This window comes from Musca autumnalis, unplaced genomic scaffold, assembly GCF_047663935.1.
Source record: "Musca autumnalis isolate F117 unplaced genomic scaffold, ASM4766393v1 scaffold_1, whole genome shotgun sequence".
NCBI classification, from domain to species: domain Eukaryota; kingdom Metazoa; phylum Arthropoda; class Insecta; order Diptera; family Muscidae; genus Musca; species Musca autumnalis.
In genome coordinates, this window is record NW_027411644.1 from 327595086 (window position 1) to 327739264 (window position 144179).

Sequence of the window (144179 nt, forward strand, 5' to 3'; positions counted from 1 at the left end):
TATCCCTAGCACTTTTCGGCAACTTCAAACATTTTTCCAATTTGAAATATGAATGAATGTCCCGGTCCACCCTAAGAGTAATTTCGCTGAAATTTTGGGAAAGTAAAAGAAAGTAAGAAGAAAAAGAAAACGTAAAATAAAACGGTCTGTTTGTTTATCCAGGTCCACACTAGAGTAATTTCACTGAAATTTCGACATGAAATTTGCATTTTTTGGGAAAACACACATAATTTCAAGAAACTAGTGTACACGCTTTCAAGTGTTCTGCAATTTTGCTTTGTCGCAATATTGTTTTGGGTTTTTATGCAATTCCGTCTCTCCGTCCGTCTGCTGTAATCACTCTAGCATCGACAAAAATTGTTGTTGTTTGGGACAGGTTATATAAAGGTACTGCCCTATTTCAGTCAGTTTGATGTTTTCAGCTACATTTTCTAAACTTCTCCAGAAAATTATGGACTTAGCTCTATGTTTTGTTATACTCCCTTATAGTGGTGTCACCCGATTTCGAATGATAGAAATCCGTGATGAAAAAAGATATTATGTCCGTTTAAATTTGAAAATGTAAGAAACCATGTTTTTCTGTATGTCGTTCTGTATATCGTTATAAAATAAAAAAATGAAACGAGGTATTTTTGTTTTACAGACTGAGTTTTTGCATCAGTACCCTTTCGAAGTGGGGCATAAGTTGAATATACGGACTGGATTTGGATCGATGATAAAAAAATTTCGATTTAAAGGAAAATTTTGTTCGCGTTAGCCGAGATTTGTTCCTGTCCATAGGAGAAAGTCTTAAATCCCCGGCCGAAGGCCGGCTATATATGAAAAAATGTCGATTTAAACTAAACTTATCGTCAAAACCAAGGGAATTTTTGAACTTTCGGAGTCTATATCTCGGGAAGTATGGACTTCCTGCCCTTGATATATACATTGGCGTGATCAGCACTGCAGGCCCTACCTGTGATACAAATTTCAGATCGATCCGAATCCAGTCCAAACATTCATCCTGTTCCCGAAGTGGATTATATTTCGTACGCAAACCATAGACTAGTAGTATGTTCATATTAAGTTTGATGACCATGCAATGCAATATAAAATTTCAAAAAAATGCAACGTACCAACTATTTTGTTCTGACAAAAGACTACATGGGGATAGATATATCCAAGAAAATATTGCAATTTTTTCCACAAATCTGCTTCGAAATATTTTGAGTTTTCGGATTTTAGTGCTTTGTGTCTATGTGATTTTTTGCACCCCAGTAGTGCGATTCTGTAACTCCTTAACGACAGAATTAACGATGAATGTCGATTTTCGGTAAGCGCCAGTTTTAACGATTTTTGTCGCTAAATTTTGTCCTTAATTACCGAAAATTATTGTTAAGCTAACAACCAAAAAAAGTAGTCGTTAAGTTTTAACGACATTACATTATTGCTACCCAGCAAAATGTTCGATGCCAAAGATGCTATTCAAGAATGGGTGCAAGTGAAATGGAATGTCATTTTTTTAGCATCTTCATTCATTCTTTTTACAGGAGCGTGACCCCCAAAAGATGCAATTCATTTTCAGATCCTAAGCATGCCATCTCCACTAACTCGGTGGAATGGCATCTTCAACAATTCTTTGGCATGGCATCTATACCAATTATTTGGTATGTCATCTTAATTATTTCCCTAGAATAGCATTTTCGGTAATCTTTGGCATGTCATTTTCACCAACCCTTTGGCATGAGTTTTTCACGTGTTGTTCAGAAAATGCTGTATTGAGATATGATTTTCATGGCTTTTTTATTTATTCAAAGCAATTTATGAAATAACTATAACTTAATTATAATTGCATTTTGTTGTTGTAACAGTAGTTTATATGTTCATTTTTCTGCTTAATGAATGTGGCTACATATTGAAATTTGTTAGTAGATTTGATGCTGATCAGATCTTTTGTGTCATGAAACCTTGCTCTATAGAAATTTAAACGGCAGTACCATCCCGAGCGTATTGAGCCAAAAATACTCTGCTTTGTCCTGACAGCTGCCGCTCCTCAGCTGAGATAAATGGTCGACATTCTCCGAGGACCGCATGCAGACGATAGATAGTTGTTTATTGAATTTGCGACTGCATTCATGTGAATACTTCTTAAACCTGCTTGATAGGCTTCTTGATCCTGGTTCTGCTCCCAGCGACCATGACATTCAACTCTGCCGCCCAGGTGATGAACAAAGTGGCCGCAGATTTATTGGCTGATATTTGTATATTCCTTGCGTGGAAAAGGGTGGTAAGATCAGACAAAAATGATTTCAGCCATTCACAAATTTCATCAGGGAAGGCACCTGACACCAAGATCGTACAATCATCCGCATACGTTATAGGTTAGACAGTTCCGCAATATCACCTCGGACAACTCTTGAATTTTATTTTACGAACATTTTGGAAATGTGGGGATCTACAAATCGACTTGTAGAGCAGGGCTCTCTAGAGCAGACAAGGACAATTTTATAATACCAAAGATTGCAGTCCGACTCTATTTTTTGCTCAATGATTGGGACTTCCTAGCGTAATAAATCTTATAGCTTTAATAAATCTTAGATAAGTAAAAGAAAAAATATGTACATGTGTATAGATAAAAACACAAAATTCATCTCTATTGGATCGATGGAATGGGTTCAAATGCTAATGAAAAGATCGGATCTATCACGACTTCCTTTGAATGGGTTCAAATGCTGATGAAAAGATCGGATCTTTCACGACTTCATTTGAACCAATGCAAAAGATCCAGTGAAATCATGGCATCTCATGGAACCACTTCCATAAAATTTTGCTGGCTATATTTTGATGATTTCTTTTAACAACGGCGTTTTTATATGAACATATATAACGATAATAAAGAGGGTACACAAGGTAAATTCCGCCCTATTGAGAAAATTCTTCTTAGGGCATTTACATAAGTGTTAACTATGTAAGATAATATGGGGCAGCTTCGCCACAGTTGTGGTTACCCCAGCGCCGATTTTGAAGCTGCATAAAGGAGAAAGTTGTAGATCTTCGATTAACTCGTAACTTTCCCTTGGACGATCTCTATGTAGCATCAATTAAATAGGCGTTGGCGAAGGCGCAACAGTGGGGAGGCTGCCCCATGTTATCTTAAATAGTTAACACTTATGTGAATGCCTAAAGAAGATATGTCTCAATAAGGCTGCGCTAACCTTTGTTTTAATTATTAAAGAGGAAAAACGTTAGCAAATGCATCAAAAGAACCCGAGTGTGGTATTGCTATGTAAGACCTATACCAATGTCCTTAACACTATCTTTCTAGGAGGCTTTCATTGGCTTCAATGCCGTCCTGAGACCTATATAGTATTTCTAAAACATACTTTGTTCTGTGGTAATCTTATAGATTTGAACTCAGCATCACTAACAATCAGAATTCTAATGCGAATAAGCTTGGATTTCCGAATGTTACATACTATCAGCTATGATAAATTCCATTTAATGTGGATCAACGGCCATCATTGAAGGGGCTTAAGTCCTAGAAGTACATACACACAAGAAGTACACCCTTTTGTTACGCATTGTTGGGATACTTCCAAATATGTACTTATTTAGCACATTTCATCAAAAAGCAGACCTTTTTGCATCCCTTATAATAAATAAATATTTACGGGATGGTTTGTTACTTTATTTTTAATATTTTTTTTTTTTGTAATTATGTAGATGCCGCCTTTGTCTTAAAAACATAAAAAAGTAAAAAATTCTAACAAAAAACTGTTTTAATTTTTCCTTTAAAATATTTAATAGAAATTTTGACCGACCATCTATGCCATAGATTCTATGGCATGGCTGCTCAAAACGATGTTTTTTTCAAACGAAACAGAATAAAATACCATTTAAGAGAAATTGGGAAAGAATGATTTTTGGAAGTTTCTTTCAATGTTTCATCCATTTTTGCGCTTCAGTATCCTCAAAAACGATTCATCTGATTAAACAATTAACACTTTAAACAAAAAATCTAGAAAAATATACTTACAGTCAACCAAAAAAGTCTACATACACCCTATAAATCTCGGGTTTTAAGGGTAAGGAAGCATTTTTATGAAAATCCAAGTACATAGTTCTATCTCATATCCCTAATAGACAATATTACATACAACAAAAAAAGTTTTCGTTTCACATTTTCATAGAAACAGAATTGCTCAGAAATGTTTCACCATCAATTCTCTCGGAAACAGAGATACAGTCATCCAAAAAAGTCTACATACACCCTATAAATCTCGAGTTTTAAGGGTAAGGAAGCAGTTTTATGAAAATCCAAGTACATAGTTCTATTTCATATTCCTAATAAACAATATTACATACAACAAAAATATATTCCATAATACGAATAACGGTAAATTCTATAAAAATTAAAAAAATTAAGAGTGAAATATTAAGATTACCGTAAAATGTATGGAATAAGCAATACAAATTTTACATTGTATTGCTTTATCGAATGCCTCTGGTTGTCTGTCCGTTATTTAATGTCAGACTTCGCGTATAGCTCGTTAAGGCGGACCCTTGCAGATTTCTTTGAGTTTTTCAGTCTAGTAGTAGTAGTTTCATTGGTACACTTTTTCCCTATTAATTTTTTAATTTTTATAGCATTTACCGTTATTCGTATTATGGAATATATTTTTGTTGTATGTAATATTGTTTATTAGGGATATGAAATAGAACTATGTACTTGGATTTTCATAAAACTGCTTCCTTACCCTTAAAACTCGAGATTTATAGGGTGTATGTAGACTTTTTTGGATGACTGTATCTCTGTTTCCGAGAGAATTGATGGTGAAACATTTCTGAGCAATTCTGTTTCTATGAAAATGTGAAACGAAAACTTTTTAGGCTTTACCTAATTAATACTATGTTTACATTTACGAAATCCACTCGATTTCAACTGTCAATTCCACTGCTCAAACGTCAAATGAAATCCAATCGATTTCAGACGAGTTTTCATTTGACATATACAAAAAGGAATTGACAGATGAAATCGAGTGGATTTCGTAAATGTAAACATAGTATAATTGCGTGTTGCGTGTGCGTTCGAAAAAACAAAAACAAATTACATGTACATATTTGTTTCTGTTTTCAATTTGAAATACATGTATTTTGTTTTTGTATTTTTGCGTGTGCAACACGCAGAGTTATAGGTTTAGCCCTTATAAAGGAAAAAAAAACTGTCGAATGAAAAATTGTAGAGGAAATATTTTTCATTTCAAATTTTCATAGAACAAGAATCCAGCCCCAGGAAACACATCACCTGAAAGAGCAAACGTGTTTTGTCTATGTTATTGTTGTCTATGTTTTTATGTCTTCACATTAATCTGTCTATGTTTTGGGTTGCATCAAAAAATAGTTCGGTGGAGAATGAATTTTATTGCTCCTAAAAGTAGGCTTTTTCAACGTATAATTTGTATTAAGTAATGCCAAGTTTTAATATGGCGTCGTTGAAAACTGAATGCAATGCAACGTACTATTTTTGTTTTCACATTATACTGATTAAGCAAACCCAGAGAATTTAAATTAGTTAGCCTGAAAAGCTTTAATGTAAACGTGCTATAATCTTATTAAAAAAATCAAACGCCACATAATATCTCTGTTCTTTTACGTACAAGAATCTTCAAGTTTTACCACTTTTTACTCGAAAAGTGTTTCAGTACTTGATGTTAGGGGGTCATCAGACCATACATACATGCTAACAATATATTGTCAAAATATGCAAAGTTTATCTGTGATTTATAAACAATGCGGTCAAAAATAGGAATTACCTTCTACTTGGGGGTGACAATAAAAGTATTGCAAAAATTACCAAATTTATTGCAAAGAATTACCAACAGTGTGTTCCTTTATGAGTTCTCTATCCACTTTGGAATTCATTGGAGCTTTAATGAGCTTAGTTAACCAAAAACCAAAAACCAAAGGCTCGGTATGTTACTCTCAAAGGGTGCTGGACCCCAATTTTTACCAAAACCCGATATTTTGTTGGAGGAGCTTTTTCTGGTTTTTCTTAAAATGGAGATATTTATCAGTTTAGTGTGGTTATAGTACATCAGCAATTTACACAAATACGATTAATATGTCATGATCTGACCTTTGGAATGGTAGTAGTTGAACTTTTTTGAGTTTTCTGAATCGCTTTTACTAACTTTTAGAATAATGACTATTAAATATTTCCTAATTATGTCAGTGGGGATGTCTTCCCAATCATAATAATGTCCGTGAACCCGATTTCGTTTACTTTTTTTGCTTGGTAAAAATATACTACCCAAAAATTCGGTATTCCAGCTTTTCCAGAACGGGTTTAATTTCCACATTTGATGGGTTTTATTGGATTTGGCGTAGATGTTGATATTTATTATAATAGCAGAGGTTGTTTCAAAATATACAAATATACTGAGGGTCTATTTTTCCCCTATACTTTCCAAAGGGATTTTGATGTTTTCAAAGCCAAAATCGGACTGTTTTTCATTGGTCCATTATCCATATATATTGAGTCAAATATTCATTCTTTGCATACTTGTCTGTGACCGATTCGACATTGTTTATTATTAATATGGTCTCAAGCGATTTTTACCTATATGAAAACCCTCAATGGCTGTTTTTTATCACTGAACTTTATCACATTCAATACCGTTAGCCCGTTACTAGCTACAAAAGTCATAAAGTCATTATGTATAATGACAAAAATGATTAGTTTTATAGTACTGCCTTTCCCTTTGCAATACATTTAGTAGTAGGAAATTCTTCTTTAATCCGTATTTGTTATAAATTGCAAACAAATTTTGTATATTTTGACGAAATATTGTTTTGAGGACCAATATCAAGAGATTTGCGCAAAAAACTGTATAGTTTTTACACAATTTGTTGCCATAAACGAACAATCAATATGATTTTTTTATAATTTTGGTCTTTGCAATATATTTGTAATGGAGATGTATGTAATGGAAATACAGTCGGACCTCGATTATCCGTGATAGTCGGGACCGGAGGCATTACGGATAATCGATTTTCACGGATAATGGAGGCAATGTTTTTATGCAGTTTTTGAACATATTTCTAAGTAAAAATGGCATAGTATTGTACAATAATAATAGAGTCAGTAATTTGTGTTGTATTTCTAAAGGTAATCTACAAAATTTTAGGATACATAATACCATCATCAGATTCATCTGAATTGACTTTGTCCCATGGTTTTTGTGATACCATTGTGTAATATGGGAGAATTTCCAGTTTTCTTTTGTTTACCTTTTGTTTGCTTAATCAAATTTATTGGAAACTGTGATTTTACTCCCGGATAATAAAGTTTATAATGAACAAGTAAAAGGATCAGTCGGCTTTGCCGACAGAGATATACCCTCAGCCTGTGTGAATTGAAACATCAACCGACAAAAATATGGATTTGGATAGAATCTCAAAAAGTTTTGCGGGGAAGGTGTCGAAAAGAAGGGACCGACATATTCCATTTTGAAAGTGGGTCTTATTTTGGGTGTCACTCCCCTCGAAAGATATCGCGACCACCTGTCGTTTCAGTCGGTCACCATATACTTCACAGGTTTTGGACCATTATATTAGGAAGCATGTACTTGCCTACGAAAAACATGATATCGCTGTAAACAGGACCACTAGGTAAAACTTTTCAAGGGATCCTCGCACAGACCCTTAACCGGGTTGCTCTGTTTATGAGATATCACGAGTACTATTTTAGCTAATATTTTCGAATTTTTGTGGGGGAGGTACCGGAAGGAGTGGATCTACAAGCATCACCTTCGAATTTCATCTAATATTCGAAGAAATATTGCAATATGAAAAGTGTGGATCAACTCAGTATTTGGTTCGAGAGTTGTCGTGCTCTCCAGCCACTAGGTGGTGCCATAGAGGAAAAGTTGCTGAAAAATTTGTTTCAGCAACATTTAGTAAGTAAAAAGACACACCAATAAATAACTGGTGTGTCTTTTTCATGCACGGTGTATGGGTGTGCATTAGGGCTTTGACTTTCGACTATTTTTCTCAAAAATAATTTCATGTAGCACGGACGAATGAACTTTTGCCTATTAGGCCAAAACTTAAATACATATATTTCAAATTGAAATTATTTTAGTATTTTTGAACGCAACACGTTTTAGGTTTTGGCCTTAATAAATAAAATAACATTTATTCAAATGAAATATAAAAAAATGTAAAACATTTTTTGTAAAAAAAATATTTTTGAAAAAAAAAACGACCGCATGGCAGTGGTGAAGAATTGGTTTTGTTTGCAAGTGAAGTTGCTCGAGTTTAGGTAGTGCCAAAGGAATTCTCGATCAGAGTGTTTCTTTGGACACGTATCTATTTGAGCGAGCAATTGACACTTGGGTATAAAAAGTTTCTTGTTGAAAAACAAGGGAACTGATGAGAATCTGTGGCGAGATCCGAAACTATAGTCTTCCCTGCCTTATCTCTTGGTAAACATCGCCAATTTTTCCCACTAATAAATGAAAGTTGTTTTAACAAAATATTAAAACAACGACTATGGGATTAAGCCTGACTATTTTGAAAAGCAAAATGGAAGTCGTCATCCCAAATAAAAAACATCAACCCTCCATTTTTTAAAAAAGCTTTTACGACAATAGCTGTGTCTTTTTACGTGCTAATTAGTAATAACTATTACTAATGTTGCAGATTTTGACAGTTGTATAAAGGAAAAGTTGCCGAAAAAATGTTTTAGCAGCATTTAGTAAGTAAAAAGACACACATATTAGGTTTGTCTTCGTACTTACTAAAAGTTGATGAAACACTTTTCAGCAACTTATCCATTGAACAACTGTCAATTTTAGAAACATTAGTAATAATTATTACAAATGTTTCTAAAATAGACTGTTGTATAATGGAAAAGATGCTGAAAAATGTGTTTCAGCAACATTTAGTAAAAATTAGATGTATCTTTTTACGCGATAATTAGTAATAATTATTACTAATGTTGCAGATTTTGACAGTTGTTTAAAGGAAAGCAACCTTTAGTAAGTAAAATGACACACCTATTATCGAGTACGAAGACAAGTCTATTCTCTGAATTAAAGAAAATTAGTGAGACACAAATGTTAAGTGTGTCTGCGTACTCGATAATTTGTAATAAATATTACAAATGTTTCAAATTTTGACAGTTGTATAAAGGAAAAGTTGCTGAAAAATTTGTTTCAGCAACATTTAGTAAGTAAAAAGACACACCAATAACTGTAAGTAAGTAAAAAGACACACCAAATTTTTATTTAATGTGCTATTTTAATATATTAAAACCGGAATTGAAACTAAGGAATTTGCTCGGCTTCTTTTTGTACAATCTCTTTAATAATTCCTATCCACTCGAAGGCCAATTTAATAGGAATGTCCGGCGTACGAAGCTTGAAAAGCGTTAACGTGTCTTAACGAAACTGCATCCACCATACTGTAAATTGAATTTTAATTGTTCAGTCATGTGAAGAGGCTTATTTTGATTTTACAACAAAATTCATTGGTAATTGAATGAACAAATGCGCTTTTTAGATGGGTGACTGTATGAATGGATTTTCAATACTAATTATATGGTTTTAATTGTACATCGAAGAATAATGAAGCAGCTAGTGATGCTGTGTAATTAAGAAGGGATGAATGTGGATGTCTTATTTTTTGTTACTTTGGGTACATCAGAAACAAATCTATTTAATATAAACCTCATATATAAGAAAGAGTATTATTACCGTCTCGGTGTTACTTCATCCGCTGTAGCCTCATTAAATCTTTTCTGGATTTTTGGAATTCTAAGAAAACAATTGCATAAATTGTTACGAAATATTGGTTTTATTTGAAGAAAATAATAATTTAGTAAAACTAGTAATAATAATGCATTAATTATATAGCTGTGTTGGTTATTTTTAATTGCTAAAAACAAGTCTAGTGTGCAAATCATTTGGATTTGAATTGGGCATGCGGGGAAAACCCAAGGTATACACCAATATTCTAAAGTTTATTTCGTTGGTTTTTTGGGTTTCAGCAGCTACTTTCTGTAAACGAACAAAAAATAAATAAATAAAAAACAAATTGATTACAGTGTGTGTAATACTCTCTTACCTGGAATCGATTCGATATCATCCAGAGTTCTTCCTTGCCTTCATTATTAATTACCACCTTCATGCCACTGACAAATTCCAAAATATCATCGCTAATGGGAATCTTCTTAAAGTTCTTGTTATGATAACGAGTACTGGTATTCCATGATATCAATTCAATGGGATTAAATGTTACACAGTACACATTATCCCAACTATCTGTGGCAGTTGCTACACACTCACTACTACGCTTACCCAAAGCCCTAAAGGATTCCAGGGCACCACTGCCTTGTGTAAAGTGTGATGCATTATCGAGGACATTTAGGGGCACTGTGTATTCAGTAATACTAGCCATGGGATGGAAGAATAGATTTCTTTTATCCGTTGTCATGCCGATGATGCCATCCATCAGGGTAAAAGACTCTTCAGCCACAGTATGGGTGCCATAATCTGGATCGGGGTACATAAATTTGTGTTCCGAACGCCAAGCACTATTTGCCATGTGATCGTAAACAATTAAGCCGTGATAATTAACATCAGCCACATACACCATTGCACGTTGACAGTTGCCTCTGGGTGGGGGATCTTTGACCACAACTATAGGTGTGACTAGCAATGATGCCGAAGGTGTATAGACAGTGGTATTAAATCTATAGCGATGAATCAGTTGGTCGGTATTCAAATCGAATAGCAACAACTGGGGAGCACAACGTGCTTCCAAACCCACCGCTCCTGAATCCATGACCCACATTTGATTGCATTCGGTAATCTGAATATAGATATTAAATTAAATGCAATTATTTTCAAAATCATCAATAGTTGCACCGCTCAGTGCACGCATCGATTAACTCCATAAAACGAAAAGTTGATAAACGTGATGATTTAAGATATAGCTGCCATTGAATCTCTGTATGTTTGCTAATTAACGATTCTAATCTTTATTATTGAGGAAAGTTATTATAAATATAAAAAGTGATTACTATATCAAGGGTTTTTACACATAAATTTAAGATTTTTCAAAAGTGGAGTTAATCGATGTGTGCACAGAGCGACTCAGTTAATGATGATATTGGTTGCAAATCAAAATACAACTTACCGCAACTCTGAATGCCGATGTTATTTGATCGCAATCGTCACCATTAACGTTGTGGGCCCTATAGGAAGGATATGGATTAATGATAGGACCACTTGCACCCATTTGATTCGATACTGTTGCCAATGTATACGGGATGCCAGTTTGAAATCTGGGTATAGTTATAAAGGTCCTTACAGGTTTATTTGCTAAAAACAACAACAACATTTTAATATATTTTTAAATTGAATCTATTGGAATTACTTACCTGAATAATGCGGCTGCACATCAATGGGTAGACCATTATTCTGTACATAATTATCATTTGCAATGGCAGCAATTCGATCCGCATCACTGGGAAAACTATATTCTAACATGTTCCACACATAAGGCACTTGCAGGTTTTTATCCAGTGGTGTTTGCAACTGTTTGTGCCTATAGCCCATGCAAACACTGCTGCTGATGTTGTTAAACAACATTAACGTCAATACAAATGACACAAATATCGTCATATTTATCTGAAATGATGGGTATAAATGAATCATTAAAATTGAATGAGGCATTAATTCTATAATACTTCTAATGCTACTATTATTAGCTATTTGTACATTAGACTGTCCCTGAAACGCAAAAAAGCCGTCCCGACACCGTCTGAAAAAGCCGTCTCGACAGCCCATGACGGAGTTTGGTGTTCCCGAAAAATTAATACGATACGTGCAGTTACAATTGAAAAGTAATAACCTCTCCGATCCATTTTACAGCTTGTTTTGCTGCCTGTTTTACTATGTCGAACGGAAATGAAAACGAAAGAAAAACAACTATACTCGTGTATGATTTTTAAATTTTGTAGTTGTTTTAAAGCAAACACAAAGTCAATATTGCCATGAAAACCAATGTTTAGGTGTTTTTCGTTCGCAATCACTTTCTTTTGACATATAGAAACAGGCCCTATGTAAAATTCTATGCGAACGAATTCGTTCGAGTTACGACCAAACTTACGTTCTTGGGAAAATATTTAATTCATACTTTTTTTTTAATTGCCCAAAAAATTGCTAAACAAACAGAGGTTTGGTAATAACTTGAAACCCTAGCGTGTGACCATATGAAAAAATTTAAAATAACACAATCTTTATAAATACACATGTCGTTCGTTGGTAATTGCATCAGTTGAGAACGGCTGGACCGATTTGGATAATTATACCCTACACCACTATGTGGGGAGGGTATTATAAGTTGGTTTTGGCCAAAAAGTTTGTAACACATCGAAATAATGGTCGTAGACCCATACTTATATACCAAAATGAATGTCTCGACGAGCTGAGTCGATCTTGCAATGTGTGGCGGTCCGTCTGTCCATCTAAACCTTGTAATCACGCTACAGGTCGCAATTTTGATCGGATCGTCACCAAATTTTGGATGTTGATGGGGGTCCCTGAGGGGAAGAAGCCTATTGAACGGACAATTGGAATGGGCAACAAACTTATTTGGAGAAAAAGACAATGCTTTTCCAAAGCGAATATTTCGGCTTCTATAGGGGGTATACCAAAAGCAAAACCTGACAATGAAAGAAGAAAATATCACATTTGCATCGGTGTAAAATAGGTTACTGTAGAAGGTCCAACAATGGACATATCGCAATAGTCGCTAATCCAACACAAGTTTTCATTTTTGTGATTTCAATTATAATGACGAATGTCTCAGTTTTGTTTGGGGACCTTCCAAATGCAAAGCCTGGCTATGAAAGTAGAAAAACACACCTATTCAACGATGCAAGGTAGGTTCGAGTAGGGGGTCAAACAATAACATTTTTTGTAATCAAGCTACAGATCGCAATTTTGATCAGATCGGTCACGAAATTTTGAGATAAGAGAGATATCACAATAGTCGGTAATGTATCCAATTTATCCATTTCTTGTAAACTGTAGCGTGATTAGAAAAAATGAAAAAAATGGTCGCAATTTTGATCGGGGCTAATGGGGTTCCAAGAGAGAGGAATGAACATATTGAGTTTTGTGGTAGTCAGGTAATATTCCCTAAAAGAAATGTTTACCAGTGAAAATCTTATGCACATGGGTAGTGGTGTAGGGTATCACATAGTCCGCCCTGTCCCGACTATAGCCTTTGCCCACTTGTTTTTTTTTAATGTTCGTCACATAGTCCGCCCTGTCCCGACTATAGCCTTTGCCCACTTGTTTTTTTTTTTAATGTTCGTCATAGGCCAACTTAGGTTTCTATGCAAAGAAAATTTTACCAACCCCACTTTTCTCGATTTAAATTTTTTCAACAAAAACTACTGAACCGATTTTCCTGAAAATGTCAGGGAATTTACATGGATGGCCCCCGGTGAAAATATGCTACAAATTAAGTTGATTCTCGGAGGGGCAGGGAACTTTCCCTATACGGGAATTACATTCGTAATGTAATTACGAATGAATCAGTTTGGAAATTATTTTGATCGACAATTGTGGTTCTGTCTCCGACCTTACGTGCTTATTTGGGACCAAACGACTTGACAACGGCCACTTTACATCTACAAAACTACTGAACCGATTTTACGAAATTTTCAGGGATGGCCCCCTGGAAAATAGACTGTATATTTTGTTTGATATTTAAACGAGTAAAAAAGTATCAGTCGGCTTTGCCGACAGAGATATACCCTCAGCTTATGTGAGTTGGAACTTTCATCTACGGTCAGATCGAATGTATTTAGGGTCTTTTCAGAATATTGTGGCACTTTTTGGACATTTGAACTTGCCGACAAAAATGTGGATTAGGATTAAAGTTCAACACTTTTGCGGAGTAGGGAATGGACCGGCATAGTGCATTACGGAAGTGGATCTTATTTTGAGAGTCATATATTTTCGATAGATATCGCGCCCACTAATCATTTCAGTGGGTTATCGTACACCTGTTGGACCAGTATGCCAGGAAGCATGGACTTGCCCACGGAAAACATATATGGCTGTAAACAGGACCACAAAAACCATCATCGGTATAAATTTGCAAAGGATTTCCGAACAAACCCTAAACTGCACTTGGACACAAATGTTGAACTTTTGTGGGGGAGGTAAACTAAGTATGAACAAAATATGACGAAGGCCAAATTTTGGACCAAATCGGTTTATCAGTTCGAGAGTTATTGTGCTCTCCAGCTACTACATAAGGTGCCATAGGGGTTTTTTACAACTGTCGGGCTGTTTTCCCAAGAAGTATGGACTTGCCAGTGAAAAAACTTTTACCGTTGTAATTAAGACTGCGATTGCAAGTTGCTTAAACAGAAATCAAAGTTAGTCAAGAGCAGGCCTTAAAGCGAACTTATACGAAGTTTTGTGTGGGAGGTATCCGAAGGAATGGGCAAATATAGTCCATATTCAAACCTGATCTATATCTGGTAGATATATTTGGATGCGTAAAGTATGGACCAAATCGGAGAGTTATGATGCGCACAATTTTTCCGAACATTTTTGAACTTTTGTGGAGGAGGTACCTGAAGGAGTGAACCGATATGGCTTATCTTCGAGCTTAAACTGAGTTTGGACAAAATATTGCGAAATCCAAATTTTGGACCAAATCGGTTCATCCGTTCGAGAGTTATCGTGCGCCCCAGCCAGACAGACAGACGGACATTGCTAAATCGACTCCAAATTGTCTGAAACACATTTCGTCCAAAAATACTTGGGGTCTAAAACCATTATTTCGATGAGGCACATTTGCCCGTATGAAAGTGTATATACCCTCGTTAGCATAAATGCTGAGGGTATACAAATAGCTCGGTACTGCTCCTATGGAAATATGCAAATTGGAATTGATCTGATGCCATGTAGATTATTATACCTTGTTTACCCAACCAAAAAATTGAAAAAGTGAAATTTCTGTAAAATGCTTATATGGAATTGTGTGACTTTGTTTTTTGCAGCTATAATTACTTTTATTATCGCGTCTATGTTCGTTAGTCCTTAGATTTTTTTAAATTAAGCGGCGTTTTATCTACTACACAAAAAACTTTTTCCCTTTTGAAGCCTTGCTTTCGCTTCGCTTTTGCCCTCTCCACGTTAATGGACGATGTGTTATGTCGTAATTAAAATGCAATGATATACAAAATCATGTCGTTAATCGAAAACTGGTTGTTCTTTGTTGTTGTTTCGTCTTTTCTTCTATACAATTTTGGTTACCCAAAATATCTTAATAGGATAGAACAGAATGACTCTGGCGTTTAAATTGAAGAATCAATTAAAACAGCAATTCAATATTTGTTATAATTGTATTTGTGTAATTGGAATTATGAATTTTTGAAAACAAAATTAAGCTTCGTTCCAGAACTTTTTTAATGATAAAAGTGTCAAAAGAGCAATCTGTTGAAAATGAGTCCAACACGCACATTTTTCCAAAATGTACGGGAACGGAAAAATGGCAGAAACGTCAAAAAAACTGAAACAAATGTCAAAGTCGGCGTGTCAGCCAATCGGAAGCCGGCAAACATGTTGCACATTTTTGCTCGCTCAAATTTGTCGTGTAAAAAGTTTCTAAAGAGACAGCCATTCAGCGCCATTTTTGTTCAAAGAGAAGTGAGCATTTTGCAACATTGTTGGTGTACGCGAACGCATTTTGGGCAAAAATGTGCAAAATGTGTTAAATGTGTAAAAACTTTTTGGTTCTGGAACGAAGCTTTATCAAATTATTGTGTTTTTTAATGTTTTGTTCCTTTACTTTTTAATGGTAAGAGTGGTAAAAGAGAAAAGTGTCAAAATTGCTCTCTCATGAACATTTTTACCAGAAAAGTAAAGGAACGGAAAAATGGTAGATCTGGCAGCAATGTAAAAAAGAAAAATAAAAAAATAAATTTTCGTCTTTTATTTCACAGTTTTTAATTTAGTTTTGTCAGCGTTTGACTTTTTCTTCTGTTTTTCGTCCATTTTCTTCTTCATTGTGAAATAATCGTCAAACAAAAGTCGAAAAATCAATTCTGCCATTCTTTACCTGTAGAAATTTGACTGGTAGCCTGTGGTAGAAGAGAAAGCCATTTTCGCTCTCTCTCCTCTCTCACTCTCTTAAAAATTGCTTCCAGTTTTGCCACTTTTCGGGGTTAAGGAACGTTTTGCAGCTTAAAAATGGTAACAAATGGTAACCTCAGGTAAGCAAAGCAACACAGCTTAATATTAATTTTGCTACTACAAGCTCTCCTACGCCGTTTTGTCGTGCATTTACATAGCCTGGAAACCAGAAGAAAAATATTATAAAGCCCATTTTACATGTACTATGTTTGAAAATAATTCATATGAAATAGAACACATGCTTAAAAACAAGACTTTTCGGAAATATTTTCTAAAGCGTTGTTTTTTTGTAAATATTTGAAACATCAATGTAGAGATTTTAGCTGGTGTAAATAAACAATAGCTCTGTTCCAGAACTAAAAAGTTTTTACAATTTTTACCACTTTTACACATTTTGCGTTCCCGTACACAACATTTATATGAAAATCGTTTACGACTTTTACAACTTTTACGACTTTTACCACTTTATAAAGTACGGGAACAGGCCAAATATTTATATTCTGCTGCCAAACGAAAACAAACAACAAAAATATACTTTTTTCATTTTGTAGAGAAAGCAAACGTGAATATCAAATAATTAATTTAATATATGTATATTTATTGTATTTAATGTTGGCTGACTTCTGATCAATAAACTTGATTTTTTACGATTTAGATTTGGACATTTTTATAGTATAATTTAATTACATAACGAAACCTGGCGGAAAACGTTTACTGACCTCTTAAATCATACATTTAATGGTTGAGAATGTCTTGTTTATAAAACAATCCAGAGCAATGGAAAGTTTGAATACTGAAGGAACATGAAAACGTAAGTTTTATAATTTTTGCCTAATACTTAATAAAAATATACAGAATCAAATGATTTGTTTTTTTTTTTTTTTTAATAAATGTGCTTTTATTGTTATGTGTTGGTAGATGTAAAGGCGACGGCAAAAATCGAAGAGGCACACATATGTTCTCACAAACATCCCTGAAGAGACAATTGTACATCGATTCATATTAGCTCAATAATATGGGAACTACTTTTTATAGCCGAGTCAGAACAACGTGCCTTACTACACCACATGTAAAGAAGCTATAATTAATTTAAATTATACAAAATTGCATAAAATAATTAATTGAATATTGAAGCTGTGTGTGAGAAAAACCCTAAAATTTTCACGATAACACTGTGCAACATTTTCAAGGTGATCTTGTGCAAACAATTCGAACTGAGGATTTTTTGAAAGTACAGACCCAAACGACAAGAAACCCTAGTTGGGTTTTGTTGTGTCAGATCCAGCTCGGATTTTATGGCCCCATCTAAACATGGTTAAATATTGAGTTTTTAACGAAATTCGGGGCTATATCTCTGAAACCAATGCGAATCTTCTTCTGACCTCTGAAGCAAATTTGTAGATAAGGACAAGAATACAATATATGGAGAAATAATGAACTCGAAAAACTACATTTATTGCCTCAAATTTCAAAATATATGCAAAAATACCACAATTTTTATACATTTCGCACCGTATCTCCAAAACCGTTAATTTTTTCTGAATATTTTCTTTTGGAAAAATATTCCCTGGAATGTAATACACAACTCTTCAGAACATGTCATTGTTGTAAAATGCCTCTATTCCGTTGATTTCAGTACATTTTTCAACGAAGATTTAATAAAAATGTCAATAATGTAGTGAAATCCGAAATGCGAGAATAAACTGTTGGTGTGAACTGTGTTTGAAATACGTGTTGTAAAAGATATGATGCAAAATACCGCTGAAACAACATGAAGTAAGCATTTTAGAGTTTCAGAATGTTCTAAAGAATTGTTGAGAACTTTATTTGGAAGATTTTTTCAAAGGGTTACTTGGTTCAACTCCCAATAGTTTAGCCGATACTGACCAGAATTTCAGCAATTATGTAAAATTTTCTATATTTTATAGATTTTGATGCCCTAGATGGAGTTTTTCTTATGTGGTTTCTTCAAAAGATAAGTTCTACTAGTTTAGGGCTACAATATTGCAAGGCCAAATTCCTATTCGTTTCTGAGATAAAGGCCTGATAAATGCAAAAAAGTGTAGATTTAGCCTGGTTTAGATGAGGCCATAAAATCCGAACTGGATCTGACAGGACAAAACCCAACTAGGGGTTTTGTAGTCTAAATATGTTCTTTCAAAAAATCCATATTAGAAGTTGTTTGCATTTTCAGTGTTGCATAGTGTAATATATATAATTGTTCCACACACATCCCAGGCGGGACAGGGGAGACTTCTCTCATATCAATGAGTTCACCCCGATTCATATTAGCTCAATGATGTGGGACCTACTGTTTATCGCCGAGTCCGAACGGCGTGTCTAAGACATGGGTGACCAAGAAGAGAACAGACCAAAATGTGAATATATTAAAAAAATTAACAACTTATGACAGTGTTTTAGTAATTTTGCTTCAAAATAATAATAAATCTAACCATTTGCTTCCTTTTGTACGCTCTTTCTTTGCATCCGGGTCGTGTGCGTGAATTTGCCGAAAAACTTCGGCACCACCGTGTCGTGCGTGAACACATATGACATATGGTCTAAGACACCACTTGTAGAGAAGTTGTACAGGGCTGAAATATTCAGAAAATGTCGCCAACATTACTGAGGGGTATCACACAATAATGCGATGTTTATACCCTACACCACTATGTGGGGAGGGTATTATAAGTTGGTTTTGGCCAAAAAGTTTGTAACGCATCGAAATAGTGGTCGTAGACCCATACTTATATACCAAAATGAATGTCTCGACGAGCTGAGTCGATCTGGCTATGTGTGTCCGTCCGTCAGTCCGTCCGTCCGTCCGTCCGTCCGTCTGTCCGTCTGTCCATCTAAACCTTGTAATCACGCTACAGGTCGCAATTTTGATCGGATCGTCACGAAATTTTGGATGTTGATGGTGGTCCCGGAGGGGAAGAAGCCTATTGATTTTGGTGATGGTCGGATAATATTTAGGGGTCGGAAAGGGCAAAAAACTTAGGTGGATAAAAATACAACGTTTTTTTCTAAAGCGAATATCTCAGCTTCTATATAGGGTATACCAAAAGCAAAACCTGACAATTAAAGTAGAAAATATCACCTTTCTAATGATGTAAAGTAGGTGCTCGTAGGTGACCAAACAACGAAGATATCACAATAGTAACAAATAAAACCCCAATTTTCATTTTTGCGATTTTAATTATATTGACGAATATCACAGCTTCAGTTGTAAAATTTCCAAAAGCAAAGCCTGGCTATGAAAGTAGAAGATCCCGTCTTTACAATGATGCAAACTAGGTCGGCGTAGGTAACCAAATGACGGAGATATCGCAATAGTCGGTAATATATCCCATTTTTCTATTTTTTTGAAATCACGCTACAGGTCGCAGTTTTGATCGGATCGTCACGAAAATTTGAGGGTTAATGGGGGTCTCACAGATGAAGAAGCCTATTGATTTTGGTGATGGTCGGATAATATTTAGGGGTCGGAATGGGCAAACACTTATTTGGAGAAACGTCAACATTTTATTTCAAAGCCAATATCTCTGTTTCTTTAAGAGGTATATCAAAACCAAAACTAGGCAAAGAAACTACAAAATATCACCTTTACAACGATGTAAAGTAGGTTGTCGTAGGTGGTCAAATAGCAGAGATATGGCAATAGTCGATAATGCATCCCATTTTCCGATTTTTTTGTAATCACGCTACGGGTTGCAATTTTGATCGGATCGTCACGAAATTTTGGGGGTTAATGGGGGTCCCAATGAGAAAGAAGCCTATTGATTTTGATGATAGTCGGGTAATATTCAGGGGTCGGAATGGGCAAAACACTTATTTGGAGAAAGGTCAACGTTTTATTTCAAAGCCAATATCTCTGTTTCTTTTAGAGGTATACCTAAAGCAAAACCTAGCAAGGAAAGTAGAAAATATCACCTTTACAACGATGTAAAGTAGGTTGTCGTAGGTGGTCAAATAGCAGAGATATCGCAATAGTCGGTAATGCATCCCATTTTATGATTTGCTTGTAGTCACGCTACATGTCGCAATTTTGATCGGATCGTCACGAATTTCTTGGGAGTGGATGAGGGTCCCACAGAGGAAGAAGCCTATTTAGTGTGGTGATGGTCGGATAATATTCAGGAGTCGGAATAAGCGAAAAGCTTATGTGGAGGAAAGTCAACGTTTTTTTCTTATGCGAATATCTCCGCTTCTGGTTGGAGTATTCCAACAGGAATACCCGTCAATGGAAGAAGAAAAGATCTCGTTTATATTGATGCAAAGTATGTTGGCGTAAGTGAGCAAACCGAGATATTGCAAAATTCAGTAATATTGATTTTGGTGATAGTCGGATAATATTTAGGGGTCGGAATGGGGAAAAACTCATTTGGAGACAAATTCAAAGTTTTGTTCCTTGTGAGTATATCGGCTTCTAGTAGTGGTATTCCAACGGCAAAGCCTGTAAATGGAAGAAGAAAATATTTTACCTTTACATTGGTGTAAAGCAGGTTGGCGAAGGTGGTCAAACAAGGGAGATACCACAATAGTCGATAATGCATCGAATTCTTCCATTTTTTGCAATCAAGCTACAGGTCGTAATTTTGATCGGATGGTCTCGAAATTTTGGTTGCTTATGGGGGTCCCAGAGAGAAAGAGGCATATTATTTTTGGTGGTAGTCGGATTATATTCCCTAGAAGAAATGTTTAGCAGTGAAAAGCTTATGCAAAGGGGTAGTGGTGTAGGGTATCACATGGTCGGCCCCATCCCGACTATAGCCTTTGCTCACTTGTTAAATCATATATTATTACATCAAACATATGATATTATTACAGTAATACATACCTACCATGTTTTTTGTACCTAGATACCTAGACAACGTCTATTTACATATGTACATATGTATAGCAGAAACTTAATGGGTGTTATCATGAATGAAATTTCCCCGTGAGTTTTGTGTTTCCGCCGTTGCAACTTAAGGGAGAAAGTGAAAAAATTCACGGGTAATTGCCGTTCATGATAACACCTAATATGTTGCGAGTTTACTCTTATATTCTGATGTCTTCCGTTATTGACATTTATGACATACTAGTATTATGATTCTATTGAGAATATTTTGTTAGCATAGCCCCATTTTTATTTTCATGTAGGTCATGACGTGTTGGGTAATTCACAGAGGAGATAACAAATAAACAAATTCTAAGACAAACACGTCAATGTATTTGTTGATCTCACGTTTATTTATTTAATCTGTTTTGTGCCTGAATGTCATAATAAGTATTTCATATATTTTTTTTCGTAAAAGAATATTTTGTTTTATCTGTATCATTGTTAACGAAGTCTGTCTAGTATTTATAATTCAGCTAATTATTATGTGGTCGTATAAAATAATTTTTTGTTTTGGAATTGAATTCAATTAGTAATAAAATGCGTTATCATCGATTGACATCTTCAAACAACTCGTTTAATTTCAATAAGAAGAAAAAACAACAAAATACACACAATTGTACTGTTATATAGATTGCTCAAATATTTTGTAATTACTTCACTGGTATTATAAAATACTAATTATATAAATAATATTTAATAAAATAATAATAAACGGTAAAAAATATGAAATGATTTACAATTTTCCCAAGTACTATTTCTGCATAAATTCTACTGTATGCGGACTATCCAAAAATATTGTAAACATTTTAAAACACTTTCCAAAGGACTCAATATACAATACTAAAGATTCAGTGGATCTCAAAACAAATTGGCAATGCAATGACAAACGAGGATGAATTTGTATTACCTTCGGATGTAATAACGTTAGCTGTGTTCCTTTACTTACCTGAGGTTACCATTTTTACCATTTGTTACCATTTTTAACCTGCAAAGCGTTCCTTAACCCCGAAAAGTGGCAAAACTGGAAGCAATTTTTTAAGAGAGTGAGAGAGGAGAGAGAGCGAATATGGCTTTCTCTTCTACCACAGGCTACCAGCAAAATTTCTGCAGGTAAAAAATGGCAGAACTGATTTTTCGACTTTTGTTTGACGATTATTTCACCATGAAGAAGAAATGGATGAAAAACAGAAGACAAAGTCGAACGCTGACAAAACTAAATTAAAAACTGTGAAATAAAAGACGAAAATTGATTTTTATGTTTCTTTTTGACATTGCTGGTAAAAACGTTCTGGTAAAAATGTTCATGAGAGAGCAATTTCGAGCAATTTTGACACTTTTCTCTTTTACCACTCTTACCATTAAAAAAGTAAAGGAACAAAGCTATTATTCCCCAATTCATTTAGCAATAAATACAATAAATGATAAATGGAAGGTAATTTAAGACAATATAAAAATACCCAGGGAATTATTCATAAAATATTGACACATTTAATTTCAAGATTCTACATATTTCGTTTCTGGTGACAAGGTGTTGGAGTACTAGCAAATCAACGTCACCGATAATTGCGAATGTAGTAATGAATTATTATTGTTGAATCATTGTACACTACGATGAAAAAATTGACGACGAAACCGATGTTACTAACCAAGTGCGCGGATGACATTTTCTTTATAGCGAAATTATTTCAAAAACATTCAACTCACTTGAAGATAACAATAAACTCGAATATTTTGATCCAACCCCAGTGACCAAGACTCGGGAAGCTGACACTGCAAGTTAACAAGTTGGTGAGTACGACAACAACGGAGTATTCGAGTTGGTCCAAACCAGTTCCGAACATACCATTGTCGCTGGTTACGAACTTTTTCGGCAATTCACACGCACACGACCCGAACGCAAAGAAAGAGCGTACGAAAGGGAGCACATTTTTTCATTTGTTTTTGTTTTGTAGCTTGCGTGCATACAAACTTACTAACACACTGTCATAAATTGCCAATCGTCTGCTCCGTGGGAAAAGGTCGTAAGTCCACTTTTTTTGGAAATCGCGGTTTTGTTACAGGATGATAGTACAAGTCAAAACACATCGTATGCTACAAAGAAGATGGTAGTATGTCGCGTTTTTTATATGATTTGCCCTTGTCGGAAAAGGTCGTAAGTCCACAAAACGTACAAATTTGAGTACGAAAAGCCCTTAAGTCTACAGGAAAATGTATACTTTAAAAGAATACTACAGCTAATGTAGTTCAGATATAATGTTTAACGTCATCCATGGTTGGGGTACAATGTAAAGAACTAGCCTACACCTTTGGATGATAATCGGATGTTATTTGGCGGAGCCTGTGGACCAAACTTTTGAACACAAATGTGATAATTTCTATATTGCAACGAAAATTGACATTTGAAATCTATTTTCCCCTATAAGCGAACTGAATATGAAAGATGGACTTCTGGCCTTTTCATTTTTACAAATTGGGTGCTGTATGTGTTCAAATACCTCATATATTAAAAATTTTGTAAAACAATTACTTAACTTTATCAACTGGTCATTTGTGGTTTCTCTAGGGACATTTATTAACATAACGAGATTAGTTTGTATTCCGAATTCAATAAAGTAATACCTTCTAACGGACGGGTAAGTGCAATGTTTATATTATTAAATGATTCTAAAATAATAATTGATTGAAATGTTATTAAACTAAGAAGTCATCATGGTTTTTGCTAACAAAGAGCAGTATGAATTTGGAATGGAATTAGACTATGGTGTCATAGGTCTAGTTCCCTATGGTTTTCACGGTGATTCTGAAAGCTCTGATGATAAACTTCCTAAACGCAGGAAGACATTACATGCTGAAGATTGTACATGGTTTACAGACAAAAACAAAAGATGCAGTGAGTTGGGGCAGAAATACTTGGGAAGACAAAAAAGGACACTATTTGGGATTGCAATGTAGCTAAGAAACCACGTACATTATCGGAATTAATCATGAAATTTAATTGAAGGAAAAGGTCGTAAGGCAAAAATACAAGGACGTAAGTACAACGTGTCATGATTTATATTAAATATTAGCCGAACCGGTCCACGTTGCTGGCCCTTGATACAGTTTATGTTACCTTTTCTTATGTCAATTAAATTTTTTTTACATCGCAAATTAGTTGGGATATGCAAGTGAATATCAATAACAAGTAAGAACGTCGTTAAATTCAGCCAGGCCTCCACCATGAGTTGTATTGAATTTTACTTCAATTTGTTTCCTTTTGTTTATGAAGTAGACTAAATACCAAATGTCAGCAATTTCGGTAAAACAATGTGGCTAACCTTCAAAATACCGAAATTTGGGAGGCACCGTTCTATGGGGCTATATGAAGGCGTGGATCTATATAGACAAATTTATGGGAGAAATACCTTTTATACCTGAAACGAAGAATATATACCAAATTTTAGCCATTTCGGAGGAATATTGAGGCCACACCTTCATAATACCGGAAATTGTGGGTTTGATCCATTTCACACCTATCGATCATAACCAACATCTAATGGGGTTACTTCTGGTCGGAACTCGACCTCTCCACAAAATTTCGTGACGATCGGTCCAAAATTGAGGCCTGGAGTTTTATTACAATTGTTAATGGATGACGGACACACATAGCTAGATCGCTTTATCTCGTCTACGACGAATACTTCGCGATGTTACACGAATATTGGACAAAACACGCTTATAATACCCTTTCCACATTGTTTTGTAAAGTATAAATATTTTATTTTAAAAACGTCCGTAAATTGTAGGAAAAGGTCGTAAGTCCCTACAAAAATACAAAACTGTACAAAGAAAAGGTCGTAAGTCCAAAGACATCCAATTATCTCCCAAACGCGACGTAATTTTATCAAACAGAGTACAAAATTTTTTTCAAAATTTTTTAAACATTAATGTTGTCTAAAAACGTCCACAATGTGAATTATTAAAAAATATAAATAAAAAATTGCATAAATTTTAAATTGTTTATGGTTCACAAAAAACTAAGAGTACGTTTTTACAATTTGTCTGTGTGCTAGCACACAGGCGTGCTCACCCCTGATTCACAGTTTTGGCTGCTCTCTTCTTGGTCGGCACTGGTCCAAACATTTTCCAATCTCAAATTTGAAGATGAAGTCTGTTTGAGGATAATTTTTGCAGCTAAAATTCCATGTAGCCAGGAGGTGTCGGGGGCCACATTTATTTTATATTTTACTCACAAAACGTCAAATTTTGTCCTATGGGCCCCCGCCCCGCAATGGTTTCGAGATGCATTTTGGACTACGCCCTTGATGTAGTCCTAATTAAAATAAAATTATATAATTCTAAAAAATATTTCTCTCTTCTGTCGGATCAGATATTTCGTCTTGATGTCAGATTTATATATCAAAGTAAATTCCCTCTTTAAATCAGTGACGTCTGTGATTCCTAAATGCGTCACAATCATGTCTAGTCATGAGTCAGGAGTATTTATTTCATTCACTTAATGACAAAACAAACATGAATAATGAATTATTTTCGAATAACTACCCCAAAAAAATAAAATTTCTTTATTATCTGCATATATAAAAAACTAGGTGGTTGACTGATATATTGACTCATCAGCAGCCACACACAACGGGTGAAGCTAAAATATTGACATCTTGAATGAAGGATATTTAAGAAAACCAAATATGTAGAATCGTTAAGTTATCTGTGATCAGTAAAATCTAGAATTCTGAAACTTTTTATGTTGGACAATTGTTAGTAAAAATTATATTGACAGCCCGTTGCCGAAAGAGGTATACCCTCAGCCTGTGTGAACTGAAACATTTTTTTCCAAAAAAAGGAAGGATGGGCGTATGAACTTGCCGACAATGATATGGATTAGGATAAAATCTGAAATATTTTGCGGGAGAGGTACCCAGAGGATTTGACCGACATAATCAATTTTGGAAGCTTGTCTTATATTGGGAGTCATTCCTCTCGAAAGGACCATTATATCAGGAAACATGGACTTGCCCACGAAAAACATCATATCGCTGTATACAAGGCTACTAGAAGTACCTTCGGTAAAAATTCCAAAGGATTCTCGCACAGACCCTTAACCGCGCTTTAACAAAAATATTGATAACTTGTGTGGCTGGTACCCAAAGCAATGGACCGATAGAACTCACTTTTGAACATAAACTATGTTTGGACAAAATAAGTCGAGATCCAAAGTTTGCATCAAACCGGTTGCTCCGTTTATGCGATATTGCGCTTATCATTTTAGCGAATATTTTCGAACTTTTGTGGGGGAGGTACCGGAAGTAGTGGACCTATAAGCACCATCTTCGAATTTTATTTAATATTCGAAGAAATATTACGATATGCAACGTGTGGACCAACGCAGTATTCGGTTCTGGAGTTGTCGTGCGCACCAGCCACAACACATGCTGGCCGTAGGGTTTTTTTTTACAGTTTTCGGGTCATTTTCTCAAGAAGTATGGACTTGTCACTGAAAAAACTTGTTGCAAGAAAAAACAAAACGATTCGAGATAAGGTCCTAACCTGCACTTTTCCGAAACTTGGTGTGGGAGATATCCGAAGGAGTTGATATACATACAGTGGCTCCAAAGGAAAGTCGAACAGCACACATCTTTTTAAAAAAATGTCCCATATCACCGTAAATAAAAATAATAGGCATAACGTTTTTTGCATTTTATTAGTCCATTTTGTTGTTATTTAAAAAAATAAAAAAAATTAAACTTTTTACTTCATTTTAATGTTTTAAAAAATATTAATTATAAAAACCTATACATTCTAATGGCAAAGCGAAAGTCGTACACTATACGTATTCTGAATTTTTTAGTAACATTAATATTTGGTATGCATCCCTTTGTTTTTAATCACCATCTGCAACCTCTTTGGCATGCTTCTAACAAGTTTTTCGCAGAAGCTTGGACCCTCTTTAAACTCAGCTTGGTGGTTATTTCGTGCCGCCGAATTTTTTCGTCGAGATAGTCCCACAAGTTTTCAATTGGGTTAATGTCGGGGCTCTGGGCTGGCGTATCAATGACAATTTTGTGATAGCCATGACTGTACACTGCGAGCTTTATGCTTGGGGTCGTTGTCCTGATAAAAATGCAGATTTTCTTCTAGACCCAACTTTTCTCTACAAATTGGTAAAGCCTCTTTTAAATTGTCGAGATAGACTGCTTGGTTCATAAGCCCTTCAATAAAGTGCAAAACACCCCTTCCAGATGCGGAAAACGAGCCCTACACCATAATGGACCCTCCACCATGTTTGACTGTTGGTTTAAGGTGTTTTGCAAGGAGCTCTTCATTTGGTTTTCTCCATACATATGATTTACCATCAGAACCAAACAGATTAAATTTACTTTCATCTGTAAATAGCAGATTTGTCCAAAATGAAAATCTTTGGTTATGTTCTCTCTAGCGAATCGCAACCTAGCCATTTGATTCCGCTTACTAATGTACGGTTTTTTCTTGCTCTTCTTCCATGCAAATCAGCTTTATGCAATATATTTCTGATAGTTTGAGCGAATGAATGAATGAAAGGGTTCTTTTTTGGCCAGTCGTATGATATATTGCTCATCACTGACTGAACAAATTTTGTTGTTTGCCTTTTTTCTTATTTTCAATGCGTTTATCACTTTTATACCGCTTTATTGTATACTGAACAGTTGATCCACTTAGATTTACCCTTTCAGATATCTCGCGAAGTGATTTTTTATTTTTGTCATGTTCAATTACTAATAATCGTATGGCAAGACTTGTTTGTTTTTGTGCCTCGCCATTTCTAAAGGTTGTTATACTTTCTTTGTAATAAATCACACTTCGTTCACCACGTGGGCACAGATTAATTTAAAACCCTCCGTAGTCAATTAACAGCACAAACTGAAGTTGGCAGCAGTTGGAGCCGAAGTTGCCTAACAAATTACAGGTGTTCGAGTTTCGCTTTGGTGCTAAAAACTGCCACTATTTTGAATATTTCTATTATTTGCACAAATACAAACCATATTGAAATTTGATGACTGTGGTAAAATAAAGTGTCAAATACTCAATAAAAATGTTAAGTTATGTACTTCGATCCTATTCGTAGAATTTGAAATATAATAGGAAAGAGAAAAAAATCATAAGGTGTACGACTTTCGGTGGAGCCACTGTAAATAGTCAATATTCTAAAATATTACGATGTCCGAAGTGTAGACCAAATCGGTTACTACCTTTCACCATTTTAGGGAAAAGCGTTGAACTTTTGTAGGGGAGGTACCCAAAAGAGTGAACCTATAAGGCGCATCTTAGTACTTGATTTAACTTAGGGCAAAAAATTACGATTGTCATATTTTGGATCGAATTGGTTCGAGAGTAAATACATGGTGCCATAGCGGGTTTTTACAGCTTTCAAGCCATTTTCTGAGGAAGTATAGACTTGCCCACGAAAAATCTTGCACCGTCGTAATTGGGGAAACGAATACACGTTTTTACAAAATCATCAAAAGGATTTGGGAGGAGGTCTTAAACTGCACTTTTCCGAAATTTTGTGTGGGAGGTAAACGAAGGAGTGAACCGATATAGTCCATATACGAACTTTATCTATGTCTGGTAGAAATATTACGATGTGCAAAGTATGGACAAAATCGGTTAGTTCCATCGAGAGTAATCGTGCGCACAATGTTTACAATTTTTTTTGGGGGAGGTACCCGAGGGAGTGGGCCGATAGGCCCGTTTCGAACTTAAACTATGTTTGGACAGCATATCACGAAAGCCAAAATTTGGACCAAATTGGTTAATCCGTTCGAGAGTTATCGTGCGCTAACAGACGGACATAGCTAAATCGTCCAAACATACTTGGGGTCTAAAACCATTATTTCGATGAGGCACATTTTGTCCGTATGAAAGTCTATATACCCTCGTTAGCATACATGCTGAATATATAAAAATGGAACACTTATCGACGGTACCATTTATACTCTACACAATACTGTGGCAAGGGCTATTATGTCTTTGTGCATTAGTTTGTAACATGCAAAAGGAAACAATATAGACCCCTAGTTCCTAATAGGGATATACATAGAATCCCTTTCTGAGTCGATTTACGCATGTCCGTCTGCCTGTCCATGTATTTTTTAAACAAAGTACACGTCGCATTTATTGTCCGATTCGCATGATAAGTGGGGAAGGTTGGTTTGGTGAAAATCTCTTCAGATTTGAATATAGTTTCCATAAATATTTTCGCCCGATTTAGGTATTTAGTGCACCAATCACTCTATTTGTGTCAAAAGTTGATGAAATATGAAATTTTTGACGGAATTGGTGTAAAAAAAAGTTTGCCAAATTATATTGAAATCAGTTCAGATTTGGATATAGCTCCCATATATAATGGGTGATCCAACAAGAGGTACTTTTTCAACAGCCTTTTGTTGACAGATCAAGCGCGAATCGTGTCACGTGTTCATGTTATTTTTGTTTAGTACTGTTTTACACTGGAAGCAAAATTGCCACATTTTTGAAGAAGAGCAACTAAAAGAGATTCAAGAGCTGTCACTCCATCCAGAAAAAATAACGGTTTGTGGGTCGGTGGAATCGTCGGACCCTATTTCTTCAAAATTATGCCGGTTAGGACTTCCTCGTCAATGGCGACCGTTATCGCGACTATTTGATGTCTGAAATTGAAGCTTGTAATCTCGGCGACATTTGGTTTCAACAAAACGGCGCCACTTCCCACACATCGCATCAATCAATGGATTTAGTGAAAGAACACTTTGGTGAGCAGATTTTGGACCAGTCGATTGGCCACCCAGATCGTCCCATATCACTCCGTTAGACTATTTCCTGTGTGGTTATGTAAATTCTAAAGCGTATGTCGGAGGTCACACTAGAGTGGTTTCATTCAAACTTTTAAGTATTTATAGATGGAGTTCCCCACTACAGCAACTTTATGATATCACTCTACTGTGAAACTCGACCTAGGGACCCTTGTTTTCATGAAATTGTTTTAATGAAACACTCTAGCGTGACCAAGGACTATACGGACAACCCCACTTCGATTCATGCCTTGGCGGAACTCATCACGCGTGTCATTCGTCAGTTATCAGTAGAAGTGTTCGAATAATTCAGCGAAAATTGGACTCTACGGACGGACCGTCTTAGACGTAGCCTCGGCCAATATTTGTTAGAAATAATCTGCAAAAAATAAATGCCATCGAATGTTCATTCAAATGATAATAAACATTCCGCATTCAATCTGATTTTTCTGTGTTTTTTTTTTCTTTAAAGAAAGTAGGAACCTCTAAATGGATCACCCTTTATTTTCCCCCGATCACGCTATGTGTTGGTGGACTAAAGTTGATGAAATTTGAAATGTCTGACGGCATTTGTCTAAAAAAATTGGACAGATATTTTGATGAAATTTGGAAAATGTGACCAAATTTGGTCTAGAAACAATTTCGTCAAATTATATTAAAATGATAATGGTGTAGGGTCTTATATAGTCGGCCCAGCCCAGCCCGACACTGATCCTTTCCTTACTTATTTTCCATTTGTATCAAAATATGTGCACATGTTATCAACAGCCTCTCTCATGGTTTTTTCTTCGACCAATATATCGACGCCTCCAAACAATAGTATGCTATGTCGACTTAGCATGTTTTCAAGTTCTTTACATTTTTATATTTAACGTCCTTTAACTTAAATTCTGTCAAATTTTGGTAATGATCGGACAATCCGAACAGAAGTTATAAACAAATATTGACTTAGCATAGTACTGAAGTTCAAAAAAATTTCCAAGCTTTAGGAGCTTGTCCTGCAAAACTCGCTTTTCAGAATTAGCAAACTATTATTTAGAGGTGTCGAACATCCTTTCCTTACTTATTTTCCATTTGTATCAAAATATGTGCACATGTTATCAACAGCCTCTCTATCGACGCCTCCAAACAATAGTATGCTATGTCCACTTAGCATGTTTTCAAGTTCTTTACATTTTTATATTTAACGTCCTTTAACTTAAATTCTGTCAAATTTTGGTAATGATCGGTCAATCCGAACAGAAGTTATAAACAAATATTGACTTAGCATAGTACTGAAGTTCAAAAAAATTTCCAAACTTTGAGAGCTTCTCCTGCAAAACTCACTTTTTAGACTTAGCATACTATTATTTGGAGGTGTCGATATGTATTAAAATTTTATACTAATTTTTGGATTATATAACCAGCAGTTTGTAATGTATAAAAATAAAAAATCCACGCGCGACATTGTTCCTTTCTTTTCTTTTTAATATGACATATTTTAAATATTTTCATACAAAACGGGAAACAACTATTGTATTTACACATTTTCCTGATATTTCCACTTCGATATTTATTAATTAATTATTCTAGATAAAACATCTGTTCCGTTACTTATTTGTTTAATAATATTTCCTTTTCCACTCAAAGAGTAGATTTCACTGAACTTCAGAACATCTTTATTTTAATATTGTTTTGACAAAACATCGACTTCACAATATATTGACACTATTAACAAGTTGTTTTTAACATATTCACATATTAACTCTCATATCCCACAAACAATGTTAATGTATGTGCATAATTTTAATTTGATAAACTGTTTTTTTTTAGTTTCGAAAGCTATATTCCAAAAGCGTGAGTTTTATGGTAAAATTTCTTTTTTCTTTTCTTTACATGGTTTTCACTTAAAACAAAGTCCTTGGATTGCTTTTTGGAAATCTTTCTTATTTCCTTGATGATTAACTTTCGCACTTAAAATTCCGGCTACGATTGTGGAATATGATTTTATGTCATTTTTTTTAATATTTAAAATTACCGCTAACTAAATACCTTAATGATTTGATAAAAAAATTGTTTATTTACTTATGCGGTTGTTGTTGTTGCTGTTTATTAGCACGACAAGTTTTTCACTCGTATTGTGTGAATGAGATCGAAAAAACTGTATTCGCGTACGCGCGTCTATTCTCTGTTGCTTACACTTGGAGAATGATTGTCGAAGCTGGTTTTAAAGAATATTTTTTTCATTGGAGATGACACCACCCTGGCTACTAAAATTAATCGTTAAAACATTGGGGAGACTTATTTTTTTTTTTTTGCTCAGTTCTCTTGGAGAGAATAGGATCGTTAATCGTTCTTCGTAGCAAAAAAGTAAAGTGGTTACAGTGTACGAATTTTTGTGAAACAATAGGCTGGGTTTATTCTTATTCCCATTTTTGATTTAAACGAATAACCAATGAAAAGTACTTGCTAAATTTTTCTTCTTCTTTTTTGTTTAGAACAGGGGGAATTTTTTAATACAATAATTACCCGCATTTTTCAAATGTTTGGTGTCAAGTACATTCATATCGAACAAACGTCATGAATTTTAGGTGTATTGGAATTTCCATAGAACTAAAAACGCACATTTTAAAATACCATATCACTCATTTACTCAAAGAGTGACATAACTCAAAAAATGCATTTTCTGAGTTTCTGAGCAATTTAAATTTTTTTACGACTTCTCTATTATCTCGTATCAAATTTTCATGACGATATCTCTAAAACTCGACGAGTTACAGCTCATTTACTACGAGTTTCGCATAATTCAACACAAAAGTTTTTTGAGTTATTTTTGTGTAATAATCTTTTTGGGTGCCACCGTGGTGCACACTAAAGGTCATGGGTTCGATTCCCCGGCCAGGCAACATCAAATTTTCAACGGTGGCAAAGATACCCCCCAGTAATGTTGGCGTCATTTCCTGAGTATCATAGCCATGTAAAACTTCTCTACAAGTGATGCCTTCAGACACGCCGTTTGGACTCGGCGATAAACAGTAGGTCCCATATTATTGAGCTAATATGACTCGGGGTGCACTCATTGATATGAGAGAAGTCTCCCTTGTACCGTATGGGATGTTTGTGGAACAATTACATATACATATATATTCAGGGTAATCATGAATATTTCCCTCAGATTTTTCCGCACGGAAAATAATTTTAAAAAGTGAAATTCTTTAAAAATCAATAGTTTAAAACGTTCAAAACTACTAGAATCACTTAATTATGCAATATTCTTGCCGAATCGACAAAAATATTCACTTTTTGGACATAAATATGGAAATAAAAAATTGTGAAATTGAGGAAAGGGAACAAATTCCGCAAGGAATTTTTAATCATGATTGCCCTGATTATAATATTTTTAAGTTGTTAAGTCAAATTTCAATCACCACCTTAAAATGGGGGTTTCTCGGCACTGTATTTTTTGAGATGTGTTACTCTTTGAATAAATTGTGTTTTTTTAATGTTTAATGTTCTCCTTTATTCGATACTGCAGAGCTCGAAGTTATTTAAACTGAGGTTTACCTAAAGGCTGGTTTAGACTAGGCTTTTTTTTAGCAAATCCAGTGGATTTAAGTTGTCATTTTCATACAATATATGTCAAATAAATCGAGATAATGAACTTAATCATCATATAAGTGTTTAGCCTAAACATGCTTTAACTGAGCCTTTTGAGGTTGTATCAACCAGCTGTTACTTGATATACGATCAATAAATTTTATAAACACATTTTAAGCTGTAGCACATTTCTCCATTTGTATATTTAAATAAATATCACGTCCAGAACAAATGATATTATAACCATAAAATTTCAGTTAACTATAACATAGTTCGGATTGTCACGTTTTGAACTATTTAATATATGGCATGGTGTAATAGATAAGGTGTGAATGGTGACAATCAGATGGGTTTTTACTTCATAATATAATAGGATCTGTTTAGAATATTCCAATTTTAATAGATTTCTAGTTTGTTCTATAAAGTTATCAAAATAGGACCTTTTTTCCACCAAACTACTACTATCATTCATTACAAAACAATTACACCAAGACCTCGCTTTGCGTCGTTGATATGTATGTTCCAAAAAAAAAACACGACTCAAAGAGAAATGACGCAAAGCGAATTAAGATTTTATATGGAAAGCCATGTACAATTCGGAGATAGGTTCCAGGGTAAAAAACACAATTTTTTCTTCTTCTATGTCCACAATTTTAGGTGGAGAAATTACTTGAAAAACTAGGAACCCTAAGTGCCAAATTATAGCTATTTTGGTCGAATTCGGCCAGAAAATGTAGCTAAAATAGTGAAAATACCTGAAATCGAGCGGTACCGTTATATGAGGGCTATAACAAAACGTTGACGTAGGTTAATCGCATGTTTGGTGGAGAAGTTTCTACATCACTGGGAACACTAAATGCAAAATTATAGCTAATTCGGTCTGAACATGTAGCTAAAAAGGTCAAAATATCTGAAATCGAGCGGTACCGTTATATGAGAGCTATACTCAAACGTTGACCGACCTAGCCCATTTTCGAACTTGATCTAAGTTCAGATCAAATACAAATATGTACAAAATTTCAGCCCTCTGCCTTAACTCATTCGGAAGATAGCGTGATTACAACAAACGGATAGACGGACATAGCTACATCAACTTAGAATTTAACGCTGATCAAGAATATATCGCTTATTTACTCAAAGAGTGGCATAACTCAAAAAAATGGGGTTTTAAAATTAGCAATTTCTATATTTTTCTACGACTTCTACTTTATCTTGTGTCAATTTATCATGTTGATATCTCTTAAACTCAACGAGTTACAGCTTAATTTCTAGGATTTTGGTATAAATCAACAATAAAGTTTTTTTGAGTTTATTAAGCACTAAAATACGTAAAATCACTCTTGCTGTTGCACAGAATTTTAGCAGTAATATCTGGCTAGCTCTTTACAAAAGATGTTCCAAGTGATTAATTAATTTTTTGTGTAGTAATCTTTTTAAGTATGGAAGTCAAATTTCAATCGCCAACTTAAAACTCGTTTTTTCGGAACTTGATTTTTTGAGATGTGTCACTCTTTAAGTAAATGTATATATCGCTATTTTATAGGGTCGCAAATGATTATTTCAATGCGCTTCAAATGAAATATGCCTTACATCGTATGGTAGACAAAACTTATCTAATTTTAAATGGAAGGTGCTTACACCTGGGAAGTTTTTGCAGATTCTGAAATCGCCGGAGGGTTTTTCAAATAAATCGCGATTTAAGTTCTCATTTTTAGGGGTTCTTTAGGTTTTCACGATTTTGTTTGGAAACCGCAAAGAAAATGTTGTAGCTGTGAAAATTCTCCACAAGATTGACCTTTATGATATTATCGTAGGTTTTACCGTTTTTGAGATATAGAAGCTCAAATTGAGACAATGCACTGGCATAAGGCGGCGATACAGTCAGTGCATTGTCTCAATTTGAACTTCTATATCTCAAAAACGGTAAAACCTACGAAAATATCATAAAGGACAATCTTGTGAAGAATTTTCACAGCTACAACATTTTCTTCAGTCTCGTTTTGATAGGACTTGCGGTTTCTAAGCAAAATCGTGAAAACCTAAACAACCCCTAAAAATGTCAACTTGAATCGCGATTTATTTAAAAAGCGCTCCGTCGATTTTTTTTTGTTTTTTGATTTTTCTCATCTATGCACATTGTAGTTTCAGAATCCGCAAAAACTTCTCAGGTGTAAGCACCTTCCATTTAAATTTGATTCAAGAGCACCGTGGGTTACTTTCACAATCATATTTACATATAGGCTTTTAGTTTCATTTATTCCTTCTTCAGTCTAGTGCTTATGCTCTATATTTTATTTAATTTAAATTATTTTTTTGTTGACCTATTTCGTTCAATGTTCTCTAGGAAAGTGGAGAGAGAGCTTACGGACATAACTGCTTGCTTCAAAAACTATCGCAGGAGATATCGATTAATGCTCATTACTTATATTCCTTAGAATTGTAACGCCCGATTTTCGGTATTTCTATGGTTCTAGTTACATTATCCAACCGAAATATATCGCATCTGTTCAACAAAAGGGTAGTTATTAAAAATGTTGAAATTTTCACCTTTTAATAAAAAACGATACAACTCCATCCACTGTAAAAATGTTTACTACTTTACTAAAATTATTTACTACCCTTTTGTTGAAAAGGTGCAATATGGTATTTAGGCGAATAATGGGATGAAAAATATTCCTAGAGAGATTTGTTGGTACAGGCCCACGTTTTGATACAGCCCCCATAGATCAGCACCGCTCGATTTTCGTAATTTTAAAGGATTTTGGTTAACCCTTTGTGGCCCAATGTTACCTGTGGGCAATTTTCCTTGTTTGTGTATGTGTATTTTCCACACCGTTTGAGATATTCATACATACCCAGCAAAATGTTTGATGCCAAAGATGACATTCAATCATGGGTGCAAGTGATCTAGCATGTCATCTTTTTAGCATCTTCATCGATGAATTTTATATGAGCGTGGACCCCAAAAGATGACGTTCTATTCTGGATCCTAAGCATGCCATTTTAACCAATGCGTTGACATGTCATTTCCACCAATGCTTTGGCATGTCATTTCCACCAATGATTTGACATGTCATTTTAACCAATGCTTTGGCATGTCATTTTCACCAACCCCTTGGCATGAAATTTTCATGTCTTGTTTGGAAAATGGAAATGCTGTATTGAAATATGGTTTTCATGAAAAACAAAACTCTTTATTAATTCAAACGAATTCATGAAATAGCTACAATTAATTTATCAGTTTAGTTTTTCAAAAGTTTACATCCAAAATTGCAATGTAATCACCACCGCTGCAACGCAAAAGATTACTTCCTTCGTTCTCCGCAACTGATATTTTTTCATCTTACAAAAGGTTTTTTCAATTATCTTCCCATCACCAGTTCAGATTTCAACATGGACTCCAAATGCACTCCTTTAAGTATTTTTATTTCGTAAATTACTTTTATTTTATAATTTTGTTATTTTATAACAACAGTTTGGTAATTTATACTCTTTTGTTTAGTGACGGAAATATGTAGGGATCTACAACCCGGCTTGCTTTAGGGATCTCTAAGAACAAAATGTAACGAACGGGGAGGAGAGACTTTTTATGGAAAATACCATTTAAGCTTAATTAATTTATTTTTAATTGTTTCTTTCCAAAAGTAGTTTCTTCTTTATTTTCAGATTCTTGTTCCTTTTCGTTTCGGACTTTTTTTCAAATTCCAAGAAGCGAGATTTGATTGATTTCATTCTATGTCAGATTTAGAACAGACAAGGGAACTTTTAAAATAGCAATGTGTGCAGTCCGATTCTATTTTTAGCTCGATGGTTGGGACTTCATATAATACCAATTGTTTAGAAGTTTTAGTTGTTTGATATGTAGGAAATGTAAGACAACATCACGACGACAGTTCTAACAACTTTGGCCTGTTCCGGAAACTGCAAGAATCAACTTATTTTTACTCCGATAACAATTTTTCCTTTATGTTATCGGAAAAAATAGTAAAAATTAGTAGATTTTTGCAGTACTGGAACATACCAAAATGAAAATAAACAGGTGTGTAAATAAAAACACAAACATCATCTCTATTGGATCGATGGAATGGGTACAAATGCTGATGAAAAGATCGGATCTTTCACGACTTCCTTTGCATTGGTTCAAAGGATTTGAAAGATGACATGAAATCACGTCATCGCAAAGAACCCCTTCCGTCAAATTATGCTGGGTATATACTAAGTGGGTATCGGTAGGTTGAGAATAAAAAAATGGAAATTACGTTTAAATAAATAGCTAGATTGGCGAAGTTATGCTTGTTTAAGTATAAGTAGACGCGTAACAATTTGGACATGAAATATTTTATTGATTTTATAAAATTCCGTTAAATGTCAAACGAATTGGATAATTGCAGCCAACATTTGCAGCCTATGGGCAACATTGGCGCATTGTGGTAATAACGTGGTTACATTAGTGGAAGTCGAAAATGCTGGTTAGTGGTATTCTGTGAAATACAAAGGGTCATTGGGACGTTGGGGCTTGTGAAAAATGTTGGATTTATATTATTATTCGAAGATTGGACTTGATTTAAGAGGAGATTGACACATTTTTTTTGAATATACATATTAGAAATTTGTAAGATATCAAGCGAATATCTGTTCAAATATCGATGATGATAATTTTATGTATTGGATGCATGTCAATATTATCAGGTTTAGAGTCTGCTTACAAAATAGAAAATATTTTTCAAACACTTGTACTCTGAAAAATGTCAATATGAGCATTTCAAATTATATGAACATCACCATATACGTCAAAATTGGCTAATTCGTGAACTATATGTGATAAATATAGAACAATTTACCCACTCCATTTCCATTAATTTTCCTCTAGAATCAAACAAACTTATCAGTTCATACTTTTCCACATCATGAAAATTATAAATATAATACAAAGACTGAAGAAACAAACTTTGTAAACTTTTATTACCACAATGGCCCAATGTTGCCCACAGGCAACATCTGGTAACTCCCTAACCACCAGGAATTTATAAGTTTTTTTTCGCAGAGGACTTATTTTTACGACTCTTATTAAATAAATAAATATGAAAATGTGAAAAATCGGGGTTAAGAATAGAAATTATGACTCATCTTAATAAATAAAATTCAAATGTCGTTTGTTTGTTATTCTATCAGTTCAGAACCGGTTTGGATAATTATACCCTCAGCATTTATGCTAATGAGGGTATGTACACTTTCATACGGGCAAAATGTGTCTAATCGAAATAATGGTTTAGACCCTAAGTATGTTTGTACGAAATGTGTTTCAGACAATTTGGAGTTGATTTAGCAATGTCCGTCCGTCTGTCTGTCTGGCTGGAGCGCACGATAACTCTCGAACGGATGAACCGATTTGGTCCAAAATTTGCCTTTCGCAATATTTTGTCCATACTTAGTTTAAGTTCGAAGATGAGTTATATGGGTAAACTTCTTCCGGTACCTCCCCCACAAAAGTTCGGAAATGTTCGGAAAATTTGTGCGCACGATAACTCTTGAAGGAAATAACCGATTTGGTCCATACTTTGCACATCCTGAAATTCCTTCCAGACTTAGATGGACTCAATCGGCCCATTCCTTCGGGTACCTCCGGCTGATTTTTGTTGTAGCAACTTGCATTCACTGCCCCCCATATAACGGTATAAGCTTCATTAGGGGTAAGTCCATACTTCCTGGAGCGCACGATAACTCTTTGAACGGATGAACCGATTGGTCCAAAATTTGGCTTTCGCAATATTTTGTCCAAAATTAGTTTAAGTTCGAAGATGAGTTATATCGGCCCACTTCTTCCAGTACCTCCCCCACAAAAGTTCGGAAATGTTCGGAACATTTGTGCGCACGATAACTCTTGAAGGAAATAACCGATTTGGTCCATACTTTGCACATCCTGAAATTCCTTCCAGACTTAGATGGACTCAATCGGCCCATTCCTTCGGGTACCTCGCGCTGATTTTTGTTGTAGCAATTTGCATTCACTGCCCCCCATATAACGGTATAAGCTTCATCAGGGGTAAGTCCATACTTCCTGAGAAAATAGACTGAAAGGTACAAAAAAGCCCTATGACACCGTGTGTAGTGGTTGGAGCGCAAGATAACTCTCGAACGGATCTGCCGATTCGGTCTTTGTAATATTTTGTACAAACTTTGTTTAAGTTCGATGATAAGTCATATCGGAGTGGACCCCCACAAAAGTTCAAAAATGTTTGGAAAAATTGTGCAGATTATAACTCTTGATCCTAAAATATCTACCAGATATCGATCAGTAGTGCGATTCGCTAACTCATTTTTTGAGTTACCGACAAATATCGGTAAAATTAAATGCTTATAATTTCGGCAATTAACGATGTTTTTCGGTAAGTTAGATACGAATAAAAAGTAGACGTAAAGTTCTACCGATAGCAAGAGTGCTGTCAAGTTTTATTTGAACTTTTCAGTCATAATTTTGCGTATTAATTTTACCGATTTTTGTCGATAACTCAAAAAATGAGTTTGAGAATCGCACTACAGGTTCGAATATGGACTATATTTGTTTACTCCTTCGGGTACCTCCCACACAAAATTTTGGATAAATTCACTTTAAGACCTGCTCTCGAATCACTTTGATTTTTGTTGAAGCAATTTGCTTTCCTGTCTCTATTACGGCAGTAAAAATTTTTTCAGGGGCAAGTCCATACTTTTTGAGAAAACAGTCCGAAAGTTGTAAAAAAAACCCCTATGGCGCCATATGTAGTGGCTGGAGGGCTCGAACCGAATATATTACCGAATAGAGCTATATTATGTTTTTCGCAGTCTAGTGTGATATAAAAGCCCTATCTATCGATATCCCCGCAATTTTTTGAGCTTTAATCCTATCCATACTTTTGTCGATACATACGGCCAACATTTTGAAAACCCGCCTAACACAGACGTTTTTTTTTTGGAAAAAAGTATTTCAATCCACACAGGCTGAGGGTATATCTCTGTCGGCAAAGCCGATTGATACTTTTTTACTTGTTTTTTTTTTTTTAATGTTGGTCATAGTCTAACTTTGTATTTTATGGAAAGAAAAATTGACCACGCCTATTTATTTAAATATCATAAATTAAATAAATATCTCAAAAACTATAAATTAATTTTCATGAAATTTGCAGACAATGTTCAAAGTTAACTGTGAAAATAGAAAATATATTGTGTGAATTTCGGAGGCCAAAGGCCAAAACTTTTTCGGCCGATTTCATGCACTCGTGCATCAAAACACGTGCTTTGGATGTAAATTGGACTGCATCCTTGCTGCCTTAAAGGGTTAGTTAAAATGCGAATGCAAAGGGATAGTTAAAATGCAGTGCCGAAGGGTTAGTTAAAATGCAGTGCTAATGGAGTGCATCTTTCAGTAGTCACGCTCTTGTAAAAATCACGAGTGATAATGCATAATTTGATGCACTTTCATATCACTTGTACATATGATTTAACTGCATCTTTGGAGGCAAACATTTTCCTGGGTTTTAAATCCTCAATGAATAACTCGGTTTTACAATGGACCTGCAGAAATGTGTTAGAAAACACGTATTTTGTAATTGTAAAGTATAAAAGAGAAAATAAGTTGCCATAAAAAACTCAACGACGGACTCGCAACAAGGTCTGCAAGTAATACAATAATAACAGTTCCACAACATTCCAGTAGAGAAGTGGTAGACTTCTATTATATCAATGAGTGTACCCCTTATTCACATTGGCTCAATGATATGGTACCTTCTGTTTACCAAATATGCAATCACCTATCTTTCACGACTACGAGGTTAAGAAATACCCCTATCAGATCACGCCAAATACCTAGATTCAAAACTGTCATGGAAACGTAACATGATACATCGTTCTCATAAAGCAACCGTTGAATACTACACGTTGGTGCCTCAAACGCAAAATGGTGTTATGGATGTACACCAGCATAATAAGACCAACAGTGGGAAAGAAAACAATTCAGAAAAAAAAACTATACAGTATACAAAGATCCGCATGCATCGGGGTGGCAGGGGCTGAAGCATATACTCTCAACAGATATACACATCAAAGCAACTGCGGCTTGCAATGCTGCAAGGCTGCGTACTCTAGGAATGTGGAGAGATAGAGCTTACGGACATGCCTACGTGGTTTTCAAACCACCGGGAAAAATAGCAACACCTACAATAAGTTTTCATCAGCCTTTGTTAAATTTCCAAGCAGAAAATAATGGAATATCGGAACACTATCGACAAATGTCCAAGCAGAAAAGAATGGAATAACGGAACACCACTGACGGGGTACGACATGAAGGCATACACGGACGGCTCTAAGATGAAATCTGGAGTCCGCTCTGATGTCTACTCGGAACAAGTAAACATACTAGGCAAACCAAATGTCGCATGTCCGACTCAAGCAACATCGTTCAGATTTCGTTCCGATTTCTATACGATTTTTCGTAGGGGAATTCGATCAGATTTCGTTCCGATTTAGGAGAGAATGTTTTTCTTCCGATTTCGGTACGAATTCGGATCGAAATGTTGAAACAACTTTCCCTTCGGTTGGTTTCATTTTAGTTCGTTGTCGAAAAACAAAGTGGTTGGTTAAAAAATTCGCATATACAATTTTTAAATATTTTAAATATAAATGCAACATATAATAAATAATTCAAGCTAGTGCTAATAGACTCAACATATTCGTACACAACCCAGCAAAAATCCTCAAGTGCATGTCGCGCGGAATATCTGGTTGTTTTGTAACCACTGAAATAAGTAGTCAGAATCTACTCAGTATCTACTTATTTCAGTAGTTACAAAATAACCAGACATTTCGCGCGACATGCTCTTGTTAAAATAATGGGTGGGAAAGGAGGTTTGTAATGAGGATTTTTGCTGAGAATGTTTACTTTGTTCTTCTACATAAAAAAACATAACAAAGAAAAATTGGTCAATAAAAAGGCGTCAGAGAATTTTTTTCCTTCGATCTTCCTACGACATTATTCCGAAATCGTTCAGAAATCTTTACGAAGATTCGGAAGGTATATCCGATTTTCATTCGACATTATTCCGAAATCGTTCAGAAATCTGTACGAAGATTCAGAAGAATTTCTAAAGGATTTTCTTTCGATATCGTAACGAAATCGGACCGACATCGATCCGATTTCGCTCCGAAATTATGTCAACCACTTCATACAACTTGCATTAAGATATCGGTACGATTTCGTATCAGTAGTGGAATTCTGTAACACATTTTTTGAGTTACCGACAAATGTCGGTATAATTAAAACGCAAAATTATAAATGAAAAGTATCAATTAATGTGGACAACACTGTTGCTATCGGTAGAACTTAGCGACAGCTTTATTTTGGTTGTTAACTTACCGAAAAATTTCGCTAATTACCGAAATTATAAGAATTTAAATTTTACCGATTTTTGTCGGTAAATAAAAAAATGAGTTACAGAATTACACTACAGACATCGGATGTAGCGTCCGAATTTTCTTCCGATTTCGTTACGATGTCGGTACGATTGCTTGGTATTTACATCGACAAAGCTATCTGAAGACTGCAGTGTTTTTCAGGCGGAGATACTGGCTATAAAGGAAGCTTGTAATATTCTTCTACAGCACCACTCACCAGATACAATAGCATTGAATTCAAACATTGCCACATCAAAGCTAATGAAAGAATGTAAAGAAGAACTAGCTAAGCTAAGGCGTCTGACCAGAGTATTTCCTACTAGGATCTACTTGGATCCCACGTTGTTGGTAACGAAAATGCAGACGAACTAACTAGAGCGGGATCTGTCTCTAACGAACTTCCAAAGGCGTCAGTCGCAAACCAATGGGAGTAGTTAAAGGGGATATCTTCAAATACTATCTTTCACATGCGGAGATCAGATGGGACAAGACTGAAACTTGTAAAATATCAAAATCTACATGGCCACACTACAACATCAAACGTACAAAGTTCCTGATTAGCCAAAATCGACGGAACCTGGCAAGACTAATTGCGGTGCTAACCGGTCATTGGGCCATTGGTAACCATGCAAAGCGCCTGCATATTCCACACAATGGCTACTGCCGCAGCTGCGAAAACGAAGAATAGGAGGAAACAGTTAAACACCACCTCTGTTCCTGCCCTGCACAAATGCAACGAAGATTGAAAATTCTAGGACGGCCGTTCCTACACGATCCTGCTGAGACAACCGAACTAGGTCTGGGAGACCTTCTGAGGTTTCTCAATTCACCAGGCTGGATATAATTACCAACATACTAAACGGTATATTTAACATACTAATTGAGGTCTATGAAGATAATAGCCGCCACGTAAACCAACCAACGTCGCGTCTTAAGACATCACTTGCTGACAAGTTTTATATGACTGAAATACTCAGGATACTGAGTAAAGTAAGGTAAATCTAGTTCCTAGTTCACTGTCCTAGTTCTTTAACGTATGAGTGATTTCATACAAACGAGCGTATGAAATCAGTCGCTCAAATCACAAACGATCCGCTCGATTAGAACTACATAGTGAACTGGATCTTTCAATTGAACTAGGTTGATACAACTGGGACTGAGGGTTTTTTGCCCGCGTTGAAAATTTGAACACGGACATTCAGCGTACATTGTACTATTCTCTAAACCATAGTTTTAAGAGAAGTAAAGTGCAATATCGCACTGTGAGGAATAATACTGTCCTCTCAATTGTAACCTTTATAAAAACACGTTGTTACAATTAGTTCGTATAAAACCTGTTGATAGTTGAAAACCAGTTGTTGCGTTTTCCGAAAAATATTTGACATTCAAAACAAGTCCTCCGTTGATACGACTTAATCAGTGGAGCATTGTGGTTATGTTTGTAATGTGAGAAAAAAGGGAATCAAAACATACTTAAGAGTAAAACACCTTACAAATTTGTTTTTTTCTGAAGTGCAATGACGTGTCATGACCTAAACTTTTCGTTTATTTTATGAAACTAAAGGGGAGTACACACTAACAGTCAAAACTGACAGTCAACGTACTTTAAGGACAATTTTCCGGCAAATAACAACTTTTATTTACCTAAAAACGTTTGAAATACAATATTTACGATATTATTTAGAGATTATAAAAGAAATTTTTCAATTAGGCTTTGATATTCACGAAATAGACGTCGATGACTGTCAGTTTTGCTTGCCAATGTGTACTATACTTAAGTACGAATATACTTCCGTAGGGGCATATACGATGTAAATGACACTATGCTAGATTTATTTAGTTTAAGTAATCGCTTTCAAATTTGCAAAGTGTTACATGAAAAATGGAATAATTTTCAAATCTTGTTCATTTTTAAAATTATAGCTATTTAGTTGTGTCTTTCACAAAATGACTACACTCAAACACTGTGCACTGTGCGTTCACGTTTAAAAAAAGTGAGCTAATAATAGAAGAGCAAAGCTATCATCAAATCTCTCAGTTGTTATAAAATTATAGTATGTGTATTGCGAAGACTATCTTTAGCACGGGCTAAACACGTTTAATGTAGATGACATAAAACTGGCCAGACAACAACAACAGCAATGAACTTGTTGCTGTTGTTGTTCCACCCGGTCATTGTGGGTTTTTCTTAGTTCTCTTCTAAGCCGGTAAGATACATTACAAAAACAGTCACCAACAACAACAAAAATACAAAACAAATAATTAATCTTTTGTCGTTGACAATTTGTCAACTCAAAAAAGTCATGTTGATGAAAGGTTAATGATTTATTTATATTTGTGCAAAGATTAGCAACTGTTTCATCTTTTATTTTTTTGTCTAGTTACCACGCGGTATTTTCCAACTAAAGAAGTTGGTATAACACATCAATTTCTCTGAAATGTTCTTTAATATTCATTTATGACAAGTCGACAAGTCACATTTCAGATTGGCATCTGGAAAACGTTAATGTCTTTATTTTATTGTTGTGAATTTGAAAACATTTAACCCTTTACGTGTCGCTTAATACGAGTAGTATTAGTTTAGGAATGAAGTGGACATTAATATTAGGTGTTATTAGGTATGTACGATAACTTTCCTAGCAATAATTACTCAGTCAGTTCCAGCAACCTCTCTCAGTGAATTTTACTCTCTCAGCAAGAAAAATTGCAGAAAGTTATCGAAAAGCATTTTGCAAAAACTGGCAAGAAAGTCAGCTGTTTCCGAAAATGTGTGAAATTTATTTTTTTATTTTTGTTTCTTTTGATATTTTAAACCAAACGGAACAAAAAAAAAATAGATTTTAAAATTGCAGTTTACTTATTTAATGCTTTAATCCTATCCACAGTGCTTTAGAATCTAAAAAAATGTGCAATTGTGAAATTTTCTTGGTCAAAAATGTTAACATTTCGAGTTGTTGACACTGAGCAGGTGATTAAAAGTCAGCTGATCAGACTTGCAAATTTTTGCTGGACGCATTTTCCCAGCAAAAATTTGCAAGTTCTCAGTCACAAAACTCTCCAAAAATCTCTCCAAACTCGCTCTCTTTTGCTGGATAATTTTGTTATCGAACAGCATTCAGTAAAAATTTGTACTTGGGGTGAGAGCACAGATTTGGAGGAATTACTGTAACATAAACAGATGGAGATTTGTGCTCTAGAAGTTTTCGATGTTTCCAGAATGTTGAAAATTTAAGAGGATGGTTTTGGGAGGCGGGGAAACAACCTACCTTTTACCTCGGTTACATTTAACCGGATTAACCCAGTGGGTTTGGATTTTAAATGGCAATTCCATAGCGCAAACGTCAAATAAATCCTCTCGAAGTGGGTTAACCCGGCAAAAAACTCTAGTGTAACCGTACTATTATATTAGTCACCAAAAAACAAAAACAATATTTTTTCTAGATAAGAATATAATTTATTTTTATTATTTAATAATTTATTTACACAACACACACTTACGACAGTATAACACTTTAGACGAATATTTTTTTAATATTTACACGTTTTTTTTTCTTAACCACACACTCCACCCCACTTTGTCTACTTACAAGCATTTCACATGCTAATGCCTTAAAGTATGCTTCATTTTTTGTTAGTACTCATTACGCTGACAGGCTTACGATATTTCTTATTAATTTACATGAATTTGAACTGTTTTTAAATTTGAAATGAAGGGAATTAAAATTCTTTATTTTGCAGAGGGGGAATGAAAATGCATGATTAGTGTTTTGTATTTCGAACATGTCTCTGATAATATATCGGCGAAATAGAGGTGGGGTGTGCAGGTTCGGCTAGACTTTCCAAAAATGAATATTGATCTTGATTTCTTGATTCCTTGGGTGGTGGAAATGATTCACCCTGATTGAGACTGTTGAAGGGATTCTTTACTGAATAATTTATAATGCCAGTATTTTCAAATTCATACGGATGACTTGTGGCTGTGGGACGTGAGAAGTAACCATTATCCAGTGGTGAATGGTGGCTTACAGCCTTGGGTTGCAGAGAATTTGTAAGTTGATAGTAATTGCTTAATGTAAGTGGTACTGGTAGTCCGGGGAATGAACTTGTTTGATAACTTTGTGGAAATGGTGTCAAAGGTGCTGCCTTGGCCCCTGGTAATGGTATGCGTATTATACGGTTGTTGTATTCTTCCTTATCGAGATTTTTCAAAAAGAATCGATGGAATTTGGAGGATACCACATAGAGGTAACCGTGATCATGTGTAGTTATTGTCATGTCAGATACGAATTGTAAATGTGTTTGATCTTGAGCCAAAATGTTCTGTTCATTTGTAATGGGATTCCAGGTGGCTACAGCAGCTTCGGTGACGGGACTAAAAACAATACTACCATCTATGGGGGAAACTGCCAAACTAATGCCTTGGGATGATTTTTTGCCAACCAGCTTAACGGGCAAAACTTGATTAATGGCTATGGGGCCGGCACGTAAAACTTCCCGAGTTACTGAAAATATTCTACAGAAAAAGCGATAATTTAGTATACATTTATACTTATTGTTGTTAGTATGTTGTTGAATACCTATCTGTGGCAAATGGTTGGAAATAAACAGTAGCTCTCTGTGGATCAAATGTGAAACCCACAATACCATCCATAAGCACAAATCGGTCATTCAAAATATTTGCTTCAGCAAAATCAGGATCAGGATACATGGCTGGGTGAGTTACTCTCCAAGTGGTGTCACGTACACTGTCGTATACAACAATACCTGGAAATTAAAAAAAATGATGTTATTGTATCTCAATGACGCTTTAAAAATACAGGGGAAAATATTATTTAGCAAATTTAATCACTTTTCAAAGGTATATTTGGTGTCTTGGGCGAAATGACCGATTGCTGTAAGATCCAACTAATATGTTTGGAATTTGGTACGCACATGAGAATAAACTACAAAAGTTTAAACGTGAGATGATCTGTACCGCTTTAAAATCTATGCTTGTTCGGGGTAATATCCCATAACATGAGACTTATACCGAGACAACCAAAAATATGACCATATACAATTTACCAAAGTGAACAGTGCGTACATACGTACAATTGACTCTACAGGTAATAAACAACACGAACTATGAAGGAATAATATTGCGAAAAAAGGAAAAATTGAGACTCAGCCCTGATTCCGAAGTTTTACCAAAAAGTCAAACAGTAAAATTATGTTTATGGCGTAGGCACATTATCCTGCAAAGACGATAAAGGAATGCCGTGTAGCTAATGCAGAAAGGGTGTCGAGGGTCTGCAAGGAACATTGAAGTAAGCTTTGGGTTTCAAATGTTGGCCGCCAGAATCAATTTATATCGACTTATTATACCATCAGTCGTTAGGCTAACGAGGGTATATACAACTTAAAATTGATACGATAAAAAATGTACCTCATCAAATAATGGGTAAACCTAATCCATCTGTCTATCTGACTGGCGATTTGGTATTAAATGTTTTGCTCGTAACATTTCATCCAGATATTTTTCAATATTGGTCAAGAATATATTAAAATCTAATATGTGCTCGCAACCTATTTCCACGGCAAGTCCATACTTCCTGAGAAAATAGCATAAAAGTTAATAAAACCCTGCCGGCAGCAAACGATACAAATATAAATATTTGTACGCTTTGTCCGTTTTTGGAAGGCCATAACCGTCTATTCTTGGAGACTTTAATGTTCATCATAAGTTGTGGCATTCGGTCGGTGAGTTGTGACGTATCCTGGCCTCTCTTGGGTCAGACCATCTCCCCATGACTGTCTCCATCAGCAGACCGTTCGATTTCATCACCTCTGAACGTTGCACTTTTATCATTAATGGCAAATCTAATTGGCCAAGAAACTTCACTAATCACCGGTTTGGAGATCTGCCCAACCCTTCTTTCGGTAGCACGATCCGAGACATCATCACTGCTGGAGCCGCTCGTTATATACCTGCTGGTCGAATACCCGAAGTGAGGCAAAACTTCTCAACAGATGCGACGGGATGAGCATCGTCGTGCCAAATAGAGTTGGCAAACTATCGATATTCCCTACATTATATATTCGATCGATAGCTATCGATTTTTTGGGAACGCATGTTTGGAAAAATATAAAAGTGATTTAATTTTTAAAAAATTTTAGTTTAGTTCGCTAATATCGATGGACAAAACTATCTATCGATATTAAATTAAAAAAATCGATATTATCGATTTTTTGCCAGTTCTAGTGCCAACCTGACCACAGGGGTCATGTCAGGGAGCTGATACTGGAAGTTAACTGGTTGGTCGGTGAGCATAAGCGGAACAAGTGATTAAATCATCTGAAGAGTTGCAACATTGGAGTCACTTTCGAACCCTGGTATGAAGAAGATAGGACCTCACGTTTGGCGACGTTACGCTGACTGACTAACTGATGTTTTAATCGACAGTTTGTCGAGCACCCTGGGAGTGACAGGGCGAAGAAAAGTACTACGTCGCATTAGATCTCTTCCTGCCTGATGATGGCGAATGCCAGCAGGAACGCTAAATTATCTAAAGCGCTGGGACCTGATGGAATCCTCATGGCAATTCTGAAACAGCTTGATGCGCCGGGAATAGAGTATCTTAATAAAGTTCTCAACCTTTCGCCCGCTACCCACATCGTTCCCGAAGTCTGGCAAATGGGCAGGGTGATTCTGCTACTGAAGCCAAGCAAGGATGCCAGCAGAGGTGAATCGTACAGTCCGATTTCGCTCGATCTTGTCGCCCGTAGCAGAGACCTTTGAGGCAATAGTCCTCCCAAGCGTCAGTAATAGCTATCCAGTTGCCGATGGTCAGGGGTTTTGTAAGCAGCTCAGCACAACACAACAACAGCGCTGGACGCCATCTCCACACATATTAGTCGAGAACTAAACTAGAGCTAAACGTGTGATAGTACAGTGATGGTGGCGCTTGACTTATCAAAACCTTTCAGGCTCTACACACGGTTTGAGGATATCGAACAGACAACCCTCCGGTCAAGTTTGAAAGGTTGGATAATCAATTATATGTGTGGACGCCTCAAGACCAGAGCCGGCAGCACTTGCTTATAATTTCAGTAATTACCGATGTTTTTCGGTAAGTTAGCGACGAATAAAAAGCTGTCGTAAAGTTCTACCGATAGCAAGAGTGTTGTCAACTTTTATTTGAACTTTTCATTCATAATTTTGCGTTTTAATTTTACCGATTTTTGTCGGTAACTCAAAAAAAGTGTTACAGAATCGCACTACTGTAGCGTGATTACAAAAAAAAAAATTGCGATATTTTCGTTGTTTGACCACCTACGACAACCTTCGTTACATCGTTGCAAAGGTGATATTTTCTACTTGCATTAGCAGGTTTTGCTTTTGATATACCCCATATAGAAGCGGAGATATTCGCTTTGAAATAAAACCTTGACTTTTTCTCCAAATAAGTTTTTTGCCCATTCCGACCCCAGAGTATTATCCGACCATCACCAAAATCAATAGGCTTCTTCCTATATAGCCTATAGCGTGATTACAAAAAAATGGAAAATGGGATATATTACCGACTATTGCGATATCGCCGTTAGTGTCAACCTGCTTTGCATCGTTGTAAAGGTGTGATTTTCTACTTTCATAGACAGGCTTTGCATTTGGAAGGTCCCAAACAAAGCTTCTTTCATTGTCAGGTTTTGCTTTTGGCATACCCTTTATAGAAGCCGAGATATTCGTTTTGGGTTTTTTCTCCAAATAAGTTTTTTGCCCATTCCGACCCCTGCATATTATCTGGCCATCACCAAAATCAGTAGTCTTCTTTCCCTCCCGGACCCCCATTAACCACCAAAATTTCATGTCGATCCGATCAAAATTACGACCTGTAGAGTGATTTTCTAAAAAGTGGAAAAATGGAATGTATTACCGACTATTGCGATATCTTCGTTACTTGGCCACCTACGCTAATCTACATTGCATTGTAAAGACAGGATTTTCTATTTCATAGCCAGGCTTTGTTTTTGGAAAGTCCCCAACCAAAGCCGTGTTATTCGTCATTATAATTAAAATCGAAAAAATTAAAAGTTGGGTTTGACCTCATACGACAACCTACTTTACATCGTTGAAAAGGTGATATTTTCTACTTTCATTGTTAGGTTTTGCTTTTGGTATAGCGTGATTACAAGGTTTAGATGGACAGACGGACTGATGGACACACATAGCCCAACTCAGCTCGTCGAGACATTCATTTTGGTATATATAAATGCGTTACAAATTTTTTGGCCAAAACCTCCCAAAAAATTGGTGGTGTAGGGTATAAAAACTCTAAAAAAATACTACCAAATTCCGATTTTAACTAAAAAATTTATAGTTTTTTCGCCTTAAATCCGCGAAAAACATTTTTTTAAAGTCTCTCGCTTAAGTACAAGCTTTTTATATATATAACAATCCCACAAAAACATACGAAGATCGGATCATTCGTTTTTGAGCTACAGTGGGCACCGCATTCCAAAATGTCATTTTGAGAAAACCGCGTTTCAAACTTCTATGATGCATACAAATCACAATGAATTTTCTATTTCTAATGCTCATATTTCAGCTAATTTTTTTCCCATCGTCTCGAAAATTTTGCAACATATTCTATTCTACCTGTACTTTAAAATAAAAAACTCGATTTTGTTAAATTTGTAAGGGGCCATAAACCCTTAATTAAAAATTTACGCTACAAATTCACGCAAATTCATCTAATTTATGTTAAATCCACCAATTACTTTCGTAACAATATGTATGTCATAAGGAAATTATTTTTTTCGCACTGATTTATTAGCAAATTAAATAAATTTCGTCTCAGTTTTTCAGTCAGAAATTCTTTTATTCAAACTAATATGTCTTCTTTGGTGGCTTCCAAATGGTTAGGTTCTATAGACAATATAATTTCAATTTATTTCTTAAAAATCACTCCTAGTTTGACTTTTATTTTTTAATCTTTCAAATGAGTTTTGAATTTAACCCAAACAAGGCAGTTGATGTAAGACAGAAACACCGGCAATTTTTTAAATATTTTTCAACTTAGAAAAAAATTCCATAAATTATTTTAACGGACATGAATTAAATTTGGTAAACAAACCATATAAAATGTATGTACTTTCAATATCAATAAATTTCGAAGCAAAACAAAAATTGGCTTTTAAATTATTTTCGTTGAACTGAAACCAAACTAAACTACTGCCATAAATTATAACATGCAATGCTAAATGTAATAAAACCACAACAATGGTCTAAAGACCATGTGATGTATGTTGGTTGATAGAATTCTTACAACAAATACCGGCAAACACAATTTAATCATGACCATAAACAATGAATCGGACCAAATGCGAACTAGATCGTTTTCAATGCGAGAGGGATTTATAAACAATAATTTTGTTGTTTTTGTATCAATATTATTATTAATTATTTCTAACTCACCTGGTTCCACTGTATCTGATATATAAACAAAAACATCATCACAAGTGCCAGCCTTTGCCGTTGTCTCATCAATTACCAAATTAGTGAACAGCGATTCGCCTCTCAAGACACCAGCTGGAAAATCTATACGACGCACCACCTGATTTGTTTTTACATCAAATACCAATATCTTGGGCGGACAGGTTTTCTCATAATCCTCCAGGGAACGTGAAATGCCAGCATCTAAAACCCACAAACGACCACAAGAATCCACACGCATGCGATATACCGAAACCAGAACCAAGTCACTGCAATTGAAGTCTTTACGACCAGTAGTGGAATATGACCAATCTGGGTAGGCCTAAAAGAATAATTGGTTGTTGTTGTTGTTTTAATGATGCGAATAACAAAAACGTTGATTTTTAAACATACATTCAATACCGGTGACTCATCAAACTCTCCTCGGGAAATCCAACTTAATGTTGATGGTACCCCTGCGAACAGCTTTGGTGTTGCTACAAAAATACGATCATTCATAACCGCCAAACCAGTCGACAAGATATTGGCTGGATTGTAAAAGTTCACATCTTGCACTGGAGCATGCGGCAGGAAATTGTATGTAAAGACTTTCCATTGTTTAACGATGTCGAGCGATGATCGCGGAACATGACTATGGGCATGCGTCTGCACGTGCCCATGCAAACGATGACCATCGTTGAGGTGCACTCCAATGCACAAGTTCACCGGCAGCATGGCCAACACAAGGCCAAACCATAATTTAGTCATAATGTTGTTTTGCGCCGTCGTCATACAGTAATCTTGGCAGATACAATCCAACACAGAGGCCAACAACTGTAATTGCTTGCCACAAAATAACCGCACACAGCCAGCCGACAGATTAGACGTTGTTAGTCTGTCTATGGCTCTGAATATGTTGCTGCTGCTGCTTCTGTTGTTGACTGACTTTTAAGACGTGTTGTTGATTGTACTTTTTGTTGTTGCCTATGGAAATATGGCCAAAATTGTTGCTTGTAAAAATGTTAATGAACCAGCCGTTGTTGCTCAGCCTGTAAAAAGCGTTGTACGCACAAATGTCTGCAAAGAAAGAAAAATTTAAAGCGCCAGCTATATAATTAATTTGCTCATTTTATTGGTCACATAAAGCGCCCATATTTGGCTAAACACCAATATTTATAAACGCTTTATGTCAACATTATGTTCGGTAGTCACTTATTGTCAAATTATGATTTATGACCAAGTTAAGGTGACTTGGTAAAAAAACAACTGTAATGTTAATAGGCATGGTGGGTAGTTAGAGGTTTGGATTTTATAACAAATATATTTTCTAATAAATCTTGAGCAATAATATTCTATTCATCTTCTGAAAATATAAAATTGGGTAAAGTGCTTTTTACTATCTGCCCTTTACTTCCCTGAAAAAGTGTCGAAATAGTAGTGTTATTTAACACCTGCAACATTTTACAAACTTTTCTTGTAATTTTGATGAATTGGCATTTTAGTTTATTTTTAACAAAAATATTTTTTATGTAAATTGTCTGAACTATGTAAATTATGCAATTGTGTTTTACTTGATTATAGCTCAGCAGTGTAACATTCATTTGATTCCCAAAGATCTTTGATCGCAGAGCTTCCGATATGTTAAATTAAAACAATTTTCAACATACTTTTTAAAAATTTAAATTTATGTGTGAATTTGTTGTTGCTTTGTTTTGGCAAATAAAAAATAATTATAGCACATTTACCGTTTTTACAATTGGACATAATAGCAACCACATTGGTTTTTACAGAGCTACCATTAAGTTTTTATAACGCATTCATTAATATTATCGATCATTAGGTTTAATTGAATTGAAAAGCCTACAAATTTGAATCAATGAGCCGATAAAAAATAATGAATGCAAATTAAATTTTATGAAGCAGAAAAAATATTTACTAGTTGGTGGCACAAGTCAACCACCAGGCAGACAGGCTGTTTGTTGGCTGATCGTACAGACCTCACGGGTTGGTTGGTTGGTCTGTAACTTCTTACCATTTGGGTGGTTTCTTTTAATAAACCTCCACAATACTCGAATTGACAAGATCATAATTGGTGGCGTTAAAATCAATGTTTCGCTCAGATAACTGTGTAATGTCGCTATGATTGTGGCCAATTAAATTGAAATGCACAAACCTACTGAATCTGCATAGGCCAATTGGTTGCATGTTCTCGCAAAATGTGTACGCAAAAAAACATTTATGCAGTTAATAGCGATCATTACACATATATACAAACATATTTTACGATATGTTGCTACAGTCCACCTACAATTTTCATTTCAAAATGTTATTGTTAAAAAACGCGAATATTTATCATCAAAAATGGTTTTATTGTTTTTTAAAGTATGATTTGTAAGAAAGTATCAGTCAGCTGCGCTGACGGAGATACCCCCTCAGCCACTGACCAAAACAAAAAAAAAAAAAAAAACTAAGCACAATAATTATGCCGTATTTAAAATATATTGATTTTTGTATCACAAGTTTGCTATCTGTAGGTACCGTGGGCTATACCAAATCATTGACATGTACCAAAAATTTTTAGTAACCAAACTTCTTCATAAGGGACTCGAAATATTAAATTATGTTAAGCTAAGTTTGGAAGAAATTTTTGAAAAAGTTTTAGGGTTATGTTGCACAAAAGCCATTTTAGTATGTGTTGGAAGGGTTTTGGGTCATTATCTCAGAAAGTATTGACATACTCCGGAAAAAAATGTACCGTTGTAAATGAGTCCGCTAGAACAACCTACTGAAAAAAGAATCACAACGTTGCGAAAGGAGCTCTTAACCCACTTAAAGCCACTGATCGTTTAAACGCCAGCAAAAAAGAGTGCACAAAAATGCAGGTACAGTTAGATACGTGCTTTATTGCGGGCTTTTTTGTATTTTCTGATTGTTTGCTCTGTCCTTCCCGTTCATAAATTGACGTTTGACCTCCGTAGTTTTTCGGGGTTCGGTCACAAAAATAACCCTTTTCGTGAAGTAATTTTTTGATTTTCTTACAATGGTAACAAGTAAAAAAGTATCAGTCGACATTGCCGACTTCTTTTCAAAAAAAAAAAAAAAACTTACGTATTTTCAAAACAATATGGATAGGATTAAAGAGCGAAAATTTGCGGGGATATCGATATCGATATTTAGAGTACCATTTTAGCGAATATTTTCGAACTTTTGTCGGAAGGTCCACTCCTTCCACCTTCGAATTTCATGTAATATTCGAAGATATATTACGATATACAAAGTGTGGACGAACGCAGTATTCGGTTTGAGCTCTCCAGTCACTACATATGGGGTTTTTATAACTATTGTGCTTTTTTCTCAAGAAGTATGGACTTCCCCTTGAAAAAACTTTTACTGTCGTAATTGAGGCAGCGAATGTCAATTGCTTCAACAAAAATCAAATTGATTCGAGAGCAGGTCTTAAAGTGAATTTATCCACAAAAGTGTGTGGGAGGAAGCCGACGGAGTGGAGAAATATAGTCCAAATATTACGATAGCCAAATTTTGGACCAAATCGCCTCATCCGTTTGAGAGTTATCATGCGAACCAGCTAGACAGACAGACGGACGGACATTGCAAAATCGACTCCAAATTGTCTGAAACACATTTCGTCCAAACATACTTGGGGTCTAAAACCATTATTTCGATGAGGCACATTTTGCCCGTATGAAAGTGTATGTAGCCTTTCTAGCCTAAAGGCTGAGGGTATAAATAACACATAAGTAGATAAGTTACACTTATACAACGCAGAGATTAGTTAGAAAATATGTGAAAGTATTATTCTAAAACATAAATTGTGAATACAAAGCAAGAATTATTCCTTTTACACTGCAAAGTTAGCTGTCCGTTTAAACGGACAGTGGCAAAATCCATTACCGTAAATTTGTATGGGAAATTGGGTTTTTTTAAATTATGTATAAAGTAAACATGCCGTTCCTTAGGGCGTACGATGGAAAATATTTTATAAAATGAAGAAGATAGGGAATATCTTTAAAAATATAAAACAGTTGGCTTTGTGCGTACTACTAAAAATTAAGTTTACTTTATACATATTTGTAAAAAAACACCAATTTCCCACACAAATTTAAGGTAGTGGATTTTGCCACTGTCCATTTTAACGGACACCCGATTCCGGAAAAACTGTAAGTTTTAAAAAAGTTATTATTTAATAATAAAAATGCTTAAAAATGAAAATAAAACTGAATTCAATAAAAAAATTTTAAATTTTCCAAAAAAAAAAAAAAAAAATCCGGCCCTAAGTGGGTTAACTTCACTTTTTCGGAATTTTGTGTGAGAGGTACACGAAGAAGTGGACCGATATAGTTCATATTCCAACCTAACAATGTGCAAGGTCTGCACCAATCAGAAACTTTCTGCGAGAATTATATAAATAGTGAAAGCATTTTAAGCTTCAAACACCTGCGCCTTTTCATACAAATCTGATTTTATTTATTTGAAAAATTTGCTTTTTTAGGCGAATATCATTTTTGGTATTAATTTTTTAATTAATTTCTCGTTGGAATCGAGCTTAATGATCAATAATGCAAGTGAAAAAGGAAAGCCGACGACTCGAATTCACACTCCCACCACTATGTGATATGACAAGTTTCGCTTTTGGTAAAGGCTCCTCAGACATATCGGATGTGGGACGGCTTCGATATCATCTAACTTTTCCTCTTTCAAATGCAATTTGTTTTTTACAACGCTGAATATTTTTTCAATCATTGTATGGCTTTCATGACAAACGCTTGGCGTAGTTTTTGAATGTTATGAGTTTGGCTCTGAACACTAACACGCCTTGACAACACTATTTTCCTTGTGTTTTTCAAGGACGTGGGTTCAAACCCCAGCCTGGTTCAGATGATTTTATTTCAGCGTTGTAAAAAACAAATTGCATTTGAAAGAGGAAAAGTTAGATGATAGCGAAGCCGTCCCACATCCGATATGTCTGAGGAGCCTTTACCAACGGCGAAACATGTCATGTCACATAGTGGTGGGTGTGTGGGTTCGAGTCGTCGGCTTTCCTTTTTCACTTGTATTATTGATCATTAAGCCCGATTCCAACGAAAAATTAATTAAAAAATCTGATTTTAGTTGACGTAAAACTTAAGAATTTGGATAATGCCTCCATGTAAGGGTAACTCCCGATTTTCGGCATTTTTATGCTTTTAAGTACATTTTTACTAAATATTTTGACACCTAGGGTTCCCAGTGGACAAATAACTCAAAAAACAACATCTTATTTTTGAAGCAAATTTAAAACGCTTTTGTATTAACTTATAAAGAAATAGCACACCAAATTTTGTTAAGATCTGATGCATATTATGGCTTTTATGAGGCAAAAACCTGAAATCTGGAAAAATATATATAAGGGAGCTATATATATATATCTGAACCGACATTGGTTTGGTTCTAAGCCTATTATAATTATATGTACGAAATTTCGAAGGTTTTGCTTGCCCTGTGATTTGTTGCCTCACAACCCTGCCTTTGGCCCCACAGTGCGTCGTAAAGGGATCCGCAATCAGAACGATCCGAGAGGATCTCTTAAACTTCACTTTATCTGAATTTTGTGTGGGAGGTACCCGAAGAAGTGGATTAATATAGTCCATATTCGTACCCGATCTATATCTGAAAAGAATAATACGACCAAATCGATTGCTTCCTTCGAGAGTTATCGTTCACACCATTTTACAAAAATATTTAGAATTTCGTGGGGGAGGTACCCAAACTTAAACTAAGTTTGGGCAAAATATTACGATACCCAAAATTTGGTTTGAATCGGTTGATCAGTCCGAGAGATATCGTGCGCACTAGCCAGACAGACAGAGAGACAAACGGACAGACAGGCGGACGGACATGGCTAAATCGACTCCAAATTGTCTGAAACTAATTTCATCCACACATATTTGGGGTCTAAAACCGCCGATTAGGGTTATGACTTTTTGAATTTTTTTTCTTAAAAATGATTTGCTGTGGTGAGAATGAATTTACTTTTGCTTATTAATGCCTAAAATAACAATTATTTCATTATATTATAAAAAAGGTTTGTGCGGAACCACTTTGAAAAAAGAAAATGAAAAAATTCTATGAAATGATTTTTTTAATTATTTCTTGTTGCACGAATGAATGGCCTTTTGACTATTAATGACTAGGGACGTACGGAGGATTTCATTTCGGGGGGGTGCCCAACTTGACCGAAAATCATGACATTTTAAAACGTTGGGTAGGGTTACGTAAAACTATTTTAAAGGTTGTTAGTTGATTTTTTTATTAATTATTGAGACAAGGTATATAAAATCAATAGAGAGAGTTTACAATATTTAAAATAAAATGTTGAAATTTGGTACAGACTATTATATAATATCCCTCATTATTACAACTGGCCTTTTGTTATTTTTTTCGATTTAACGAACAGATTTTTAGCTTTCTGGTTACCCTAAAATTAAAAGTGAACATTAAATTTGATGGAGGACATTTGTATCATTAATGTTTAATGTGAAATTTGTATTTTAAAGCCATCAAAATTCTCCATTTTGGCTTTTAAAATCTAACCTTTAGCAAAAGGAAAGATATAATAATGGCCCTAAGTATTAGTTCTTGAATATTTTGAATTGAAAACACTCTGCAACATTTTTAATGTGATCTTGTGCAAACAATTCGAACTCAGGATTTTTTAAAAGTACAGACCCAAACGACAAGAAATCCTAGTTTGGTTTTGTTGTGTCAGATCCAGCTCGGATTTTATGGCCCTATCTAAACATGGTTAAATATTGAGTTTTTAAAGAAATTCGGGGCTATATCTCTGAAACCAATGCGAATCTTCTTCTGACCTCTGAAGCAAATTTGTAGATAAGGACAAAAATAAAATATTTGGAAAAATAATGAACTCGAAAAAATACATTTATTGCCTCAAATTTCAAAATATATGCAAAAAATACACAATTTTTATACATTTCGCACCGTATCTCCAAAACCGTTAATTTTTTCTGAATATTTTCTTTTGGAAAAATATTCCCTGGAATGTTATACACAACTCTTCAGAACATGTCATTGTTGTAAAATGCCTCTATGCCGTTGTTTTCAGTACATTTTTCAACGACGATTTAATAAAAATGCCAATAATGTAATGAAATCCGAAATGCGAGAAAAAACTGTTGATGTGAACTGTGTTTGAAATACGTGTTGTAAAATATATGATGCAAAATACCGCTTAAATAAGATGAAGTAAGCATTTTAGAGTTTTAGAATGTTCTAAAGAATTGTTGAGAACTTTATTTGGACGCTTTTTTCCAAAAGGTTACTTGGTTCAACTCCCAACAGTTTAGCCGATACTGACTAGATTTTCAGCAATTATGTAAATTTTTCAATATTTTATAGATTTTGATGCCCTAGATGGAGTTTTTCTTATGTGGTTTTCTCAAAAGATAAGTTCTACTAGTTTAGGGCTACAATATTGCTAAACACAGCAAGGCCAAATTCCTATTCGTTTCTGAGATAAAGACCTGATAAATGCGAAAAAGTGTAGATTTAGCCCGGTTTAGATGAGGTCATAAAATCCGAACTAGATCTGACAGGACAAAACCCTACTAGGGTTTTTATAGTCTAAATATGTACTTTCAAAAAATGCATACGAGAAGTTGTTTGCATTTTCAGTGTTGCATAGTGAAATAAATCCTATGGGATCACGTTCGGTATTTTTAAGTTATTAACCACATATGCCCACGTTTTGGTATATCCCAGAATTTCTAATTTCCGCATTTGTTTTCGCTATCGCAAGATTTTCAGTATTCGAAGATTTTACCTTAATTTCTAAGAATATCGGATGTAATAAGCATTATGGGATTTATTTTGGTTGGAGAACCTCCATGCTGAACGTGGTTAAAATAGATCCACGTTTTAATGCATATCGAGGGTGTATTTTCAGTCCCATTTTTCAAAAAGTATTTAGTTGGACAAATCTTTGAACCCCATACATCTTATAAACATTTTATTCGAAATTGGTATTTATAATATGTCATGGTATTTTTATACCTCCTTTACATTATTTATCTGAACGACTTCTATGAATTAAATGCCTCCAAAAAGAAATTACTGGCATCCGCGAGTCTATATTGGACTTGTATCGAATAATTCCAGTCGAAAATTGTCTACTGCTATTGTGTCGATAACCTAAGAAAATGTTTTTACGTCATAAAACGCTAAAATTTTAAATTTATTGCACGGACAATCCAAATAAAAAGTACATTAAAAAAAGAAGACTTTTTTTCCCGGAGTCGGACAATACAGACTACGACTAATGAACTCCAAATCCTACTCGCAATACTCTTTGAGACTACAAAACACAGGATTGGCCTTTGCCAAAAATGATCGAATAAATATTTGAGAAAACAATATCAGAAACCAATCGTCAAACTTGTAGCTAAGTCCTGACAAAATACTATAAGTCGAAAAAACTCCCAGATTTTTGTTCCGACTGTATTCTCTATCGTTGATGTAATGTTACAGAAGAAGCGTTATTTATTATCAGAACGAGAACCCGATGACATAAAAAACTTTTCTGGATACCGTAAAAAATAAGCAAATATTTCTAATCAACAAGTACTCTGCCCACACCGATTAATAATTTGTGCCCAAATTCATAATTTGTAAACAGTTGGTAGACATATGAAAACATAAAAAACAAGTAAGAACAGACTATAGTCGGACGGGGCCGACCATGTGATACCCTATACCACTATCCCTGTGCACTAGCTTTCCGGGCTAGCTGTTATAAGATGTGCATTAGAAATTTTACCAATTTTCACACAAAAGTTTTGATCAATTTAACCCGCTAAATATTATCCGATCATACCGTTGACTTGCACGCTACTTCTTCATCTCAAACCAAAACTACGTTTAAAATTTCGCGCCGATCGGACTATTATTGCGACCTACAGAGCGGCTACAAAATCGAGCAAAAATTTTGTTTTTGGTCCATTTCATCCCTTTAACATTTCACGATCATCGCCAAAAACTAATCAGTTCTATTCTGGTCCAAACCCGACCTCCATACTAAATTTCGTGACAATCGGTCCATAATTGCGGCCTCTAGCTTGATTACAATTTTTAATGGACGGACAGACGGACGGACGGACGGACGGACGGACACACATCGCTAAATCGCTTTATCTCGTCGAGATATGAAGTTTGGTATACCACATGAGGGGTCTACGACGAATATTTCGCGGCGTTACATGAATTTTTGGGAAAACAAACTTATTATACCCTTTTCCACATTGTGGTATAGGGTATAAAAACATTGTTCCACAACATCCCATACGGGACAAGGGAGACTTCTCTCATATCAATGAGTGCACCCCGATTCATATTTAGCTCAATGATATGGGACCTACTGTTTATCGCCGAGTCCGAACGGCGTGTCTTAAGACACCACTTGTGGAGAAGTTTTTCAAGGCTGAAATACTCAGGAAATGTCGCCAACATTACTGAGGGGTATTTTGCCACCGTTGAAAAATGTTTGATGTTGCCTGGCCGGGGAATCGAACCCCCGACCTTCTGCGTGCAAGGCGGGCGTGCATACCATTGCACCACGGTGGCACCCATATGAAAACACGTCACTTATATTTTGGAAAGCAAGTAAAAACGTATTAGGCGGTTTTGCCGCCTGTGTGGATTGTTACGTTTACCCATCGGCAGATCGAAAATCGACTTCACTGACAATTTATTTTTCCCCAAAATGTGTATTCTTGGAGTTTTCAGAAATATGTGGAATTTTTTTGGACATATGAACTTACCGACAAAAAAATATCGAAAATTCTAGGGTACTTATCTTAACGATTGTGAACGTATCGAATAAATCCTTCCGTTTTTCTAATAAATTTGATTTGGATTAAAGCGCAAAAGCTTAACTTTTGCGAATAACGTTTCTGAAGGAATGTGCCGACTTAGTCCATTAAACATTATGAGAGTCATTCCTTTCGATAGCTATCGCGCCCACCAGCCATTTTAGTTGACCACTGTAGGAATTATAGCTTTTATACCAATATGCATGGCCAAATTGGATATTTACGCAATATTTTATCAACAATTTTTACATTTGTGGTGGATGTACCCGAAGTCGTGGACCAATATGACTTAAACTAAGTTTGGAAAATATAACGTCATCCAAAATTTGGACCAAATCAGTTAATCCGTTTGAGAGATGTCATGCGCTCCAGCTGAACTTTATGACTGCAGATTGCCTGACCCGGATTTCGTCCAAACATATTTGGAGTCTAAAACCATTATTTCGGATAGGGACATTTGTATCGTATACCAGTGTATATAACCTCATTAGCCTAATGACTGAAAATTATACACATACAATAGGAAAAAAATGTAAGTGGGTATGCTACATATTGCAGATTTTTGAAGTTTTGAAAGCACAACAATTATTTTTTCTTCATTATTTTCTCCTACTTTTTATTTATATTATTTATTTTGAAACTGAGCTTGTGTTAGCTATAACGCTTAAAAATAATGAAACCCCTAGTGAACATTTTTTGGACGAAAAGCGAAAAATATGAACCAAATCAGACAGTGACAAATTGCCAATGATGATAGAAATAGAAAAGACAAGTATTTTTTAAGGAATTCATTGTAATAATTCATCAGTCTGTTTTAATAAGTCTGCTGAGAAACTGAAAAGCTTTTTATATTTGGAAGCAACGAGTTCCACAATCTAGCACTTCGGTTAAACAAGGATCTCTAGAAAATACGTTTGGTAACGATATTTATTTGTATCTGAGAGCTTCTAGAATACGATTAAAACTGGAAATAAGGCAGCATATATGAAGGTTGTCTACGTTTAATCAAATGAAGAAAAGAACAGAGGCATCAGATTTCAAGAAGCCGATAAAAGGAAGACCATGAAAACTGAAGGGAAAACTGTGAATAATTATTTTTGCATACACACATTTTAATAATTGACGAAAGCAGGAAATAAAGTTGTTTATATTATTTCCGGTGGTACCCAGTACAATCTCAATACCATAAAGAATGTGAACAACAAAGTTGTTGAAATAAATATCTAACTGGTTTTCGATATAAAGTTCACGAAAACCCCTCGGTATATGATAAATTTTGTTCAATAGATATTTTATTTCATGCACTTCCATTCCCATAATATTGAACCCGTAATATTTTTTTGATACAGGATACCATAAACCTCGAAAATGGCCTAGGAAAGATGGAGTATATTCATTACGGAACTTTCAATTCAAAAAAAGTTTGAAATTTTCAAACAAAAATTTTTCAAATATTTCTCACAAAATTTGTTAATAAAGTACAATTTCTGCACCGAAACTTCAGAAAAATATAAGTTTTCATTTGAAATAACCAAACATAAAATTATTTAGAAAAAAAAGCAAATAATTTGTTACAGTAGCTTAACAAATTTTGTTCGATCAAACAATTTGGTCCCGCGTAAACCACTTTTAATTTTTATGATATATGAAATAAAGTTATATATAACATAAAATGATATATGTTATAATACGATGATGAAATTAGTGAGAAACAGAGGGTTATGTCGTGGGCTACTATATCTTGTTTTCGGTAAAATATATGCTTACATTGAATTCAAAAAATTTTGAAAAGTTCTGAAAATTAAAAGCTATAAAATAAAAAATAAATAAAATAAATAAAATAAAATAAAAATAAATAATGGTCGTAGACCCATACTTATATATACCAAAATGAATGTCTCGACGAGCTGAGTCGATCTGGCTATGTGTGTCCGTCCGTCAGTCCGTCCGTCCGTCCGTCTGTCCGTCTGTCCATCTAAACCTTGTAATCACGCTACAGGTCGCAATTTTAATCGGATCGTCACGAAATTTTGGATGTTGATGGGGGTCCCGGAGGGGAAGAAGCCTATTGATTTTTGTGATGGTCGGATAATATTTAGGGGTCGGAATGGGCAAAAAACTTATGTGGATAAAAAGACAACGTTTTTTTCCAAAGCGAATATCTCAGCTTCTATACGGGGTATATCAAAAGCAAAACCTGACAATAAAAGTAGAAAATATCACCTTTCTAATGATGTAAAGTAGGTTCTCGTAGGTGATCACAAAACGAAGATAACACAATAGTCGCAAATAAAACCCAAATTTTCAATTTTGCGATTTTAATTATAATGACGATTATCACAGCTTTGGTTGGGGACTTTCCAAAAGCAAAGCCTGGCTATGAAAGTAAAAGATCTCATCTTTACAATGATGTAAACCAGGTCGGCGTAGGTGACCAAATAACGGAGATTTCGCAATAGTCGGTAATACATCCCATTTTTCCACTTTTTTGGAAATCACGCTACAGGTTGCAATTTTGATCGGATCGTCAAGAAATTTTGCATGTTGATGGGGGTCCTGGAGGGGAAGAAGCCTATTGATTTTGGTGATTGTCGGATAATATTTAGGGGTCAGAATGGGCAAAAAACTTATGTGGATAAAAATACAACGTTTTTTTTCCAAAGCGAATATCTCAGATTCAATATGGGGTATACCAAAAACAGAACCTGGCCATGAAAGTAGAAAATATCGCCTTTCTAATAATGTAAAGTAGATTATCGTAGGTGATCAAACAACGAATATATCGCAATAGCCGCTAATTAAACCCAACTTTTTATTTTTGCGATTTTAATAATAATGACGAATATCACAGCTTCGGTTGGGGATCTTCCAAAAACGAAGTCCGACTATGAAAGAAGAAAATCCCATCTTTACAGTGATGCAAAGTACACAGAAAAAAAAAATTGTAGCCATTTGATAAAGAAATTCAAAGATTCAACCAAAAATTTATCGATTTTCCGGCAATAAAAAAAAAATTTTCATATTGACAAAGTAAAAATACATGTTGATAAAATAAAATTGTAATATTGATTAAAATATTTATCGATTTTTTTTTATTTTGAACTGATAAAACATTTCACATATTGACAAAAATATTTATCAAAATATTTCACATTTTGCTTGATAAAAACAAAATATTTTCTTGATTAAAAAAATTGTTGAATGCATTTTTTCCAATCAATAAAAAAATATTCATATTTACAATTATTTTGTCGTTTTTTTTTTTGTTAAATACAAACCCAAACGCCACAGAAAAAGATACATACACACATTTATAAATGGTCGTGGTTATTTATTTATTTGAAATGCCAAGTACAAAAGCAACACCAGACGCATAGGTACATAAAAAATAACAGATGAAAGAAAGAAAAACGGAATGGAATAATTAATAACAGAAGTACATAATTATTTAGTGCCACACATTAATTTTAATATAAGAAAACAAATAAATCACTTTTAAATATAAAATACAAGGAACAGTTTTGAACGTTGTGAAATAAAACACATTCTTCTGCCACCTTGAAAATCATCAGCGGAAAATGGGTATCTGTAATGTGAGAAATAGTACATCCATATATATTTCAAATATATAAAATGTTTTGATGTTATTACCAATATCACATGCGGTTGCTTCTTTGTCCAATAAAATATTCTTATTATCCTTTTTCATATTCGTGAATTCAATTATAAAATGTATTGGGCATTTAATTTACTTGAAAGGCACCTTTACTTTAAGAAAACACACAAACATTGATTTGTTTCTGCACTACCGATCCACACAGAACGACTGATTTAAAGAGACTGCCAAAACTACCAAACTGACGGTTAAAAAATGTTATCTGACTTTCATAACCACAAACAGAACAAAACATGAGAACTCGTACCGTTTTTTTTTCTTTCCCTCTTCGTTTGTTAGGTTCATAAAAATCAGCAACAAAAACAGTAACAAACTTACATACAAGTCTTCACCCGAGCACAAATAAATAAACAAGCCAAATGCCACACAAACGCTCCATCCCTTCATTCCATGACCATGCTTTGAAATATACATAGCAACGATACTCACATCTCAAGAAAAAAACACATCACATTGTTGTAGCGCTCTCTTTATGCCCTAATGTTGTTGTTTCTCTCGCTCTTGAGAGCGAAAACATGCGACAAACGTTGAAAACCATTTTAACTACAGAAATTTATTAATAACCATAAACAAATTTCAATAAATTATTTGTTTGAAATCGTTTATTGATCGCTTTCTAGTAACATTTTCATGTTTGATAAACATTTTCCCTATATATTCGTAATATTTTATCGCCATTCGACAAAAATATGGTGATAAAGCTTTTAATCAAAATTTTCAGGGTGGATTTTTTTTCTGTGTAGGTTGGCGTAGTTGGCCACATAACGGAGATATCGATATCACAATAGTCGGCAATACATCCCATTTTTTCATTTTTTTTGTAATCACGCTACAGGTCGCAATTTTGATCGGATCGTCACGAAATTTTGAGGATTAATGGGGATCCTACAGAGAAAGAAGCCTATTGATATTAGTGATGGTCGGATAATATTCAGGGTCCGGAATGGGAAAAAACTTATTTGGAGAAAAAGTCAACGTTTTATTTCGAATTATCGAATATCTCCGCTTTTAGAAGGGGTATATCAAAAGCAAAACATGGTAATGAAAGTAGAAAATATCACCTTTGCAACGATGTGAAGTAGGTTGTCATATGTGGTCAAACAACAGAGATATCGCAATAGTCGGTAATGCATCCCTTTTTTCATTTTTGTGCAATCACACTACGAAATTTTGATCGGATCCTAACGAAACTTTGGGGGTTGATGAGGGTCTAACAGAGAAAGAAGCCTATTGATGGTTGGCATACATCCCACTTTTCCAATTTTTATTTGGTTTGTGCGGTTGGTGCACTTAAATTGACCTGTGTTAATGAAGACATTCAGAGCAAAGGCGCTAAGCTATTCCAATTTTAATATTTTGAATTTTATTAGTCAAAAGCTTATGAACAGGGGTAGTGGTGTAGGGTATCACATAGTCGGCCCCGACCCGACTATAGCCTTGGCTCACTTGTTTATTTAATCACTTTATAATTAAGATTTTATGCAATCTTAGGTAAAAAATCATCAAAATATCATACAGGGATATGAGGTTGTAAAAAAGTCATAACCCTAATGTCTATCCTCGTTTTGGTTGCAAATAGAGACTAAAGTTGGGCAATTCAGTTCATAATTCGCTGTTCTTGTTCAAAAAAGTATGAGTAACGTCATATAAACTAACGTGTGTGTACGCTGTTTTTTTCATACAAACGGAAGGGGTTCATTGAACTAGATAGTCAACTAGGTCGTTCAATTGAACTAGATTGGAACAACTCTTTAAGAAACGTCTTCCTAGAGATACATTACAACTTCCAAAGACCTTCGTTTTGTTTTGCAAATTCAATTTGTTACAGGTCGTATCAAATTGTTGGACTGTAATTCAAAGGGCAAAACAAAAGACTTAAGCAACAAGCGCATACTTTGTTGATGAAATTTAATTCTGACAACATTTAAATCTGCCGCCATTTATACAGTGATGCAATAGTTAGAACACCTGTCTGGACACAGAATATCGGGAGTTCAAGTCTACGGTAAGATAATCATAATTTTAGAATGGTGCTTAAATTGTAATGTTGGCTAACATTTTCTGAGTATTAAAGCCATAATCAATCTTGGTAAAAGGAATTTGTTTACCAGCTTTAATGACAACTGATAATTGATTGAATGAACTTTTCAGTGTCTTTAAGAAAATAATTAAGGAATTTTAGTAATAAATAATTACTAATATAAACGTTGCGATATCTTGACATTTTTATTAAAGGATGATTTATATTTCAACAAAGTGCATATATATTTTAAAACATTTTTATTTTGTACAAATTGTTGTCACGATTATTTAATTCATAATAAAATTAAAAGTAAAACCATGTTCATCGATTTTATCGAAAAAAAAAAAAAAAAAAACAAGAACCATTCAGCAGAGTATTCAACAAAAATCGAAACAACTAAGAGTTTTTACATACTTGGACAACCAAGTATGTCCAATAGTTATGTCATGTAAGAAATACAAAAAACATGCATCGGATGTAAGGCAGCAGTCCTTTCCAAAAATGTTATGTTTATATGTTCAGTTTATGAAGGAATAAAAATGTTGGTTTGTTTTATCCAAATTTTTGTTTTCCACATTTTACCACTACACAGTTTTGCTTTAAAAATTCTCATGTTTTATTTTTACAAAATATTTTAAGATATTAATGGATATCTACGTTGAACATTGTTTTTTTTTGCAATTTAACTATCGAAAATAGCATGACGTAACTAAAAGTTAAATACAGAACTTCGAACTTATCGCAAGCAATAAATAACACCGACAACATGGTGCTCTGATTGTGTCATGTCAAGTTGGCTTTTTTATTTTGGTTTTTGTATTAAAGCGACTGACCGTTTAGTCGTTTACGGTCATTTTCAAATAAGAACATTATGGCCATAAGTTTGCAATACATTTGCATTGTTGTATGTAGGTATCGTTGGTATAAGTTGGGTTATACAAATGGAATGGTTAGTTAATAATTTTGAGATCTTTATATAAAACATTTGCAAAATTAGGCGTCTGTCTTCTCTATAAATATAGAAATAAATTCTACATTATTCACATGACGTTAGATAACTCAATTATTTGAATATATTAGCTACATTCAGAGAGAGTAGCGTATATAACTATCGATTTATATTATAAAGTAAAACCTTAATGTAAGACAAAATTGTATTTACAACACTCCCTTCGTTGAATATTAAGAACATTTACTGATTCCTAATCAAATTCAAGTCAATTTTTTAAATCCCTTCGGCGGCATCAGTTGTTTCAAAAAAAAAAAGTTACAAATTAAATTGGCGAATATTATTGCGGTATTTCATGAGGAGAAACTGTCATTAAAAAGCCTTTTAGGAAAAGATGTAAACACAGATGCGCTTTGATTTAATGGCATCTTTTTATAATTTACGATGCAGAGGCACTTGAATTTTTGGGTGTGTATTCTGTACTTATAAGATATCTTAATACATTATAAACAAAAGAATAATTTTTAACTTACGAAGTAGGGAATACCATGAATTTAATTACATAATTAATTAACAAGTAATTACAAACAATTATCATTTGATAAATAAACCGCTTGGGTGTGGCAGACTTGGTAACACTTAGAAAAATATAAGAGATGACATTGACAAATAAACCACAAATTGTCTTTAATTTGCCTTAAAATTAAACTTTATATAGCCAAGATTTTAATCTTAAATTGCAAAGCACACCGTATCGCACACAACACCCTTTAATGACAGCAATTCGTTTAATGGCAATAAATCAAAATCGAAGCATTCCTTTCTAAATGTACTTCAGAAATGACATGGAAATGTTGGTCAAGCCCACTTGCAAAAATAGGCCTGAAAAGGAAAAATTTACACAACACATGGAATAAAACGACATTCGACTTTTGTAGCTCTCACGCACGAATGCGTGCTTAAATCAACAAAACGCCAACATTACGACACATGTAAATTGAACAATTCAACAACCGATGAAAGGATTACGAACAACAGTTAGATGTGATGTTTAAAAAACGTTGGTATTTGAGATTTTTTTTGTCAGTTTAGCCGGCCTACAATTATTTAAATGGTATTTAGGAAATAAAAGATTATTATATATGTATGTATATTAGGCCGGAGCGATTTGAAAACCTTAATGGGCCCTTCGCGTTTCTGATTGCTGTGATTGAACTGAGCAAAAAAGTCTACTGGACCATATATCTACCGTGAAAATCGAGCCTCCCGATTTTGACTTTAAGTTTATTATCTAGGTTTTTTTTTTTTGACATCTTGGCATATAACAGCCAAACCATTGAGATTTTCGATCCAACACAAAGACAAACATTGTAGCCAAGACAGTAATTGAAAACTCTCTAATACATCGCAAAAGCATTGGAACGCTCTTTCAGGCAGTTTTGGCCTTAAGAATGTGCAAACTTTTCGGAAAATGTCGATAAATGGCACTGTGCTACAAAAGTTGACCAGAAAAATATTCAAGAGTTCTGATGCAAAATTCCATCGTGTTAGGATCCATGGAGAAAGAAAATGCCTTTAGTTCATTTGGGTCACTTCGTTTTATTTTTTATAACGGTAAAAATATTGAAAATCTGGGTTACTTATATATATTCAAATTTAAACGAGCATATCTTATTTTTTCCACAACGTATTTCTTTTGATCCTTCTTCCTTTTAAAGAAGTGAATAATGTCTTTTGAATAAGCTATTATTGTTTTAAATCGGTTAACAAATGGCTATGTTATAGTGGTTTATGTCTGAAAAACCCCACAAAAAACCTATAGAGGAATTTCTCATAATTTTCAAAATAACCCAGCAAAAATTTGGTAAGCAAATGTCATTACTTCTTGCATTACCGGGTAATGAGTGCTCATTACACTCTGCATTATCAGGCAGTATATATATAACAGTTTACACATAACTATTTACTTCCTTACTTACTACTTACTTACTAAGTAATGAGTATGGTGGCACAGAGCTAGTGTGTCCGACTACAAATTCTAGAGTTGTGTGTTCAAAGCTCAGCGTCGGCATGGGTGTTTTTTGTTTACAAAATTACAAAAACATGTTGATGTACATGGATGAATTAAGCAACCCATGTTGTTCGTGCGAGTGGCCTAGTGTGTAGTGTGTTTGGCTACAAATCAGAAGTTCGTGTGTTCAAAACTAGTACGTATCGGTTGAAAAGGAAAAAAACAAAAAAAATTGTAGTGTTGAATTTGAATATAATTTCACCTCAATTTTTTCTAAAAATAGAACTATGCTTTTTAGCTTCTTTTCGACTGCCGGTATGTGGTTAAGTATGTACTTAAAAAACATATTTAAGGAAGTACTTCCTTCCTATGAAATCCCCATGTAAAAATAATGACTTTTACGGTATATTTGTAAGTAGTTACTACAGCCAAATTTTACTGAATAAAGTCATTACTTAGTAATGACTTTTTTTGCTGGGAAATATTGAACAAAACAAAAAATATTATATTTTTGAAAATTATGAGAAATTCCTTTATAGGTTTTTTGTGGGGTTTTTCAGACATAAACAACTATAACTTAGCAATTTGTTAACCGATTTAAAACAATAATAGCTTATTCAAAAGACATTATTCACTCATTTAAAAGGAAGAAGGATCAAAAGAAATCCGTTGTGGAAAAAATAAGATATGCCCGTTTAAATTTGAAAATGTAAGAAACCCAGATTTTCACTACTTTTACCGTTATAAAAAAATAAAACGAAGTGACCCAAACGAAATAAAGGCATTGTCGTTGTCCATGGATCCCAACACGATATAATTTTGCATCAGAACACTTGAATATTTTTCGGGTCAAATTTTGTAGCACAATGTAATTTATCGACATTTTCCGAAAAGTTTGCACATTCTTAAGGCCAAAACTGCCTGAAAGAGCGTCCCAATGCTTTTGCGATGTATTAGAGAGTTTTCAATTACTGTCTTGGGTACAATGTTTGTCTTTGTGTTGGATCGAAAATCTCAATGGTTTGGCTGTTATATGCCAAAATATCCAAAAAACGTCAATAAAAAAATTTAAGTCAAAATCGGGAGGCTCGATTTTCACGGTAGATATATGGTCCAGTAGACTTTTTTGCTCAGTTCAATCCCAGGAATCAGAAACGCGAAGGGCTCATTAAGGTTTTTTTCCTTCCACACAAATCGCCCCACCCTAATGTATATGAATGTGTTTAAATGCTGTTAGAGCATATTTTGTGTCACCTGATTTGAAAGTGTTGTTTTGTTGCTAATCGTATTATTTTTCTTTTGCATCCAAATGTTGCATACACGTAGGTGGTACATGATTTATACAACGTCTATATTCACTTAAGGATACCAAACTTGGGCATAGGTTTCAAAACGTTGTACACTAAGACCTCGCTTTGCGTCGTAGATACGTTCCAAAAAAACACGACTCAAAGTGAAACGACGCAAAGCGAATTAAGATTTTCTATGGAAAGCCATGTAAAGTTCGGAGATAGGTTCCAGAGTAAAAAAACACTATTTTTTCGTATGCACACAATTTTAAGTGGATAAATAACTTGAACAAAAAGGAACTCTAAATGCTAAATTACAGCTAATTTGGTCTAATTTGGCCAGAAAATGCAGGTGAAATCTGGCGGTACCGTTATATGAGGGCTATAACAAAACGTTTACCTATGTTCTTCATTTTTAGTGGAGAAGTTTCTGTATCACTGGTAACACTAAATACCAATTCGGTCGGAAAATTTAGTTAAAAAGGTCAAAATACCTGGAATCGGGCGGTACCGTTACATTAGGACTATACTGAAACGTGTACCGATGCAGCCCGTCTTCGAACTTAATGTAAGCACAGACCAAATACACATGTTACAAAATGTCAGCCCTCTATCTCAAATCATTCGGAAGATAGCGTGATTACAACAAAGGGACGGACGGAAAGACGGACATGGCTACATCAGCTTATAGAGTCGCAAATGCGCTTCAAACGGAAAAACAAGCTTAATATACCCTTCATACTATGGTGGAGGGTATAAAAAAATTAGACTCAAACTTAAATCAACGCAACATCGAAAATCGAACGACGCATAGTGAAAATATGCATTAACTAAGCAACCACGCAACTTCGAAAACAACGCAAAGTGAAACGACGCAAAGCGAGGTCTTGGTGTATAATATTGGACGGCCAATGGCAACGCAGGTGATATTTGCCGTTTTTGCTCAGTTCCAGAAGTTAAAGTAGAGTGAAAAGGTAGTATGTGGTGGATATACAAAGATATACCCTCGGCTTGAGTTAACCCTCTCATCTCGATCAACATAGCTACGGTGCATTATTCATTGTAAAGTCAAACAATCCAGTGCAAATTAAAATTTGTTGTGTACAGTCCAAATTATTCTAATCTTTTCTAAATCAAAATATATGAGCTTTATGTTAAATTTTAGTTTTGATTCTTCAAAAGTAAGATCAAAAAAACACTCCTGAACGATTAAAACATTTATATTTACACAATTCCACAAAATAATGAACAAATAAATTTCAGAAATAATGTACTGTATCTTCCCAAACAGAGAGAGTAAGGCTCCGAAATGTATGTTATAACTTAATTTTGACATATACTTTAATTACATGTTTTCAAACAGATCAATCGATTCTTGTGGCTTGGATCTAATGGAAAAATGTAGGAGGTATGCGTTCCAAAAAAACTTTGTCGTCCTATTGTGGACAAAAATTAGCATAGGAGGAGGTACCTAAGGGAATGAACCGACATACATAGTTAATTTTGAAAGTGATCTTATTTTGGGAGTCATTACCATATATAGATATTGTGTCCACCAGTTGGTCACCGTAGGATTTAAAGCTTCTGGTCTTTTATGCCTGGAAACATGGAGTTGCACATAAAAAACATATTATCGCTGTAAAGGGTATCCTTTGGTAAATTTTTTCAAAGGATCTTCGAACAAACCTTAATTTGCGCTTAAGCAAAAATTCTGAACTTTTGTGGGAGAGAGGTACCCGAAGATGTGGTCCGATATAGACCCACTTTGAAGTTGATGTGCGTTTGGAACAAATTTTACAATGTGTAAATTTTCGGACAAACCGAATACTCAATTCGTACAGTGTCTGGCCTAGACAACACCGTCATTTGAAATTTTTTATTGGAAAGTTCGACAGTTTTTAGCCTAAACATACTCTGGACAGTTTGCCATACGAATACTCAATTCGTACGAGGGGAACTAGAACAGTGTCTGGCCTAGGCAACACCGCGTGTTGCCAGGCGCAATTTGAATTTTTTTATTGGAAAGTTTGACAGTTTTTAGCCTAAAAGTACTCAGGACAGTTTGCCATACGACCATGTGTTGTGTTGTTTACAGTGACTTGAAAAATAACTTTGCAAAAAAAAAGGAATTTACTTGTGAACATTTTCCGTGGATAATCTCGGTATGACTGCATCGATCAAATTAAATAATTTTATGTCGATAAAGGACCATCTTATAGCACTATGAAAAACTGGTTTAATGCATTCAATCGTGGCCGACACTCGCTAATAAACGAAGGTCATGAGGGTAGCCTAAAAACGGCCACTGTGCTAGAAAAATTATGTTGTGCGTGAACGGATAATGCAAGATACCGGGATATAGATACATCCTTGGGCATTTCTTCCACCAATATTTATTTGATATTGCATGAACACCTGACCGCAAACATGGATTACGAATGTTGGATCAAAGTTTAGGAGCCCGAAACAAAACAGCAATCGGTAGTTTAGGTATTCGAAAGAAAGCCAAATCCAATGAAAGTTGTTCATGTGAAAAGCATTTCGATGCAAATGCTCGGCAAACTGACCGTGTGGTGACTATACGGCTTGCGAAATGTAGGACGGTTAAGTCTGAGTGGTACACTACAATTTGTTTGCCTGAAGTCTCCTGAGAAATTCGAAAAACGAACAAGAGAAGACGAATCATTCTGCATCATGACAATGGAGGCTATCACACATCGTTTCAAACCAGCGCCTGTTTGAGCGGACAAAAAGATTCGGACAGAAGATTCTGTAAAAGCGTTCAAAAACCATGTTTTGGAGGTGTCTAAATCGGAGTGGATAAAGTGCTTCAAGGATTGGTTTGAGCGCATGAAAAAGTGTATAAAACATGCTTATGAAAGCAATAAAACTAGTTTTGATAGTAAATATTCGCGATTTCATGGTTAGAGCAGATAGTTATCGTACAGCCCTTGTTAGCCTAACAGCTGAGGGTATAAAAACGTCTACAGAAGACAGAATAAATGTACCAAAAAGTGGAACATCAAACTTTTGCACATTTTCCTGTAGGCATAACCGGGTACCGATAGCAGGCTCAGTATGTGAAAACAACGCTTTTCTACATTGTTGTAGAACCTAAAATTTCAATTCAATTTAATTCAAAATTTATTGAGTCTTCATTTCAAAATTATAAGAAGTTTGAATAAATACAATATATAAAGGCAACTTAAACCTATTATGTGTTGATTTAGTAACAATACTTGTTGAAAATATTCAGTTTCAGACTTATATAATAATTTGGGTAGCACATAATAAAATGTGTAAATATGTTTAAATCGAGCTTGCTTCCGGCCCTTTCATATTTTGAGAGTTTGTCTCATTTTATTTTTTCTTAATACTAAACTTAATATATTATTTATAAATAACCTATATTTATATATTATTTAAAACATAAATACTCTGGCCGGGGTGGTGGTATATATGACTAGTTCATCCCCTGTGAATTTCAGGTGATGCACGACTAAAAAAGTCTGGACATTGAACTGAAACCAAATCCATTCTTAAATCTATTGTCATCATTGTTAAAAGGAAATGTAATTGGAATTTGACCAGTTAATATTGGCTTGGTCTATAATAGAACTCTGGATTAAAGAGTTAGAATGACTAAGAAGCCTATTGGTATAATTTTTAACCAAACCTAAAATATGATATTGGTATAAATAGAACACCTAAATTGTTGACAATGTTAGTTTATTTATCCCAAAGCGAATGAATCTACATTTTTAATCTTGTAGGGATTTAAAGTATACTACGGAACATAATCATAATCAATAATCAGACACAGAAAAAATATGTTTATAGCTCTTCGCGAAATGATTTTCTGATCATTTTCCGATAGTACTATGAAAAATAGGCATTTATTTTGGTCATCATTTTATTTTCGCGAATTGTTGGGTTATTAACGCCGTATTTTCTTTCAGTCGATAAAGCAGTGATTTGTAATCATTTTTATACCCTCAGCATTTATGCTAACGAGGGTATATACACTTTCATACGGGAAAAATGTGCCTCATCGAAATAATGGTTTTAGACCCCAAGTATGTTTGGACGAAATGTGTTTCAGACAATTTGGAGTCGGTTTAGCAATGTCCGTCCGTCTGTCTATGTGTCTGTCTGGCTGACTGGTGCGCACGATAACTCTCGAACGGATAAACCGATTTGGTCGAAAATTTGGCTTTCGCAATATTTTGCCCAAACTTAGTTTAAGTTCGAAGATGGGTTATATCGGTCCATTCCTTCCGGTACCTCCCCCACAAAAGTTCGAAAATGTTCGGAAAATTTGTGCGCACGATAACTCTTGAAGGGAGTAACCGATTTGGTCCAAAGTCTGCACATGGTGAAATTTCTACCAAATTTAGATGAGATTCCAATATGGACCCAATCGATGCACGCCTTCGGGTACCTTCCACACAAAATTTCAGAAAAGTTCAGTTTAGAAACTGCTCTCGAATCATTTTGATTTTTGTTGTAGCATCTTGTATTCACGGCCACCCATACGGTGGTACAAGTTTCATCAGGGGTAAAACCCTACTTCCTGATAAAATGGCCTCAAATGTTCAAAAAACCCCTGTGACACCGTGTGTAGTGGTTGGAGCGCAAGAGAACTCTCGAACGGATCTGCCGATTCGATCCAAAATTTTTCAGAACTTAGTTTAAGTTTGAAGAAAGCCATAACGGTTCACTCCTTCAGGTACCTCCCCCACAAAAGTTCAAAAGGGACGGACCGATTTGGTCCATCCATTAATATGAACTATATTTGCCCATTCCTTCGGGTACCTTCCACACACAATTTCGGATAAGTTCACTTTAAGACCTGCTCTTTACTAACTTTGATTTCAGTTGAAGCAACTTGCAATCGCTGTCTCAATTACAACGGTAAAAGTTTTTTCAGTGGCAAGTCCATACTTCGTGGGAAAACAGCCCGAAAATTGTAAAAAAACTCCTATGGCACCATATGTAGTAATATTTTGTAATATTTTGTCCAAACTTAGTTTAATTTCTAAAATGGCCCATATCGGTCCTCTCCTTAGGATACCTCCTCCACAAAAGTTCAACATTTGTGTCCAAGTGCAGATTAGGGTATGTTCGGAGATCCTTTGGAAATTTATACCGATGATGTACAGTAGGGTTATAACTTTTTGCACTTTTTTGCAAATATCAAAAATACCACCACATAGCCGTGTAGAGCATGGAAAACTATTATAAAATACGGCGTAAATTTTTCTCTATCGCGAAAAAAGTTTCCGCACCAAATGCATTGAAGTTCAGTAATGCATTTTTTAATTTTAGCTGTTATGACAACATATTTGCTTTTAATTAAAATTTTTATTTTTTTGTAATCTAATTTAAAATCATTGTCAAAGCGTTCTGGACCAATTTGTTCTCAAATCGCGCCATTTCGGAGCATTTTAGGAATTTTTGACACTATTGCAATTTTTGTTTTTTCTTTATAAACTCGCGAATTTTATGTTTATATTTATTGTACCTATTGGACAAGAGAATATGGTGTCATTTTCAACAAATTCGCGAAAGTTACAGACAGTTTTTAATGATTTTGCCTGTGAGAATTGTATTTTTTTTTTCTATGAATATTTATTCAAACAAAGCAAATTTAAAATTATAAGTAGAAAAAATATCAAAAGGGTTTTAGTAATTACAGTCGGCGCGGAAACTTTTTTCACCGAATCGATCTTAGAAACGCGTTTTCATTATTAGGACAAAATTCCCCACGTGGTACTGGTGTTGTATTTTTTTTAAAAAACATATACGATTCTCACAGGCAAAGTCAACAAAAACAGCCTGTAACTTTCGCGACTTCGTTGCAAATGACCCCATATTCTTTTGTCCGGTAGGTACAAAAAATATAAACATAAAATTCACGAGTTTATAAAGAAAAAACAAAAATTGCAATAGTGTCAAAAATTCCTAAAATGCTCCGAAATGGCGCGATTTGAGAACAAATTGGTCCAGAACGCTTTGATAATGATTTTAAATTAGATTACAAAAAAATAAAACTTTTAATTAAAAGCAAATATGTTGTCATAACAGCTAAAATTAAAAAATGCATTAATGAACTTCAATGCATTTGGTGCGGAAACTTTTTTCGCGATAGAGAAAAATTGACGGCGTATTTCATAATAGTTTTCCATGCTCTACACGGCTATGTGGTGGTATTTTTTTGGTTATAGCCCTAATGTACAGCCATATTATGTTTTCCCTGGCCAAGTCCATGCTTCCTGGCATACTGGTCTAACAGGTGTACGATAACCCACTGAAATGACTAGTGGGCGCGATATCTATCGAAAAGATATGACTCTCAAAATAAGATCCACTTCCGTAATGCACTATGTCGGTCCATTCACTCCTCCGCAAAACTTTTGAACTTCCTAATCCACATTTTTGTCGGCAAGTTCAAATTTTATTTTATTTTATTTTATTTTATTTTATTTTAGTAGTGAACTTGGTTCAATGGTTCATTGGTTCCTACTGGATACGGCCAGTTCTGTAGCGGAATTCTGTAACTCATTTTTTGAGTTCACCGACGGGTGAAAAATGGATAATAATCAGTTTTAATTTATTATAAAAAGGTGACCAATCAGCCCAAAACACAAATAAATTATAAATAAAAATCGGTAAAATCAAAACGTGAAATTATGAAGTGTAAGTATAACCAAATAAATTTCCCACACTGTCTACGCCGCATATTTCCTATAAAATTTTACGACTACTTACATTCAGCCATAGTCTTCAATTCGTCATGCTTACGAAAGGAATGAAATGGAATGTTGCCTTTCCATTGATGATTATGTCAATGCGTTCAATAATTCATCGATCTTATATATATCTAATGTATTTGTATCTGAAACTATCTTTAAAATATCCTACAGATTATACCTCATGATTTGTCTTTAGTAGTTTGGACTTCATCTGAGTTTCTGGGGACTGAATTTTATACTGTTATGTATGCAAGGCAATCTATTGTAGATACTGCCGAGCCGTTTTATTGTTTTTGTTTATTGTTATTTTGGAAAACATATCTCTATGGTGGCAAAAAATAATTTATTTAGCTCATGACATTAGTAACCCTGTGCGGATTATATGGAATACATTTTGGTCCACAAGAAAAAAAAAACACAAAATAAAAAATCATTGAATTGGTGCGGTATTTCCATTCAAGCCAAATGCTCATTGTGTCTACGCCAAATAGTGTGTTTGTAACTGTAAAAACAATTTAAAAGGTTTCGCAAGAACCGAGCTAAGCAATAAAACCGTTGTTGTTGTTTTCGATTTTCCTAGCATTTACAAAGATTTTAATCTCATCTCGAAAATTTAACAGTTCAACAACAAATCAAATAGCAAAAGAAAAGCTAAAACAATATCCATGCAAATGTAAATCTACTTGAGTTTGAACATTTTGCGTTGCGTTGATTAATCTTTAAAGTCATTTAAATTTTATGATCAAATGAGTTATTTATTATTTTCTTTAACTAAAAAATCGCAATTCACACTAATTGTATGTCCGCAATGCAAAATTAAGATATTTCCACTGATATCAGAGAATTCAAAGCATTCCTCTGACATGCTTTTGGAATTCAATTCATAATTGGAAATCTCATTTTTGGTGCTGTACATTTTAATTGCTCAAAACGTTTCTTACTTTGTAAAAATCCATGCTCATTATGCTCTAGAAAGGCAACACACAGAATCTTTATTTGGTGACAGTCTCGCGGTGGTATGACCAAAAAGTACTTTGCTTTAGTAAGGTAATAGAATGATGAAAATGATAAGAAAAACAGAAAAAATGCAACCCGATTTTTTGTCTAAAATAAACTGTGCTTTGTGTAACACAGCCGACAGACAGGCAGATAGACGGACGAACAGACGTGAGACGTGAATCAGAAAAACAAACTGTTGAAAGACAAGCAAGCCATAGGAGACGGCAAAACCTCAGCATATCTGGCTCAAATGTTACCACCAATAGCCCAAATCCGCATGCACAACATTTGCTGAAGTTTGTTTTTGTTTCGCTATTATTATGTGATCATTGTTCTCTGTGAAATGCCGGTGTCAAACGAACAGTGGTTCATAAAACTTTTTATTGCACATTTACTGGAGACCTTTGCATGCAACGTCGATGAGTATGCTGCTTTCAGATATACTATCTCAATGACATTGACATTGGAAATTGACAATTGAAGCACAACATAAAGCTGAAACTGCTTAAATAAATCATATCTTCACCAGATAAGCAAATGGCAATGAATCGCCAGCTCATAATCAGCAGCAAAGTCGATACTCAAGTACTGAAATCCCCGATCTGAGAATCTACTACGTTCATAGTTAAATATTATCGGTGATGAAAATACCTGAAACCAATTCCATGCAGGGCAGCAATTAATTGGATGTTGTCAAAGCCATACAAACGAAAAGCGACAAAACGATCATTACCAACTATAGATGAGTAGAAAATTCTAGCTCGATATGGCAGTCCGTCTGTGGAAATCAATCTAGCGTCAGAACGTATTGAACGGCTTATACAATTTTTTTCAAATGTATCGAAGGTTCATAGAAATGTTGGTATTGAAAAGTAAAAAAGTATCAGTCGACTTAGCCGACAGAGATATACCCTCAGCCTGTGTGAATTAAATCGTTCATGTATGGACAATATAGAACCGAATACGGGCTAAGCAAACAAAACCATTTCCCAAATGTTGTGGCCATTTTAGGTCTTATGAACTTGCCGACAAAAATATGTTTGGATTAAAGCTCCAAAGTGTTGAGGTGGATCTTAGTGAATCTTATTTTGAGAGTCATTTATTTTTGTATAACTTAGATATTTTGGACCACTATGTCAGGAAGCTACATGACCACAATGACCAGCGGTCCGATATTGTCTACCTTCGAACTTAAACTAAGTTTGGACAAATAAGTAAGAGAGTATCAGTCAGCTGTGCTGACTATCAGAAAGTGTCTATGGAAGCACCCTTTCATACAGAAAGGGTCTATCGAAGTACCCTTTCATACAGAAAGGGTCTATCGAAGCACCCTTTCATACAGGAAGGGTCTATCGAAGTACCCTTTCATACAGAAAGGGTCTATCGAAGCACCCTTTCATACAGAAAGGGTCTATCGATGCACCCTTATCGATGCACCCTTTCTTACAGAAAGGGTTTATCGAAGCACCCTTTCATACAGAGAGGGTTTATCGAAGCACCCTTTGTTATAGAAAGGGTTTATCGAAGCACCCTTTCTTACAGAAAGGATTTATCGAAACACCCTTTCTTACAGAAAGGGTTTATCGAAGCACCCTTTTTTACAGAAAGTGTCTATCGAAGCACCCTTTTTTACAGGAAGGGTCTATGGAAGCACCATTTTTTCAGAAAGGGTCTATGGAAGTACTGTTTCTTTCAGAAAGGGTCTATAGAAGCACCCTTTCTTTCACAATGGGTCTATGAAAGCAACCTTTCTTTCAGAAAGGGTCTATGGAAGAACCCTTTCTTTTAGGAAGCGTCTATGGAAGCACCCTTTCTTTCAGAAAGGGTCTATCGAAGTACCCTTTCATACAGAAAGGGTCTATCGAAGCACCCTTTCATACAGGAAGGGTTTATCGAAGCACCCTTTCATACAGAGAGGGTTTATCGAAGCACCCTTTGTTATAGAAAGGGTTTATCGAAGCACCCTTTCTTACAGAAAGGATTTATCGAAACACCCTTTCTTACAGAAAGGGTTTATCGAAGCACCCTTTTTTACAGAAAGTGTCTATCGAAGCACCCTTTTTTACAGGAAGGGTCTATGGAAGCACCATTTTTTCAGAAAGGGTCTATGGAAGTACTGTTTCTTTCAGAAAGGGTCTATAGAAGCACCCTTTCTTTCACAATGGGTCTATGAAAGCAACCTTTCTTTCAGAAAGGGTCTATGGAAGAACCCTTTCTTTTAGGAAGCGTCTATGGAAGCACCCTTTCTTTCAGAAATGGTTTCTGGAAGCACCCTTTTTTTAGAAAAGGTCTATGGAAGCACGCTTTTTTCAGAAAGGGTCAGAGGAAGCATCATTTGTTTCAGAAAGGGTCTATGGAAGCACCCATTCTTTTAGAAAAGGTCTATGGAAGCACCCTTTCTTTTAGAAAAAGTCTATGGAAGCACCCTTTTTTCCAGAAAGTGTCAAAGGAAACACCATTTCTTTCAGAAAATGTCTATGGAAGCTGCCTTTTTCCAGAAAAGGGTCTATGGAAGCACCCTTTTTTCAGAAAGGGTCTATGGAAGCACCCTTTTTTCAGAAAGGGACTATGAAAGCACCCTTTCTTTCAGAAAATGTCTATAGAAGCACCCTTTCTTTCAGAAAATGTCTATAGAAGCACCCTTTCTTTCAGAAAATGTCTATAGAAGCACCCTTTCTTTCAGAAAATGTCTATAGAAGCACCCTTTCTATCATAATGGGTCTATGGAAGCACCCTTATTTTTGAAAATTTGAGAGCTAGGAGCCACATTATCTCACGAAGTATGGACTTACTCTGGAAAAATTTTTACCGTTGTGATAGGGACCGACAAAAATGTTGAAATAGATCCGGGACGAGTTTTCAAACTGTACTTTTCCCAAATTTTGTGTGGGGGGTACCCAAAGGACGGGACCGATATAGTCCATATTCCGACCTGATATATGGCTGGATGAAATAGTACAATGTACAACGTCTGGACAAATCAGAAACTTCCTGCGACAGTTAGCTTGAGTTGGTACCGTCAGGGTTTCTTGGAGCTTTTTGACTATTATCCCAGGAAGTATGGGCTTGCCCCTGAAACAAATTTTACCGTCGCAAATTGCCGCAAGAACAACCTGCTGAAAAAATGTTAAACTTTTCTCAAATGTTGTGTGGGAGGTACCCGAAGGAGTGTACCGATATACTCCCTATTCGAGTCCGGAAGCAAAGTCTGAACTAAATCGATTGCTTCCTTAGGGAATTTTAAAGGTATTAGTCATATTACACTCCCTAATTGGATTTAATTTGGGACTTTGCGTTTCCAGATGTAATATAAACAAACTAATTCTAGACCACTGTCAGCATATGGTTACCAATATATCGGTTTTTGCTACCACTCTTTGTTACAATTATGGCCTTTTGTTGTTGTTTTTGTCGTTATTTGTGGTTACGTTTGCTGTTACCAGCATCAAAGTTAACAGAAATATTTCATGGACCAATTTGAGGTTTTACTACGATCATGTCTGCACTCCATTCATTAAAAATAGCATGCGGATTTTTTTGCCATATGTCGATTGGCCGACTGACTGGCTGGCCTGTTGGCTGAATGACTGTTTGTCTTTGTTGCAGGTTTCTTGATTCTTTTTCTGTTTTGTTTGGTTTGCTTGTCGCACTACACACTTGTCATATCAACATATTGTCAGTTAAAGTTGTTACATTTTGAGTTTTTTGTTGTTTCGCGTTAAGTTTCTGTCTGTCGGTAATTATTGGTTACTAAGAGTGTTACTACGCTTTTAAATAGCTTAGAGCCAGTGCGGTGGTGGTGTATGTAAATGGGTGCTCTGTGTCTGTTTTTCGTGGCTATTTAGTTTGGCCTTTTCAATTTCTTAATTAAATTAGATCCGCATAAAAACGTTTAAGAATCGTAAAGCATATAGTGTTGTGACCAATTTAATAACAGGCTAAATAAATATTCGTATTTATGGGCTTATGTTTGGCAAAGTTTGTCATTTATCTAATAAAAAGTGCATGTAAATGCATGTTGCTTAGTAAATGTCAACGTTATTAAACATATGTAATGTATATATGACAGAGTTTTTACAAACACCATTCCAATTTATTCATTTTTATTATCCTTGAACGTCAAATGATTTACGTATACTCGTATGTTTTGTCATTATGTACCTACTCCCCGTTTTGGTGGTTTGAGATTAACCCAAGTTTTGTTTGAATTCGAGGGATCTTTAAATTTGTAAAGAGTTTAATCATTATTTGACTAATGTAAAAACTCGAAAAACACAATTTTATCTTATTAAACATTATTTCGAATAAATAATATTAATTTTATTTTAATTTACTCCCAAAAATGAGAATTTTTGAAAGTTTATAATTAGACAAGTTTTCAATCTGTAATTATTAACACGAATTTTGTGTTATTACAGTGAATTTCGGTAAATCCATAAAACATGTTGTGAAATGCTTAGCGTTATGTGCGTAGTCCCACAAATGAAATTGTCTTAATTAAATGATTAAATCGCACGCAACTTGGGTAATTGCCGCAGTAACCTTGAAAATCAACCCAGGAAAACAATGGTACAATTAACATCACCACAAAAATGTCGTTTTAATGTTGTATACAACTTTTGGCTAAACAACAGACCAGAATAATGGAAACGTTGACCTTTACGGTAATTAAAATACAACTCCCAAATCTCAGGAAAAAGAAAATCTGAATTCATACAATCTGCCTGCCCTTCACAAATTGAGGAATGAATCTATTCCTCATTACGTATATCTCTGTAAAATACATAAAATATTCCATCGCTTAAGCGCCTGTTTCTCTAAGCCGATTCGAATTCAAACTCTTTCGAATGACTACCAAACTACTTTTATTGTCGAAAAATTTTGTTTGATTGAAAATAAAAATGAATCAAATATTTTTCAAAAAAAACAAAAGTTTGGTAGTACATAGTTAGAACGAATTTGAATTCGAATCGTCTAAGTGAAACAGGTCATAAATTGTTTTAAAATGTTTTAACAATTAAGACGAAAGAAAACCAATTCGATATAATTTTTCGAAATTTTACTATTTTTCCTTTATAAATTTCAAAAGTTGTACAAGTTTTTCAGCATGGGAACACGCATACATACTTCTTAAATTTTAACAAATATTCGATTCAGTTTTGTTTTAAATCGAACACATATCAAAGACATACAACATAAAGAATATATAACAGAATAAAATAACAGACGTCTTTCTATGGATATTATGCATTATTACACGGTGCTCTTGAACTAACTTTAAATGAAATGAGCTTACATCCGGGAAGTTTTTGCGGATTCTGAAACTAAAATGTTCATAGATGAGAAAAATCAAAAACAACAAAATCTCCGGAGCGCTTTTTAAATAAATCGGCATCAAAGTTCACATTTTAGGGTTTTTTTAGGTTTTCACGATTTTGCTTGGAATCCGCAAATCCTATCATAATGAGAATAAAGAAAATATTGTAGCAATGAAAATTATCTACAAGATTGTCCTTTATGATATTTTTGTAGATTTTACCATTTTTGAGATATAAAGGTTCAAATTTGGATAATACACTGATTGTATCGTCTTCTTATAAAACAATGTAATTTAATTTTTTAATTTTTTTTCAAATTTTTTAATTTTAATTTTTTCCAAAATTTAAAAAATACCGAAGGATTTTCATAAAACTCTTATAAAAACTGATATATTAAAAAAAATTCCATTGTGTAAAAAATTTTGGAAAAAACACACACATTTTTACACATGTAATTTAAAAGAATTAAAAAGAGTTTAAATGGACGGGACGGGTACACAAGTATATATGAGCTGAGGACATTCTCAGACATCATTCTGTGAAAACGGAACTTTGTTCCAAGCTGTTCCCTAAAAGTTCTAGTCCACTAAAGTTGGAATTTCAGTAAAATTTAGTTTATTGAAGCGGTTCTTAAACACAGCAATCCTACCTACCTAACAAAAAAACAATGAACACAATATCTCTTATAGATACTTTATCCAGAAATTTGCAAAAATACGTATTTTCCAAAATTGCAAAAAAAAGTCGTCTTTAGGAGCAATATTTTGGTCTAATTTTTTGGCTTCCTTAGTTTCAATATCATTCCCAGCAAAATGTTTGTAGCCAAAGAAGTAGTTAAATCATGAGTGCAAGTGATTCCGGACTACATCTTTTTACGTGGAAGAAGTCATGATTTTTACAAGGGCATGGTGCAGTGAGGGTACTGTCTAATTTACTTCTTAAGCACACATTTTGCATTAGTTCTTCGTAGTGAATAAATCACAACAACATATGATTCAACTACTTCTTTGGCTACAAACAAAGATGTAGTTCGAAATCACTTTTATTATTTTTTGTATACAAATTACTTTTTATGGATGCAAACATATTGCTGTTATTATAATTAACAAGAAACAAATTAAGTTCTTTGTCTTTTTGAGTTTTTTTTTGCAAAATTTTGAAATTTCTAAAATGTGAAAAATTTATGAAATGGATTCAAATCGGACATTGTCAAAATGTGAAGAACGGACTGCATTTTTCATGACTCTGCGTAGACTGCTTCAAAAAAAGCTATTCAGTCACTACTTCACAAGGAACAACTTCAAATAAATTTTGCTGGGTTACTATCGAATCCCATATATAAATCAACAATCGGTGTCGACAAACAATTGGGGGTTTGGTCAGGAAAATCGATTCCTGAACCACTGTGCGACGTAGTCCTCATGATCTGTCGGAAATTTCCTGAGAGCCTATCAGAACCAATGCCAAATATCCTATAGAACAAGTTAAAGAGTATCAGCCTCTGACATATTAGTAAGTTGGAGGAACGATTACGATGCACAAAGATTGGAAAAATCATGGACTCCCTTTAAGGCCTTAGTTGTTGGCCGTGAATATGGACTTACCCCCTATAAAAATATACTGTCATAATACGAACCGCGAGGACTACTTGCTGTAAACATTTCAAAAGATCCTAGACATGTATCTAAACTGCATATCATTTTGAAATTTTGTGTCCATATTCCAAAATGATTTAGGTACGAAGGAAATTTTAAGATGCCCAAAGGATAGACATTGCCAATCCTTTTGAGAGTAATCGTGCCCATCAGGCATTATAGTGGTTAACCGTGGATTTTTAGAGCTTTTGAACTTGCCCACGACGAATATTATATCGCTGTAAACACCACCACAAGATGTACTTTCGGTATAAATGTGTAAAAGATCCTCAAACAGCCCTTAAACTGCACTTAAGTAAAAACCTGCATGGGAACTTGATGTACGAAGGCAGTTCGGAAACTTCTTAGCCTAGCACAAAAAGCGCGGTATAAACAGAAAAAAGTTAAGTATTTTGGAAACTTCCATTTCTGTTATGAACACATGTTAAATTTTGTTTCGATCTGGCAACTCTTTTATATAGAAACAGGTGTTCAAAAAAGACGCATCCGCAATTTTTTTACAATCGAAAAATTAGAAATGCGTGCTGTCATTAAATATTTACATAAAAAAGATTTATCGGGACAAGAAATTCATAATGATATGGTGAATGTGTTAGGTGAAAGTGCTCCTTCATATGCAACAGTAAAAAATTGGGTTGCTTAATTTAAACGCGGTCGTACAAGCATTGAAGATGAACCACGTAGTGGACGTCCAAAAACAGCAACTACAACAGAAATTGTAGCCAAAGTGCATGATATGGTATTAAATGATCGACGAATAAAAGTGCGTAAAATTGCTAATATCATGGGCATCACAAATGATCGAGTCCATTTAATTTTGCATGAAGAACTACAGATGAAAAAGCATTCTGCAAGATGGGTGCCGGATTTGTTAACAGTCGATCAAAAACGCATAAGAATGAACATTTCTCAAGCTGGTTTGGATCGTTTTAAGCGAAATAAAATGGATTTTAAGCGTCGTTTCATAACTGTCCACGGATCCACCACTATACTCCAGAGACAAAAGAACAATCCAAACAATGGACTAAAGCTGGAGGAAGTGCCCCAAAGAAGGCAAAAACAATTCAATCGGCTGGTAAGGTTATGGCAACGGTTTTTTAGGACTTCCAAGATATTTTATTGATTGACTATCTGCAAAAGGGTAAAACAATAAATTCAGAGTACTATTGCAACCTTTTGGATCAATTAAATGTACAAATTCGAGAAAAACGTCCTAACGTACAACACAAAAAAATAATTTTTCATCAACACAACGCACCAGAGTGTTTTAACAATGGCTAAAATCAACGAATTAAAGTACGAGTTGCTTGACCACCCACCTTATTCTCCTGATTTAGCTCCCAGTGACTTTTACTTGTTCCCAAATTTAAAAACATTTCTTGCTGGCAATCGTTTTACCTCAAATGAAGATGCAATTACAGTTGTAAACCACTATTTTGAAGACCTTGAGGAAAACTATTTTAATCAAGGGATAGAATTGCTAGAAAAGCGTTGGACTAAGTGTATTGAGGTTTCAGGAGATTTTATTGGAAAATAAAAATATTTTTGAAAAAACTAACTATTCTCTTTCATTGATAGGCTAAGAAGTTTCCGAACCGCCCTCGTACGTTTGGAAGAAATTTTACGATTCCCAATGTTTCCGCCAAAATTGGAAGCTCAATTCGTACGTTTCGTGCTCATCAGTCATTTGAGTTGGTGCTGACAGGGATTTTAGAGGTTTTGGGACATTATCTCAGACAAACTGGACAAATATTGAGAAACAAATATTGGACCGTTCGAGAGTTATCGTGCTCTCCAGCCAGACAGACGGACGGACATGGCTACATCGACGACAATTTGGAAGTGAAACGGATTTCGTACAAACTTACCTGGTAGTTTAAGGTAATTTAATATTTCGAGTTCTCTATAAATCTGAAGGAAACTCGTGGTACAAAATCAATATCTTCTTATATATAAAAGACAATGTGTGTATGTTTGTATGTTCCGTATAGACTCAAAAACGGCAGAACCGATTTTCTTGAACATTTCAGAGAGTGTACAGGGAACACCGGTGGTGGAAATAGGCTATATATTTTTTTTGCATTTCGGAGGGGGCAGGGTGCCTCCCCTATGCCCTATTTTTTAAAAACTCTATTTTAGCAAAACTGACTAACGTATCGGAGAGAAAATTAATTTGTGAGACAATGGTTGTTGTGTCTACGATCCTAGGTACTAATTTGGGGCCTAAAGACCTGACTGCGCCCACTTTTTTAAATAGATTATATATCAAAAACTCCTTAACCGATTTTCTTGAAAATTTCAGAGAATCTATTGAAAGGACCTGTGGTGAAAATTTTGTTGAATTTCGGAGGGGCGGGAACCTCCCCCATGCCCTATTTTTTAAAAAGGCTATTTTAACAAAATTGACGAACGTATCGAAAAGAAAATTAATTTGCGAGACAATGGTTGTTGTGTCTCCAACCCTAGGTACTGATGTGGGGTCTAAAGACCTGACCACGCCTACTTTTTTAAATAGCTTATATATCAAAACCTGTTCTTGAAAATGTCAGAGAATCTACTGGGTGGAAACGATAATTTAACAAAACTGAAGAACGCATCGGAGAGAAAATTAATTTGGGAGACAATGGTTGTTGTTTCTCCGACCTAGGTACTGATTTGGGGCCTAAAGACCCGACCACGCCCACTTTTTTAAATAGCTTATATATCAAAAAGTGCTTAACCGATTTTCTTGAAAATTTCAGAGAATCTACTGGGGGGACCCGTGGTGAAAATATGTTATATATTTTGTTGAATTTGGGAGGGGACTGGGAACCTCCCCCATGCCCTATTTTTTGAAAACAATATTTAAAAAAACGGAAGAACGTATCGGAGAGAAAAATAATTTGGGGGCAATGGTGGTTGTGTCTCCGACCCTATGTACTCATTTGGGACCAGACTACGCCCATCTTTTAAATATCTTATATATCCAAAACTACTAAACCAATTTTCTTAAACATTTCAGGGAATGGATGACCCCTGGTGAAAATAGGCTATATATTTTGTTGAATTTCTGAAGGAGCGGGGTACCTCCCCTTTGCCCTATTTTATTAAAACTCTGTCTTGGCTTTACTGGGCCGATTTTCTTTAAAATTTCAGAAATGTACGGCGATGGCCCACCATGAACATCCGTTGTGAAAATAGGCTATATATTTTTTTGAATTTCGGAGGGGACGGGATACCTCCCCATGCCATCCTTATTTTAAAACCCTTTTAACACGGAAATAGGCTATATAAACTTACGAACGTGTTCATTTCCCCAACCCTGGGTACATATTTTAGCCGTAAGACCCGACCACTCCCAATTTCTGAAATATGTTACAAATCAATGGAAATACCAGATGTTATGCATAGCGAAGCTTTGGTCTAAAGCAAGTCTTTAGATTAGAAGGCAACATATCGATAGCTATAGCTTCATCAGGTATACATTATAAAAAGGTGCAAGGACGACACAGTCGACCCTTCAGTTGCCACTGGACATTCTTCTGATTGAATTGCACGCATTCAATATTAAATAGAAGTTATCATCTGAAACGAATGTACGATGGCACATAAAAATTCCCAAGAAGCTTTAGAACGATTCTTAAAGGATTTAAGAGCAGTTCACGTTTAGATTTCAGACAAACACTTGCCAGTTATACTATTCCAGCAGATGAGATCAAGTCATCAGTTAACATACCGCCAAAATTTTATATAGACACCAACATTTCCGAAGATGTTTTATTTATAGTCACTTGCAGTTCCCGATAATTTACTTAAGAAAAGGTAAGATAAAACTGTTTCAAGGGCCAGCAACGTGGACCGGGCCGGCTAGTATTTAATATTTAATACTTGTTTTAATATCAAAGTGCATATATTCTCGTTACCATGAAGACTGAGGTATAATAAGACATTAACTGCATTGCGGTGAAATGATCTGACCTTTAGAAGAAACGGTATCCAATATATTAATATAACGATGTGCAAAGCCCGGTTCAAAAGTTGTCGTGAATACCAGCCACTACAATGGTATCCGTAGGCAATCCTACGGCAGCGCATTCTTATGTACCGGATTGACCCAAAACCATGCCTCAACGTAGGTTTCATGCTGCTACAACAACAACAACATGGTGGCCGTTTTTTTACAGCGGTTATTTTTTAGTATTATCAAAGCTATTCCAGAGCTGGTTTTAAACTGCACAGAAGGCGGATTTATTCCAAATATACTTGGGGTCTATATCATTATTTTGATGACCTAAGGACTGAGGGTATAAAAACTCATTTAGCACTCAATCGGTATGAAATAACAGCGCTACGATGAGAAGAACCAAAGACAATATACCCAAAATTCTCCAGTTCCAAAACTAAATATAATGTCCCTCAAATAAAGTCTTACTTACTTACTTAGCTGGAACATTACAGAACATTTGTTCTATAGGCCGAACTAAGAAGAGATCTCCATTCCTCTCTATTTGTTGCTTTGTACTCTGGAATACCGCGCCTTTTCATCTCATCATCCACTTGTTTGCGCCATCTATTCCTTGGCCTGCCAATTCTGCGTGCACCGCCATGTGGCATGTATTCATACGCCTTTTTAGCGGGTTCATCATCGCTCATTCTTATGATATGGCCTAGCCAACGCAATCGCTGCATCTCGATACGTTTAACAATATTGATGTCGTTGTATAGCAGATACAGCTCGTGGTTCATGCGACGTCGATATTCACCGTCAACGCAGATTGGTCCGTAGATCTTTCGAAGAATTTTTCTCTCAAACACACAAAGCACTGCCATGTCTGCTTGCGCAAGTACCCAGGCTTCGGAGCCATACATCAGCACGGGTAGTATCAGTGTTCTGTAGAGCGTTATTTTGGTTTGACGAGATGTGGCTTTGTTTTTAAACTGCTTATTTAATCCAAAGTAGCATCTGTTGGCCAATACAATTCTTCTTTTTATTTCACAACTGATGTCGTTTGTTGTGTTGACGGAGGTGCCGAGGTAGACGAAGTCTTTTACTACCTCAATATTATAGGAACCAACTTCCACAGTCGGTCCGAGCTCAATGGACGCATTGCGCGTCGACACCATCAACTTGGTCTTCTCACCGTTTACCGCCAGACCCACTTTAGCAGATTCTCCTTCGACCTTTATAAAGGTATCAGTTACTTCTTTTACTGATCGACCCATGATGTCTATATCATCAGCATAAGCAAGTAACATGTGACTATTGGTGTAGATTGTGCCACTTCTTTTGAGGTTTGCCTCTCGTATAACCTTTTCTAGCAGGATGTTGAAGAGGTCACACGAAAGGCTGTCTCCTTGTCTGAAACCTCTTTTGGTACCAAACTCTTCGGAGAGGTTCTTTCCTATTTTAACTGAGGACCTCGTGTCAGTTAAAGTCAAATAAAGTCACTGTCTTCAAAACAACATCGACTTTCTCATAAAAGACTTTATAAAATAGGTAAACACCTTATTAAAGTCTTAACTTGTTCTATAAGTGTGAGGCAACAACTTATTTCACTTCGCCGAAAGTCAATGATGTCTGGAGGAAATATGTAAAGTCTATCCATTAAATACTGATGGTTTAACAAAATTATATTTTTATACAAATTTATTTGTGATTCACAAAACAAAACACCTCCGAACTTTGTGTCAGTTGGTGTAGGGCATAAGATCGAAACGCCTTGTAGTCCACCCAGTGTTCGGTTGCAAAAAGAAGTGTTAGGTTGATTTGTATTTATTTTCAAATGAATGGCATTATGTTCCATTTGTCGGTCAGCATCATACAAAGGAATTAATTTGTATTTACACTTATAATTATTAACAAAAAAAGATTTGTTTCAAAAAGAGAATCGTAGATTAAAGAACAAAAGGCGAACAATAATTGTTTTCAACAGAGGTAATATATGTATGTTTAATGCCATACGCCCTCATAAATATACATCAACATATATGCTTATGTATCACATTTGTTGTTGATTTTGTTCTTTTTTGTCCAAACAAATATTTAAAATTGACCACCAAATTAATATGCGGTTGTGCAAAAGATTGACAACAATAAGATACCCCAGAATAATTCCCCCTGTAACCCTTTATTGCGAAATAATATATTAGAAAACAAAAACATTCGGAGCGACACGCCCACTTTAGCTGAACCACAATTCTGACATTTACAAATTCGGCTAATAAAGCTCTTATATTGTTACGGCATGTTTTTTTTAAGATAAGAAACGGTGGAAATTCTAAAATAAATAACATTAACTGGTTTTGTGTTAGGGTGAGGTAAACAATTGATTCCAATGTATCGCCGCTGCAACCAAAAGCATAAGAATACAAAATGCCAACGAAGGCAATTATCGGGCGGGCGAATGTTATGGATACTAAACTGAACTGCAGAACGAAATCACCATCACCAACATTATTGTTTGCTTAGAAATATTTGTTTGTGAAAACTTATTGAAGGAGAACAGTTAGGTGGTAAACAAGAACAACAAAAAGAGGTTGGGTATCTTAACCTTTTAAGTAAGCCATAAGTTTCTGTAGGACGGTAAAAAGTAGTGACACCGGTTATAGTGGCATTAATTGGCGGCTTGTATGGGTAGGTTATCGTTATCCAGTTGAGCTAATGCGTGCTTTTGAAATATGAGTTACATGATGGGGTTTTCCAAAGAAAAATTGTAATATTTATAAATTTCTTTGAATCCGAGGATGATGTTCGTCCGTTTTAAAATGATCGCTCTGATTACAACATTATTCTTTTCAAGAATTTCCAATTTTAATGGCATAAAGGGTATGGATATATCCAGATTTTAAAACATTGAGTTTCGTGTTCTTTTTGGACAGATGGATAACAAGTTATGTTACACTTCTATAAAATTGTTGCGTTTAAATTGCTTTCTTTAGAGTATCTATAATGTTATAATATTTTTCAGACGGACATTGTGACACTTGTCACTATCAAGTCATGTCTCTGTTAATTTATGACTTACACCAAGTATATTTTTAAATAGAGGAGACATTCTTCCTTCAATGTGTGACACAGGTCTCAGAGGAAAGTCCATCGTTATAGTAAAAGGTAAGTAATGAGGGTTTGCTTCGAGAGTTTACAAATCGTTTCTTAGTGGTAGGTGTTAATAATGGCTAAAACACAATTTATAACAAATGCAAAAATGTCAAATATTTTTCTTTTTTGTTTACCTCCACAACGACCCTGTATAGGTTACAAACAACATTCTTGAAGGTAATAAAAACAAAAAATTAACAAGAAGTGGTAACTGAAACAGTTGCATAATATTTTGGCAGTAGACAAAGGCGGGCAACAATAAATGTTTTTGGTGTTTTGGTGCTGTTGTTGGAGTTGAAGTTACTTGAGAGAACAAAATAAGCATACGTATGAGGTTGGGAACTCGCTTTTACGACTCATATCAAGATTTAAATATAATAAGCGCTTTTAAGAAAAGAAACATGTAGAGCACCGCACTGACAGCAACAACAATAGCAAAAAAATGAAACAATTAAAATGAATGGTAACACATTTTGGTAACAATGAAATAGACCATTTAATTAACGGTGGCAAATCAATTCTATGCCATCTCTGATTCACACATTGATGAATGACTTGGGGCGGTGTTGTATGTGGGAACGAAACTGTTTTTAAGAAATGCAATTAAAATGCACTGTGGCATATGAAATAAGTAAATAGTCTATATGCGGTTCTAGTGGCCTTTTTTTGATTCCCTTTAACACCCAACTTGTATACAATTTTTTTAGTTTTTTTTTTTAGAAAAATTCTTATTTTAATAAAGTATTCAACGGTTACCTACCGGAAACCAATGGTTAACCTGATTTTTGCTAAATAAATTTCCAACACACTTATGTATATTGCTTCTTATGAAAATCACATAAATCCATATTTATATTCGGCAATTTTCCTTGCGGCACTTGTCAGTTCGATGGAGAGAGAGGTCAGGTATATGGCAACCCTTGACCTCTCAAAACCCTCTCTCATCGACAAACTGACATTGTCGCAAGGAAAATTGCCGAATGTAAATATGGACTAAATAATAGCAATGCTTGACATGTAACCCTTTTCCAGCAATTGTCTGGCCTTGGCTTAGACTCAACAGTTTAAATGTTATTTTAAAATTAGTGATTCGATTAATAGAAATCAATGTCAATATTCTCAAAAATCTTTCAATGGTTTTTTGTACATTTGTTTTTATTTACAATTGGTTTAACTTATCTATGGATGCACGTCTTTAATTGCATGATACTTTTGGACATAAACAACTTGAAAACAACTCCCCTTTTGTTTTGTTTCTATTGAAGCATTTCTTATGGTTTTGTTTCATTGAAACCAAACGAAAGTTGTCATAGCGATTAATGTAATAGTTAAAATAAAATGACCTACTATTTCGTCTAGATGCGTACATATAAAATTATAGGATTGTGACAAGCACTCTACAATTAGTATACCTTATTAAAGTTTATAATAATATGTTTGTTATTTCTATTGTTCAATATTATTAAGAGTATAGACATTATTTGACATACCAATCAATTTCAAGATTTTCTCAAAGGTCTTGTGTTTTATGTTAAGGTCACATTAGGCAAATCATTGATCCAAATTTGTTTTCCCATATTTGCCCAAATAAGTGAGAATTTCATACAGAGATGATTTTTTGTTCACATTACGCTCATTGGGAATGTTCGTCGTCATATATATTTTGTTTTCCTAAAATCAGTTGTTTTCTTGTTTGTCTTTGAATAATTCTTGCTGATCACATTCCACAGTAGATGGGCCAAACGCAAAAATCAAAACAAAATTCATGTCATAATTTTCCAAATTTCAAGACGGAAACATTCCAATTTTGTTCGAAACTCAACTTATTTTTGTCATTTTTGGCGGTACTCAAGAAAAAAAGGCTTACAAATATTACTAATTTTGGAAAATAAATATTATAAAGGTGTTTTGGAGTTTATAAAGGAGTTTTATTCATTATTATTTTATTAATTTAAATGATATAGTAAATTTCTTTTCTCTACTTATAACAATTCCTCTAATATGCAAATATTTTAGTTATACTATTAATAAAAATGAAAATATTTATTGTTATCTTATTAGGACGAGGGTCATTATTATGACAATTTTTAATTAAAAATGAAAATTTTGTTTTTTCAAAATAGTCTGGCTTAATCCCATTGTTGTTGTTTTAATATTTTAAAACAACTATTTTATTAGTGGAAAAGATTTGGCATTGTTCGCCAAGGGGTAAGGCAGGGAATACTATAGTTTCGATCCACGCCACTGGATCTCATCAGTTCCCTTGTTTCTTGTTTGTGGATATTCTCCACCGAAGTTATTTTTCAATAACTTCTTCAACAAGAAACTTTTTATACCCAAACATCAATCGTCAGCTCGAAGTATAAAGGTAAGCAAAGAAAAATGTTCAATGAGAAGTTTTTTTCTTGGCAACCTCATACAACTCCGACGAAAGTGTCTGCGAAAACAATTCAAACCTCTTCCACTTGTATGTGTCGTCGATTTTCGACAAATGCACACACCAAAATTTGGTTGGTCTGCTTTACAGCAAAAACAACACACGTCGTGCCAGTGTCTTCAATTTGAAGCATTGTGGCGTTTTTTTAATTGGGATAGCGATTAAAAAAACGCCACAATGCTTCAAATTGAAGACACTGGCACGACGTGTGTTGTTTTTGCTGTAAAGCAGACCAACCAAATTTTGGTGTGTGCATTTGTCGAAAATCGACGACACATACAAGTGGAAGAGGTTTGAATTGTTTTCGCAGACACTTTCGTCGGAGTTGTATGAGGTTGCCAAGAAAAAAACTTCTCATTGAACATTTTTCTTTGCTTACCTTTATACTTCGAGCTGACGATTGATGTTTGGGTATAAAAAGTTTCTTGTTGAAGAAGTTATTGAAAAATAACTTCGGTGGAGAATATCCACAAACAAGAAACAAGGGAACTGATGAGATCCAGTGGCGTGGATCGAAACTATAGTATTCCCTGCCTTACCCCTTGGCGAACAATGCCAAATCTTTTCCACTAATAAAATAGTTGTTTTAAAATATTAAAACAACAACAATGGGATTAAGCCAGACTATTTTGAAAAAACAAAATTGCAAACGCTATCCCAATTAAAAAAAACGCCACAATGCTTCAAAAATGAAAATATTTAATGTAGATGTGTGGATTTTCTTAAAGTTTTAATTACTGTCCAAGCATCTGCATGGATCGCTGCTAGTACCAGAATGAAGCCAAGGGTCTGTAGATTTTAAAACTGTTTTAACTTTTTGCGGACATCTGCTGTTTGGGCACTTACGACCAATAGTTTAGCTCGGGTTTTAGGTGCTGAATTTATATTTTTTGGATTATTTTTAAGTAATTCTATCATCCTATCTTATATGTATGTTCATTATAATATTGTTTGTACTATTAGCGATTTCTATTGTCATGGTAACTTGGAGCTGCACTGAAAACTCGTAAAAGAAAAAGTTTTGGGTGTATTCATAAATATAAAGAACTTTTCTGGGATACCCTAATGTTGGACCACCCAAAAACGAGGATTCATTTTCAGCACTCAGAACCAAAAATACATTATTACAGATAAATCTGCAGAGAAAGTTGATTAAAGCGAAGTTAAGTACAGAAAAATAGATGGTAACCCTATGTGGATGCAGTGGTCAAAAGTGGACCTTTATCACATTATGTGATAAGGTTGTGTTCTGAACTCCGAGATCATTATTAAAAACGTTTGTATTCCTTTTGAATTTTTGGCTACCACCTGCAGAAGTAAATCGAGATATAAAGCAGTCCACCAAATAATGGACCAATACGGACAATTTTTCGCGGGAAGGTTTGCTATGCAATAAGAACTCCTGGTACCGGATTACAGCAAACTCTGTTGAATAGTGTGTTGGTAAAAGTAAAATTCTTCAATTCAGGATGATTCGTTACACTGCAAAATTTTTGCAATAGTGTTTTAGGCCACCTGGATAAATATGTCCGTCCAATATAATATCTAGATTCTAGAAGTATTTTTGTCACACCTTCCCATGACACTATGCAACACTGAAAATGCAAACAACTTCTAGTATGGATTTTTTGAAAGTACATATTTAGACTACAAAAATCCTAGTTGGGTTTTGTCCTGTCAGATCCAGTGCGGATTTTATGGCCTCAACTAAACCGGGCTAAATCTACACTTTTTTGTAGTTATCACGGCTTTATCTCAGAAACGAATAGGAATTTTGCCTTGCTGTCGTTAGCAATATTGTAGCCCTAAACTAGTAGAACTTGTCTTTTGGAAAAACCACATAAGAAAAATCCATCTAGGGCATCAAAATCTATAATATATAGAAAATTTAACACAATTCCTGAAATTCTGGTCAGTATCTGCTAAAATATTGGGAGTTGAACCAAGTAACATTTTGCAAAAAAATCAAATAAAGTTCTCAACAATTCTTTAGAACATTCTGAAATTCTAAAATGCTTACTTATTGTTGTTTCAGCGGTATTTTGCATCGTATCTTTTACAACACGTATTTCAAACACAGTTCACACAAACAGTTTATTCTCGTATTTCGGATTTCCCTGCATTATTGACATTTTTATCAAATCGTCGTTGAAAAATGTACTGAAAACAACGGGATAGAGGCATTTTACAACAATGACATGTTCTGAAGAGTTGTGTATTACATTCCAGGGAATATTTTTCCAAAGAAAATAGTCAGAAATATTTAACGGTTTTGGAGATACGGTGCGAAATGTACATAAAAATTGTGACATTTTTGCATATATTTTGAAATTTGAGGCAATAAATGCAGTTTTTCGAATTCATTATTTCCCCAAATATTTTATTCTTGTCCTTATCTACAAAATTGCTTTAGAGGTCAGAAGAAGATTCGCATTGGTTTCAGAGATATGACCCCGAATTTCATTAAAAACTCGATATTTAACCATGTTTAGATGGGGCCATAAAATCCGAGCTGGATCTGACACAACAAAACCCAACTAGGGTTTTTTTGTCGTTTGGGTCTGTACTTTCAAAACATCCTCAGTTCGAATTGTTTGCACAATATCACCTTAAAACTGTTCCACACTGTTATTCAAGTAACAAATACGAGCCAATAAATAGGATTTTATTTTTATACCCTTCGCCATAAATCATCATCGCAACGTGAAATTTTGAGCCGATCTGACAGTTGTAAGCACTCTAGTGCCCAAAATAATTGACGCTATATAGTTTGAATAGAGGTTATATCAATCCACGTACCATATAACGGTACCGCCCAATTTGATGTCATTAGAAATCTTAGCTACATTCTCTGATTCCTGCACATTCTTGCAGTTTAACTGCGATGGTCTGTGTGGTATGATCAATGAGATTGTGATTTTTATGAGTCACAGAAGTATAACGGTCTCGGCGATTCAAGAAACGAACCTGAACAGCACTGCATCGTACGAGAAGTGGAGGTTATAGAGTTACAATCTTATTGTACCAGTCTGTCCACTACAGGCCTATCTCGTATCAGCTCGGCTCTAGTGAACCATATAATGCCCATGATGAGTTATGCCATTTAACTCTAGGAAATGACCAGAAAGGCATAGCACTGGTTGAGCAAAAATATAGCTCAATACCTTGCTTCGTAAACGGGGAAGCATCCTCCACGATGAAAGGAGACTGCAATTGTTGTGCATATCGCCATATCAAAAGTTCATATCACCGGGTCACCTGGCCTGACGAATGACGTGATTTGGCAACCTATCATTTCCTCATCTCCACCAATAGACTATAGAATTTGCAAGGATTCACAGAATTCACCAACCAATACATGAGCGAACCGTCCAATTTCTTTGATGTTCTGGTAGCAGAGAGAAATTTCCAAGCAATCATCACTGCTGCAGCCTCTTGCAATATTACTGCTGGTCAAATACAGTAATTTCTTTTTTATATGATACTAGCAAATGCCCGCTACTTCGTAAAGGAAAGGGCATAAAATATATATGAACAATATTAAATGTGGAAGTGGTGAACACTGACGCTACTGTTGTATTAAAACCTATTTTTAATACGATTAAATATTAAAAATAAATAATCGATTTAATTCCTGTAATTCCAAAAAAACATATCTGCCGTATCGCACCCCTACACAGCTACCATATTTTTTATTTCGGATTTCCAAAACTACGACCTCATATCACAGACATACACCAACAGTGACTCATATTGCAAATTTTAGACTTGACTTCTGGTTTTACTCCTTCACTTACACAGCATTCCCTCCCAATACGAATTTCCAAACACTAAACTTTATCTCACCCCTTCACAACAACAATAACGCACATTCACAATACACGGTTCTAGCTTCAGCGGTTTCGCCAAGAACTCGAATAGGTTCGTAAAATTTTCGGAATATATCCCCATATAGTGTTTTGTAGTGTTTTTTAAAAATAGTGTTTTTTAAAAATAGAACAAATCTATAATGTCCAATTTTCTTTACATTTGGACCTTGAATACTCAGAGGATATAAAAGCTTAATTTAAAAAATGTCTACTTCATTCCACTTTTATTAGAAGAGGTATTTTGAAGACTTGGAGTATTTTGAAGATTTTATGCACATTTTCCAACCGAACTCCGAACTTTATCTCAAAGTTCAGAGTGATCTTCATAACAAATATTTTTCCATTTCGTATTTTTTGTTCAAATTATATAATTCAAGCTTTGTTTCTACACCCAACACCAAATTTAGTACCATTTAGTACTTTTCTCACTTTAACCGTTTACACAATACCAAAATGGTTTTGGTACCATCATGTTACCAAACTTTTCGTACACATAATTAAACGTTTCAAAGCTTACTTCCTTATACTCAACATATATCCCGACCGCAATTCACTTTTCCAGCTTTATATGTTCCGCTGAAAGCAATTAAACTACTATTTAGTACTTTTTGTATAAATAAGTGCGAATGTTTAAAACGTCATCCCTATCTCCACTCTAAACAGCAATTGCTAATCTAATACCGAATTTGAAATTTAAAAATTCCAGTTCTACCCCTTTACAAAATCACAAATTGTACAAAATTCTGTACCATACAGCAAATGCCAAAAGGTACCAAATTTTGTACCATTTACCACTTATCGTATACGACTTTCCAAAAACTACTTGTATAACTCAGTTCTTTCGTTCACCTAAATCCAAATTATAGCCAATGTACTTTCATTTAGCACTTTTTCATAAGTACGAATTTCCAAAGTAACCGCAATCCTACACTCCAACAGTAATCTGTTCACACAAATACAAATTGTATCGAATTTAGTACCATTTAGTACATTGGTATGATTTTCTAAAGTTACCTCCATATCTCAATTCTACATTCTAACAGTAATCTTTATTCCAAGTTTCACGATTCCAGCTCTATCTTCACCCAAATCCAAATCATACTAAACTCACTACCATTTAGGACTTTTCGACCTTTGGTACACCTTTCTAACTCTTTATCAGTGACCCTTATTCCAAATTTCAGCACTATTCGTTAATTCAAATCCAAATTGTACTATATTTAGTACTTTTCGTACACTTTTAGTTCGAATTTCCAAAAACGTTTCTTTGTTACTCTCCATCAGTGGCCCTCATTCAAAATTTCAGGATTCCAGCTCAATCCGTTCACCCAAATCCAAATTGTACTAAATTTAGTACCATTTAGGGTTTTTCGTACACTAATAGGTAGACTTTCCAAAAACCTTTGATTGTTACTTTTCATCAGTGAACTTCATTCCAAATTTCAGTATTGCAGCTCTATCCGTTCACCCAAATCCAAATTGTACTAAATTTAGTATAATTTAGTACTTTTCGTACCCTTATAGTTCGAATTTCCAAAAACCATTCATCGTTATTCTTCATCAGCGACTCTCATTTCAAATTTCAGGATTCCACCTCTATCCATTCACCCAAATCCAAATTGTACTAAATTTAGTACTTTTCGTGCACATGCAGTTCGAATTTCCAAAAACTTTTCTTTGTTACTCTCCATCAGTGAACTTCATTCAAAATTTCAGGATTCCAGCTCAGTCCGTTCACCGAAATCCAAATTGTACTAAATTTAGTACCATTTAGTACTTTTCGTACCCTTATAGTTCGAATTTCCAAAAACCGTTCATCGCTTCTCTTCATCAGTGACCCTCATTCCAAATTTCAAGATTCCAGCTCTATCCGTTCACCTAAATCCAAATAGTACTAAATTGAGTACCATTTAGTACTTTTCGTACACTAATAGGTACAATTTCCAAAAACCTTTCTTTGTTACTCTCCATTAGTAACTCCAATTTCAAATTTCAGGATTCCAGCTCTATCCGTTCACCCAAATCCAAATTGTACTAAATTTAGCACCATTTAGTACTTTTCGTACCCTTATAGTTCTAATTTTCAAAAACCTTCCACCGTTACTCTTCATCAATGACCTTCATTCCAAATTTCATGATTCCTGCTCTATCTGTTCACCCAAATCTGAATTGTACTAAATTTAGTACCCTTTTGTACTTTTCGAACACTTATGGTTCGAATTTCCAAAAACCCTTTGGTACATCTTTCTAGCTCTTCATCAGTTACCCTCATTCCAAATTTCCGAATTCTAGCTCTTACCGTTTGCCTAATACAAAGGGTACTATATTTAGTACCTTTTAGTACTTTTCGTACACTTCTAGGTCGAATTTCCAAAAACCCAGCCTTATCTCACCCCTACACACCAACAGCAACCTACACCCAAAATGTCAACTTTCTAGCTTCAGCGGTTTCGTCTGGGCGCTGATGAATCAGTCAGTCAGTCACTCACCTCACTACTCTTTTATATATATATAAAGGAGAATTTTTTTAATGTTTTAAAAAAAATTTATATCTTTTGAAAAACAAAAAGTTTAATTTTTTTATTTTACACTTTACTTTTTCGGGTTTGACCTATTTACTATACAGAAAGATATAGAGAGTAGAAAACATTCATATTTTAATGCAAAATACTAAAAACAAACTCAAAAGTTTAACTTTGACCTGGAAATTACAGATTATTGATTCTGCGATTCTCAGCGCTGCACCTTTTCAACGGTCCAGCCAAACAAACTCATCTAACTTCACTCTCATTATGGACTAATCCGAGTCAAGTGGGGTTTTTTTTAACTTGGAGTGGAAGCAGAGCCGACGTTAATATAGTATCTGTTACAACAACAACGATATATGTATCTTGAATTAAGTACCCGAGTTGGTCAAAAGTTTTGATTCAAAACATTACACGTAGTAAAATTGCTGTAAATATTATATGAAATTCGTAAATTCGTGGGCTATATCAGACAAGACAACAATAATACATCAATTCCCGAATATGCTTAACATTAAAATACGCCAAATCAACCTTTGCCTCTATGCTTGAAGATATTAAAAATCTTAGAAAAAAATGTTGTGATAAATTTTAGCGCAATCTCATTATTATTTATACTTATCGATATGAAAATCAATTGTTCTTATTTAATGTCTAATAAAACTGTACGATCACGATTTAAGTTACTTCAAGTCCTGAATATATTTATTCATGGTAATAATATTTGAAACGCTTTAGGTGTATTTCCATATCATTTGGTTCAATGTGTTGGTACTTCAGGGGTTGCACAAATGTTCATTTTGATTATTTCTCGATTTCAGTTTTTGTTTGTTTTCAATAAACTCTTCTCAGAATAAAGCACTTGAACGTACATTTAGTTGACTTTTATGTACCGTGTATTACGAATATTTACTTGTCTATATCCAATATTTTTTTTAGTTTTTTTTTTAAATTAATAATTGCAGCAAAAATCAAACAATGTATATCTCCGCAAATTACTTTGATATTTAAGTATGACCATAGTTTCAAAAATTCATTTCATTTTTTTAAATTCAATTCACACATTGAAACCGTAATGTTATCAAATCAGGATCAGTAATATGATAATTGCATGTTTCTTTAAAAAATTAAACTTATGATCGCACACACTCGAACACATGGACCATAACTTCCCACTCAAATTGCAAATAAACTTGAAAGTAAGAAAAATTTGCGCTTTTACTTTTTAGGCGGGTATTCATTTTGACAGCTTACAAAATATGGATTCCACAAAACAGTTTGTTGCTGCCGGCACAGTTTAGTTTCGTTGTTGCTGTAATTTGTCTTAGTTTATGTGTCACAGATATGAAAGTGTTAAACCGGATGCAAATCCATGAAACCGAAATTTCTTTTCAATTTTTTGTCGGATATTTAATATCCAGACCACCAGATAAGATCAGGTAAACAGGCCATTAACATGTACTTGAAACAACATCGTAAACACACACATATTATTTGATGTACCGATGGAGTTTTGATTTTGTTTTATTTTTTTGTTTTTTTTTTTTTTTTTTTTTTTGTTTCCGTATTTTAAGTTTTATTTTTTATGATGCTATTCTCTTACATTTTTTATGTTATGTTTTTATTTGGAATTAGAGCTAAAGTTTTTAGCTACAGCTCCGTTTAAGCAACCGATCAACAGCCCGTCTACGTTCGTGCGATCAGCGTTAGGTTAGTTCATGCGACAGACCGACTGAATTGTTCAAATGTTTATATTGGACTGAATGGCCGCTGCTGAAAACCTTCAGTTTTATAAGAGTGCAAATCATTGGATACATTCAACGTTCGTTTGGCGTTGAAATGCGAGTAATGCGCCGCTGTGCAGCACAACCCCAACAGCTGTGAGACGGGAACATGAGTGAAGTGCACCAGAGCACCCGCCCAGTGGAAAATGAATGCAATGCTGCCGCTTGGCGCCAAATTATGGCGAGTTAACGAAATTTACTTTTTTGTGAATTTTTGGTCAATTTTTCGCCATTTAATTTGCAACACATTAAATCATTAACCGACCGCCAGTGACAAATAGGAAGTACAAAATACGCAAATATCCTGAATATGAGCCTGATTGAAATATTGTTGTGGACATCGAATGTAGTTTAATTCCACATACACTGCTTATAGACAATGTTTATAGACATGGACTGAAAGAAAGACAACAGTAACACGCTTGTTGTTGTTGATCTTTGGATTGCTCTGATAACATAATGGAGGCTGGTGCCAATTTTTAATTATTTTATGTGAATTATATTGGTTAATCATCCCCTTTTTATACCCTCCACCATATTATTGAGGGTTGCATTACATTGAAATAACCATTTGCGACCCTATAAAATATATTCTTGATCAGGATAAAATTCAGAGTCGATCTAGCCATGTCCATCTGTTGTAATCACTCTAGCTTCCACAATAATTCAGTTAAATTTTTTCATAGGCTGATCAAGTTCGGAGATGGGCTATGTCGGCCCATGTTTTGGTGATCGAACCTCCCGATTTTCGGTATTTTGAGAATTTTACCTGTTTTTTTACCGAGGTTCCCTGTTGTCACAAAATTTCTCCACCAAAAATGTTCAATATAGGTCCATGCTTTAGTATAGTTCCCATATACCGGCACCTCCAGATTTTCGTCATTTTGAGGATTTCATTTTGGACCGAACTACCACCTGTAATTTGACATTTGAGGTTCGCCTTGGTTAAACATATCCACAATAAATTGTTCATATTTTGGTATAGTCCCCATATAACATGACCTGCCGATTATACATTTTTGACAATTTGTCATTTGGTCCCAAAACTTCTCCACCAAAACCTGTCAACATAGGTCCACACTTTGATATATCCTCTTTATAAAGATGGCGCCCGATTGAAGTCGTTTTATATATTTTCTGACCTAATTTAGTCATGGGGTATCCGTGGCCAAAAAAGCTTTAATGCAAACGACGGCGTTTAAGATTTGAAATCACGTGAATTTTCCTTGGATCTTCGGGAGTTATAAACGTAAACTTTCATTGGAAAATTACACATTCTTTACAATATCTGTGTCATTTGACCTCTATTCTTAAAAAACCCCATCTGAACGGAACCTTGATACGTTTTGACTCTTGGAACCATCATATAAAATCAAATGCTTTACTAGTGCTTTCCATCGAAGTCTTGACCTTTCTCTATTGAGTGCAATTCAATAACCTCTGCTGCACTGGATTTTTTACATGTATCCATTGTTACAAAAATATGCGTGACAATATCGCAAAAGATTATTTAATTTTATTTTTATTTAACTCACAAGCAAGCAAGCACCCTACTGCCAACAAATAATATTCGATAATTTATTTGTTGACACGTAAAAACGCAACATTCCATTTTAAGCCAATTTGTCCCATTTAATGAATTACCTTTGTAATCCGTTTATAAGCTGCATGCTACTATTACCGTCCAAGCTACATATTCTTTGTAAACAACTCTTTAAAATAGTAACCAATACCAAAATAAAACAAATCCGGTATAAGAGACGAAAAATGCAACAATCAAAAAAATCTCTTATAATAATACCTTCATACAAAACAAATAAACGTTGCAGATCTCACGAATCACCGTCGATCTATTTTACCTTTTGTAGTTAAGGAAAACAATTAAGAATTTGTTATAAAAAAGCAACAACAACATAACTATTCGCACACTAGCCATTTCATTAAAAACAATAGCAACTCGACGTCAATAAGACGTTTTGTATTTCCACTTTGTTATTTAGGTTTGAACACCTCGCAAAACAAATATAAATAAACGTATGGGCTGGAAGATACCAAGCAACGGACCTGACTTATCTTGGTCCCTCTTTCATCTCAAGTGGACCTCTCAGTGGTGTCGCCTAAGGATAGATAATGGAAAGCAATAACCGATTTTCGACTTTTCGATTTTGGTCTGACCGATGCGAGTTTTCGGTCTGGCGATTATTTTAGTTGTCTAAAAACTCGACTTTCGACTTTTTCATAACCCCTGAAAATCGATTGTAATCGACTATTCGTCGATTTTCAAGTTTTCTTTTAAAACTGTAAAACCGCCAAATTGTCAAACCGTTAAGTCAACAATTTATGGGCAAACTCGAAAATCGATCACAAGATAATCTATTATGGGATTTTTCCCTCCAGACAAAAGTCAAATCGTAGTCGACTTTTTTATACTTTTTTGCTAGTGTCGTTTGGGGAACTCCCGTTAAAGGTAGTAGGTTTGGTGTCGGATTAGTAACTTATCCCTATAAAAAAGCAACTTATTATAAAAAAAAACAAAGAAAAACGTTGACACACCCGTTGACAACCCCCGCCAACGTTTTAGGGGCCATAATCTGCGATTCTGTACTTGGAATGTCCTGTGTATTATAGCTGTCATTTTTAGATCTCCGATCGACTCGAGGAGTGAACATCGATTTGGACTATTTCACAATCTTCTAAATGTTACGGCAAACATGGACCTACATTGACAAATTTTTGTGGACAGGTGTTGTGACCACAAGGAACACCAAATGTCAATTTACGACTAGTTCGGTTAAAATTGTATCTAAACTCCTCAAAATAGCGAAAATCGGGAGATACCGTTATATGGAAGTTATACCTAAATCCCAGGCGGGACAGGGGAGACTTCAAAAATGTAGCTACAGTCCGCAAAATACAGAGAATCCGGTAGTACCGTTATATGGGGGCTATACCTAAACATAGACTTATGTTGAAAGTTTTTGGTGGGGATGTTTCGGATGGAAACCTCAAATGTGACATTACAGATAGTTGGGTCCAAAAATTTAGCTAAAATCTGCAAAATACCGAAAATCGGGAGGTACCGTTATATGGGGGCTATACCAAAACGTGGGCCAAAATAGCCCATCTTCGAACTTGACCTGCCTATGGAAAAAATACTCGGCTGCAAAAATCTAGCGCTCTAGATCAATTTTCGCGGACGCTAGAGTGATTACAACAGACGGACATGGCTTTACCGACTCATAATTTTATCCTGATCAAGAATTGTGCAGACCAAAAAAACTAGTTTTTATGATATTTTTTTTTCAAAGAAAAAACCAATATTTTTAATATCCTGTTTTACTAAGACGATTCGAATACAAATTCGTTCAAATTACTATCAAACTTATGTTTCTGAAAAATATTTGATTTATTTTTGTTTTCAATCAAATAAACATTTTCTTAAACAACAGGAGTTTGGTAGTAATTCAAACATATTTGTATTCGAATCGTCTTAGAGAAACAGACCAAAAGGATCTCTTTCTTTCATCTGAAAGAGCACATCTCATTCAACATTTGGAATTTTTGTTTTTGAAAAATATTACATAGTCTTGTGGTAAATGGCTATCTGCGTTTTGCGGTGCTAACGATAGCTCGAAAACGCATGGGCCGGTCTTCGTATATTTTTGTGGGCGTTTTAAGAACCTAATAGTCATGCCTTTAAGGAAAACAGAATTTTAAAAAATTTATTTAGAAAAAAAATAATGTGAGCTGTCAATATCAACATTTCGATTTTAACAAAAAACAAGTAAAAAAGTATCAGTCGGCTTTGCCGACAGAGATATACCCTCAGCCTGTGTATATCGAAACAATTTTTTTTCCAAAATGCGTATGTATTTATGTATTTTATTTGGGTGCCACCGTGGTGCAATGGTATGCACGCCCGCCTTGCACGCAGAAGGTCGGTGGTTCGATTCCCCGGCCAGGCAACACCAAACATTTTTCAACGGTGGCAAAATACCCCTCAGTAATGTTGGCGACATTTCCTGAGTATTTCAGCCTTGAAAAACTTCTCTATAAGTGGTGTCTTAGGACACGCCGTTCGGACTCGGCGATAAACAGTAGGTCCCATATCATTGAGCTAAATATGAATCGGGTGCACTCATTGATATGAGAGAAGTCCCCCTTGTCCCGTATGGGATGTTGTGGAACAATGTATGTATGTATTTAGGGGGTTTTAAAAATTTTTGGCGTTTGAACCAACAAAAATGTTGATTAGGATTAAATCGACCGTTATGGAAGTGGATCTCCAGCCACAACATATGGTGCCATAGGGGGTTTTACAATCTTCGGGCTGTTTACTCAAGAAGTATGGACTTGCCCCTAAAAAAATGTTACCATCGTAAGTGAGGCAGCAAATGCAAGTTGCTTCAACAAAAATCAAAGTGATTCAATAGCAGGTCTTAAAGTGAACTTATCCGAAATTTTGTGTGGGAGGTACCGGATGGAGTGGACAAATATAGTCCATATTTGAACCTGATAGATAACTGGTAGATATATTAGGATGTGTAAAGTATAGACCAATTCGGCAACTTCCTTCAAGAGTTACCGTACGAACAATTTTTCCGAACATTTTTGATCTTTTGTCGGGGAGGTACCTGAAGTAGTGGACCGATATGGCTTATCTTCAAACTTAAACTATGTTTGGACAAAATATTACTAAGGCCAAATTTTGGAGCAACTCGGCAGATCCGTTAGAGAGTTATCTTGCGCTCCAACCACCTCACACGGTGTCATAGGGGTTTTTTGCAACTTTCAGGCTATTTTCTCAGGAAGTATGGACTTGCCCTTGATGAAACTTGTTTCATCATATGGAGGGCAGTGAATACAAGTTGCTAAAACAAAAATTAAAGCGATTTGAGAGATGGGCCTAAACTGAACTTTTCCGAAATTTTGTGTGGGAGGTACCCGAAGGAGTGGACCGATTGGGTCCATATTAAAACCTTATCTAAGTCTGGTACACATTTCACGATGGGCAAAGTATGGACCAAATCGGTTACTCCCTTCAAGAGTTATCGTGCGCACAAATTTTCCGAACATTTTCGAACTTTTGTGGGGGAGGTTCCAGAAGGAGTGAACCGATATAGCCCATCTTCGAACTTAAGCTAAGTTTGGGCAAAATATTACGAAAGCCAAAATTTGAACCGAATCGGTTCATCCGTTCGAGAGTTATCGTGCGCTCCAGCCAGCCAGACAGGCAGACAGACAGACAGACAGACGGACGGAAATTGCTCAATCGACTCCAAATTGTCTGAAACACATTTCGTCCAAACATACTTGGGGTCTAAAACCGTTATTTCGATGAGGCACATTTTGCCCGTATGAAAGTGTATATACCCTTTCTAGCCTAAAGGCTGAGGGTATAATTACCATTGCCTTTAGGCTAGAAATGGAAATAACGGTTTTAGACTCCAAGTATGTTTGGACGAAATTAGTTTCAGACAATTTGGAGTCGATTTAGCCATGTCCGTCCGTCTGTCTGGCTGGCTGGTGCGCACGATAACTCTTGAACGGATCAACCGATATTAATCAAAATTTGGGTATCGTAATATTTTGTCCAATCTTAGTTTAAGTTCGAAGATGCAAATTTTTTTCTTGTGCAAGTCCATACTTCCTGAGATTTTATCCTAAAAGCTCCAAGAACCCTGACGGCACCACCAAAATGGCAAATCCGCAAGATAATTCTCGCAGGGAGTTTCTGATTGGTGCAGACTTTGCACATCGTATTATTTCATCCAGTCATGTGTCAGTCATGTGTTGGAATATGGACTATATCGGCCCAACCCTTCGGGTACCTCCCACACAAAATTCGGATAAAGTGAAGTTTAAGAGCTCCTCTCGCGGCCTCATTTACAACGGTACAATTTTGTTGCGGAGTAAATCAACTTCCTTAGATAATGGCCCAAAAGCTAAAAAACCCAGCCGGCACATACTAAAAGGCTATTGAGCAAGATAACTGTTAAACTTTTTCAACAATTTCTTTCAAACTTAGTTTAACGTAATTTAATATTTTGAGTCGTTTATGAAGAAGTTTGGTTATGATGATTTGGTATAGCCCCACATTACGCTACATACATATTATAAAGCAAACTTGTGATACAAAATCAATATATTTTATATACGGCATCATTATTGTGTTTGGTTTGGTCTGGTTTTTTTTTTTTTGGGCTGTGGCTGAAGGCATTTCTCCGTCAGCACAGCTGACTGATACTTCCTTACACGTTTGTCAAAAAATCGGCTAAAAAAATTAAAAAAAGCTATTTCGCTTAAAGACAAGCTTTTTTATATACATATTTAATTAGGCCAAACCATATGAAGATTGGTCAATTCGTTTAAGAGCTATCGTTGGCACCGACTTCAGTGTAAAATAAGTGGCATCTAAGTAAGTAAAGTCGGTAGTGGACATACAAATACAGTCGAACCTCTATTATCCTGGAACCTTCATTATTCGGGATAGAAAGGAAATGTTGGTCTTCTCTATTATACGTTCTAAACCCCATTATTGGGGAGTAAAACTTACCATCCAATTAATTTGTTTAAAGGACGAAATGCATAATATGAGACAATTGGTACCAAAAGAATATTTCTAAATTGTACTTATGTAAGTAATAATAGGGAGTAATAAATTGCTTTATTTTCTCGAAATATTTTTCTGTAGATGAAAATTCTTGAATCCTTAAGGGGAGTACACACTATCATTCAAAACTGACAGTCAACGTACTTTTAGGACGATTTTCCGGCAAATAAAAACTTTTATTTAGCTAAAAACGTTTGAAATACAATATATACGGTATTGTTTAGAGATTACAAAAGACATTTTTCAGTTAGGCTTTGATATTCACGAAATAGACCTCGATGACGGTCAGTTTTGCTTGTCAATGTGTACTATACTTTAATTTTATTATTTAATACCAAATATAATAAAAATAGCACAGATAAATATATTTGTATAAATGTGTCCCTAAAAATATTTTCGAAAACTACATAAAAATATTGACTCCATTATCCGGGAAAATCGATTATCCGTAATACTTCCGATCCCAACCATTACAGATAATCGAGTTCCGACTGTATAACGATGCATCGCGATGTGTGCGGAGTTAAACTCTCCTATATGTATAATTAACAATGTCAATTTTTCTAAACAAATGCGTTTTGTCTAGTCTTTACAATTGTATGTCTTTTTATGGGCATGTACACAATTATATTAATCCCTTATGTACATAGAGAGGGTCACAGTGAGCCATCTTTTAAGAACGCGACCTTTATGAATACAAAAATTCAAGTAACAAAACTTCCATAGTCAAAAAATTAGTTAGTTAAAAATTTTAACTGTTTATTAGCCAAATTCACTTCCTCAGTGTACGTCGTGTGTGGCTAGCTGGCATTTACAGGATTAAATCATAGATAGTAACAGGTGGTAATAAAATATTACACTTTATATATCACTAGCAAAGTCTACACTAACAGTGATTGTTAAAAAACAGACAACATATAATAAAGCTACCACTTTATGGCAAATTTAATAAGTAGATGGATAATTAATATAAATACTTTAATTAATACAACATATGTATATTAATGCCAAACACTCCCTATCGTTTGCAATCGAGCAAATAATTAACACAAAAAACTGAAGGCGCAGCATATATTAAAAATATCTAAATTGTTATTAATGTATTAAATTCCTACGCATTTGTATATTGTGGATCTGTTGTCAAATCTAATCAATGTTTAGGAAATAAATAATTGTTCTATCCAAACTTGGAATTGTATTTTTGAACCAAGTAACAACTTTACGTCCGACTTGAAAATACTAGTTACCCCCAGTTACTAGTTATCCCGTATCTGATATCATTAACAATAACTCTGTTAACATTTAACATTGAGTTTTAAAATGTAAAATTATATCCATATATTTATTACTCTTACTTTGCCCTATTTTAACCTTAGCATTACAATGCAATTGTAAACTCTTTCAGTTGTTATTTTCCTAAAAATACATACCAATACTAAACTAATTCTGGTATAAGAGACGAAACAGAAATGCAAAGATAAACAAACAATCTCTAATAAAAAAGTTCACACAAAAAACAAACATTGCAGATCTCACGAATCGACGTCGATCTACTTTACCTTATGGTTAAATAAAACAATTGAGAATTTGTTCAGCGAAAAAAACTAACTACTGTTATTGCAATGGTAAATGAAAATGGAATAATAACAAAAACACTGAGTGTTTTCATTTCAAATATCGGTAGTAGCTTCCCTCGACGTCATTAAGTCGTTGTGTATTTCCACTTTATTACTTGGATTTTAACACCTCACAAAACAAAACAAAAGCTAATTGGAAGCGTAAACAATGTGTAAAAAAGTACCTTTGCAAACACCAACATAAAGATATTCACAGTGGCTCAATGAGTTATGAACTGTTCAGCTATATATCGCTTGATTGTATAGACAACGTGGCTCCTAAGGATATGAAATATTTTATTGGATTCAGTTTGATATTTTATAACAAACAACTTTTAAATATTTGTATTATATTTGTGTAGTAATATATACTTATTTAAGTTTGAATCTAAAAATATCTGCATTCACCCAGAAATATACGGCATAATTTTTAGAACTGTTCCTCTAACTGCGAAGAGATTGATAAAATCACATCTGTTATCTCCACAATGTATACAAGTATGACCAACAATTTAAACTAAGTACCTATTTGTTTTTTTAATCTTTGCTAAGGACAAATTAAACTGATCTATAGATAAATTAATAAAATTAAACAATGATTGGAATGTATTGTCATAAATGATTAAATGTCATAATTATCCACAACTTCGATTGGTCTGCTGTTTATAAAGTTAGCGTGACGCTATTTAATCAACAAAACGGCAACATGCATTGTTAAGATTATAACCGGCAAAGTTTTAGTTTGATTTAATTCGAATTCATTCATGTCTTGTGTACCATTCATGGACACTTAAATATTTACTATGGAATGACCAGCATTTTATACTGCAATGAAATGCCAATATGTACTCGTAGCACATACAGATTTTTTGTCCAATTTTGATATAAATAACATATTTTGGGTTTACTTTATTTGGTATAAATAAGAAGGGTGGGTGCCTTCTTTTAAAACTAATGAACATATTGAGATTCTTTGTGGTGCAAACTAATCTAGTATCGAACAAAACTAAAGCACCCCCTCAGCACATTTTTTAAATGATAATTTTTTAAGAAAACAAAGTTACAATTTTTTTATATTTCTATTTATTTATATCTTTATTACTAAAAACACAAATCTAAGAAATTCAGAATTTTATACAAAAAGTTAAAAGACAAAACTAAAGCACAACAATTCATAAAATTAATGGAACTATGGATCATATCAAGTATAGTAACGTATTAAAAAGCGTAATGTTGCCTAATGCTGAAGAAGAGATGCCACTTAGATCGACATTCCCGGAAGATAACGAGCCAAGATATGTATAGAAAGTGGTTAAGGAGTGACTCCAAAAAAATTCGACAGAAGTTATCTATTGGCCTGTCCAATCCCCTGATCGTAGCTATCGATTGCGACTTGTGGGAGATCGTTAACTCAAAAATCAACCGAAAATAATTGCAAAACCAAAGAAAATTTATTTGAAACCGCAAAAGTAGTCTGGGAATAATTTATAACTTAATATCATCTATGCATACAATATATCGGCCTTTTTGTAGAAAATTTACTTCTGTTGAAACTGAGGTATGGGGTATTGTATCTCGCGAATTGTTGTAATATACCATAACTTTTGAACGCATTTAGGTAAAATAAACTGTTTTAGCACGATTCACCGATGCATTTCTTAAAATTATAATTTGAGCGGAAGCTGTGGTCATATTAATGTAAAAAAATAGAAAAAAATCGTTGAAGGAAACGAGTTTTTTTAAGTCAATTTTCAATTAGTGGCTTTACAATACAATGTAGAGTATAATGTTCAAAGAAGAAGTTAAAGAATACACTTCAGAGATGAAGTTTCTAATGTATGATTTTTTAATATAACCACCGCATCAATCTCAAACGGATACTGACATTTTGAAGACTGAAAAATTGGGTTTTTTGAATTGTTGCTCTAATCGGAACGCGCAGCTGTACTCGTTTAAAAACTGATTATGAGATTGTAGTACTCGCGATTACGCATTTTTTGATGTATAACTCGGGCGTGTAGCCTTCAAAGGTTCACAACAATCTCAGCTTAAAGTCCAAATTTTTGTGCGTGAATTTAGTTTTTTTACGTTCTGAATCTAACAAGCCTTTGCGCGTCTAAATCCATCCACTAGATCGGCGGATATGATACCCCTCAAATTTCGAAAATATGCAAAAAATATTTTTGAAAATATCGCGTATATAGACGCGTTTTAGATGTGTTATTCCTACTTAGATAAATAGAGCGAAACGCATATTTAAAATGTGCGAAAACAGATATTGAAAAACGTTCGCGAATCCGGAGATATAATAGATTTTTTCTAAAAACTGAGTGCGATGCTACATCCACGGTTCTTGATGGATCGCATTGAAATGACATAGGATGATGTATTTTTTAATGGTGATTATTGAAATCGGATGCGCATAAAATGCAAATGTACTTCGTGGAAATTATGGGCATTTTACTGTTTTTTGCACCCTAACATGCAACTGATGCTACATCGTGGTCGTCAAATGGAATTTCACAAAGTGTATATCAAATAAGAGGGTATGACTCGCTGTTTTGGAAAATCGGATGCGCATCTTGTGATTTCCACTATTACGCGGTTTCTATGCGTTTCAAATGTTGTAATATTCAATATAACATTATTTTAATGTTATGCCACAATTGGAATTCCTTGTGATTTAATATAATGTTCTAAAAATATTCGCCAATAGGAAAACTATAAGTGAAAAAGTTGTTGCAACGGAATATCTTCATTATTGCGTGAAATTTGGACGAAAATGACGAAGAACTCAATCATTTTTTCTTCAACATCTATATATATAAAAATGGTGTAAAAAATGTATAGTAATTCATAAAATGAGAACGGCTAGGCCGATTTCTGTAAACTTTTTTGTCAGTTATTCGCATTTTCGAGGAGAAGGTCTTTACGGAAGAAAATTTTGGAAAATCCCTCTGGAAAAGTCGGAAAATTGGAAAAATCGAAAATTGTGTTTTTGTATGAAATTTTATTCCTTAATAGCGAGACGAAGTTCGCCGGGTCCGCTAGTTTCCTATAAAACCATAGAAAAATAAAATTAGAATAACATAATTTTTATTTTTTTCGTCACATTTTCATTGTATTTTTGCAAATAACACGAATACTATAGCTCCAAACTTCACGACTTCGGTTTCATTTTATTCCTCACAATGTCTGGATGCTGCTATAATTTTTTTGTCTATTTTTTGTAAGTATATGCGCTATTGTTTCAAAAATATGTTTGTAAATACGTGAAATTATTTAACAAATTTAATTTTTCGCGAATCCATTGAAACTTTTTGAATTTTTTTTGCATATTCTCAAAGGGTGCGAATTCAGTTAACGACAATTGGATATAACAGCTTACTATATTAAGCCGCGATTTTTTTAGAATTTTTTCTAATTAGCATAATTAAAACGGTCATATCTTTTGCGCGCAACAATCAAAGTTGGTAACGAAAACAGATTTGGAATGACGATTTTTTTCTTAATCTATGTACCAAAAATCATAGACGTAGTATCAAAATTTTTTTTTGATTTTTTTGAAATGGAAAAGACGATTTTAGAAATTTTTGCTGATATGCCTGTGTCATCTATCTATATCTATATATATAAAAGAGATTAGTGATGAGTGAGTGAGTGACTGACTGACAGATCATCGCCCAGACGAAACGGCTGAAGCTAGAAGCTTGAAATTTTGAGTGTGGGTTGCTGTTGGTGTGCAGGGGTGAGATAAGGCTGGGTTTTTGAAAATTCGAACTGGAAGGGTACGAAAAGTATTAAAAGGTACTAAATATGGTACCCTTTGTATTAGGCAAACGGGAAGAGCTAGAATTCTGAAATTTGGAATGAGGGTAACTGATGGAGAGTTAGAAAGATGTACCAAAAGGTTTTGGAAAATTCGACCTCTAAGTATACGAAAAGTACTAAATTTAGTACCAATTGTATATTTTGAACGGATTTAGCTAGAAACTAGAAATTTGGTATGGAAATGAAGGTTGGGAAGTGGTGTTTATAAAAGGAAATGGTTTGTGAAAGTAGTACTCATGTGTACGAATAGTACCAAATGGTACTAAATTTAGTACAATTTGGATTTAGGTGAAAGGATAGAGCTGGAAACCTGAAATTTGGAATTAAGATTAATGACGGAGTATAGGATTGCGATATGGGGGTAGTTTTCGAAATTCGTACTTATGTGTACGACAAGTTTTAAATGGTACTGAATTTTTTACAGCTTGGATTTGGGTGAACGAATAGGGATGGAAACTTGAAATTTGGAATAAAGATAACTGTTGAAGTGTACGATTGATATATGGGATAGTATTAGTACTTATGTTTACGAAAAGTATTTAGTACTAAATTTGGTACAATTTGGATTTGGTTGAACGGATAGAGCTGGAAACCAGCAATTTCGTACTTATGGGTACGGAAAGTATTAAATAGTGCTAAATTTTGTACAATTTGGTTTTGGGTGAAGGGATAAAGCTGTAATCCTGAAATTTGGAATTAAGATCATCTTTGGAGTGTAGGATTGAGGTAATTTTGGAAATTCGTACTAATGGGTACGGAAAGTACTAAATGATACTAAATTTGGTACGAATAGAGCTGAAATCCTGCAATTTGGAATTAAGATTACTCTTGGACTGTAGGATTGAGGAAGTTTTGGAAATTCGTACTTAGTTGGTACGAAAAGTACTAAATGGTACTGAATTTGGATTTGGGTGAACGGATAGAGCTGGAATCCTGAAATTTAGAATTAAGATTATCTTTGGGGTGTAGGATTGAGGTAATTTTGGAAATTCGTACTAATTGGTACGGAAAGTACTAAATGGTACTACATTTTGTACAATTTAAATTTAAGTGAACGGATAGAGCTGAAATGATGAAATTAGGAATTACGATTACGTATGGAGTGTAGGATTGAGATAGTTTTGAAAATTCGTACTTATGGGTACGGAAAGTACTAAGTTTGGTATAATTTGGATTTCGATCAACAGATAGAGCTGGAATCCTGCAATTTATAATAAATATTACCTATGGAGTGTATGATTGAGGTAGTTTTGGAAATTATGGGTATGGAAAGTAGTGAATGGTACTAATTTTGGTACAATTTAGATTTGGGTGAACAATTTAGATTTGAGTGAACGGAGAGAGCTGGAATTAGAGTTAAGGTTACTGTTGCAGTGTAGGATTGAGGATGTTTTGGAAATTCATACTTATGGATACGGAAAGAATAGAGCTGGAACCCGGATATTTGAAACTAAGATTACCGTTGGAGTGTAGGTTTGATATGGTTTTGGAAATTCGTACTTATGAGTACGAATAGTACTAAATGGTACTATATTTGGTTCAATTTGGATTTGGGTGAACGGATAAAGCTGGAATCCTGATATTTGAAATTAAGATTACTGTGAGTGTAGGTTTGGGGTGGTTTTGGAAATTCGTTCCTATTCTGCGAAAAGTACAAAAGTGCTAAATGGTACTTAATATAGTATAATTTGGATTTTGGTGAAAGGAGAGAGCTGGAATCCTGAAATTTGGAACTTAGACTACTGTTGGAGTGTAGGACTGAGATAGTTTTGAAAGTTCGTACTAATGGTTACTAGAAGAACTAAATGGCTCTAAATTTGGTACAATTTAGATTTGGGTGAACGGATAGAGGTGGAATGCTGAAATTCGGAATTTGGAAATTCGTACGTTCATACAAAAAGTATTGATGGTATTAGAAATAGAGGTGGAATTCGAAAAGTATTGATGGTATTAGAAATAGAGGAGGAATCCGCTATTGGTGTGTAGGGTTGAGATATGGATGTTGTTGTGGATATACGTACAATAAGTGTACGAAAATTACTATATGGCACAGAATTTGGTTAAATTGTTATTATGTAAAGGGGTACAGCTAAAATTGTAAATTCGGTATTAGTATAGCAGTTAGCGTTTAGAGTAAATATAGAGAGGATGTTTTGGAATTTCGTACTTATGTATACGAAAAATACTAAATCGCGATTGGAATATAGTTTTGATTATAAGGAAATAATTTTTGAAATTTATACATATTACAAGTACTAAATTTGTACCAGTTTGGTGTTGCATGAAAGGATATGGGCGGAATTGCGAATTGTTGTGTTGATGTCTAAATAAGGATTTTTTAACTGCATACAAATTCTGAAATTAGGCTGAGGGCTGGCTGATTTATTGAGAAATACGAAATGTACTAAATGATATTAAATTTGACGTTGGGTGTAGCAATGAAGCTGGAATTATATATTTAATGTGCGAAAACTACAAAATTGCAATAAATTTGGTATTGGGCATAGGAATAGAAGTGGAATTCCGATTTATTATTTATTTATCAGCTTCATTGTTAGAGGTGGTCGTACAATAAGTGTACCAGAAGTATTTAATAATACTAAATATTGAAGCACTGGTATTGAGTGAATCGATGAATGAAATTTGATATGAGGATCGCTGTGTAGATTGGATCAGAATGTTTATTAAAATCCGCCTTTATATGTATGAAAGGTTTCTACATGTAACAAGTAGAGCTAAAACTGTACAATTTGAGCTAAGGTCCTGGACTTTAAAAATTGTACTGAATAGTGTACTTTTGTTTTTATGTTAACACGAATTCGGTTTCTAAATAATGTACTGAAATCAAAAAGCAGTAAGTTCATTTGAAAAGGTAGATCTATGCGGCTAATTTTTTACAAGAAGGTTTTTACATTCTGAGAATAAAACGGCCTAAAATAAAATAACAGGTTTTGAATAAAAGTTTTCCACATTTTGATATCACAAAATTTGGTTGGAAAATGTGGATAAAAAATGTGAATAAAATTTTCAAATATAGCATGGACTGGAATTTAGCCCGCAGTTGAAGTGTAGTGGTCTTCTTAGAAATTCAAACAAAACGTGTACGAACAGACTTAAATGAAATTAAATATAAATTCAAATAGATATTAGTACATCAACATTTTCAGTGTTCACCATATTATTTGTTTATTTGTATATTATTCCTTTTCCGCATACGAAGTAGCGGGCATTTTGCTAGTATACATATAAAAGAGCTTAGTGATGAGTGAGTGACTGACTGACTGACATATCATCGCCCAGACAAAACCGCTGAAGCTAGAATCTTGAAATTTTGGGTGTGGGTTGCTGTTGGTGTATAGGGGTGAGATAAGACTGGGTTTATGGAAATTCGACCTAGAAGGGTACGAGAAGTAATAAAAGGTACTAAGTATGGTACCCTTTGTATTAGGCAAACGGGAAGAGCTAGAATTCTGAAATTTGGAATGAAGGTAACTGATTGAGTGTTAGAAAGATGTACCAAAGGGTTTTTGGAAATTCGACATCTAAGTGTACGAAATGTACTAAAATTTACAAAATTTAGTACCAATTGTATATTTTGAACGGATATAGCTAGAATCATGGAATTTGGTATGGAAATCAAGGTTGGAAAGTGGTGCTTGTAAAAAGAGATGGTTTTTAAAATTCATATTTATGTGTACGAAAAATACTAAATGGCACTAAACTTGGTACAATGGGGATTTGGTTGAACAGATACAGCTGGAATCTCGAAATTTGGAATTGAGATTACTGGTGGAGTCTAGGCTTGAGGTAGTTTTGGAAATTCGTACTTATCGGTACTAAAAGTGCTAAATGGTACTAAATTTAGTACAATTTGGATTTGGGTGGACGGATGGAGCTGGAAACCTGAAATTTGGAATTTAATTACTTTTGCAGTGTAGGATTGAGGTAGTTTTGGAAATTCTTACTTATGTGTACGAAAAGTACTAAATTTGGTACAATTGGGATTTGGGTGAACGGATAGGCCTGGAATCCTGAAATTTATAATTAAGATTACTTATGGAGTGTAGCATTGAGATAGTTTTGGAAATTCGTACTTATGGGTACGGAATGTACTAAATGGTACTAAATGTGGTACAATTTATATTTGGGTGAACAGTTAGAGCTGGAATCCAGAAATTTGGAATTAAGTTTACGTTTGGAGTGTAGAATTCATGTAGTTTTGGAAATTCGTACGTATGGGTACGGAAAGTACTAAATGGTACTCGTACTTAGGGGGTACGAAAAGTACTAAATGGTACTCAATTTGGATTTGGATGAACGGATAGAGCTGAAATACTGAAATTTGGAATTAAGATTACTGATGGAGTGAAGGATTGAGGTAGTTTTGGAAATTCATACTTATGGGTACGGAAAGTACTAAATGTACTAAATATAGTACAATTTATGGAAATTCGTACTTATGGGTATGGAAAATGGTACTTAAATTAGTACTTAATTTGGTACAATTTGGATTTGGATAAACAGATAGAGCTGGAATCCTGATATTTATAATTAAGGTTACCTATGGAGTGTAGGATTGAGGTAGTTTTGGAAATTTGTACTTATGGGTACGGAAGGTACAAAATTTGGTACAATCCGGATTTGGGGGAACGACTAGAGCTGGAATTCTGAAATTTGGACTGTAGGATTGAGTTAGTCTTGAGAATTCTTACTTATGGGTACGGAAAGTACTAAATGGTACTAAATTTGGTACAATTTAAATTTAGGTGGACGGATAGAGCTGGAATCCTGAAATTTGGAATTAAGATTACTTATGGAGTGTGGGATTGAGGTAGTTTTGGAAATTCGTACTTATGGGTACGGAAAGTACTAAATGGTACTGAATTTGTTACAATTTATATTTGGGTGACGGATAGAGCAGGAATCCTAAAATTTCGATTTAAGGAATCCTAAAATTTCGATTTAAAGTTACTGTTGGAGTATTGGATACTAAATTTTGTACAATTTAGATTTGGTTGGACGGATAGTGGTGGAATCCTGAAATTTGGAATTACTGTTAGATATAGTTATTGAAATTCGTACTTTCATGCGAAAAGTATTAATGGTATTATGAATAGAGGTGCAATTTGGAAATTTGGTATTATAGCCGCTGTTGTTGTGTAGGGTTGAGATATGGATGTGGTTGTGGATATATGTACGTACAATAAGTATACGAAAATTACTAAATGGCACAGAATTTAGTTCAAGTTGTTATTGTGTAAAGGGGTAGATCTAAAATTGTGAAATTCGGTATTAGTATAGCGGTTGACGTTTAGAGTGGAGATAGAGAGGAAGTTTTGGAAATTCGTACTTATGTATACGAAAAATACTAATCGCTGTTGGGATATAGTTTTGGATAAAAGGAAGTAATTTTTGAAACATATACATATTATAAGTACTAAATTTGGTACCAGTTTGGTGTTGCATGAAGGGATATAGGTGGAATTTCGAATTGTTGTATGAGGGATTGTGTTCGTGTTTGTCAGGTTCATTGTTACAGGTGGTTGTACAATAAGTGTACTATAAGTATTAAATAATACTAAACATTAAAGCACTGGTATTGAGTGAATCGATAAATGAAATTTGTTATGAGGATAACTGTTGAGATTGGATCAGAATGTTTTTATAATGTATGAAAGGTTTCTACGTGTAATAGCATTGGCATTGGGTGAACAAGTATAGCTAAAACTGTAACATTTGAGCTAAAGTCCTGGATTTTTAAAATTGTACTGAATAATGTACTATTGTTTCTATGGTAACACGAATTCCGTTTCTAAAAAATGTACTGAAATCAAAAAGTTAAACGTACCTTTTCAACTAAACCCAGCAAAAAAAGTCATTACCAAATAATGACTTTATTCAGTAAATTTTTGAAGTTGTAACTACTTACTAATTGACCGTAAAAGTCATTATTTTTACATGGGGATGTCATAGGGAGGAAGTACTTCCTTAAATGTGTTTTTTAAGTACATATTTAACCACTTACCAGTAGTCAAAAAAAAGCTAAAAAGCATATGTTCTATTTTTAGAACAAATGTGGTGAAATTTTATTCAAATTCAACATTCCAATTATTTTTTGTTTTTATTTCTTTTTTTCTTTTATTCCGCTTCCTGCCGGTGTCGAACACATGAACTTCTGATTTCTAGCCAAACACACTACACACTAGGCCACTCGTACAAATAGTAAGGGTTGTTTAAAAACATCTATGTACATCAACATTTCTTCGTAATTTTGTCAACAAAAAACTCCCATGCTGACGGTGAGCTTTGAACACACAAACCTAGGATTTGTAGTCAGACACACTAGCCCTGTGCCACCGTACTTATTCCTTTTTAAGTAAGTAGTAAGTAAGGATGTAACTAGTTATATGTTAACGGTTATATATGTACTGTCTGATAATGCGGAGGGTAATGAGTACTCATTACCTGGTAATGCAGAAAGTAATGACATGTGCCTACCAAATTTTTGCTGGTAATTGTTTTTATTTTTGTTTTCTATTCTGACCGTTGTAGTAAGTTCATTTGAAAAGGTAGATCTATGCGGCTAATGTTTTACAAAAAGGTTTTTACACGCTGAGAATAAAAAGGCCTAAAATAAAATGTCTCAAAAACTAACTGTTGTGTAGGATAACATGTTTTGAATAAAGGTTTTCTACATTTTGATATCACAAATTCCAAAATTCGGTTGGAAAATATGAATAAAATTTTCGAAATACCCATACATAATAAAACATAGATTGGAATTTAAAATGAATTTAAAATGAATTCAATTAGGTATTAGTACATCAAAATTTTCAGTGTTCACCATATTAAATATTGTTTATTTGTATATTATTCCTTTTCCGCATACGAAGTAGCGGGCATTTTGCTAGTCCAGAATAAAGGATACGCAAAGAAATATTGATTTCACTAGTTTTTTCCTAAAATGTGGGGGGTGCTTTAGTTTTGTCTACTTAAATTTGCGAATGAAAAGGTTTTTTTAATTTTATTTTTTTATTAACTTCATAATTCACGAAGTTTGTGTTTTTTTTTAATAATAAAGATATAAGTAAATAAAAAACAAATTTATAACCTTGTTTTTCCCTCAGCCTTTATGCTAACGAGGGTATATACACTTTCATACAGGCAAAATGTGCCTCATCGAAATAATGGTTTTAGACCCCAAGTATGTTTGGACGAAATGTGCTTCAGACAATTTGGAGTTGATTTAGCAATGTCCGTCCGTTTGTCTGTCTGGCTGCTGGTGCGCACGATAACTCTCAAACGGATGAGCCAATTTGGTCCAAAATTTGGCTATAGTAATATTTTGTCCAAACATAGTTTAGGTTCGAAGATGGGCCATATCGGTCGGAAAGTTTGTGCGCACGATATCTCTTGAAGGGAGTAACCGATTTGGTTCATACTTTACACATCCTAATATATCTACCAGGTATAGGTCAGGTTCGAATATGGACTATATTTGTCCACTCCGTCGTGTACCTCCCACACACATTTTTGGATAAATTCACTTTAAGACCTGCTCTAGGATCACTTTGATTTTTGTTGAAGCAACTTGCATTCGCTGCCTCAATTACGACAGTAAAAGTTTTTTTTTCAAGGGCAGGTCCATACTTCTTGACAAAAAAACTCGAAATTTGTAAAAACCCCCTATGGCACCATATGTAGTGACTGGAGAGCTCGAACCGAATACTGCGCTCGTCCACACTTTGGATATCGTAATATTTCTTCGAATATTAGATGAAATTCGAAGGTGGAAGGAGTGGACCTTCCGATACCTTCCACACAAAAGTTCGAAAATATTCGCTAAAATGGTACTCTAAATTGTCGAAACTCAGTTTAAAAAAAACCCTATCTATCGATATCCCCGCAAATTTTTGCGCTTAAATACTATCCATACTGTTTTAAAAACCCTTATGTTTTTTTTGGAAAAAAAGTATTTCAATCCACACAGGCTGAGGGTATATCTCTGTCGGCAATGCCGACTGAAACTTTTTTACTTGTTTTCTTAAAAAAAATTATCATTAAAACAAGTACTGAGGGGGTGCTTTAGTTTTGGCCGACCGACAAATATACTTGGGTACCAAAAACTATCAACTAAAAATCTAAACACGAACCGTCAAGGATAACTGTCGGGAGAAGAGGAGAAGCGTATTTTAAAAGAAAGTAGTAAGAGCAGGAAAACAGTGAGCGTGAGAAATTCGAGACGTTCAGAAGACCTGGTAACTGATACAGATAACACAATGAGGATTTATATGGAGCATTTCATCCGGGTTTTTGTATTTAATATGGGCGGCGATGAAGATACCCCAGAACCAATTCCAAACGACGGCATTGAGTTTTTACCACCTAGCCAAAGTGAGGTCATGGCAGCAGGCAGCATGATCGGCCGCCTTCCGACCGAAGTTGCCGACTGTCACCTCAGTCTATCGTATGACCTATTTAACATCTTGCTAGTAAAGGTCATACGAGATGCGAATGTATAAAAAGAATAATAAAAGTAGCACTATATACAATTAAGAAATAATGTTTTACTTGCGTACGCAGATGCCATTGACACACAGTGTGTCCAAAATAGGTTTTTTTGTGTCAAAAATCTATTTTTTCAAAACAGATGAAGATAGAACTATACAAATTGGAGATGTTTATCGAAATGAGATCTTTTACTCTTTATATGAGGGCTATATATCTTTATGAGGGCTATATCAACATGTGGACCTATATTGACAATTTTTGATAGGGAGATACTTTACTCGTAGAAACGCTACATTTCAATTTTTAGCTAAATCGGTTGATTATTGTAGGTAAAAACCTGAAAATACATAAAATCGGGCGGTTGTGTTATAGGGGAACTATTCCCCGTCGTCGCACAGTGTTACTGCAGTAATCAAAAAACGAAAAATGTGATGTTAACTTTTATATATATGTTTACGTTTCTTTTTTATGTCGATATGTGCATCCATAATGAAGTTATAGCTCTATAAATATGAAAAATATTTCCTAGGTAATCTAAAGCGATAATCATAGGAAATTTTTTTAGACGACCTTTACCCAATGATTACACATGCAAGTAACTTGCAGGCAGTTGTGTATACATATTATAGTCGAAACTTCAATTTTTTCGAACTGACACTTGCATGTGTAAACGTTCGGAAAAAATTGAAGTTACTTTCAAAGCACTTACATTGATTACTGACAATGATATTTTGTCGGCAGTGAGGTTGTTAGTTGGTGTGGCAGTGAATATGTGTGAGTGTATTGGTATTTTTCGAACTGTCACTTGCATGTGTAAACGGGGGGTTAAATTAACTATTTTCGAAAATGTTGTTAAAAATCATGGTACAATCATTACAAGGTAGGACACAGCAAACATATGATTACAATTTTTTCCTGAGGTCCTCTTATTGTGTCAAAACTGTTTTGACAAACGACAAAATAAATTGATTGAATATAAATAAAATCAAAATATAAATAAAAACAGAAGACAATACACACATTTTTCGAAAACAAACGTGACTTCAACATTAGCGAGGAATGCTTTTAAGCAATTGTGGCAGTTCAGTGGAGGAATACATATGCTGTGGCTATCTTTTGTGACTGCAATTTAACGATGCCCTTATGACGTGAAGATGCTTGAATCTGGTGCTGTTATCGTGTGTTCTGTCGATGCGAAGTCTATCAGCCTAATCCGTATTCAGATGTATCATTGTGGAAACTGAATTTCCAGATTATTGGGTCGAAAATATTCTGCTATTAAATTTTGGCATTAAAATGCTGGTCATATTTTTTTTTTCTAAGCCCTCGTAAAATATAACGTTGGTCCGTTCGTCCATGTCTTCAGTGAGAGCTTTCGAATTTCAAATAAAATTGATTTTGAAAAACTTAGCCTTTATCCAATTGCAACAAGTCTTTATTCAGAGTGAATCTGGATACCAGATGTTTTAACCTCCGACCAGCTATAAATCCGCAACCGAACTCATGCTTTATGTCATTGCACATAATTCAGTGCGTCTCCTTTGGGTGTTGTTGTGACACCTTTCCCTTTCCCATTGTAGTTCCTGTATGACGTAATATCGGCAATGTTCTTTACAAACATACATATCTGCCAGTGCATAAAGCGCACCTTCTCTATGAAGAAACTCAAGTACAGATTCGCAGATCGTTAAAACGTTTGCGAGAGTCATGAACTTTAGATGGGGTTTGTTTTTTCATAGTACCATGTTTATATAGGTTGGGATAGTAGCCCAACGGCCAACCCAAGTGTTTATAAATCTTATGGATTAACGAGCAGCACATGGAGAGATCAGGGTCCACTTGAGATGGAAGAGGCACCATGATAAGTCATGGGCATTATCATGTTAAAGCCGGTTAAAACCGTTGCTTTTAACTTTCTCTCCTTCGTCACTCTTACCATACAAACGTTTTTTAACATCTAGAAACACTAATGCCACCTTCAATATTCCTAAAATCGATAAGTCGCGTTATATTGTGGCTATACCAAAACCTGGACTTATATAGCCAATTTTCAATACAATATACATAGTTGACCAACATTTTATCCACAACATCAATCCGTTCGGACACTAAGTGATCTCCGCAGACAGACGGACATGGCTATATACATACATACACCATGGTACAACAATACAGGTAGCATTATCATGCCAGCTGATGGTAACATAATGTGTCAAGTACATTGAATTGACGTCAAATTTTGACACCTCATGTTACCAACAATTGCCGATGCGGCTACCTGTGTATTTGTACCATGACATACACATATGTATGTTTATTTCATGTGGGAGCGTCAATAAATGAAAAAATAAATTATATTTAAAATTAAATGTAAACAAAACAAACTTTGACATTATTTCAAATAAACAAAACTTGTTGCTTTTGTTATTAGTAATTTTGAAGTTATAAGCAAACTGGCTTCAGAGTTGTATTTTAAAAATTTAATCAACCTGCCCAACCTTCTAATAATTGAACCATGGTTAAAAATATTAAAAGTTTTGGATGGGCATTTAATGGATGGGCTATAAATATAAAATTTTAGTACAATAAGTTGACATCAACTGCACATGGCCAAAGTTCCGTTATTAAGAATTAAAAATTTAAATTTGATAAAAAAATATAAATTCTTAATATTTCGTAGTGGTTTCCGTTAATTGCTATAACTCGGTCAATTTTAATTGATCAGCCTTCAAATTTGATATGCGATATTTTCTTCGGCCCTTGATCAATTTTACCGATTGCGACAGAAATCGTTTCGGATTTGGATATAGCTTCCACATATATTTTCGCCAGATTTAATGTATTTGAATATTTAAATATTGATGAAATTTGGAAAATGTGACGTAATTATTCGTAATTCGGAGAAAAAATTGCGTGAGTTTCGGGAACATGTGTAACTTATATCCAAATCTTCACGGATTTTTGTCAAAATACACACAGACTAGCCAAATTCATTACCATCTGATTTTGAAAGAGATCGGACATAAAATGCATGATTTATACCTATATCTGTGAAATAGGTACATATGTATGTATATAAATAGGGGCTATATCCAAAAATCTGTAAAGCTACTCAGGGGCATAAGAAAGTAAGGCATAGTACATCATTGCAAAGATGGTATTTCCTCCTTTCATAGCCAAGCTTTGATTTTGGAAGATCCCCAACCAAATTTTACATCGTTAGAAAGGTGATATTTTCAACTTTCATTGTCAGGTTTTGCTTTTGGTATACCCCTTATAAGCGCTGAGATATTTGCTTTGGAATAAAACGTTGACTTTTTCTCCAAAAAAGTTTTTTTGACCATTCCGACCACTGAAAATTATCCGACCGTTACCAAAATCAATAGGCCCTCTGGGACCCTCATCTACACCAAAAATTGTATCGTGATTACAAGGTTTAGATGGACAGACGGACACAAATAGCCAGATCGACTCAGCTCGTCGAGACATTCATTTTGGTATTTACATATATGTATGGGTCTATGACCATTATTTCGATGCGTTACAAACTTTTTGACCAAAACCAACTTATAACAGCTTAGCTTCAACGTATCTTCAGTTCACGGAATAGGGAGGGTACATATATTACATATATTTACTGAAAATACATAGAGAACTTGAAATTTCGTATCTACAAATTACCAACAATCAGGAAGTATAGCCATAATAGGTACACACTAAAGAGGAATGATATTACACAAATCAGGTTTAAAATAAAATAAAAATCAGCTTTAAAAACAAAAATAATCTATTTTGCTCTCAAAATATGTCTTGTATTTGTGTGTACACCGGCATCATATCTAAATAGTTTCATTCATAAAATTTTGCAATTCATATGTACCTGTATACATAAATGGAGGTACTATTTCTTTAATATTTTCTTTTATAACAACCATACATACATATATCACACATAAATAAATATACATTCATATCCATAAAAGAAGTCCCGGCATGAAATATAATCTACGAGTATACCTTTATTTTCAGATATTACTTCAGATATGACGAAGACACACTTTATGATTGAATTTCAGTTTGTAGGCTTTCATTTGTTATGGCCATGGGTGACTTAGATTTGTTAAGGAAATGTGATTTTTTTCAAACGTTATCTGTCACATTACACAAATTGCAACAGAAAAAAGTGACATACAAATTGAAGTTCGGTAACGAAAAAAAGAGAAAGGAGTGAATGCGCCAGATTACAATGTTTGCAATCAAATCAAGTTTGTTTTTTATTTTTAAATTTTTGTTTCTTCTTTTCGGCAGTTTGACTCACTCCCAAGTCTTTGGCAACTTTTATCATACTTATTTTAATTATTTAACAAAAAATAAAAAAGTGTGATGACTCGTGCTGTGTTTAACAGGATTACGGATTACAGGTTTGTGGCGCCATATTTAGTCAACGAAGATAGATTTGTTGGCGGGCACCATGCACGCTAACCAATTTGCATGGCCATGAATGCAGACCAGATGTCAAGGAAGTCATTGCGGCTAACATTGAATTTGAATAACTGACTTATTTCCCTCAAACAGCAGTAAGAAGTATAACCAACTATTATGGTCGAAACAAAGTAATGAAAACGTGTATCAACATTGTTTTAAACACATCGTTGGTGTAATGCTTAAGTGTTCCATACGTAATTTTTTACTTTTTGAGATACAGGTGGTTTCTAGGGTTTTCCGTCAGCTCCACGTAGTTGTGACGCAAAACATTTAAATGCCATTATCTCAAAACGGGAAAATGGCGTGTAGAACACTTAAGCATGACACCGGCGAAATGTCCTTCATGGTCCTATATTTAACGAATCATCTGGTCATTTTTTTAATAAATATATTTTCCAAGCAACGGTAAGGTGTTTAGTTTGAGAGGATGAAGAAAACAATATGGCTTGCTTACTTACTACTTACTTAGCTGGCCTTTTACAGAACATTTGTTCCATAAGCCGAACTAAGAAAAAATCTCCAATCCTCTCTGTTTGCTGCTGTATTTTCCCAATCTGGGATATGTAGCTTACTGATATCTCGTTTCACTTGTTCGCTCCAACGAAGCTTTGGCCTTCCAGATCTGCGAGAACCTCCATGCGGCCCGTATTTATACGCCTTTTTAGCGGGTTCATCGTCACTCATTCTTATAACATGGCCATCGCAATCGTTGTATCTCGATTTGTTCAACTACATTGATGTCATTGTATAGTTGGTACAGCTCGTTGTTCATACGACGCCGATATTCGCCGTCAACACAGATTGGCCCGTAGATCTTTCGAAGAATTTTTCTCTCGAACACACCAAGCACTGCCTTATCTGCTTGAGCAAGTACCCATGCTTCGGAACCATACATTAGCACGGGTAGTATCAGTGTTTTGTAAAGTGTTACTTTTGTTTGACGAGAGGTGGCTTTATTCCTAAACTGCTTACTCAGCCCAAAGTAGCATCTGTTAGCCAACACTATTCTTCTTCGTATTTCACAACTGATGTTATTTGTTGTGTTTATGGCGGTGCCGAGGCAGACGAAGTCCTTTACTACCTCAAAATTGTAGGTACCAACATTCACAAATGGTGCGGGGTTTGTGGTAATATTACGCGTCGATACCATCAACTTGGTTTTTTCGCCGTTTACTGCCAGACCAACTTTAGCAGATTCTCTTTCGACTTTTGTAAAGGTGTCAGTTACTTCCTTTACCGATCGACCCATGATGTCAATGTCGTCGGCATAAGCCAGTAACATATGGCTGTTCGTGTATATCGTTCCATTACTTTTGACCTTCGCGTCTCGTATGACCTTTTCCAGCAGGATGTTGAATAGATCACAAGACAGGCCGTCTTGTCTGAAACCTCTTATGGTAATAAACTCTTCGGAGAGGTTCTTTCCTATTTTAACTGAGGATCTCGTCTCAGTTAATGCCATTCTACAAAGCCGAATGAGCTTTGCAGGAATACCAAAATCAGACATGGCTTGGAACACCCTTGAACGTATGGGGCTGTCGAATGCTGCTTTATAATCGACGAAAAGATGGAAGGTGTCGATCTGCATTTCTTGGGTCTTTTCCAGGATTTGTCTCAAGGTAAATGGTCAATGGTGGATTTGCCAGGTCTAAAGCCGCACTGATAGGGTCCAATAATTTCATTGACCATAGGCTTTAGTCTCTCACACAATATGCCAGGTACTATCTTATATGCAATAGGGAGCAGGCTTATGCCCCTGTAATTGGAGCACACAGTCTTATCACCCTTCTTGTGGACTTGACATAGGATGCTCACGTTCCAATCGTCGGGTACGCGTTCTTCCTGCCAGATGGTGCTAACTAGCTGATGCATACACCTTATCAGCGTGTCGCCTCCGGCCATCCGCTCCTGCCGCCTTATTATTCTTTAGCCGGTTTATTGCTGTCCTTCCCTCATCTTGGCTGGGCGGTATACATTCAATACCATCTTCTGAGATTGGGACTGTGGTATCTTCGCCGTCTTCACTGCTATCGGATACCAACAGTTTGGAAAAATGTTCTTTCCATATCCTGAGCACACTATCTGTATCAGTTACCAAATTACCTTGTTGGTCTCTACAGGAGGATATGCCTGTACCAAAGCCATCAGTTTGATGCTTCACTCTTTGGTAGAATTTTCGGACTTCGTTCTGTCTCCTGTACATCTCGATTTGTTCACACTCCCTCTTTTCCATCTCTCTCTTTTTCCTGCGGAAAAGACGTTTCTCCTCTCTCCTTTTCCCCCGATACCTCTCTCGTGCGCTACGCGTTGCTACTGATTGTAAAGTAGCCATATATGCCGCATTTTTTTTTCTTCGGTAGCAGCACGGCACTCCTGGTCATACCATGGATTCTTTGGTGGAGGTCTCTGGTATCCAAGTACTGATTTTGCGGCAGTTTGCATGGAGTGGGCAATATTTTGCCATTGTGCTGATATGTTATCGGGACGAGAAGCGCTTTCATTAAGCAATTGGGTCAGTTGAGTGGAATATGCTGTGGCTATCTGTTGTGTTTGCAGCTTAGCGATGTCCAACTTTCGTGTTGTGTCTGTCCGTGTTTTATTTGCAACGTTAAGACGGGTACGTACCTTTGCTGCAACGAGGTAATGGTCCGAATCTGGCTTGCTATACTCCTATAAAAGGATGATGTTATTTTCAAAAGGGTCTGAGTTTGTAAGAGGCATCCGTGTCTCAATTGTAACCCCACCGAGATCCCTTAAAGTGTCCGAAAACTCTACATTCTTTTAGGATTATTGAACTCGGACTTCTTCACGAACGATAGCATTATAAATTTACTAAATCACCACTCTCAAGCGGATCCAACTGAAATCTATGTGTCATTCCTGTATTCATCCCATTGTGTTGTACAAGTGGCGGGTAACACTTTAAGTCAAAATATGGGTTCGAAAAAGAAGTGAGAAATATTATGCAACTCTCTATTCGGGAGATATTAAGTTTTTTTATGTCCACGTACAAATTACATTTTGAACTACATACGAGTACTTTCATAGTTTATTATTATATTTTCGCTTGTCACGTAATGTTCTGATTTGTATTCGAACGTTTTAATTTATTTAGTTAAACAAAAAAGTCTTGCGTTAACTTCTAATGTCATGTTTGACAGGTGTTTGCAACGTTGTTATGGCTGTGTTTTAGAATGTTTTTTTTTTTTGCTTGTCATTTAGAATCTATGTTTGGAATAACAACTACTTAAGAGGTTTGGGAGTTAACTGCTAATGTTCCAAAATAAGAGCGACAAAAAAATATAAGACTTCGAGTCAAAATAAAATTATTTTAATAACAGAAAATATAACGTAACAATTAGAAAAAAAACTAATAATAATAACAACCCAGCAAAATTAATTGGACGTAGTGCAATGAAGACTAGTTCTTTCACGGCATGCTTTGATGCAGTTCAAACAGAGTCGTGAAAAAGGCACTCCATTCCCCACATTTGACGCGCATTCGGATCCAACGAATGACATCCATTTCTCACATTTTAACTGCATCCGGATGCAGTTCAATCAGTGTCGTGAAAAATGCACTCCAACAAACACAGTTGGGATATATACAAACATGTGTACACTTCCGAATGCAGCCCTGAGAAGAGCAACAGTTTCCTCCTCATGACTACAGTGGACCTTTTACATGAGGAGGCAAATATTCTTCCAGTATAGCTGCACAATCACATGCTTCCGTTGCAGTACCTGCTCGGTGAAAACAATCCCAATCAAGAAGAATCTTCATGATCTAGAAGAAGAGGTCCAGCGTTACAAGATAGAACCCCTAGATCAACAAGCATATGAAGCGGGTTTCATTCGGATTCATACGGACGCAGTTGCAGAGGCCATAAGCAACTATCGTTTGAATGAGGTCCTCGGATGGACCTGAATAGATCACGCGAAAGGCTGTCTCACTCAGAGTGAGTGTCTGACATATTATCGCTCAGACCAAACCGTTGAAGCTAGAAAGTTGACATTTTGAGTGTGGCTTGTTGTTGGTGTGTAGGGGTGAGATAAGGCTGGGTTTATGCGAATTCCAACTAGAAGGGTATGAAAAGTACTGAAAGGTATTAAATATGGAACCTTTGTATTAGGCAAACGGGAAGGGCTAGTATTCTGAAATTTTGACTGAGGGTCACGGATGGAGAGTTAGAAAGATGAGCCAAATGGTTTTTGAAAATTCGACATATTAGTGTACGAAAAGTACTAAAACTTATTAAATTTAGTACCAATTTTATATTTTGAAAGGATATAGCTAAAGTCTTGAAATTTGGTATGGGAATAAAGGGGCGGGGTACTTCCTCTTTCAATAAATAAAAATCAAATGTCCTTCGTTGGCAATTACATCAGTTGAGAATGGCTGGACCGATTCGGACAATTCTTTTTTGAAATGTTCGTCAATACCCAACTTAGGTTTTTATGCAAAGAAAAATGTACAGGGATGGCCCCCGGTGAAACTAGGATTAACATTGTTTTGAATTTCGCAGGGGTCGGGATACTTCCCTTGCAATATTAAAAAAAAAAAACCATATCCTTATGAATAAAAATCAAATGCCGTCATAACCAAACTTTCTTTTTTCTGCAAAAACTACTGAACCGATTTTTCTGAAATTAGGAGGGAATGTACAGGGATGGCATCCGACAACAGGCTACAAATTTTATTGAATTCCAGAGGGGGCGGGGTACCTCCCCTATGCGATATTTAAAAGAAAAAACTCTATGTTTATTTATTATTGTGTTTTTCACGGTGTGCCTTAACCAAATTTAAATGGAAGGTGCTTACGCCTAAGAAGTTTTTGCAGATTCTGAAACTACAATGCTCATAGATGAGAAATATCAAGAAACAAAAAATCGCCGGAGGGATTTTCAAATAAATGGCGATTTAAGTTCACATTTTTAGAGGTTCTTTAGGTATTCACGATTTTGCTTGGAAACCGCGAGTCCTATGTAAACGGGCCTAAAGAAAATGTTGAAGCTGTGAAAATTCTCCACAAGATTGACCTTCATGATATTTTCGTAGGTTTTACAGTTTTTGAGATATAGAAGTTCAAATTAAGACAATGCACTGACTGTATCGCCTCCTTGTAAAACAATATCATGAGCAGTGGCCTTAACTAACTTTTGATGAAACCCGCTTACACATGGGAAGATTTCGCGGATTCTGAAACAGCAATGTTCATAGATAAAAAAAAACAGAAAAAATCGCCGGAGGGATTTTTAAATAAATCGCGACCAAAATTCACAATTTTTGGGTTTTTTTAGGTTTTCACGATTTTGCTTGGAAACCGCAAGTCGTATCGAAATGAGTTTAAAGAAAATGTTGTAGCTGTGAAAATTCTCTACAAGACTGACCTTTAGGTTTTAGGTTTTGCAATTTTTGAGATATAGAGGTTCAGTTCAAATTTTTAGATTTTTATCTTAAGTCTTCAAGATTTTGCTTGGAAACCTCAAGTCATATCAAAATGGGACTAAAGAAAATGTTGAAGCTGTGAAAATTCTCTACAAGATTTGATGATTTATTTCATCCAAGGTTGTACCATTTTCAAGATATATTAGTTTAATTTGGGAAATTGCAATAATGACCTTGTTTTATAAGGAGGCGATACAGTCAGTGCATTGTGCATCTTCTTTAGCCCCATTTACATAGGGCTCGCGGTTTCCAAGAAAAATTGTGAAGACCTAAAGAACCCCTAAAAATGTGAACTTAAATCGCGATTTATTTGAAAATCCCTCCGGCGATATTTTTGTTTCTTGACATTTCTCATCTATGAGAATTGTAGTTTCAGAATCTGCAAAAACTTCCCAGGTGTAAGCACCTTCAATTTAAAATAAGTTAAAGCGCATCGTGTTTTAGGACGAAGGCCATTATTTATAAAAGTTTTTAATTAATTGGATTAATCGAGCTAACATGGCCTAATGAGTTTTGTATTGAAAAATGAATTCTAGCGAAATACCACACACTCAACCATTACGCTACGATCGTTTCGCCTGGTGGTTTAAGCCAGGCTCATCAGGCGTATTTGAATGCTAATGGCTAGAAGACAAAGGCTGATTTTGATAACTTCTATTTATACAAACATTTTTACAAATTTGTAATTATGAAGTATTTATTGAAGTCTTTTTCTTTATCAAGTCACCCTAGTGTCTTGTCTAGGAATCATTTTTTCAATACATACACATATACAATCGAAGGGGGGTTTCCTTCATGAATTGTAATGCCTTCAGTTTTTGAAGTTTTGGATATCATGTCGACTAGTTTGTTGGTATGATACATTGGCAGTGGCTTAGAACGCTGAGATCTCGACAATATTGTATGTTGAGATTCCTAGACAAGACACTAGGGTGACTTGATAAAGAAAAAGACTTCAATAAAATACTTCATAATTACAAATTTGTAAAAATGTTTGTATAAATAGAAGTTATCAAAATCAGCCTTTGTCTTGCTGCTCTTTTCAATGCATTATTTTTCCAAAACTACTGAGCAATTTATAAAGTCAAAATTTTATACTGAATTGAATTCAAAATGTTCAAGACCACAACCAAATAAACTGATACAAATAAACTAAATCAGCTATGGGCTGGGATGCACAAAACAATATGTGTGACTGTAGTGGTAAGAGTATCACATTTACTCTCCTATTGAGCACAACATTTAAAAATGTTGTTTCAAATAGATTTTCTTAATATGTTCATATCAAAGAAATAAATAAATATTAAACAATAAATTTAAAGTTGTATTTCTAATTTACAAGCACTATTCAAGTAAAACATAAAGAAAACAGTACGTACGTCCGTGCTTTCGTTGACGTCTCATCAACGACTGAATGCAAGAGAATAAAAAAACAATCGACGCTAGAGTATTGTTTCGTTCATCCCTGGCTATGGGCACCCTTACATGTAAAGATCATCATTTCAAAAACTGAAACGCCATTTGATTTTTCCTGTAGCATACAACCTACGGAGTAGAAACCGATTAATATTATTGAAGCGAGCGCACGTACTTTGGCCGGCCTGTCAGCTCGTCGGAGGGGCAGGTTCTTGCTTCATGACACTTATTCCCGCTACATTGTAGTTATTTTATTTTATACGTGCTGCTTTATAGAGACATTAGGAAGTGGAAGATAAAAGAGGCAAATCTGTCACTGACATTCTTCATTAAGATAGACCAAGAGATGTTGAATAGCCTATCATGCCCACCCAACCAGGTCAGAAGTCTCATAAATCCCATGAATATACTTCACCTACTGACCCCCATATTCTGATGACAAATTTAACTTGGCTTAACTAAAACCAAACAGGCATACAAACTGTATTAAGCGAAATCCATAATTAGTTTATTCGATAATAATTCACAATTCATGTTTTCAGGACGTATGTCCGCAATTTTAGTAACACTAGGAACATGCTAATATCAAAAAAAAAAAATTATTCTAATATAATCTAGCTTATTAATAAAATTTACGTACTCTATATAGCCTAATTATTCAGTTCAAATTCGCCAAATAGGCATATAAGATAGATGCAGATCAAATAATTAAAAGTTAATGCGACCCGCCTTAAGGCAAATCAACAGGTTGATTGTATTGCAATAGCAGCAGATAGAAAATACTTTGCATTCGATATCACACAAAAGATACTGAGACCGAAATATCAGAGAGAACAAAATAAATAAATAAATAATGAGAATAATATCATGTACTCACAAATGTGTTTCTCCAAACGGCAAATCATACTCCACCGGCGAAAGATCTTTCGAGAGAGATGATGATGTTGTTTAACATTGGGGAGAAAATAACATTTAGTATAACACTTGTTCTACAAAACATTTGCTGCTGGATTTGGGGTTTGCGTTAGATCGTCGACTTGCCTAGAAATGAGACCATAACAATGCAAGATGCTTAAGGTAAACGGTGGGGGCAGATGATTACAAATAAACTGTACCGTTCAATGTTTGATGTTGGTATGTAATGAATATTTATATTAATTGCATTGTGTATGGGGGTTTGTCTCTAGCCAAGCCGATATCATATTTTGTTTCTGTTTAGGCACCAAATTTAAGAAGTTACACTCACGAAAAGAAGCAGGTTTAAATCTAGGCTTCATTGAATCAAAACTTAAGTTTCACACAAAGCTTAACTTAATTAATTATAGTTTAAATTTAATTATATTCTCTGAACCAGATCTAATTCGTAAAGTAAAAAAACACATTTTCGAGAATAAACGGGTTCACTTAGGTTTTGATTCACTTCTTGCCCTCAAATATAACTTAGAGATTATTTAAACTAGAAATTTTTGGTGTCTTTCCATTACATGAGATGTTCTGACGTCATCACTTCATATTACATTTGACGTTGATGTTCGTGGATTTCTTTTTAGCGAAGGCAAGTTATTTGAAGATTTTGGCGAGTAATGTCTCTACGATCCTGGACTTACTCGGACATTCGGAAATTAGGATGATGAAGATTTTTATCTTCTTTATAAGCACATTTTCTGATCTTCTCTTTGGTAAAAAGGCAAAATTTCATATCACTGGTATTCCCACTCCGTATTGCAAAAATTCCGTTAGTGTAATTCAATCATCAAATCACATGGCAATTGTTTCTTTCTTTGGTTTCGATCAACTGAAAGGTAATAAAGGAACTGATGATAGCTTGCAGTCGACTTGTGTGCTTGGCGATCTTCTGATTTGCACTAGGCATGCAAACCTGTTTGAGAGCAGGAATGGCAAAGTAAAACAGGCGAACAATTAGATCTCCCAGTATTTTTATGACTGCCTTTGGTTTGTCGAGCCAAATTAAATGATTGAATTTGGGTGCCAATCCTAACAAAAATCAAAACCGCAAACATTATTTCTGCGTTTACACGCATTCACAAATGAAAGAACAACCACTCACCGCTTTCAACGAATTGCACCCAGGCTTAATGATTTAAGGTTATCTAACGACAAAGGCAATATCGAAGCTTAGATAATATTTGGGAAATATCCTTAATGGCCAAGTCAATGAACAAGGAATCCAGTAGTCCGATTCTAATAAAGGAATAGGTTTTCCTTTAATAAAAACTATTGACTGAAGGCACTATTTCGCTTTAACTCACCAAGGAATATTTGCAAAAATTGTATGTAGGAAAAAGTGTTAAGTAACAAAGCAAAAGTACTATATTGTACATTAAGTTTAAACTTGTTCGTAAACTGCTGACTGGCAAAATGGCCGAGCTAATTGCAAATCAATAGAAAGAAGCCTAGGATGAGCTGAACTCAGAGTCCAAATTTCCAGACGGTTCGCAAGAAGAATAAAATAGATTAAAAGCAAAGCACTCAGAAGTAGGAAAAATAACCAGACACTTTTCACTGAAACTTGAAGTCCAGAGGGCGCATATTACTAATCTTTGAAATTCAAATTAATGTTCGAAACAGTTAAAGATGAAAGACAAAAGATATGAGATGAAAAAAATAACAGATACATGATAACAGATATCCTGGCAAGTGCACCTCTACATTCCCTTCGCCGGGATGAAATCATGATATTGGTAACGATCAGTAAATTTTCCAAGCAGTCAACGCGTTTTGTAAACATTACTCTCTGTAAAGAAAGTAATGATGATGTTAAGCCAATGGGGGAATACTCCAGACTTAAGCAATCATATGATTGAATCTTCAACTATAGCAAAACAAAAATAAATTTAAATTATTCGCATTTTAATGTGCAACATTGTTGCAACTTTAGGCTCCAACAATTGCTATTGTTTCATGGCATAAAAACGTGTAATGGCGACATTATCTACATTGGAAATTATTTACTCATTTATATGCCACAACAAATAGCGACTGATCGGACGGCCAATAAAGCATTATTGTTAAGAATTTGTTGATAATTGGCAATTGTTAGTTAAGCAACTGAAAGTAATTGCCATGGCGCCATTGTTGAAATTTATCAATAAAATAAAAATGTGGTGGTCATTAGATGGAGATTGATCGGTACAATTAAAAAAATATAGTTTGTCACAAATAAAGGTACATTAAACTGCAATTTAAAAATGATATGAAACCTTAATTGGTATTCAAAAGGCTCTAAGAGGGTTTTCCTTATTTAACTGTGGATGTTGTTTTAGATAAGATTATCCTGTATGTGAGTGTTATAAAAAGTTACGTTTTATTACTGGTTAGATTTTTCGTACATATCACAGGTAATAGCAACGTTGAAATCCTGAATTATGTAAACTTTATAATCCTAAAGTCCTAAAACCTCTTAGTTGTTTTTCACTTTAATACTAGAAATAGTTCGCACGATCTATTTTTTTTTTTAATTTGTTATCGTAGAACCTAAGATAAGACATGTTTTTATATTAGAAGTTCATTAATCTGATTGAACTTGTTTCAACTTGATATACCATTTCCAGCCAAACTTCAGGATATTTGTTCTTTTTGAACAGATTTTTCCTCTTCTAAAGATATAATTGCTGTGAAAAGAATAGATCCAATTATCGACAACGTTTAAATAATTATCTCACGGTTAGCTGATATCAACCCCCACCCACTCGTACACAACAGTAAGACCGTTTGGCCGACATAAATGATCGAGGCAATTATTGGTAAGAACCTCAAAACCCAACGATTGCTGCTACTGCGATTTCTGTCAATGCTTGTCTAGCATTTCTTGCAATGCAGTTTCGAATTTGGCTACAACAATACAAATTTAGAAACAAATCACTTAACATTTCAAACCAGCAAAACGTCAAACGGTGAACGATACCTGTTCAATGTGCACAGCTGCTGGCGGACTGTGCTGCCCCTTCCGCTACAATTCACGCTGAAACAATGCTGTTGTGACTTGACGCTTTTGGTTGGAATAATTTAAAATATGTTTGAAGATAATGGCTCGGGTTGGTACTGTTTCATTGTCTTGGCGTTATGTGAACGCGCAGACAATGTGACATTGTCGCCGCCGCCTTTGTATTCGCATTCTTTTATGCGATTCCGCTTGAAGCATGACGGAAACTATTATTTTGTATGTTGTGCGTCCAATAATGGGAGGCTAATCTTGGGCGTTCGTCCATTATGCTGCTAAGGGTGGTGGAATAATGGTCACCATCGTTTATGGAGTTCAGTGGAGTTCAGTGCAGTGCATGCCAGCGGACCTTGTCCATTTTACTTCATCGCTGATTTCATGACCACTGATAATAGAATTACGTGTAATTTTGGGTAAAAGGGGTTTCCGAAATAAAACAAGAAAAGAAAACCTTGCCATGTTGAAACCATTTCTGGTCCGCAATTTAAATTCATTAGAGCATTATCGAGTTAACATTTGTCTTGTCATGCTTCTTTTTTATTGTTTGGAATGACTTAAGGTTAACTGTTTTTGTAGATTACATAACATGCGTGATTTTTCGAAGAAAATTGCATGTTTGAAACCTTGAATGAGGAAATTATCAGATTGAAAGGCCACTTGAGAAAATGTTTGAATGGTAACCATGTAAAATTATCCTATGGGGTTTAATAATATTGGATGCAATGTGATTACCCTGCAAACATTTTTTCAAATTTTTAATCGCTTAAAGATAATCTGCGATTCGCGGGGAAGATCAATTTAATCGCGGCCTAATGATAACCTGCGAATCGCCGACATAAAGTAACTGTGTCCGGGAAGCGAATCGCGAGGAAGAATCGCAGATTAATCATCTGGAAGATCTTCAGAAGATCAACATGTAAAGAAAAATTAAAAAAAGAATAGAACTATTGTTTTTTTGTTTCTTTTATTTGTTGTTTAGTTTTCTGCTTTTCTTTTCTGCTTTGTTATGGTTTTTAATTATTCCTTTATGTTGTGGTTATTTGTTATAGGCACTGTGTACTCAGTGCTGTTTCCTCAGTAAATATGTTGTCTTTTGGTTAAACTTTGCAAAACCTGGACATGTGTGGTTTGTCAATACTCATAATATTATACGTGCCATTTATATCAAAGCTCTGAAGAAAGTGTATATGAGAATTATATGCAACAAAATCAAAAATTTTAGTAACAATCATCTGTTGCTCTTCCAGAAGAGTCTTCTGTGATTCCCAACGGCGATCATTTGAAAAATGTAAGAAAAAAATGTAAACAATCACCCAATGATCGCCGTGGGGAATCACAGAAGATTAATCTACGCGAACAATCTTCCAAAAATTGAAAAAATGTTGGCAGGGTAAATGGGTGTTTTTGTCATTCAAGATATTCATATGTATGTAATCTTTGCATACGTATGGGTTTTCAAGGTCTCCTTTCTTCTTTTCGCATGTAACTTCGTGGTATCACATTTTTTAAAGTTTTTCTTTTTGTGTGTCTCATAGCTGCAAGTGAATACCAAAATACCACTGAAAAAATATTTAAAATTATAAATTATTTAAATGAATAAATAACAAGTAAAAACATTAAGTACGGCCGCACCGAACACACAAAATATTCTGAACTCATTTTGATATAGAAAACATTTATTCAATAATAAATAGATTAAATTTGCATTAAGTTTTTCTTTCAATTTTGCATAAATACTTCAAAACAAAACAATGCTATTACCAGCTAAATCAATTTAATGCCAAGCTAATAATAAATCGTTCATTAAAACTGTGTCACAGCACAGTAAGATAAACACGATTGAGATTCATTCACATTTTTCATACAAAGCATAGAACTTTATAACAAAATATTTCTCATTTCGTGATTGGACTCCTTTAAATATTCGTATCAGATCTTGCTGCGGGATATTTGATTTCGCCCTCCATTTGCAAAACTATTACATGACCATTAAATTAAATTCGCATAAACCCACCTGGCCGTGGCGGTATTGAACGACAATTCAACAAATCCAACAATAAGAGACCAAACACGGTTGTTGTGTTTGTGTTTTATTTTGTCTCAAAATAAATATTGATTTATTTTTTTGTTAAAATCCACATATGATTTGATTTGAATCGACTGACCACTAAAAAAACGTAGTACTGTCATTTGCTAATAGAGAACGTTTATTGATAGTGAATGATACCATGAAGTTACTACCAGAATAACACAGGAAATCCTTGGTTGGCAATGCAATTCCAAGTGCGGTAGTTGTCTATGAGAATGATTTGCAATTCGTTACAGGTGGAGCGAATGCTAATAATGATCAGTGTTGTTTTTTTTTTTCAAGTATCAATTATGGACAATTCCAATCAAATGGCTCATTTTCTTGTCAGTAAAACGTCATTGTGATTTTTTATACACAATAAAGGGTTTAATTGTACCCACATAAATGCAGAATTTCAATGATTTATGTACGTATGTGTATATATGTGTGGCATAAAAATACCCAGCAAACAAAACTGTCCGAAATCGGTCTAAATTTCTGATGCTTTTCTGGCTTCGGATAGGAATTCGCATCAAATTCTAAATGAAAGTTATATGGAGGAGTTAAAGTCATATCACATTTTACATCTAAATTGGCAATAATTTGGAATTTGCGATCTGATTGGGTAGAAATTCTTCTCCTCCAAAATATTTCAACATAGGTAACACAGGTCTAAATTTAAATCTTAAGATATCTCCAGATTTAAAGTGTTGGGAAGGTCACTTTTTATACCCGCAGCATTTATGCTAACGAGGGTACGAGTATATACACTTTCATACGGCCAAAACGTGACTCATCGAAATAATGGTTTTAGACCCCAAGTATGTTTGGACGAAATCCGTTTCAGACAATTTGGAGTCGATTTAGCAATGTCCGTCTGTCTGTCTGCCTGGTTGGAGGCCAGGATAACTCTCGAACGGATCAACCGAAAAAATTTGGCTTTCGTAGTATTTTGTCTAAACTTAGTTAAAGTTCAAAGATAAGCCATATCGGTCCACTACTTCAGGGACCTCCCCCATAAAAACTCAAAAATGTTCGGAAAATTTGTGCGCACGATAACTCTTGAAGGGAGTAATCGATTTGGTCCATACTTTGCACATCTTGAATCGCTTTGGTTTTTGTTGTGACAACTTGTATTCCATAAGTTTCATCAGGGGCAAGCCCATACTTCCTGAGAAAATAGTCTGAAAGTTCCAAAAAAAAACCTTTATGACACCTTGTGCAGTGGCTGGAACGCAAGATAACTCTCGAACGGATATGCCGATTCCGTCCAAAATTTTTCCTTCCTAATATTTTGTCCAAACTTAGTTTAAGTTCGAAGATAAGACATATCGATCCACTCCTTCAAGTACCTCCCCCTCAAAAGTTCAAAAATGTTCCGAAAAATTGGGTGCAAGGAAGTGACCGATTTGATCCATTCTTTACACGTCCTAATAATATATCTACCAGATATAGATCAGGTTCGAATATGAACTATATTTGTCCACTCCTTTGGGCACCTCCCACACAAAATTATAAGTTCACTTTAAGACCTGCTATAGAGTCACTTTGATTTTTGTTGAAGCAACTTCGCAACATTCGCTGCCTCAATTACGACGGTAAAATTTTTTTCAGGGGCAAGTCCACA

General features: G+C 34.9%; 2 protein-coding genes across 4 annotated transcripts; both read right to left on the reverse strand.

Annotated features, from left to right (window-relative positions):
* Positions 1 to 9814: 9814 nt before the first annotated feature.
* Positions 9815 to 32318, reverse strand: yellow-e2 (L-dopachrome tautomerase yellow-e2). Of its 3 annotated transcripts, XM_073962836.1 has the most exons (6): positions 31929 to 32081; positions 16135 to 16367; positions 11426 to 11675; positions 11182 to 11366; positions 10108 to 10854; positions 9815 to 10040 (listed from the first exon to the last, which is right to left on the reverse strand). In XM_073962836.1, the coding sequence occupies exons 3-6, from the start codon at positions 11667 to 11669 to the stop codon at positions 9912 to 9914; spliced, it is 1305 nt and encodes a 434-aa protein (XP_073818937.1). In that variant the 5' UTR covers positions 11670 to 11675; positions 16135 to 16367; positions 31929 to 32081; the 3' UTR covers positions 9815 to 9911. The 3 variants fall into 3 exon arrangements, with proteins under 3 accessions (XP_073818937.1, XP_073818935.1, XP_073818936.1); XM_073962834.1 differs by lacking the exon at positions 16135 to 16367 and having other exon boundaries at positions 31962 to 32318; XM_073962835.1 differs by lacking the exon at positions 16135 to 16367 and having other exon boundaries at positions 31929 to 32266.
* A 14012-nt stretch (positions 32319 to 46330) lies between these two features.
* Positions 46331 to 104603, reverse strand: yellow-e (L-dopachrome tautomerase yellow-e). Its single transcript, XM_073962832.1, has 5 exons — positions 104422 to 104603; positions 52765 to 53427; positions 52354 to 52693; positions 47477 to 47663; positions 46331 to 47412 (listed from the first exon to the last, which is right to left on the reverse strand). The coding sequence occupies exons 2-5, from the start codon at positions 53140 to 53142 to the stop codon at positions 46659 to 46661; spliced, it is 1659 nt and encodes a 552-aa protein (XP_073818933.1). The 5' UTR covers positions 53143 to 53427; positions 104422 to 104603; the 3' UTR covers positions 46331 to 46658.
* Positions 104604 to 144179: the final 39576 nt, after the last annotated feature.

What these genes read in the sequence shown, in the direction of transcription:
- yellow-e2 (XM_073962834.1), bottom strand. Translation starts at nt 11,669, where the DNA reads ATGACGATATTTGTGTCATTTGTATTGACGTTAATGTTGTTTAACAAC. An exon ending in TGTGCAGCCGCATTATTCAG is followed by an intron (nt 11,367 to 11,425) that starts GTAAGTAATTCC and finishes TGTTGTTTTTAG; the next exon opens with CAAATAAACCTGTAAGGACC. An exon ending in TGATATCGAATCGATTCCAG is followed by an intron (nt 10,041 to 10,107) that starts GTAAGAGAGTAT and finishes GTTCGTTTACAG; the next exon opens with AAAGTAGCTGCTGAAACCCA.
- yellow-e (XM_073962832.1), bottom strand. Translation starts at nt 53,142, where the DNA reads ATGACGACGGCGCAAAACAACATTATGACTAAATTATGGTTTGGCCTT. An exon ending in ATGAGTCACCGGTATTGAAT is followed by an intron (nt 52,694 to 52,764) that starts GTATGTTTAAAA and finishes TTATTCTTTTAG; the next exon opens with GCCTACCCAGATTGGTCATA. An exon ending in ATCAGATACAGTGGAACCAG is followed by an intron (nt 47,664 to 52,353) that starts GTGAGTTAGAAA and finishes TTTAATTTCCAG; the next exon opens with GTATTGTTGTATACGACAGT.